Genomic DNA, 109,898 nt, shown 5'->3' with positions numbered 1-109,898 from the left:
TGAAATTAAAGTCTCCCTCGTTTCATTGGTGACCCTTGGGGGGGGGGGGGGGGGGGGGCTCTGGACTTGGCTCAAATTCCACTGGGCTGCTGTATGTAGCACTACTTGAGTTTCATGCGTCATCCCCCGTCTCAAGAGAAGAACTTTTAAATAGAGGTGTGGTCAGCGGCAGTGCATAACAAATCACACTAATTGTCTCGAGTTGAGTTCAGTGCGAGTGCTTCAGTGTTGGATAGGATTAAAAGGAAAAACCATCTGAAAGTCATTTGAGCAGAGTTATACTCTTTAAAGTTCGAGCGTACCGCTTGTGAGATTGGAGCATACTAAAGGGTCCAACAGGATTGAAAGTTGACAGATGGAACTGCAGCAGCAGCAGCAGCAGTGATGCCCTTTGTGACGGGGGGGGGGGGGGGGGGTGGGGGTGGGCGCGGGCACCGCACACGCAGTCTCCGTGTCATCCAATAGAGGGTACTGTTTAGTTTCTAAGCCAGGCCAAACATGCTTATAGCCAGCCTTGAAATCAGAATGCAGACCAAGACCTCGTGCTGCTGCTTGTGAATGCAGACTGTGACACATTCAGTGTGCCTCCTTATATGCATTGAATTGCCTGAAAAAGCACACACACACACACACACACACACACACCATGACCTCGTTCTGCTCCATCCAGCGCTGTCCGCAGGATGAACCCTTACTTGTCTAATTCTGTTTCTCCTGGAGAGTTCTTGCCTATGAATAAGTAAAACATCTTTTTTTTTCTTCCTGAATTGTCCAAATGCCAGTCAGAATGTTAGTTTCTGTTGCTGCTGCTTGATTTAACCGACCACACATTTATCACGCCTCAACAAAAAACCACAGACATCATATCCAATCCCACAAGTCTCATTTTTCATGGGTGAAAAAGCTTTAATCAGAATGATCAAGAATATGCTGCTTGTAAATAGTAGCTTCTGTCTTGTGGTGGTCAAGGTTGGCAGCGTCTCTTAAGGAAATGAACACACACTGAGGACAGAGTTTCTCTACATTGCTGAACAAGAATTTCAATACTCGGATCAGAAGGTTTCAATGTCAAGTGGCTTTTTCTTGGCGCACAGAAGGGTCAAACATTCTGAACTCGTTTGGCAAAATGGCAAACGCCAGCAGTGTGTTGCTAGGATGCCCCCCCCTCCCCTCCCCTCCCCTCCCCTCCCCTCCCTCCAAGAATACTGCACACACCTACAAATGGAGGCGGCAAAGAGGCTCCACCGCAGGAGGCCTCCAGACAAACTTCACAAGAACCGCTTAGCAAAGTGGGTACTGTGAGAAATACCATGTAATGTCCTAAAACTGTCAGTGGTAGAGATTGAATTATTCTGATGTCCGAGCTCCGTTGGGTTCCAGTAGTGGATTTTTATCCGGCTCAGCGTGTAGGCGGCATGCTCAGCGGGCACAGACTTCAGGTGGCTGCTGTTTGAGTTTCCACGTTTTCTGTCAGAATGGCATCATCACACACAGAGAGAGAAAGAGAGAGAGAGAGAGAGATTGCTTTGATTTAGCCGCTCTATTTGTGTCACGGTCTCGTACCGGATCGGCTTCAGGGTCTGTCAAATGTGCCAAGTTGAGCAATTCCAAGACATTATAGATTACATAAAGTGGTGATGGGTGGTGATAAAGTGCTGGCTGTGAGCCTGGCTGGCAAAGGCACAGTGTGTCCTTAGCTGGGGAGAAGTCAAGCCTCCGTCCCTATACTTCCAAGAGCTGGATCATATTCATAAGTAAGTATAGTATGTATAAGTATAGTATGAAAATAGTAACAAACTAAAGGAGCACATATCTAATTAAATAGTGCTTCATGTGCTGGAGGTAAAACTGTGCTTCACAGTCTAGAAGGTGGAGCTTTTATAAATAGTAAGTGTTGGGTGGATGCCGGCAGATGTTTCGCCCAAACAAGCACAGAAATACTACATTTGCAGTTGGAATTGTACTTAAAAGGCAACAAAACTAGTACAAGACTACAAACAACCAAAGTTAGTGTCATAAAGTTACAGAGTTTCAGTAATTTACAGTACATCACCTGGACACACAGGTGTGAAAAATATCGGCACCCGTGCAATTTCTCGCTTTGTTTGGAACCATTCCTGAGTGCTTTCTGAATATGTGTTTCAGGTCATTCTCCTGCTGGAAGACCCATGACCTCTGGTGGAGACGCAGCTTTCTGACACTGGCCTCTACGTTGCGCCCAGAAATTCTTTGGTAATCATCAGATTTCATGATACCGTTCACACAGTCAAAGCATCCAGTGCCAGAAGCAGCAAAGCAAACCCCCAAACATCTTTGAACCTCCACCATGTTTGACTGCAGGGACTGTGTTCTTTTCTTTGAAGGCCTCATTTCTTTCTTTGTAAACAGAGCCATGATGTCCTTTACCCAAAAGCTCTACTTTTGTCTCATCTGTCCACAGTATGTTTTCCCCAAAGGACTGTGGTTTTGTTACATAAGTTTTTGGCAAACTCCAATCTTGCTTTTTTATGCCTTTGTGTCAGCAGTGATGTCCTCCTGGGTGTCCTACCATAGCGTCCCTTTTCATTCAGAGGGTGCTGGATAGTGCGAGCTGACACTGCTTTACCCTGTGTCTGCAGATCAGCTTGAATTTGTTTGGAAGTTAATCGGGGGTCTTTATCCCCCATTCAAACAATCCTACTTTGTAATTTTTCATTCATTTTGCTCTTCCGTCCACGTCCAGGGAGGTTTGCTACAGTGCCATGGGCTGTAAACCTCTTGATGATATTGTGCACAGTGGACACAGGAACATTGAGATCTCTGGAGATGGACTTGTAGCTTTGACAGTGTCCATGTTTTTCTACAATTTTTTCTCTCAAATCCACAGACACCTCTTTACACTTCTTTCTTTTCTCCATGCTCAGTGTGACACACAAAGCAAAAGCTGAGTCCACTTTTCTCCATTTTATCTGCTTGCAAGTGTGATTACTACATTGTGCACACCTGTGACTTGCCATAGGTGTCTCTAAATACAAATTACAGGAGCATCACATGTGTGAAAAGCAATTATTATATACAATTTTAAAAAGGTGCAAATGATTGTGTCCAGTCCATTTTATAGTTCTTTGTGAATTTGTATCGTTTGACTTGTCTTCTGTGTTTTTTTGTGTTGTTCTTGTGCAAACAACAGCAGCAATACTACTACTACTACTACTACTACTACTACTGCTACTACTGCTTTGTTTGTTGTAGTCCTAGTTTACGTGTTTTCGGCAAGAAGCATATAGATACTTATATACTAGGACAGTAGTAGTAGATTTTGGTGAAATTGGTGAAATCCTCCTTTAAATAAAAGTTCATTAAAACATATCATATGTTAGTATAAATGTGAAAATACTTACATTATGCAGTAGCAATCCTGCTGGACCCCCCCTCATCGGCATACAGGAGGAGGCCTACAGGAGTGAGAGGGACCGTCTGGTTTTATCAGCATAAATAAGCCACAGACACACACACACACGGTGCTGCATGAACAACCTGGAGCTCAACAATCTCAATACAGTGGAGGTAATTTTAGGAAGGACCCAGCCCCCCCTCCCCTCTGTCATCCTCTGCGACACTCCAGTGACCTCTGTCAAGTCCTCCCACTTCCTGGACACCACCATCACCTGAGATGCTCAATGGGGAGCAGAACATCAGCTCCCTCACCAGAAAAGGCTCAGCAGAGGCCGTACTTCTTGCAGCAGCTAAAGAAAGTTCACATGAAGATGTTGGTGAACTTCTACACTGCCGTCATCGAATCCATTCTCACACCCTCCATCACAGTCTGGTTTGCTGCAGCCACGGCCAGGGATGAGGCCAAGCTGCAGCGCATCATCCAATCAGCTGAGAAGGTGATTGACTACAGCTTCCCATCTCTTCAGGAGCTGATTCGGATTCTGATTTAATGTTGGATCTGCTTTCCTGCGTTGTTTTAATTCACTGTATAACAAAGAATTGTGCTTCATTAATCGCACCTGGTTTATAAAATCTACATCTGCAAAGTGACTAACAGCTACAGCTGCCAGACCCATAAATCTAGTGGAATAATTAATATTAATATTTCCATCAGAAATAGAGTGGAGTGAAAGTATAAAGAAGCCTAAAAAAACAAAAATGTCACGTGAAGTACAAGTAAGTCCGAATAAATCTTTTCAGTCTGTTTTCAAGCCTGAAAATACGCTGAAAGCGTATTTAATACAACCTGAACTTGTGTTCCAAAGACTGATTTAACACTGACAACAACAAAGATGGTTTCCGACTTGACATGAAGGTCAGAGAGAGACTGAAGAGTGAAACAATCTATGACTTTATGGATAAAAAGTTAGTAATCACCTCTGAAACTAACCGAATTGTGTGGGAACACGTGTCCTGAGATCAAATGAGTTGTTTATTGTTAAGATTCTGGCGGCAGCATTTGCAGTTAGTAATTATCAGCGCACAGCCTTTTTAGGCAGATGTGTTGGGAGTCTAATTAGGAGTCAATCAGAGTCTAATCGACTAGAAATAAATGCAGTTGATGAAAATATGCCACGAGGAGCCATTCGCTTCACATATGTGGTTTAGATGATTACAGACACTGTTGAGTTGTTGATGGTAAATGAGAACATATTTCCTGTCAGACAAACCTTGGCACCAATAATGAGAATGTTTGTTAGTGTTATTGTCACAGGAAATACGCTGACATTTACTTGTTTATGTCTTTTCAGTGAAGAAGATGATGGCAGGTTTTTCCCCTTTTTATGCTAAAAGCTTTTATCGGCATAAATAAGCCACACACACACACACACACACATATTGGGTCACACCCTCTCAGAAAACGTCAAATTTCGCAAAGTTTTCTGCCTTTCACACATTCAACTGGTGACAAAAATGTACATTTTATTTGCGTTCACACTAAAATATACATTAAAAGCAAAAACCATCACCGTCTCTCTTCAGGTTATGACCTTTCCTGCAAGTGTACCACACTCTAATGAAGTACCGTTATTGACTTTACTCATCACGTCAGAAGCACAGGGCCTGTCTGCTTCCCCCAAGCCACTTAGGCATTAGGCTCTAATGGCACTGAAGGGTCTTGTTTATAACAGCCCCGTGCTTTTAGAGGCCATTTCCAGAAATGCGACCTGCTCTTTGCACCGGGTTGTAAAAAGTGTAAATGGGAGACTAATAAAGGTGCAATTACAGCAATTGTGTGTGTGGATGTGGTGATACTGCTGCTGAAGGGAGGGATTGGACACATGCATCCTGCAGCTGAGGAGGAGGGTTGTGGATGCTCTGTGATGAGGATAATGGATTGTTAAGACAAACCAAAGTGTCTGTCTGCCCAAGCAAAATCTAACATGTCCTGTTTCTCAGCTTTGTCTTGACCTCTTCACCCTAAAGACACTGACTTTTTCATAGGTGAGCTCTCACAAAATGAGTTGAACAGCTCGATTCAGACGGCCACTGAGACTGTATTGATTCGATTTTACGGAGAACCATAAAGCTGAAATGTAGCTTGTGAGAACATGCCGTGGAAAACTGCTGCTTTGGCAGGCAAGGAAAAAAAACATCTATCGGCACAGTTCATAGAACACAACAACAGACCTCCTGTCATGTTTAGAGCTCTACGTGCTGTTTCCCAAATCAATAGACAACCGAGAGCTCTGCAGACCAGCGTGCTGTGTGCACAGGTCTTGAATCACTGGTGATACGTCACGGCACATCCATTATAAATGAAGGTGGAGGTAGTAAATATTAAAGGGTTGACGCCTGGTTTGTAACAACGAAGCGTTCCTAAATATGTGAAGTTCAGCCTTACCTCATGCTCTCCAGGGACGTTCATAAATGTCAATGGTCATTAAAAAAATGAGCACACACGTACACAGTTGGACCACCAGCACAAATAGCTCTGACTCACACACACACACCTGTCCTTCACCAGGCAAATGCCACATATATACTGTATGAATGACGGAAACGATAATACTCATTTTTATCGAGTTATCCTTCATTTTAAATTAGGCCACAGTTTATTATTAGACCTGTTTTTCTTTTAGCAACCGAGAAAGACGCCTAGCTGAAGTCTTTCAGTTATGACTTGTACCACGCTGAGATTTTAATTCCTTACTCCACTGGTTCAAATAGCGGAGCCCTTTGGGGCAGGATCCTTTGAAAATGAGAGTTTAATTTCACCATCATTTCATTAAGCACATTACACCGTTACCGTGCGCAACTCTGAGCTGTGCAGACTCGAATTGCCAATATGATCCTGGTATTAACACGTTTGACAGGGTCAAAGTCTTCATCTGAGGTTTGGAAGGTTGTGTGTGTGTGTTTGAAAGATAATTTTCGACTGTGGTAGCCTGACTGTCCATTTTTTGTTTAAACATAATTTATAATATTTTAAACTAATACACTTCAAAACATGTATTTTAGCAAATAGTGGATTTTTCGGCTCCTGATAACATCATTTACACATGAGTCTTACAGCTTTCAAAAGCCTGTTGTACAGACCAAAGGACCATGAAATGCAACCATTGGCATTATCTTATGCTACTTTATCCATTCAAAATAAAATTCAAGTGAATATTAACTTTGACAAACTAAAACTCTTTTCTACGCGGAGGCTTTTTGGTGTAACCATTTCTTGGCAGCCGACGCTAATGAGCCATTCACCAGCAACAGCAGCAGCAGCAGCAGCAGCAGCAGCTTCCAGCTCCATTATCTCTCCCAGAGTCTGGGGAGCAAGGCTTGTCTTGGCAAAGTGCCATTTACATTTTTATAATTCCCTGTGTGTGATGTGTTTCTGCCTTTTGTACGAAGATGAAAGGTTTAAAAGTGACCAAAAAAAAAAAAGAAAAGACAGGATTGCAGAGTTCCATCATGCTCCAAGTGAGCAAATATTTTAAAAATCCCAGTTTTACCATTTGGTACATTATATTTGTACTATTTACAGTTTTAAAAAAAGGTTTTATAAATAGTTTGAACATTATTGCCTCCTCTTTTATTTACATTTTACACAATGTCCCAACTTTTCTGGAAACGGCCTTTGTGGATGCACCCGTGTGAGGATTTCTCCGATTGTGTACTGAGGTCAGGTGTAGCCACTGGGTGAGAGAAAAGCTCAGTTTCAACATTTGGACAGGATTCTTTATCACATTTTTGTGACTTTCCAAAATCAACAATCCAGAAGTTGGTTTTACTGACGTGCTCTGTCCAAAGGTGAAATCCATCCTGTGGATCCAGTTTTACAGAGGAATCGCATGCATGTTGTTTCCCTCGCTTTCCCTCCTTCCTTGTTCTGTCGCCGTCATCCTACTGACTGAAGCTTAGAATTTGGAATGTGGATAATGGATAAATGAGCTTTCCGCCAATAAATCTGTGGAAAACGGAGCCACAGAGGTTCATGCAATCTGACCCAGGAAACTGCACTGTGAGAATAGCTGAGACGAGAGGGACGGACTGTGGGAGGACGGACCGTTGTGAGTTATGGCTCCGCTTGGCCATAAATGAAACACAAGCAAAAGGGGCCTTTAAAGCTAAAAACCAAGCAAAGGCCAAATACTTAGACACTCGTTTGTCTTTGGCGTTTAAAAAAGTGAATCACATTCTGTGTTTGTTAATATCAAAAAGATAAATGTCAAAAGATGCGAAACAAATGTGGTTAAACATATCAGATATTCTTTTTATTTAGTGAGGAAATCATGTTTCTAAGTTCATTTGCAAACACTGATGTTATGGATCATCCCTGAAAGTCAGTCCTGTTCCTGCCAGGCCTCTGTCTGGTTATGTGACACAGCTGACAGGATACGTGCTGCTTTAAGTGACTGACCTTTAAGTCAAAGGGCAAAAAAAGACTTCAGCAGACCCCTTCAGATGCTTGAGCAGACCCCACTACCTGCCCACATATAAAGGTAATTATAATGCCACCACACATTTCTGTTTCAGCCCACTGTGACGTCTGCTCAGACAGAGATAACAGGGAATCTGAACTTTCAAATCGTGCTTTCCTTTTCCCTTTTACTCTGTCCACTTAGTTCATCTAACTGCTGTTATTTATTTTTAAAATGACCAGATTTCGCTAAAATATTTGTATCACTGTTCACTGTACGTTTAGGGCCTTTTGGTTTTTGTCACTTTCATGCAAAATGATTTACAGGCAGAATTTTTTGGGAGTGAGGTTGCTGAGCGCTTAGTAGCGGCTTCCACCATCTTGGGACCGCTGAGCTGAAGAGCTTTGCTTGGGATCTTTTAGTCTTTGGTGGATCACACAGGGACCACCAGCGACCATTTGGGGCAGAGCGAAGTGGACGGGAGGGATTGTAGACCTGGGATGAGAAGGTTTGGGCAGGAAGGTGCTGGTGCGTTGACCACTCTGTAGCTGAGAATCGTCCGACCAGTTGCATTTACCTTGTTACACTTCATTTCAACGGGTAAAAGCAGTAAAAAAAAAATTGTTTGAACCCGTAAGAACTGTTCTTTCATATAAAATAGTGCATCGCATCATATTCCAAATGCTTTGGCAACTGAGAACATGTTGACTATTTAAAAAATAAAGAGGATTCAGTAGAGTTTTCAAACAAATCTCATATAAATATATGAATCACATGAAAATATGACTGACTCAACAGAACAACTAAATCAAAATGAATATATGATAAACTGTAAACTATTCTATTCTGATACATCAGGATTTTGCATGATCCAAACTTTTCCTGTCATTATTCACTGTACGGTCGTTGTGTTTTTCCATCGCATACTTGTGATAAATCAGAGCAGCTTGTAAATCTTATTATTCATTTTATGAGATATTTAGCTACGCGTGGACGATTTGCTCCTCTGTCCAAGCTGTCACATACGATTTCATTGTAAACACACTGTTCGTGCTCGAAATAAGAGAAGAGAAGAGAAAATATTGAAAGATACAATGTACTTGTCACTTGTTAAAAACAATCCCCAGCTGATCAGAAGCTTGTTTTCATTGTTGCCAGGTTTGACTGTATTGAAGGCAGCTTGATGAATATACTTATGAGAGTCATTTACAGTTCTATCTAGAGCTGGGATTAAACACTTGGGCTTTGAACTTATTCAGTAAAAAAAATACTAACGCAGATAATGAGCTTTCGTAGCTTCACACAGAAAAAAATAGCAAAAACAGAAATATGTTGTTTTTCACACATAAATTAGTTATTTGAGACCATTTTGATGTTATATTAGGTTTTATTTGATGGAAATAACTACAGGGGGCCCTGGTGGATCAGTGGTAGAGCACTGGGTTGAGATGCAGAAGGGTTCAAATCCCACACCACTAGGTGTGGCCCCTTGGTGTCGGGTAAAATGGGAGGGCCGGTGTAAAAACACAGAACGCGTTCTGCTGCGGCGACTCCTCCAGGGACATGCCGAAAGCCGTTGACCTTTCTGATGAAAATGAGTATTATTTAAAGGCTGTTTCATTATTTTGTTCACAGCTTAAATGAAAAAAACTGAACAATCTCTTGACTCTTTAGTTTAAAATGACACTGAAAAAAATCCGCGGCTTGTCCCTTCAGGGGGCCACCACAGAGGAACATGTTCCCCACGTTGCCTTAGCAGGAGTTTTTATGCGAGATGCAATTCCTGCTGCAACCCTCCCATTTTATCTGGGCCTGGGACCGACGGCAGGGTTGCCCTTGGGGGCTGGGTGGGGCCACACTCGGTGGGGTGGGATTCAGACCCACAGCCTTCTGCATCCCAAGCCAATGCTCTACCCATTGAGCCACTAGGCCCCACTGAGCCACTAAGCCACATTGCTGTTAATATGGGTTATTAACCCACGGATCATGAAAGTCAAACCCTCTTTAAGTTCCACAATTGGTATAAAACTGTTGATTTGTTCAAAGGTCAGAGACTAAAACAATGTGAGGACACGGTTGCGCATCTACAGTCGTTCCTTTTTGACAGATTTGGACAGCGAATGTGGAAAGTGGGCTTCAGCGTTTCTTTCTGTTTATCCAGCAGCTTGTTCTCTTTAATCCAAGATGAGATGTGTCTCCGAACCTGCCGAACCTGCTGGAGCAGTGTAATACCTGTGAGGTTTATCCCAACAAGTACAGAGGTTTTTAAAGTGTATTTTATTAAGGTCAGGCATGAAAATCAGGCACTTCAACTTGATGGTCCCTGAATTGGGGTTAAACTGTCTTTTGTTAAAATTGTGACTGTGACACTCTAACGTCCCGGCTTGTGGAGCAGGTACAAACCCTTCAGTGCATCTCAGTCTCCACATGAAGCAGCGGCAGAATCAGCAGCGAGTGCGAGCGTTGGAGGAGACGCCTCCTTATCAGTTAATGGATGAGTACACTGGAATGTCGCTCTATTCTCCACGCTGACATTTAAACTGATGAGTCCCGCTCTCCAGCCCAAACACAGAGCTGACAGACTGCTGGGGAGACCACTTTTATCCCAACCATAATAAAAAATACATGGTGGGAGCAAAGCCAAGTATGTGATCGACTAATCTCCAGTCTGTGGGGTTGGGAGGGAGGGGGGCGTCCCACAATTGATTTCTAAAGCTTTTTTGTTTGCCTTGCATCCCATATTGTTATCTCCCATTAAAAGAGTGTGTAGAGAGACTGCATGCAGACATAAATCATGAGGCCTGGGTTCGGCCTGTTTAAGGAGGAGTAATCAATTATACTTGACCAGACTTGGAGCAAGAGGCTGAGCTTGCACCCCAGGCTGCTCTCATTATCATAATCATCCTCCTTAAGTGATGGAAACTCGAACCTGGAGATGAGGGTCTTTCATGAATTAGCTGACAAATCATACATACGTAAAGTCTGTAGATATTATTCTTTAGACAATTGCAGTTTCTTAGCTTGAAAGGTGTTTTCTGAAAAATAGCACATGCACAAACATTTTGGGGTGAGAGATGGAGCTGACAGCTCACTTTCAATTTCTGATGAACCTGCAAATAATATATTTAAAACAGAACAACAAAAATTTAAAATAAATCCAATACATTAACACTTATATTAACACCAAAAATACGGTTCTAAAGACATTCAAAGAAAACATGTAATTAAATTAATGAAGCACAAAATTTCAATCTGGATTCTTCTATTTCTTGCAATTCTAGATTCTTAGAGATTGTAAAGTCTTAAGAAAGGTTGTGTTCTGGCTTAATAGAGACAAATTTACCAGTCACATCACATATTCGCTTTTAACCCAAACCATGGTCATTCTCAGACCTTAACCACGACCCACATGGGAATCCTGACACTCCTGCACTTTTTACACATGCTACACAAACATAACCCTCCACTGATCAATTTCTCTTTGAAAACATAACACAAATCTGCAGTTTAGCTGCATAGAAATGTAATGTTTAGGACTGGGTTGAGCTAGGAAATAGGCATCGTGGGAAGTGATGGAGATTTATGGACCTATTTTAGCAGTTTAGTCGGCTACATTAGATTTGTTTAAAGTCCTTTTCTTGAAATTCCTAAATGTTTTTAACTGAATCAGAAGAAAAATAAAGCAATATTAACAATAAGAGCCAATCAACACTAGTAGTCTACTTACACACCCAGACTAAAATTTGCATTCATTTGTTCATGTTTCATAGTTCATGTCCAAAATGTGTGTGAAGCTACTATGTCTTAATCAAAGAATTACATATTTCTTAGTGTAAACAACTTGAAAATATACAGGTCGAAAGTGTGGACTTTCTGAATAACTTTAATTAATAAGCATATTGATGTTGCTCTAATTGCTGTGTCCTCAATAAAAAAAAACAGACAATGGGCTTCATGGAAGGTGAGACCACAAAGTAGTGTATCAGCAGCAATTTGAAGCTGCCTTTGTCCTCAGTAATGAGGCACTGAGCTGCTAATTGAAGGATCATATGGGAGTGAGGGTACGTGGTCCTGCTAACAGATGGCAGAAGCCTGGAGTCAGATAAATAAACCATTATCCCAGCGAGGATATATATCGCCGTGTGAGGGAGCATCACGCCAGATTCACTGACAACTTGGTTCCGACATCAAATAACAATATGTCAGATCTTCATTATCCACTGATAGAGAACCTTTGTTAGCTGGGTGCAGAAAAACAATAACAGATGATAGAAGGAGGCTTCCATTGCAAGATGTGTGTGTGTGTGTGTGTGTGTGTGTGTGTGTGTGTGTGTGTGTGTGTGTGGTAATGACGATTAGAGAAAACAAAAGATACAAATCGTTGTTGTCAAACTTCAGCTGCGTCAGATATGCACAGCAGTGAACTCTGCTGATTGGATTGTTGTGTATTAATCCAAACCTGACGTGCTGCTGCCCTACTTGTGTTCTGACATGAAACCCAGCCAACACACTTCATTTTGCCTCAGGACTATTACCGTCATTACTTCAGTACAGTTGGACAAATCTACATGAGCAGTGTCTGACTCAGTGATCCCGTTAAGAATTCCTAATCTATGAGATTGCAGGGTGGGGGATGGGCTCATTACTCAGTGTTAAACTCTGAATGTGTTGTTTCAGATAGTGAGCTTGACCAAGCACCGTACCGCACCAAAAGGAAACAGACTTAAAGTGGGATTAGACGTGAATCCAATCATGTGTTAACCATTTATTTCCAATGCTGAGAGATCCTGGCGGATATTCTCTCACACTTCTCACCCTCTGATGGATTATTGGACTTTCCACACAAATTCCAACATACTGGGGAGTGGAAACAACAGATGCCGATGGTATAATGTGAAGAGTACAATCTTCTATGGCTTTTAAAAGCATGCCGAGGCAGATAGGAGATGCAATTGTTGAAGGCCAATTCCTCTCAAAGGCTCCGCACAACCACACAGGTGTTGTTGCCTGACACCTCTTCAAAGGACTGTATGCAGGTTGACAGGTCCCTCGATGTGCAGTTGCAGTAGGTCCAGTCAGTCCATTAAAGTCAAAACCCCTCTGGTTTATGTATTTGAGCTCAATTATCGGTTTGAATTAATTTCTTTGTTGTACTCTAGACATTTATTTATTAAGAACAGAATTGTTTGTTACAAATGATCAATGAATTTGTTCATTTTTCATGGGAAATTAAAACGACTGACAGTTACAGTTTTTGAGAACCTAAGCACGACCGTAAAGGGAAGAATCAGAGCTCAGTTACAGTTTAGTGCGACTGTGATGCAATGGGTGGTGTATGAGTAAGCGGATTCATGAGTGTGACCGCAGGCTACACTACTACAGAATAAAGTCCTGGATACGCGATGGATTTAAATGAAGATAGTTTCTGGGCAAAAGCAGTCGGAGGCAAAAAATAGAATCGCTGTTGATCTTATTTGCTGCTGCAAAAAGGGGAAATTAATCTGTGTGCACGTTTTGCATCAAGCGTTCCACGTTGGTGATACTTTCGACGTACAACGTAGTGGCAAACGTTCAGAGGACAAATGGTTTGCACACAGTGATGAATCGAAACTTAGCTTCATTTCAATTTTACTTGCTTGGCTCGACGAGTCCTTCTAAAACAAATGACAAATTGCACCATTTCCAAGCGCATCATTTATAAAACAATAATTTATTACATGTATTTCTCTCATTTTACAAGACATACAATTGCCTGACTAACTAAGAATTCGTTAAGCTGCTACTCTGTTCAATGCATGAAACCCTAAGAAAGCTAAAGCGCCTACAACGTGTGCTTCAACAGAAAGACCGTCTGATTTCAACAATGTGAGAAAAAACCTTCTCTACATACACAATGATATCACACGATGCTCACTTTATTATGTTACAGATGGTACATCGCTGGTGGTATTTAACTTTGGGAGATCAGCACCAATAAATGAGAAATTAAAACTAAAAAAAGTGGATTGTGTTTTTACAAAATTTTATTTCGTTTTTTTATTTACAAAAAGTCCTTTGGAAAAGGATTACGTGTTCTACCTTGCAGGAAAATAGCGTTGTTTCCATTAAAGCATTTAGTATGCATAATAGTAAAATACTGATAAGAGATATATAGTATGAATAAAATAATGTAAATAGTGTAAATGCTGGCTGTTTATGTCTGACACACGGTCTTTACACACTTTTAAAACCCTCCAAAAAGTCCAATTCTGTCTTTTTGTTATGAAATTTATTAAAAAGAGCAAGCACAAAGGTAGAAAAGGTCATTTAAAAAAAACTTTTGAAAATCATCCTCATTGCCATGTCCCATTTGTGTTCATGTGCACAAGTCCAACAATCATTCAAAAAGGACCTTCTCTTCACTAAAGAGATGAAAAATGTTTATCCAGGAAAGGCTTTCCTTATTTCCTATTTACAAAAATTGCCACATTGAACGAGGCAGGAATCTTTACCCCAACTAGTAGTGTCTTTTGTACAGTCCGGCCTCCTCCGGCAGTGCTGCCACAAGGACTTAGACTGTGGTTACGGACAGGAGTGAGTTGTAAACCCTGGTACCATCTGGTGACTTTGTACCATGGGTCAGCAGTTCCTGGATGGTCATCCAGTTGTCAAATATTTTCTTATTTCTCTTTTTCATCATCTTTTTGTGGCTGAGTTCTATGATATTAGGCTCCTTTTTGTCCTCTGGGCCAGACTGCTCCTTCAGACAATCAGCTCGACTCTGCTTCATGAACTCGCGACGCTGCCTCTGCTCCTTGGCGCGAACGGCGTGCTGCTTCCTCTCCTCCTTGCTCCAGTAGCGGCCCATCTTTAGCTCGCTGATAGCGTCGTCGTCAGTGGTCATACCACTGCGCTCTTCGTGAATGCGGAGCGCGCGCTCTCTCAGCAGCTTGTCCCGGACCGGTCTCTTGGTGATGTAGCGTGTGCCATCGCTGCGGATCTTGACCTTCCACTCCATCTTGGGCTCCAGGTCGTTGGCGGTGAAGTTGTCCCGGCACATGCTGACAAGACTCATCTGGCTCTGTGCGTACTCCACGGCTGATTTCTGCTGGATCAGCTGCATGTAGCTCTGGTAGTGCTGGGCGTGGGCGGGGATGTGGGCGTGCTTATAAGGGGAGTGTGGCTGGGAAAAGCTCCTGCTGGACTTACTTGACTCCCCCAGCTTCCTCTCCTTTCCCTCAGCCTGCAGGGCTCCATCTGGATCCTTAGAGGAGCCTCTGCTGCGGCTGGGGCCACAGACTTCCTGAACAGGGGACAGGAGGGTCTTGAGCATCCTGCTGTTGGAGGTGGATGTCCCTGCTGTACCCTGGTTCTCTGCTCCTCTGCGAAGCGAGTTGTCAGGAGACAGCTCCAGGGTCAGAGGGGTGCTGCGACAGCTCTCCCCGGTGTTGTAGGCACTGGAGCTGTCCTTGTCTGATTTCTCTGGCAGTTCTGTGATGTCTGAGAGCTCATGGCGCTGTGCGTCAATGCTTGTATTGTAGTTGCGGAAGCCGCTGTTGTGGAGCATCCAGGATTCACGGCACTGCTCCCTCAGCTGCTGCATCTTGTGAGCGCGGACGATATGCAGGCACTCCAGCTCGATGGTGCGCAGTTCTTCATTGAGAAGCTCCAGCTCTTTGTCCACACCCTCCTGGTCTTGACCTTCTGCTCCTCCACCTTGACAGTACAGACCCTGGGCTCCACTGTTCCTCATCTGGCACTTCAGCTCCAAGAGTTCCCTGAAGCGCTCGCACTCATCGGCTGGGATGCCCAGGAAGTCAGCGTCTGCATAGTCAGCAGAGATGAATGACTCACTGCTGAAGGGCAGGTCGGTGCTGCCGAGAGTGTCCTGGCTGTAAGTCAGCTTTCTGCAGCTGCCCAGCGTGTTGGAGGCTGTGGTCTGGTCATCACCGAGGTTCTCCTGCTCGGAGCTCTCGTCGTTTCGTGTACTCTCGTCGGTGCGACCCACCCCGCTGTCTTTCTCGTGGTGGTTGGACAAGAGTGTGGCTGTGTCAGTGGTGCCTCCATCCTCCTCATGCTTCTTCTACAAAAAACAGACAAATAGCTCAATAATAGTCCAGCATCCAGAATAAAAGAGAAGGCACGGATTGTTCCTGCAAAACCTTTGCTACAAACAGCTTCCCTCCTTGATAAAATTGGCTGAGCCAAAAAAAAAAAAAAACTAAATCAAAAAGTGAAAATATGTGTTGCTTTAGACTGATTGTGCTACTTTGCTTCTGTACAATATGCATGTGTGTGTGTGTTTGTGTGTGTGTGTAAGAGAGAGCACCTGCTGCAGAATGCTGGCAGTGAACTGCATGGCCTGATGGTGCTGCTGCTCCAGCATGTCCATGTGGAGGTCATCCAGGAAGTCATTCCTGTCATCATCCATCCATCCCTCATCCAGCTGTAAAGCAGTGGGAGGAAGAGACGCCTCATTAGGTTTAAAAAAAAAAAAAAATCCACAAAAAACTTTTACTCCAAAAATAAAACATTTTCTGTTCTAAGTCGTTGGCATGGAAACCAAACTCACTTTGAAGGACACCATATTTGGTTCCAGAAGAGACCCTATGAGGTTTTAACACGAAATACCTTGTTCTAATTAACCTCGACTGAACTGACGCCCATAATGATGTGGCAATTACCTGGATCTCTGGTCTGGCCACCAGAAGCGAGATATTCTGGTTCCCCTCACTGGTCAGCAGTGCTACAGCATCCTCCCGGTTCTGGATCTCAACTCCATTGATCTTGACAAACACAGACGTTTATGTTAAATTTTCACCATCAAGGCTAAATGAGTCTAATACAGTGAAATGTCATCAGATTCTTTTTACTGTAATCTTACTGTACCTGGATGATTTTGTCCCCTTCCCTAATTCTGCCATCTTTTGCAGCGATGCTGTTTGGATCAATCTAAAAGAAATGGAGAAAAAAGGGAGTAAGGTTACTAGTTACTACTAGCAAACTGTCTTTCTGTGTTTCAGTGTATTTTAATGCTGCACCACATTCACTACCTCACTGATGTATATTCCCGCCTCATCCTCGTCATCTGTCCTATAGCAGATCGTCAGGCCAAGCTTCTCTTGGATATTGGCTCGGTACAAATCCACTTCCTGTTAAGACAACAAATTTCAAAACATTTTCAGGGTTAAGTGGATACCGATTTCTATTTCATATTCAATATATCAGCTCATGGTTTTTTTTTTAATAGGCTGAATATACTGCCTATAAAATTGGGATCACCGAGTAACAGCAATCCATCAATCAATGTCATGAATCGTTCAGCTGGATGCAGGGAAGCCAGTACTTTCACTGACAGAATGAGAGATGATGCGGTGGACTGCAGACGGGCAGAGCCTCGTTTTTCACTTGTCAACACCTGTAATCTCACATATACAGATAAAGATACGAGCAGTCCCGTTCTCTAAGGGCAGAGGCCAGCTCTGAGAAGATTAACCCCCTCAAAAAACTCTGTCACAGCTAAATACTATCTAATACTACTGAGAGTTATCCTTAAGGAACAGCATGGCATTTTGTAATTGTATTATTTGCAGTAAGACGCTCAATGTCTGTCTCCTGTCGTTAACATGCTTCTGTAACCTGCTATTTCTGTGTCACTCAAATAAACCACCAAACTGCTACTTAGCAGTGTGTTTCTATATTATATATTTTAACAACTCCCAATTGTACATCGTTACATAACAATGGGAATTCTGCACAGCGGCAGTTTAAAAAAATAAATCACTTTTTTAAAAGAAAATCAGACATTGTTGATTGTTGCGATAATCACAAAAAGGCTGTGTAGTGTACACGTCATGTATACTACTTTCTGCTCACAATCCCACAATGCAATGCTTCCTGTTGAAGTACTTTGTGTATATTAAATAGGGACACAGACATAGCCTTAGTTTATGTCTTTTTTAAATATTTGCAAAGTGACGTTAGTCTGTAGCTAAGCTGCGGCTACACCTGGCAGTTACTGTTAAAACATTTTCACCTGTGTAACAAATCCCAATAAGAATGAGTTTCTTATGTTTCTATGGCAAAACCTGATTTAATGTTAATCATTTTCTTAAACTTTCCTTTAAATTATTCTTTATTTAGCGGGTCTTCCCGGACAAAGAGAGAGGACGATACCAGCACAAAATGCTGTAGCAATTGCCAATATCAAGAAAGCTAAATAAGATACAAGCAGACTCTATCAATGGTTTAAGCGGTGAGTCTGCACTTTGCTAAACTTCTCAACAGACAAGTTACCAGATAACTAATAAGCCAAGATTTTGTTGCGTGAATAAAGCGTGAAGGTAGCTGTTAAACTGATCTGAATCATTTGTCAGCCATTCTTTTCTAAAGCAGAGAGTAACTCTTCAAGGACACTGGGGTCGGCCTGTATTTATCTGCTGTGCATCTGCCATTAACCACCGTGAACTTCACCTCATAGTTCACCCATGGATATCATTAATATCAAGCAGTAGGTGGCTGGGGTTTAATGGGAGGGGTCTTAGAGGTCGATGGAGGTCACTGAGAGAGAACAACAGAGGCTTGATCATGGCCTCATCACTGCCTCATCCAGGCATTGTTAGCGTGCATCATCAGATGCATCATTGCAGACCTATTATCTGTGCTATCTAATTATCCGCTGGGCCTCGTCTCCACTGTGTAGGAGCTGCGGAAGACTTATTAGGTCCTGTCACTTATAAATAATGATGTCGCCGTTGTGCATCTGCTGGAACAAACTAGCAACTCGATTCCTGTCTGGCCTACATCTCAGTGTCTGTATGTAGAGGGCGTACCACATCAATAACTATGATATATCAGGACTTGTGATTGCTAGCAAGGCCATTGGACTGGAGACAGAGAGGCGACCTCAGGTCTGCTTATCGAATAACAGCACGCAAAATATCCAAATGTACATTTTTATTCGTAGAGAGTGCAGGGATGGAGATGACGTTTACCTCATACTCCAGCTCCTCACGCTCTATGTCCTGCTGTATGCCCTCTAGGAAATCACTGGGATCAAAGTATGCGTGGCCAGGAGGATGCCTGGATGGGAATAAAAAGGAGCTGTTACACAAGAAGACAAGAAGAATGCTAGTTTAACATGCCCAAATAAAAACAGCAAAGTACGACAGATTTGCCAGTCCGGTTTTAGGTTTACCCCCATTGTTTGAAAATGAAATGAGAAGCAGACAAGAACTAATAGGAAGTCGACAGTTAAATCACTCTTGATTCAAATGAGTTGGAGCTACATCCGCAGGCTAATCACAAATTAACATGCCAGATTATTAATTTGACTCAAAAATCAATTATAGAAATCAGAATTATTCATTAAATGGCAACTGCTGCTGCCATGGAGTGTAAAATGAAGCCAGAGTCTTGGAGCTCCAGGGCCAGACGCACACGCACATACATAGAAACAATGAATGCGGTTTGGAAATATGCAAATACAAATGAACAAAAGCCTTTCTCCTAATGTGGCTGTGCGCCCCCGAGGAGCTGTCATCTTGTAAGTGACAGGAGCGCTTTCCCCTCAAGCATCCGACACATCCTGTGTGGCCACAGTGGTGTGGTCTGGACAAAACGATAAGGTGTCTCTTTCTCTTCATTAGCTACTGAAGTGAAATGTCCCATGGCATCTCAGAGCAAAGTGACCCTTTCAACATTGCTGAGTTTTTCTTGTATTTCCTCATCTCTCACAGTGGACTTTATAGAAACATGCTTAATAATCCTTAGAGCAAAGTTTGTTTAGGGTCCATCTCTGTTAGACTGAACTTCTTATTACTGTGGCGGTAAATTTAAATTGTTTTGCAATTTCAAAAAAAGCACAAAACTTTCTTCTAAGCAGCTTGATACTGAAGTCAAGCTACTTGCAGCCAAGTGTCCTGGCAGCAGAGGGATGCATATGGCTCCCATTAGACGTGATTTTGGTTCATAAATTAGCATTTAGCATTAGCTGGACCAAACAAAAAGGCTTCTGGTACGTATAAGATGGTGGAATACGCTCCAGAAAAGCTTTGTTTTTTTTTTCTTCTAGTTTTGGTACATACTCCTCTGGTAGCAGATACTCCTCCAGTTCTGTCATAGGCGGTGAAGAGGGAGGCAGATTGGTAAGAGCCATGATGTGCTGGAGGGTGATGTCCGTTTGGGTGCTGCTGTCCGAGAGCTGGCTATCAACTGCAGAGCTGACCAGTTTGGGGTGCGGGGGCCGGCGGAGAACCTGCACCATGATAGGCTCCTTGGCCATGCGGAAGGCCTCCACTGCCTGGTCGTGGGTGGCCTTGGACAGGTCCTTGCCATTGACCTGGAAGAAAAAAAAAAAAAAACAGAAGCATGAAGTACAATAAAGAAGCACAATTTATTAAAAATGTTGCATGTTCTTGTTGATAGAAAAAAAATGGATTGAAATGATTATACTCATAAAGAGAACACATTCTTTTCTTTTTCCATCTAGTGTTGCAATTTGAAGAGGATATTCATTAAACCAAAGTGATGAAATCATTATCTCTGATGAATAAAGCACCGTGCCCACACAAATCAGCCGCTACATTCTGTTTGAGAAATGACTCATTACTGCCGCAGCTTGTTTTACAGGGTCACAGTTGGACCAAGTAGAATAAGACCTTAATTAGGAAGAGTCCCTCTTTAATTAATCAAGGTTATTAGCTGGGGCTGCATGGAGGAGCCCTCATTTAGCTAACTAATTTTGCAGCAGAGGATAAATCTGACCTGCCGTCAGAGACAGTGGAGCGGGTTTCTGCGTGTTAACGTGGGAAGATTCATTTCAGCAAAAGGCAGCAGTGTGTTGCAGAGAAGAGGCTCATTAAGTCTGTTTGAACCACTTAAGGCTTCTGTGTGCTGATGAAAGATGAGAGTGGATCCTCTAAAGCCACTTGCTCACCACTGAATGTGTCACCGGATCCAGTGAGTCTTAAAATTAAATAAACAAGGCTCAACTCTGCTCGAGCTGCCCGACATGCCAGGCAGAGGGTGCAGAATATGAGATTTCTTTCTTTGACCCACATCCCATCAGGTCAGTCAAGGTGGTACAAAAACAGAAGATGTAAAACCTTAAGCAAGCTGAATTTCACTAACAGCTGTCTGTATGTGTATGTGTACTGCGTCCCGCTTCATCACACTGGCCCCTCTGCTTTATCAGGCTTTTCCTCCTGTTCTGCTGTTGCACATTCAATCACCACATCACACAGGATGTGCTGGTTTGTGATGCCTTGGTGCGTTGAGAGCTTTGATAGGATCTAGCCCTGGGGCTCCTCTCATTTAACCAACTCTCTCCTTGCTGCCTCTCCACTGCACGCACAAACACACACACACACACACACACCCCTTTCTAAGAATAACGCTACTTTCTAGGAGCATGTTGCATTGCAGGACGTTAGGCCTGTCATACATTTTAAGCCTCCCTACTCACACTTCCTGATATCTATCATACATGCAAGTCCATGTTTCGGGATTAATTTTCTGATAAACATGTGGATGGTTGGTGCGCCTGCCTCCAGCTTTGGCCGTCTCATTTGAATTCATGATGTAGTTTGCAGACTTAACTGCGGTGCCGCACACCAAGAGCAGCAATATTAAACCGCCTCCAGGGACTGAACTGGGTATATACACAAAACCTGACTGTGATCCAGACAGTGTAAAAGCTAAGTGCATATTTCTATAAAGGAGGACATATAGAAACGAAAGGCATCAAGCAAGTGTGTGTGATTAGAGGAAGGACAAATACGGCAGGAAAAGGAGAAAACTTAATGCAGAAGTTAGAAGGGACTGTGTGCCCACCAATAACCGGAGCAGATTAATGCTAATCCTGGGCCTGCAGGATAATTGGATCATCTCAGTGGACTTAAACTTCTGCTTTTACTGCATCAAAAGTTGCCTCAATTATAAAAAATAAATGAATATATACATATATATATGTAAAATTATAGCTCATCGAGCTCTGAGTAATGTGACACTGAGAAAAGTAAATTCTGAAATTGCAAAATACTGATTCACCCCCACCCCCCCACACCTCAAAAGAAGGGCAGGGGGTGGGGGGAAGCAACCTTGACTATGAGCTGTAACAGTCCAAGAACAAGAAATATCAGAAAAGAAGTAGTTTGTTGCTATGGCTGCTTATGAGTAATACGCCCTCTGAAATCGCATGAGCTGGCACGTCTTTGTCTCCCACAGCAAGCCATGATGTTGGACATCATCTGAGGAATACAAGCGCCTTTGTGCTTTCTTCTCTCTGCATGCAGGCTCCAACAGTCAAACCTGGTTGCCAGGAATCCCAAGGCTACTTGAAGCCAGTGAACCAGAGACAAAGCCTTTAGCCCCCGTCTTGTTGGGCCTGGAGCATTCTGGCTCAACGCTCTCAATGGGGGGAGTCTCCTCCCCACTGCAGAGGGGGGTCCTACGGCCTCCATTCACTGTGCTCACCTCTGACACGGAGCGGCCCTTTGGAGCACACTGGGAAAAAACACACAACACTCCCCCGACACAATATACAATGCTTCCCGACTGCTGAGCTCTCCAACAAGGCCACGTTAACCCTGTGCCTTAACACAGCCACGGTTCAGCTGCTCGTGAAGGACGGAAAACTCAACCTTTACATCAGCCTCGGAAAAAACGAAACACTTGAGCTGTTGTTCATGTTGACTCAATGAAACAATGACTGACATGCAGAAATTAAACGTCGACGTCTGGCGCATCCTCCGAAAGGGGACTCAGTTAAATCCATTCTTATGACAAGATGGCAGCAAGGTCTTCAAGGAATTTTAATCAGGTCTAAATCACACGTCTGCTGATGAAGAATTTGCACAGCTGTGGCTTTGTTATTCACAGGCGATTTTCTTTAATTACATTTTCACATTTCCCAAATCACACAGCACAAACGTTACCTCTAAAGCTGCTTCAGGAATCGGGGAGCTGTATCGTTACGCAGGATTTGAGTCAAGGCCATTTCAGAGCAATTTCGGGATTTCACTTTTCCTTGACAAATTGTGTGATAGCTGTGTCAGTCTTCAGCCTTCCGGGTGATAATTAGAGGCAGCAGAGGTGAGCCGTGCCGTGATCTATTGGTGCCGTATTGCTCCTGGAGTGCAAATCAAGCGGGATTGAGATGTTGATGTGGGAGTGTATGCATGTGTCTCTATTCAGCGGTGGCAGATAAGTGTCTCTGGCAGGCAATCACTTTCATTATTTTCGTTTTATTGAGGCAGATGAGGTTTTTTCTTTGAATTTATTTATTTCATCATCTAATCAGGTTGTCCCATTGAAGATGATCTTATTCATGAGAAAAACACAATATCAGTATAGCTTATAATATCAAACTAAATTGACTGTTCTGCTTGGTTACTGTTGCTTTGCCTGTCTTTCTGTTCAGATACACCAAGTTTAAAGTTTTTAAAGGCAAGGTAGCACGCATGTTCCTGAACGCATCTCCAGCAAAGCACCTCGGACAGACACAGGCAGGTGATGGCCAGTGATCTATTCCAGCACATACTGTAAGTGATGATAAATATTTGCATATCTGACATTGTGCCACTAACATAATCCCTTATTTTAATGATTATTATACCTTTATTAAGTCATTGATGGACTCTGTTGTGTAACATTAGTCTTTGATACGGACATTCAATCACCACATAATCCTTTAATAAAGAGGAGAACATCATTGAGGGAGCCCGTCTTTCTGTGCTCTGGGGAAACGCATTGAGGTGAACAGAGTGGAAACTCTGTGAGGCAAATGGTGCCTTTCAGAGCTCGGCCAACGAAAACCCTGGGAACTTCACTCTACAGACAAACATTTTAAAGAGGCTTGAGAGCCGGGGCGCTCGCCTCCTCTTTCTGCTCGGATTCGCCTCTTAGAGGAATTCTTCAAAGTCTGTATTTTAGGACAGAGGGAAGTGTTGATGCGATAGAGGGCAGGAAGACTTGAAGGCTTGTGTGTCTTGGGGGGGGGGGGGTTAATCCCTCTTTTATTTCATTTTTATAGGAAAGAAATCAAATTCAAGGACCAGCTTATGCTCTCTTAATGCTTTTCAGTCCGTCTTTTAACCGACCGGACGGCAAAACTTTCCATGGTGTAAGGCTTGAAATCACAGGCATTTTTTTTTAATTTCCAACAGCGTGAGAGCTTCTAAGGATTACAGAACAAACCGCTGAAACCAAATGCTGGCTGAAAGAGACACGGCTGTTTACTTCCACCTATCCTGTATAATAAACATGGGACTTTGTGGCTCCCAGTTCTAATGAGCCTAAAGAAGCTAGGTGTGAAGTGTTTAAGCTAAAGTACCTTTTTCTTAGACTTTCAAGCCCTTTAAAAATCACCAGTTTCATTCATAGTGTTTCTGAATGAGCTGCAGATCAAAAGACTAATGTAAAACCCTAAATGCATTAGATGTTTTCTTTATCTCAGAGACTTTTTGTATAGAACTCTTCAGCTCACCAGCAGAATCAACCGTACAACATAAAAAGACTCAATTGCAAACAAACAAACAAACAAACAAAAAAGAAAAAACTACTTGGATGAAAGAAGACAACACTCCAAAATTTTAGTTGGATAGAACCTAAATGAAAATACAGCATAAGAGGACCATTTCATAATAGATTAGCAGTGTAAACAGTTCCACTGAAAAACCAGATCCACCAACAAACATAAGGGAAAATTGTGTGGCTTACTGGTAAGAGTCTGATGAAAAAGAAAAAAAAAGACTAGATGTATGTTTATTCAGCATTTACCAGCCTTAAAAACTGTTCTTTACGTTGTGCGATACAAAAAAGCTCTCATGTGTAAACACACATCTTGTAGTATCTTACAGCTGTAGAAGGCTCGAGAACATTGTCTAACCAGAGTGCAGCTATCATTGTCTGCCCCTCTGTGCACATATGAGTGGCATGAAAGGTAAAGTTCAGGGGTGAGGTGAAAAGAACAAACGAACCCAAACCCGGGGTCGCGTCATCCACTTCACTGCCGTGAGCTCCTCCTCTTTGTCGGCATCATCATCGCAACACACACACACACACAAAACATACCCACCCATCCCCTGTGAGAGGGAAATCGCCACAGCCGAAGCTGTTTGTTCAAGTCAGCAGAGTCAAGTTTGCTCCAGCAGTGATCAAACAGAGCTGCAGAGAGATGTACTTCACTGGAAGAGACAGAGCAAAGAGGGGGCTACACCTGAATCACGCACATATACACAAAGCTGAAATTTGATAAAGCCACAGTAAGGGCTGTGCATCTCCATCTCCACAGAGATTACAGCTCCCTCCATGCAGCTGGCATTTACAGCTAAGTCTAAATGATGCTGTCAGTGACACACGCTGGCACAGACTGCTTCCTCCAGCCCGATAATAAGAAATAATAATCCTTAATCTTTCAAATGTGGCCTACAGGTTGGAGCTATTGAGCAACTGCTCACGGACCGCACGGTGTATTCATTACCAGGTTTACTGTCCATAAATTAAACACTGTAGATGTTTCATTTATGGACATTCTTAATCACATTCCTACAGTTACCGTTTCTCTTGTTGATGCAAGAGTAAGCACTAAACACAGAAAACTCATTTGAGAGAAAATCTGACAAGCACTTCCCAGGATGAGATCACCCCCATACTCCTGTTGGATCTGCACAAATTTGAAATCTTCCCTTTACATGTGTCTTTGTCAAAGGATCATATTGACTCATCTGTACCGCACACTTCTGTGACTCCACTATAGGTCAGAATATGGCTGACGGTGAGCCAGAAGCCAGCTTTCAGTTTAGCAGCCAGTCATGTACTACTCCTCCTCTATCATCATAAGCTTTGGGTAGCGGCCGAAAGCTTGAGATAACAAAAACGAGCAGCAAAAATGATTTATTTCCATAAGGTGGCCAGCTCGGCATTACAGACAGAGTACGGAGGTCAGACACCCAGAGGGGGTTTACAGTAGAACTACTGTCCTTTTTGCATCAAAAGGAGCTAGTTGAGGTGGGTTAAGAATCCATTTGACATTTTCCAAGCATGTCCAACTGGTATGAGGCCTCGGGGTAGACCCAGACCACACTGGAGATATTATATATACCATCTGGCCTAGGGAGGGCCTTGGGATCTTGTCGGAAGAGCTGGAGAACAATGCTTGGAAAAGGGACGTCTGGACTATGGGGGTTACGTTGTGAGATGTTCACATCCATGTTGCTGTTAATAGAACTGTACAATATACATACGGGTCACTAGTGGCCATATAGGGTTTACAACCGTTTACTTAATATCTGCTTGATGAAAACAAATCACCATAAATTGTTGAATGGAGAGCAGGGGGAGAACAAGATGGGCCAGATGTATCCGTACATCTAATCTGCGAGTGCTCCATCATCCTTCGTGTTTCTTCTATTCTTTTCCATTCTGATCCCGCCCACCGAGATAATGGATGGGGGGGGGGGGGTTTGCAATATTAGACCCATGGGACCTTTTAATTATGTCTCAAATACAGCAACACTGAGCTGTGCGAGTGAAAAACCCTTTTACTGATATTTTTTTATCAAAAAGGTCTGGATTAAAAAAAATAAATTCTAGGTGTAAAAATCCTTTAAAAGCAGAAAAAAAGTAGAGAGTGTATTTCAATATGAACTCTGGAAAATGTTCAAAAGTAGGTTATGTAGTAGTTTACACAGCTGACTAATGTTTTGACTGCTCCCAACCATTATGTTTTCTGTGTATATATAATAATTTCTGCTGAAATGTAGTTATACCGTTATCTTTCAACATGCTGCCCTAGTTGGCTGCTGGTTGTCAGGATCCTGTCATGTCTCTGTTGTGGCTGTGATCTCTCTGTGTCCTTTGCTTTGGACAGACAGTAACCACACAGGCTTATATGAGTGCTCCCCTGTGGCAGCCAGCCACCTGCTCCAGTGTTTAACAGATGTGATGGCACACCAGGCCTGATCTTTGCCGTTATTAAAAACACAGTGTCAGGCTCCAGTGGCCTTGCTCTGCGCTAGTGATCCCTGCTTTGTCTCTGTATGTCGTTTGTGTCAAGCCTCATTACAGGGACTGAGCGGCTGAGCTGTATATCTGCGAGCTCCTCTTTTTTCGCTAACTGCTTTGATGACAGAGTTTGAGCGTTATGACGAGCCGCCTTGTACAGACATTTCCATCTCATTTTTCTGTCTATCTGGTCCAGAGGATGTCATACTGAGACCATCTGGTGCTATGACAACATGAAGTCTCGAGCTGAGCGTGACATCTCTGCAGCCTTCAATCAGAAATATGGCTAATTAGGCACTTGGAAAGCTTCAGATAGGAAATGTTCCAGCAGGCTCATTTGTAAACGTCTTTTGCGCAGCAGATCAGTCACTTTTGGCTTGAGATCCAGTTCCACTGCAGGAAACTGAGACAGACACAGACAGACCCAGAGAGAGCGAGAACTATGAAAGTAGAGGATTAAGCTGACAAACAATTGTCCAGATCAGTTCAGCATGGATCAGAGCCTCAATAGCCATCTTGTGCTGAAGCTCTAATTAAGCTCTGGGTCTTGTAAGCACCGCAGCATGGCGCCACAGCTATTACAGAGTGCTTCTGGAGAGCTTAAGAGTCCTAGGCCTGTCAAACAGAGTTTTCAAGGCCTCTACCTTAAAGTCCCTGACAAAAGCAGCTGAGCTTACATCGCCACATGGTGCTTAACTTCAAGCTTTGAAGAAAGAAACCAAGGGTTCAGTGCTGTCAGAAGGGTCAAGTTTAAAAGGAGCACCAAGCTCGCCGCAGCTTAGGCCTGTAATGATCATAACGAGAAGGGAAAACACTTCCCTACAACGCTGTGTTGGCTGCATTTAATAGAGCCTAACAATATTTGATGGCTCTACTGACCCCTGTGCAGTAAACAAAAGTTTGCAAAAGTGCACTGCAGAGCAGAAACTAGTGTACGCTGGTACCAAGGCTCATAAATCGATCCAAACAGGCTGCTAAAGTTACAGAGTCACAAAAGCGTTTCTAATCCTGTTAGGACTGATAAAATGCCTCCAGGTAAAAAAAAATAAAATAAAAATGATGTGCACTCTGTTGACTGTTAAAACAGCGCAAAACCACATTTTTCAGGCTCCCGACACAGGAGTTAGAGCTAAGGTGTTTAATGAACTGGAAAGATTTCAAGTGTTCATGGATTATTAAGTCCTCAGAGAGATGACTGGGAGAGCAGGGAGGGCGCTCTGCCAGACTCGGTGATCAATAGGATCTTCCTGCATCATCGGTACAGAGAAATAAGACCTCCCAGAATCCCCACAGGGGGTACAAGCTAGGGATGTGCTCACTACTGTACCACACTCAACACTCAAAGTCGAACAGCACAGCACAGAAAAGCAGGAATTCATCCCTATTAGAGTTTGTCAGAGAAACTACGAGAGAAGTGCTGAGAGATGACAAGCAGGGTGGATGCCCGAGCAAAATGTCTGGGGTGACAGCGCAAGTCGCACCTCAGCGCGCTGGATTTAATATATTGCTGATGATTGCTCTCATCACATAACCTCATCAATATACCCCTAATTTTTACATTAAGCGCTTAAGCTCTTACAATAGCTGGGAGAACTTTTATAACCAGGATATGGTGCATGTGGCCCACTGCTAAGTCATGCTAGTATTTGAAGTTTACATGCATGGGTCCACATTCTAGTATAAAGTATGTAATGATTAAACATACAGAGAGTGTCAGAGGGCGGGGCCAGTTGCTTTTACACTGTAACGCGCGATGTCTCGGATTGATCATTGTGGTATTATTGGACCCCGGCCAATAAAAACTCACCATTTCTCATAATTCTCTGTAAATAAACAAACCATTAAGCTCTTGGTTGTATTATTACTGTACTTCAGTCACTGTCTGGGTTAAAAGGACATGACTGCAGTGCTGGATGGTGCCTGGGAACTTTACTAGGTCAGAGTTTGAGAAGTCCAAGTCCAGTTCACATTTTGAAAGTCCAAGTAAGACTCAAGTACTAGTCCTGAGTTGCCAACTGTTATACAATTTAGATTCACCTGTTTCATGTTTGTGGAGTGAAATGAAGGAATGTTGACCAGATAAACATTGCTCTGTTTTTCTCAGGAGTATTTTGTTCCCCCTCAGGTGTAGTCGCTCAATATGCACTGCTGTGCGAGTGCACAAGTGGACGAGTGCACTCCGGCGATGTTACTGAGAGAAGCTGAATAAAGCTCAATTTAATCCAAATACATGGTGACAGCTTAGTGCCATTTGCGAGCATCGAAACACATGTCACTGACACAAAAAGAAAAAATACCTGAGATGGACATTTTTCATTATTCTGTTACAAAATATACAATATAAGCCTAAATGAAACTAGCATTAGTTTCATCCCTATAAAAAGGTTTTTAAAAATTTCCATCCTTGAAAGAAGGAACTGGTAGTGAAGAAAAAAAGGGTCTCTGCCAAGACTTGAGCAGAGGGAGACTTTCCTTGCTAAAACACGACTAACCTTTTGAGACCGAACACACATTCATGCTGCAGCGGAAATCATTGTGCTCCCTCTGCCGTCATGTGGAGCAGCTGACTGTCTGATGACGGCAAAATGACAAATAACCTGCGATGTTAAAACCCGCGCATGACTCTCCCAACAGTGGCAGATTTAACTGACTGCTGACAAGCAGTGGGTGACGGACCTGTCAATCAGTGTGAGATAAGTGACAGGCGAGATGACACTGTGACCGAAGAGCGCGCAGAACAAAAGCAGTGACAGTCCACCACCAGGCCGCACACAATGTTGTTTTGCTAGTGATCATCTGGGGGTGGACAAGTAAAAGGCTTTCTAACCCCAATATTAGCATCCATAATCCATTTATTATGCTACTGAAAAAAAACCAAAAAAAAAACAACCTTTTTTCTCTGAGACAAGCCAAAACCTTTTAGTGCCTTTCTTTTCTGAACGGACCTGATCAAAGCCAAAGTATTTGCAGGCACAGTGTCAGACTCCTCCTGTTATCTTCCCCTGATGAGGGGGAGCTGTTTTTTTAAAGGGGGAGAATAATGAGCGGGACCACAGAAAGCTTGATCATTACATTCATTTAAGCCAGCCACCAGGCACCCGGCACCCTGTGCAGCAAATGGAGATGTAATTCGGTGTGATAGGAGGATAACACTTGGCCCAGGGTCCATTATGGATGAAAAGACAGGCAAGGAAAAAACAAAAACAGTCCCCAAAGACGTGAAATACACTCTGTCAGAGTTTTCCGCTGTCAGTCAGGTCAGTGTTTTCTCTCATTAGACCCGACTGAAAACTGAATCCGAAAAACACTCTCAGATGAATAAACCAGCACTGCAAGTATGTCGTCTCAATTAAAGTCAACACCGCCGCAAAGCATGGAAAGAACAGAGCATGGCGACATGCTGTAGGTTTGGTCTGGGGCACCACAGGCCAGTCACAGAGCAAATGATACACACACATTTTCCCCACATAATGAGTCATCCAGCCAGCTGCATTTCACTCCGACTTCAGTGGGAAACATCTTCATTTTTGTGCTACAATCTGTGATCATCGAGTTGAAGGACGGTTCATACCAAGTTCAACTGAGGGCAGATAGGATGTAGACAGCAAGGTAGAAATAGTTCGCGACTTCTCTTTTGAAAACATAAAAAGCTAAAGCAAAATTTGGATTCAGTTTCAAGTCTATCAACAGAGAACTGAATCAATAGGTTTTTACTTCTCTTTTCCAACTAAATCATAGATATTAGCATGGAAATCAAATAGCAATTATATCAAGAATTTGTTCTAAATATTAGGAACGAGCTATAAATTAGCATATTACTACTAATAAATTACAACAAACGCCAAGTGCAATTTTCCAAAGTCTGTTAGGCTGCTTTCTCCAACCAAGTTTAATAACTTCAGAAGTTCATCAGGTTTCTTTGGTTCTCTTTAAGATTCTTCAACACACTGCAAAAAGATGAATGACAAATCCTGTTCTGGGCTCTAACATGAAAACATTCTCTCAATATGTTAATGGTGCATCTACCACACGCCTGCTCTATTTTCTTTCGGGGAAAAAAATGTGCCAAACAAGCAGTGGAGTGTTAAATATAAACTTCAGTGAAAGTCAAACGGGGGTTAAAGCTCGGAAAGCTCAGACTCAGCATTCAGTTGACAATGAGGAGGTGGGCAGCGATCGGCACACACTAGCAGACACACTGAGAGAGCTGTCACCTCTTTATCACCCTCTCCTTTAAGCATGGGGTGCCACCTCTTGCTGACCCCTGTGGCCAGAGTTCAGGCTGCTCAGCTGCAGGAGACGGGAACAGCTCCCCTCCACTTTACTCTACTCCCACTCAGCAAGTGACCCTTGAGTCACGAGCGGAGCAATCACCAGCTACAAGTCGGTAAATAGCACCAAAAACAGACTGCGGCTCTTGGTGAAATAGGGGAAAGTGCACTAAGACAGTCTAAAAGCAAATAAGCGAGTCTCAAACAGTCTTGCTGACGCTCGGCACACAGTACCTGGCAGACTTCATAGAGTAGTTTATATTGCTCCTCAGGCTTCTGCAGGGTACAGAGGCTGCATCCCATGGTGGAGCAGATCACACCATCCAGGCTCTGCCTCCAGCCACTCAGGCAGGAAGAGAGAAGAATCCGAAATCTTCTTATTATTGTCTGCTATGAGTCCTTCTGTCCGCTCTGTCTTTCCTCCACAGCCCCACAACCAATTTGGCTGACAGGACTGACTTCCCTTCAGCTTGTGGCTGAGCGCTCAGCCTTTTACACACACACAGACACACACAGACACAGACACACACAGAATCTCCCACCTCTCCTCGTCTCACATGCTCCCACCCTTTCTAGTGCTCTATAGCCTTCTGCTGAGCTTACGGAGGCTGGTGCAGGAGCTTGACTATATACACCCCCTCATGTTTATTAAGCAGCTGCTCATTGATTATTAATGAAAAGGAGCCTAACTCATGAATGGGGCAGGCTGACATCACACCAGATTAAGTCTTACTTAATAAGCATCATTAGAGCTTATTGTGCAGAAACAAGTTGATTGATCGAGGGGCTTTTCATTTTATGATTAGACTAATATTTTTCTTTTTCTTGCCCCTCAAGAGACCCCAGAAACACATTTGTTATCATTTGCAGGCTTTTAATTTGGAATCCAACCCCATATGCATGCCTACACTAAGGCACATGGAATAAGCACAGAATATTAGTGACTCTGTCTGTATGTGTCTAAAGCTTTTCTCGGTAACTTTGTTAGAGCAACCCACGTCCGTGGCCCGGTTAAATTAGCACTTTGTGACCTCTGGTACACTAATCCAGCAGAAAGACAAACTGAGCATTCTTTCCTCATGCATTTCTCCCCTAACACACAGGCCCAGAGCCAGGGAAAACAAGTAAAGCCAATAAATATTTATGCTGGCCCTCTCCACTGCAGCCTGACAAACTTTACTCACTGGAGTATCTTGTGCGTAGTGTCATGCAGTACAGTTCACTGGGTCCTCCGTAGTGTCTGCTTTGTGCAGACAGTGGGTATGGCTCCATAAGCCAGACCTGGCATCTGTCCTGCCGTTTGCTCTGGTGTCACGCAGCCAACCAAAGATAAATGTCCATTAGGAGCAACAATGGAGACACATGCTCTTGCCGGACACAAATCCATAGCGTACAGGGGTCAAAGATGAAAAGCTTCATACGTCCAAAGGCAAAAGCAGGGTTTCTTTATATGATGCCTCCCCACCTCCCTTCATGGTCTAAACCTTTTCTAGTGAAATATGAATGATTATTTCAATTTAGTGTATACTGCTAAGCCACAAACCTGGGTAGGCGCTGGGCTGAGTGTGGTCCTGTGGGAGAAACCCTGACTGCTAGTGATAGTGTTATTTCCTCCTGCCAGATGTGTCCACTGATCCCTATCTATCAGCACTTCCACAGCTCCAGTGCTTCTCAAAAGCATTATTAGAAGGCTCAGAGGTTTGCTGTCAAATGTCACGCAAATTCTATGTAAATTCTTTCAAATGGCAAAGAAAACAAAACATAAAGCCTGCAAAAAGGTCACAAATATGTGAAGAAAAGAAAACTCATACCGCAAAAAGTTGGAGTGCAATGACAAAAAACTTTGAAATGTTGAACAGCGGCATTTGTTGACAGCATCTGAAGTCAGAAATCACCATAACTAGCTACAAACGTTGTTTTGTTAGCACTGCCACAGATTAGTATGGCATATTTTGTGTATTGGCATAAAACACACCTGCCTGAAGCAAAGCTTTAGAATTTTACAAGAATCTTCAATTTCTGTCAAGTTTAATTTCGGATTTACATTTAAACACCTGCACGGGAATTTGGCAAATGAGATCAACCTTTTGCATTTAATCTCGGTGTTGGTATTCCATTCAAAAACTAATAATCCAAAAAAAATCTCATCCTTCTTACCCACAAGTTTAACTGTCGGGAATACTGGCTTAAAAGACAAAAAAATAAATAAAATCAGAAAATCAGAAAATCAAATCCTTGAGGCATTAGAAGTGATTGTGACAAAAAGTTGCCTTAGGCAAAAGCTGTGGAGGTAACTGTGCGAATTTAACAATCGCTCATAATTTCTCCGGGTTTTGCTTGTCTGCGTGCAATGCTCAAACTTTCATCCAGCGTAGCATGAAAACTAATTCTCCTCTCACATTAGTCGCACTGTTGTGCCTGGGGCTGGGATCAGTGGAGAGTTTTAGCTGCTGCTTTTTTTTTTTTTCCTGGCTAATCTTTCTTTCACATTGAGATTATCCCATTCACAAAGTCAAAACGGAGACAGCACTCTGATATGAACAACTACACTAAAGGTTATGGCAGCTGTGCATTAATGAATAATCAGCAGCAGTAAAATATGGAGAATACGGGGAAGTCAGCTGAGGGTGACCTGTTTCTGCACGCTGTCCGTCATTGTGTTTGCAGATTTAATTTAGCTGTTGCTGATTGCATTTCTTGCCTTTGCTGGCGACAAAACCTTTTCGCCTGTGTCCCTGTGGTGTGGTTTGATCTGTGGGCTCAGCAGACACACACATACACACACACACACACACACACACGCACACACACAGAGGCAGACTTCAGCTTTTATTCATTACTGGTCTAGACGGTGATACCGTGTCAGAGGTTCTTATCTTTGTGGGAGTAAGACCAAACGATAATAATGTCATGTGGTTTGTTATAATAAACATCAACATTTGGAATTTTTTCTTTTTTTTTTTTTTTTTTTGAACACAAGTGGGTTAAAGGTAACCACATCCACTCCCCCTTAGCATTGTGGTGCTTGTATTCTGTGCATTTCATCTTCTGCTTGGTTGGACAATTCATATTCATAGAGGCTGCATGGTGTTTTTTCACCATCCCAATGGGCCCAGTTTAGGAGTCACTGCTTTAACTAAAGCCACAGCGGGATCAGGTGGCGATGTCTGTGGGGTAAACTGTGCCTATGTGGTTTGTAACTCGGACATGTCGCCTTTCCTCCCTCTGAGTGCTTGAAGCTCATTATAATTTCTCCCCAAGAATAAGGCACATTTTCATTGATTTCTTTGATTAACTGAATGCTTGTATAACAATGAAATATCAGAAAACTGTGAAAATGCACAACATCATTTGTCAGAGCATAAGGTAACAACTCCAAATAGCAAAACCCATGAACAGTATATTTATAATGATTTTTAAAAAAGCACAAACCCTCACAATTTAACAACATCAACAGCCTTCGGTCATCTATAATTGAGAAATAAAGAAACAACTAAATAAATAGTTTGGTATTTTGGGAAATACACTTGCTTTTTTGCAGAGAGTTAGTCTGCATTAGAGAGACAGATATGACTCTCATGCTTGTGTGATAAATATGTTGCAGGAGCCAGCAGCTGGTTGGTTTAGCGCAAATGGAGGCGAAAGCAGGTAGTCTGACTCTTTCCAAAGAGAAATATGTCGCTTCTAGAAGCCACAGAAAAACAGAAGCATGAACTCAACATATGTTATATGGGCCCTGACGTCAACAAAAAGAAAAACAGTATTTCCAATAATGTAAGAAATATTTCTTTAACTGCCAATCTGAACATTTACAGCATGTGACTGAGGACTAATCACATGCACATGACCCTCACCCTCTTCAGTGTATAAAGTGGCATCACTGCAGATCCACCTGATATAACATTACCTGACCTCAACAGTTCATAGGTACCATGTGGAAAAATGCCACAAAGCCATTTATCTCTTAATCATGGGAAGTAACTTCACTGATTTAAAAAAAAAAAAGGGAGGACTTAACAGGGTGTGGAGACAGAGTCGGCAGAATGTGAGGCTACATGTGAAGAAACACAACCCTGATGTCTAACAGTGATAAGAAAAGGAAAACGGATGATGTACAGGACCTCTAACAGGACTCTAATGCACGATCCAGACGACAGGATGGGTGAAGGAGGGAGGGGTGGAAGATGAGGATTGATGGAGATATGGGGGAAATGAATTGGCTACATATTGTATATACATAAAGACAATGCAGCTAGTGTAGCGTGTCTGACATCTAGGGTGTAACGGTTTAGTATAGCAGCAGCAGTTGGATTATTTTATGGTGCTCAAGGTCAGAAGTAGATTCCATCCTCGACTGCTCATACTTTTGTAGGGTGAAAGCACAAATACTGAGTAACACTAAGAGGACACTTCAAATTTCTTTTTACCCACATGTATTTACATACTCTACAAAACGTCTGATGTGAGACACTATTCAAAGCAAAGGACAACTCTTCGGATTTTACACATACGGGAGACTGCTACTCCACCTCTTTTAGGCATCATAATGTTTTCTGTGGCTGTGGAATAACATAAACTCCACCATGCAATGTTCATCATGCATTAAGGGTCTTACAAAAAAGTGGGCGAGACTAAATATTACTGCTCAAAAAAAAAAAAAAAAGATGAAACATTCCCTGACAAACCATTTTTGAAGCGACAGTCAACAGGTTTGTTCCACTATAGACAGGTTGAGTTGATTTTGGCCATTGCTCAGCCCCCTTCTTTTTGGCTCTGGTGTGTGCCCTCATATCAATCCTCTAATACGCGAAGAATACTGTGGGAGGTTGGGGGCTACATCCCAACCCAATGCTCTACTACTGAGCCACCAGGCTGCTTAACAGCCACCAGGTAACACAAGGGATGTTAAAAGACGGTGTGAAGAAGAAAAGCACACAAGGTGAAGAAACAGGCACAACCCACAGAGGACAGAATGGGGCAGAAACACAAAGTAAATGTGTGGAGGAGTTTAATGAGTCTCCAGTTCCTCTCAGCTGTACCGCTGGGACCTGAGCACATGAAGATCAGTGTGTATGTAGCTGCGAGTGTGTGTATACGCCTCTGAAACAGTGGGCTGTGCATAATTTATCAGACAGCTGTCAGCTTTGTACTCCTATTTACTCAGCAAGCCAGATTCCCTGCCAACAGGGACCCCAGCCAGCAGGACTGACAGTCACAAAAACTGTGTAATTGGAGATTTAAACAACTAATAATGCCATCGCTATCACACAAGTGTAATTACTTAAGTATGAGGAGGCTTTTGCCTTAAATGAAATGCTTACATGCCATCATAACATCCAAATGTATGACCCTGGGTAGTGTTTGTAGGTTTTGTTCTGTTTGTTAGCAGAAGATGCGAAGGTAGAAACCTGCTTCCGTACTTTCAACCTCCCTGAGGCGGTTTCCTCACAAAATTCACATAATTTTGCTCTGGGCTGTATAAAAATCACTGTTGTTTTCTCAGGGTTTTGGGGAAAAAAAAAAAAAAAAAAAAAAAAACAGCTTCAGGCATTTATTGTGATGCCGTCACTGAGGTGGATTAAACAAACATTACACTACTAAAGCAACAATCAGTTTTTGTGTCTGTGCACCAGAGTGAGAACTCTGTAACTCTGCACATTTGAAGAAAACTAAAAAGAACCACATGTCCAAAAAAAAAAAAAAAAAGCAAAGAAAAATGTTTTCAAATTGCACATAAGAACTGAAGAGAGTAGCAACAACTATTTCGCCAGGATCCAGGCATTAACAGGATGGGTTTAAAAGTTAATGAATTAGTCCAAGAGCAGAGAGACTTATATGGCAATGATTCTCTTGGCTTGGTCCCTGGCTGGCTCCCTATCACCTACCACCACCTTAAAGCACATTTTCACCGCATGGCATCGGCTCAACTTGGCTCCACCCTATTTATCGTGTATGGCAAAAGTATTTGGTACAGACATCTGTCTCCTTGTTGTGACTAATGGCCACAAACTGCGAATCAAGAACAGCATTCTTTTAATATCCTCCATTGCTCCTGTTCTGTGTAGTGTGGGGATGAAATCACTGCAGAGTCATGTGGTGTCATTTTAACAACGGGAGGCGTATTAAATCTGGAGTGGAAAAGGAAGTACTTGATACCAAAATTGAGTAGAGCCAAGCTGAGTTGAACTGGTACAATGCACTGAAAAGAGGGAGACCTGTATTTAGAGTCGTAAATGACTAGAGAAATTACCACCCAACCTTCGCTACTATCAAAACCCCTTCACCACTGTGTGATGGCCAGGTATAATAAAACACTGTTTACAGCTAATTATCTAAATGCCATGACATTCCTGCAGAAGGTAACTCACAGCGCTTGTCAACACAGTTATTAGTCAGGATATTAGTTCATATAGTAGTTCATATTTCATCTCCTCTTCTGTACTGGGAGCAGGGCTTGATGATGTGACTCCACTCTGAGGCTCGCTGTAGTGCTCTGCCAACCCTGGAGTCCACACAGAGCTCCTGTCACCAACTAATTCCCCAAGCCTTCATCACTTCTGGCTGCTCCAGCATGTTGGCAGCCACAGTCAACAGAGAAAGCCTCCGGCTACACTGGGTGCGGAGTGAGGAAGTGTGGGTACACACACTGGTAATACAGTGTGCTTAATAAGTCAAACCGAGACAAACGAGCAACTTGGACAAAAGACTTCATAATCTTGTAATATGGAGTTGACAGCCTGTCCTTTTTAGATATCAAGTTTACAGCATTAGAGCCGTTTTTGTCAATTGTGCATTTTAATCCATGACACCTTGCAGGGACGGCTGCATTCTTCTTGTGCTAAGCCGTGCAAATCTCCACGCACATCTGCGAACCTCCATAAATCTCTGCAATTATGTAATTACAGCCAGTCCACAGACTCGCTGCTTGCTTCTTAATGTTTGAAACAACATTCTGACTTAAGTGACTTAAGTCACCATTTCACGGACGGTTTTCTTGGGAAAGCTGATTCACTGGAAAAACGGGAACAGGAACGTTTCCAAATCTTGGTATGAGTTTAGGAAAACCGGATTTCCCCACATTTCTCCAAGAGAGCGTTGATTCCTTTGCCATATCAGTAACCAGGTTGTAACCAGCCGATTTAACCGTTTTCATGCCAGTGGATATGGGTTAGTTAATCAATTACTCTGCAAAGTCTTTGTAGGGCGGCGGTCAAAACACATGACTTTGACAGTGTCCCGTGTCTGTATTGTAACCCACAGCACAATCTTTTCCAAACCCTAACACAATCATTTCTGTGCTTAAGTTTAACCACACGTGTGTATGTTTGTGCTTAAACCAAATGACTTTGCAGTGCATAATATCGCATGATGATGACCTATGAAGCCTGCTAGCATGTGGAGAAGATACCTCCTGTTCCACATCCATGGTGCTAAAAACAAGTAACTGCAACTGAATGGCATGACGACATCTCAAGCAGGCTCCCCAAACACCAATGACAGCACTGCCTTCAGTGCAGAAGAAACCTGCGACTTATTATCGTAACCTCCTCAGAAGGGCTGAAATGTAACGGACTGAAATATTGAAATATGGTTTACTTCCTGTAGTAAATTCTGTAAAGTGCCTTGAGATGACTTTGTTGTAAATTGGCGCTATATAAATAAAGTTGAATTGAATTGAATTGAATGGTAGAAAGAGGGAATTTATCAGCCTGTTTGAGTGAGAGGTACTAAAGAGTGATTTGTAGCCAAAGGTCCATGTTCAGCACTCAATCTCATTACATTAGTGCTCTACCAAATGAAAAGCTATGAGTGAGAGCTGAGGTCATTGAAAGGTAAGTGACTGACACATTGGCTGACATCACTCAAACATCTCAATACCCAGATGGACGTCCGATTTCAACTGCACAGGGTAAGCTGTGATAAATGAGCCCACTGCTGTAGACAGGGGTAATATTATTTTTACAGACATTAGCGTCTGAAGCACACCACAGGAAATTTGATGAAATTGCCAACTGGATGTCTTGAACAGTCAGTAAACCTCTTTTTTTAACATGACCCCCGGCCCATTAGTCAGGCCAAGGCAGTGACCTCAGAGGCCCTATGGGCAGTGGAGGCGATTCACTGCCCCCCCCCCCCTGTTGTTTTTGCTGAGCCAGTGGATGATTTCAAAGCAAGATGGTCAGTCCTTTTAAGACGTCTCAGACTTCAGTGGTTTCTAGATGACACTTACTCTACACATCACTTTCACCGATAGTCATCATGTCATATGGCTGAATAAATCTCCACATATAGAGGTACTACACTTTTTGCTTTAATTCCCTTGGTAAAGAAAGATAGTCAAGGCCATTTTAATTCTTCCATCACGAGGAAGGACACTGTAAATCAGATTATTAGAAGCATAAAACATTAACACTGCAGCAGGTGACAATGTGGATAAGATGAACACTGTCTCTTTAACTATTCTAGGATATTCAAGAAGTGTGAAATGACAATTTGTACACCGAACACCATCATTAACCAAGAAATCCCACGGGTTACCTGAGACGATCTTGTTTGATAATGAAGACTGACCTTTTGAGTTAGAGAATCTACAAGATTAGTTTTCCTGGTCGATGGAACTTTAAAAGGTAAAATAAGTTTGAGTAACACATTTAGCACTAATATAGTGGTTGTAACTCATCCATCCTTGTTCTTTATACTGAATCCTACCCATGTACTCCCTGAGAGTTTTGAAGATTCAGAATGTAAAAGCTCAAACTAGAAGTGTTTTAGATCTCCCCCCCCCCCAAAAAAAAAGTAAGCTTGTGACATTTACTAAAGGAAATTTCAGTGGTTAAAGATTCTGAAAGCTATGTTGTTTACAGAATTACACTGCCAAAATAGCAAATTTATTACAATTTGTAACAAGTATAAACAAGTTACTCACATTACTGTGCTCGAATGTTTCAGGGTCTTTTATAACTGATTGTACAAACTGGCATGAGTAGCCTGTAACCTGAATTTAAATTCACCAATAAACTCTTCCCAAACACATCTGCTCATGACAATACAAAACAGGTTTGCATGAAGGAAATGTAATTATCCCCTCCCAAGGAAATCCATGTGTGTACAATGCTCCCATTCTTCACTACTGATCCAGTGATTACCCCAAACAGTGGGGCTTTTAACGAAGCAAATGTTAATGCCATTAACCCGAGTGGAAAATTAATTTGTGACATATGTCGATAAGTGTAGCGAAATGGTTGTGCAAAGTGGTTTTTTTGTGTGCAAATAGAAGCAGTTAATGTGCCAATGGGTTATTCACCAAGTGTCCTGATGTTATGCAAGCCACGCTCAACAGTTGCGAATTAAAATGGAAATATGAATCCCAACTGCAAAAAAACTTTCTCATGCTGTTTTCAAAAAAAAAATAAAAAATTAGAACCTCTATCAAGCAACTTAACAAAAAAAATAATGAACCTTTTTTTGCACATGTACTTCTTGGATTGAAAAATATTATATGCTTTAATTATGCAGACACACTTTACATCCAGGACAATAGGAAACTCCACAGCTCTGAAAACATTTTCTTTCTGGTTCAGACAGAGGGCTCTGAATCAGATTTCACATCAACCTGGGAATTTGAAAATGGTCCCAAAGTACAGGTTTCTCCTTTGATGCTCTGAGCATCATTAAACCAAATATAATTTCCTGAGCACTGTTTCCACCAACACATCTTCACAAGGAGTGTGTATGATTGAAAATAACAAGAACCCCCCCCCCACAGTTTTTTCCCTTTACACCCTATTCCCTTCCAAATGGAACGAGAGAAAAATAGAAGCATGCTTTTAAGGAACCCAAGCCTGTAATTTCTGTCTAGTTCCAGCTTCAATTGCACTGAAGCACCCTGCAAATTCTGCTTTTACATGGCACAATGGTGGTGCTGATGCTAAGAGGACCCAGTCCATTAAGTGAAATAGGGAGAGAGAACCTTCTTCTCTTATATGAAGAGCAGAGGAGCTTGAGGGAGAGAGAACGAGAGACAGAGTGAGAGAGACAAAAGAGCAACAGACAGAGGAAGAATGGTAGATGGAGGGAGCTGAAACTGGTGGGGGTTTAGGGGGGGGGGGGGTGTAGAGAAAAAGGGAGGGAGAGAAGTTTAATGAGGAGACTGTGATTTTAGGAGCGAGCTGGGGGGATGGTTTGATCTTTGACCTCCGAGATCTCTCGGTGTGTGTGACAGGCCGGAGTTCAGAGGGAGGATTAAGGTAATCAAGGGTATTAATGAGGACAGAGCACACATTCATGAGCCTGGACTCTCCCTGAAAGCGACAATTATGCACCTTCACCCCCCACCCCCCCATCACGTGTGCCTGTACTTCGACATCATCTTTGCTGTGTTGTTGGTTTACTTCAACGTGACAGAAAGAGGCCAGTGCAGACAGATATAAATGTGTGAAGCAATGCCTCAGGAACAAGTACCCCTCCCAACACATTAATGGGGATACGTAGCTTTTGTCCCACTTTACAAGGACATGTGTCTTTTAACTGTAAGGATGGCACTTTATTACGACTTCACAGAAGTGTCTTAGCAAAGTGTATATTTGAAAATGCAACTAACAATAACTTCCACTTTATCTGATAAACATTTTCTTTATCAACAGAATTAATCATTAAGAGAACTGTAACACAATTTCCTTAAGCCTTAGTTGAGTGAACTTGTGTAGGACCAGTCCAAATGTTTTTTTTACCCGTAAATAATACGCAAGACAAGGAGAGGTTTGGCAATTTAGCAGGAAAAATGACTTAAACCGTTATCTAAAATTTATTATCAAACGAGGTGATAGTCCACAAATTTTCTGCTCTTTGGTCAACTTTTTTGATAATTTATTACTATGGTAATAACAGTATGGTAATATGGTGATCTAAATCTGTACTTTGAGAAGAGGGATAGTTCAGTATATTATAAAACGAATACATTAAAAAAGGCTTAAAACTGATAGCAGAGCTTTCACTCAGTAAGTAGTAAGCAGAGTCATAACAGCATTTCTGTTTCCTTGCTGACACCCTGGCGAGCCCAAGAGTGGTGACACCTTAAAAAGGCCTCACTCGACTTGTAGCAGACTCTGCTTTTAACCCCCACAAAGGGAGTGCTTAAGTATTCTCATACTGAGGGGGTCTTATGCCATATCATCTTTCACATTTAACCAGTGCTTCATGTGGATGGAGCCACGCTCATTGATGAACATCCCTGGTTATATTAAATCACGTTTTCACTTTCTTTTTGACACAAAGGACACAAAGGAAGACACAAAGAAGGCAGGTCAAGCAGTTGGGACAGCCCCACATTGTCCCGGGACATCTGACTGACAGGGAGAGAGTTTAGGACCCCAGAACACACAGTGGTTACTTTGTACCTGTCAGTCAAACTGTGACATCGACCGTCTGCCGGGGGCTTGTGGGGGGAGGGGCAGTGCCCGGAAAGGCAAGTGTGTTGAGGGGTCGTCCACTGCAGGTGACTCCAACTCCCACGTGTAAACAATGTTCACATAGCAAGAAGGGCAGAGTAACACAGCACCACTGCGATCTTCAGTGATCCCACCAGAAGAGCCAGGATGACACCAATTTCATCAGGAATTAAGCAGAGCCCTTACAGATTACTGTTGGATCACAATCACAACTCCACATTAAGAGTTTCATGATGTGTGAAAAACGTGTGAGTGTGTTGAATACACAGATAGTGTAATTGATACATGCCCACATACTTATGTCCATGGAACATAGTTAACATTCGCCATTTGGTCTTTGAATGGAACTAACTGCTAAACATACTGTAAAGAACAAGCAAAGAACAAACTAGTTTTGTTTTCCTGCTATAGTTTGATACGACACTGCTCAGACCGTCTTCAGTTACACAACTCTATGCTAGAAGAGTCTGAACTCTTCTTTCCACAGGGTCACACTCTAAGCTCTTTCAGCCCCATCCATCTCTGTCAAAGTTTCTCACTACAAAGTGCTCCTTCCTCAGTCCACCACTGACTACTTCCTTATCTACCACTCTCAGCTAACACACCATCAGTCAGACTGCCTCCGAGCCAGCGGTCGTCACTCGCCCAGGGAGGGAAAAGATTTTTTTTTATAAAGCAGAGCAATGGAGGAGGCGAGGAGGTATTATGTGCCAGTCATGGCTGGCTGTGCTGCCAGTTGGAGTGAACGGCTGTGGATAGCAGTTCTCTCAGACAGAGGCAGCAGGGTAAAACTAACAAATCTTCGGATAAATGCTGAGTACAAAAAAAAAAAAAAAAAAAAAAAACTGAATTTGAAGCAGGAAACTGTCGGATTCACCAGTATATGAGGGAATTTTTTGATCAAAACGGCTTGAAAGTAGTAACAGGTTACAAACATCAAAAAAGTTTTTAGGTATTACTGGGAATATACTCTATGTACAACATTGTTTTTCAACAATGTAATAAAAAAAGAGAACTTTAACATTCAATGATACTTCTACAAATATTATAAGGTGGCCTTAAATATTTCTCATATATGCGCAAACAAAAAACATGCAAAATGTATTTACAATATGTTGTCCTTCCAGCCAAGGTATTCAAGCACTCAAATAGCTTTTGATCAGTCACGGTTCTCTTGGTTCTCTATTATGAAACATGAACACGCTGAAGTATTGTTGCAATTTACTGTAGCATTTGGGCTCCAGTTATTCTGGGGCATCTTTCTGATGTTTCCTGTTCTTCCACTACAGTGACAAAGCTTATCCTAACGGTTCTGCTCCTCTATTGGCGAGCTGTACCCAGCATGCCGTTCAGCTGAGTAATTTTGCAAATGCACAGTTATTTGTGCTACAAATTGCCTTGTTCCATGATGTATTGCCCTGTCAACGCTACAGTGTGTGAATTAAATGTTTGCTTAGTAGAGATTTGCTCCATAACTTATCTTAATGTGGAGAAGTGGAGTTGAGTATTATACAGTTAGCTTGATCCCCAAAAGTCACATGCTGCAGCTTTAATGAGTAAGTTGTGCGCAATGATTTGTTGTTTTATAAAGTTTATTACCTTGTAATTGTTTCAGCCGTAGTAGAGTAGAAATGATAACTGATCGACGGGATCACCTAGTACCACCCAGCACTACGTCTTACTTCGACGTGTAAAGATCTGCACCATTGCTAACTCAATTAAGCAAATCTTCAAGGACTTACAGTTCCTTTGCTAATGAGTTTTTTTTTTCCTTTTGTTTTAGTTGCAGACTGGAGTGCAGCCCCTGGGCGCATGTTACCTTACATTAAAAATATTGTTTGGTAAACAGAATTTATATTTGAGGAAAAGAGAACTGGTTTTGGAAAAGAACTCAGAATTGGTGAAAACACTGTCTAGAGGTATCAAGATTGGAGAGAATTCTTAATAATAAATACGTAATGCTGAGCTAAACAGAATGGCGAGCAGGTATAGTATATGCCCTTAAGTAAAAGACTAAACCAGCCCAAGGTAGAACCAGGAAAAACAAAAAAGATAATTGGGTTTATAACCTCAACTCTTCTCATGTCTCACACTCCCTATTCCCAGGTCCCTGTGGGCTGTCATTAGCCATCCCAGGGTGATCGCTCCCCCTGCTCCTAATTGAGAGCCACAGATTGACATGGTGTCTTTCAGAACCCCCTGCTTTGATCATGTTGTTTCCCCTTTCTCCCTTGCACATAGACAAACCTAATGGTAGAAACAGGTGACACCATTAGCCAGCGTCACCTCATAATGGCCTCACCTGGAGAAACGTGCAGGAAAAGAAACACAGAGGCTGACTCTAAATCCCAGAGGAAAAAAAAATAGAGATGAGATAGAACAGAATCGTGCTAATACAGACTGGAAATGAGAAATAGATGCTGCATTTGATGCAGCCATAATGACCTTGGTAAAAGATTTTTACCCAACAACACTTGTCTGTCTGTGTGGATGTGTACCATGTTTTGCTGACATTGTGAGGACCAAAACCTGATTACACACTGGTGTTGTAGGGACATTGCTGTCCTCATGGGTACCAGATGCTGGCCCACCCAAGGAAATCACTGGTTAAAGGTTAAGGTTAGGTTTACGTTAGGGTTAGACAAGTAGTAGTTAGGGGGTCAAGGTTAACATACGACTCCAGGAAATGAATGTAAGTCAATGTAAAAAAGGTGATAAAGACAGAATTGTGTGTTTGGGGAGGGGACAAAGAGACTGTCAGGCAGGCAGCTTCTGAGAGGATGGTTAAAATGAAGCTAATGCACCCACCAGGCAGGACCCCAGTCGCCAAGGAAACGCAACCTGTTTCTGCCCATCACCATAGCAACCAGCACCCCGAAAGTGTCAAGGACTCTCTTCAAAGGACTATGTCCCATTGATAACGAGGCGATCGGCCTTCATCATTAGGCCCCACAGTGTACGTTACAACATAAAAATGAAGCTGTTACACAGTCGGTGAATGAATTAATGAAGTTTTCCATCAATATCGTCCATGATTAAAGATTCTGCCATCTCAGGTAGACCTCTGGGGTCACACCATTCTTTCAGCTGTATAATAATTGGAGATAATCCTTCTCCAATTAGTAAGGAAACCATCTTGAAATTTGCCAAGAAATCCATACTAATTTGATTTTCATGTCTTACTGCTCAATTTGAGAAGTAAAAAACAAATGGTGCTCCCTGGCCAGCGAGTCCACCTGTGTCTACATCAGCAGGCTTCACCTTGAGCTCTGGCTCTGGTGGCTTTTCCATCAGTTCAGCTACACACATACTCATGTTATGCAACCTGAGCCGGCCTGAGAATGGTATTTGCTGCATCCGGCAGGCTCTAATGCTGCTCTTGATCTGTAATGATTGCGAGGGTTCAGGTGAACTGGAGCTTTTGTTCTCTCTCCGTTCGGTAATGAGATTATTGGTTCAGTAGGGAGCTGGGGAGGCTAAAGGATGGAAGAGCTGCAGATGTATGGTCTGTGTGTACATACATTTGTGAATGTGTGTGTTAGGTAGGCCAGAGCTGAGGTTTAGATGCATTCCTGGCTTGACAGCCCTTTGGGGCTGATCAGCAAGCAACAGGGCAGAGATTAAATCCCGATTACATCACAAATCTGCCCCAAGCTGCTGTCCTTTGCCAATACATGCAGCACTGAGATTTGGATTGTAGACTCGAGCCCCTGAAAACCAACACACAAACACACACACATATGCACATTCCATCACATTCCACCACAGAGGGGGAAACAACAAAAGACAGCTTGCTATGCAAAACAGACCCAATAAGTGAAACTCTAGCAGAGAGAGAAGTGAGGCCACTGAGAGTTCAGCTGCCTTCCTGCTGTCCAGACTAAACAACCCTCGGTTGTCATTCAACGGAGATGTCATGAAATCTGAGAGGGATAGAAGGTGATATCCACAAGGTAGGAGGCAGAGCAAGAAACCGGCTAGTAATGAGCAACACACTGCAAAATAGTCTCCTGGGTTTTGCCACAGTGTCTTTCTTTCCATTTTCTCCCTGATAGCTAATCTTGAAAAGTTTACTTTAAAAGCTTTCATATCAGACCATGACCTTCAATAAAAGGTAACCACCTGGATCCCCCAAGGATGCAAAGGTATATTGACCTGAAATGCAGCTTGAATATTGCACCACGCTGTTGAAGAAAAAAATCCATTGCAGTCTAGTCTTCTGTCACAATATGCTGTTGCTCGATGCCTGGCTTCTTCCTGTGATGCTGTCGGGTAACAACAAACCCTCACAAATTACCAATATTTCAACACATTTGGGGACTGAAAGGGTGCCACTGTCAAATATATGATCATTCAACTCATTACAAGCAGCAAGCTGACAAATGACAAAAAGATGCAGAAAGTACAAAGCAGTAACAAGACATTGTTTTGCTGAAGGGATGTGGGATCAAATGAGGAGAGATGGTAATTTATTAGAGGCCTCTGAGTGAGCTTGTGAAGAGCCACATCGCCATCTACTGGTGATCTGTAAAAAAAAGTCTGGAAGTGAGCAAACGGAAGCTGAGCAGCAGAGGATTCTCCATGTGATTTACTGTGTTTTATTTTCATACCTCTTGAATGTTAGCGACCCTGTAATGGCTTCTGCAGAAAATACAAGGAAAGTGAAATAAGGGGAAGGCATGGAAAGCTAGGCAAAGGAAGTGCAGGAGGAAAACATAAACAAGTAGGCATTTATGAAGTATGAGTATTAAGAGAGCAAACAGTTTGTGAAAACACCTTCAGCAAGTGGCCTTGTTCCTGTCCTGTGGTGGAGGAGGGGCCCAACTGGTGTTTACCTGCTAGATTCTACAGCGGAACATTAATCTCAATGTGCGCCTTACAACACCTGCTCCTACTCTATCTGGCATGTGAGTGTGGGGATGTTTGAGGAGCGCAGCTGGTTGTGACGACAGTAGGAGGACAAGGGAGAGGGAAAAGGGGGGAAGGGCTTCGGGATCTGGAGCACTGGCTCCAGTTTAGCATGATTTAGTCTGGGTACATCAGTGCCCCTGGGGATAAACATACAAAACATGTAGCAAAACACACGCCTTCCTACCCACCTGTAATCAGTGTGTTCAGATGCTCATTTTCCTCCCCCCAGTTTAACAAGCATCTCCATGTCTCTTATCCCAGCTGCTCGGAGCAGTTAATAGCAGAAATGACAGGAGGGCGAATGGAAAAGCATTATTGCGGAGTCTGTTTGGGCTTTCCTGCAGGGAACAAAGATGTGTGCTAAGCTGTGTGTGTGTGTGTGTGTGAGAGTGAATGAGTGAGTGAGTGAGTGAGTGAGTGAGTGAGAGAACAAACTGGAGTATGTAAAAGGGGATGGAGCGTTTACAGCCCCCAGGGGCAAAGGAGGGCTTGGCCCGCCTGTTCAAACAACCCAAGCTATCCCAAGGAAATGAAAACTTCCATCTCTGCAGAGCTGCACACCAAATCCCTTTTACTTCCTCACTGGCTCACTCGCTATCTGCTGTTTTCACAGCTGGATCCAGTAGCGTCTTTCCTTGGCTATCTGCACATCTATGCCTGGCACATAATCAAATAAAAATCCCTCAACTCATTCAGGTAAAGAAATTCAAGTCTTAAATGTCAATGTTTTCTGCAGTATGTCATACATATGTCTATAAAAGTTATGGTATGCAAGCCTACATGAAAGTGGGTCGGATTGGCGTGTTCCAGGGGAACCATAATTATTCACCAGCACAGAGAGACCCCACGGGAGCTTTTAGTGAACTAGCTGAACTTCTGCAGAGGTTGAAGTCCTAAACAGAGTGACAGGAATGGGTGGTAGTGGGAAAGACGGGGACTAACACAACTGACCTTGTGCAGGTCACTATTCAGGTCACTGCTTGCACAGAGGCGTGGGATGACTCTCAGGGTCAAGCTGCCTATATGAACCTTCTGACCTTCACAACGCTCTACAGAAATGCAGTAGTAGCAGAAGTGTTGAGAACAAGGTTTCTCTTGCACAACTTTACCCTTGAGCAAAAGCAAATTTCTCCCAGACTCTGAGCATTAACTTTGAGTCCCTGTCTCTTCCCACCTAGTCTCGGCCTTATCAGCAGATGTCGACTCCTGGCGTCGGTCAGGCCCATACTGCCGTACCTAGAAATAAATACCACCTTAACTGCGCCCATTGCCATAGAGACACCCTCAGGGGAGAGGCCAATGAAATACCTGATGATGGGAGAACAGCCTGCCAGCGGGTGCCATCAGCTCGTTTTACGAGCAACTAATGTACTCTCATGTCAGGGCTGCCCTTTATTACTGCTATTTACTTAGCCCTCTCACACAGACTCACCTGATGACTCATGCTTTCGAGCAGGAGGAGGAGGAGAAAAAAAAAGTCCCGTTAATGTATTCTGTCACGTCTTAGCTTCACTGAAAAGCCTGAACCTTTGGGTGTCAGGAAGGGAGAAGGTGCAAATGATCACAGCTCCGGCTGGTCCCTGCACGACTTGACAGCGAAGAGACACCCAGGTTTTTCCAAGCTTCCACCAGAAACCTCAAATTACACCTTTCAGAAGAGTCATAAATCAGAGCGCGTTGGTTAAATGCTTTTGTGTCAGCCATAAAACATAAAAAGGATGGCAGGTGGAGGAAAGTGAGTCAGTTAGTAAATCGAAGGGAATGAATGGAGGGCAATCAAACTAAATATTTCACAGCAATCACCAGAGACGTACTCCTTTAACTAGGACTTAGCAGTTTTGACAAGCTGCTTTGTGGAGTGAAATGCTTCTGAAGTTGTATGTGTACAATGTGGCCACCAGGGGTCACTCCATCCCTCTGGTGTTGTGCAGATTCGGTTAAAGCCAGCTGGACATGAGTCAAGAAAGGTCTTCACAGAACTGAGCCTCTATCCAGACACAAAACCAAGCCTGCAGCAGGTCGACCTGCACTCTTAACTACAGCTCTGGTTACATATAACATGCATATTTTAGGGAGCATATAAATACTTTATGAAGCTGCCACAGCTGGCACCTCAAACTTGTAAATCCCTTCTCATTTGTGAAGATATCTGCCAAAATATTCCTTTGTCTTGAGATTATTACTTGAGTACAACATCAGCACTTTGTTGTGAAACAATGCAAAATGATAAGGAAACAGAGTAGCGGCTGCTTAAATAAGTATTTGAGAATGAAATCTCGTCAAGTAACGGGCCACAAACCCGAGGAGCGGCAGAAACACACAATGTGATGAGAAATGCATAGCTCACTGCTTAACATTTAACTCTCTTCTGCAGATGTTGCTGACAAATTTATCTTCTTTATTACTGGAGTCCAAGATAAGAGCAATGAGTTGAGGGAGGTAGAGAAGTAGAAAAATACAGCGAAAATAATTGGATCTTTAAACGTTTTTCACTTGTCCCACAGGGCACTGGAAGAGCAGGAGTGGCACAAGGCTCGTGATTGGCTTGACCCATCATGGTTCGTTCGTACTTTTCCAGCAGGCAGACAGGAAGCACCTGGGTGCTCGGGGCAGAGAACGGCGGGGCCCCGCGACCCCACCCAATTCAACACATCATCAGCTTGACTAGAGGGATCCTGTGCAGACTCCATAGCCCGAAACAGTACTCCCTGGATGCCAGTGTGTAAACAAACATACCTTTGCTGTATGCGACACTAGGAGAATGGAGTGGGGGGGGGGGGTTGCTCTTTCATTCTGCTTCAACCTTGAGTCAGAGAAAACACTGAGGCGAAACAGCATGTGGTAGAACTGTTTGGCCCTGAGTCCTGCCCCTTTACACTAAAATCTTCAATGAATTAAATGCTTTTCCCTCAGCTGGGTGGAAATCCAAACTGTGGTGAGCTGCCACTAGAAAAGAGGGGGAAAAAAAAAAAACGAGGGTTGTATGAAGAAAATAACTGATGGAGCTCTCTGGGGTTTTTAGGGCGGGGCATAAGTAGGTTGGGCGGGAGCCTGGCGGGCACTGGGTCAATTTTTGGTGACTGTGCGGCTGCTCCCGCTGGGCTTGATGGGGGACGAGAAGCTGGCCACAGCAGCCAGAGGCAAGTGGCCCAATGTAAACAGCTCATTCTAGCGGTGAGTCTGAGGAGCTGCTGTAATTACTGCTGCTCATGAGAAGATGAATAGAGATTTTGAGAAAAGACGGAGAAGAAGTGGATGAAGAGAAGGAGGAGGCAAAATGGGGGCATGAGTGCTGAAGAGAAGGGTTGGGGCAGGATGCATGGTTCCAACCCTCACATTGATCTTTATCTATCACAGATTCCCAGGGTAAGGAATAATTTGGAGAACATGCCCGAAGCAGGCAGAGCAGTTCACACCAGTGCTGCACTCTGACGCCAAAAACTTCTTGTTACAATCCTCATTCCAGAGGCCCTTGGCAAATCAATTCTAATGCTACTGAGTGCCAGAGTGCTGAAAATGAAGTTAGTTCAAATTCATTTTTCTATTACATGGCAAAAAAAATAAATAAATACATAAATAAAATAAAAAAGTAAAATCTCTTCCAAGTTTTGTGTTCTGCTCTCATTGCAATCCGGTGACCTGACATGCCTTAAGGAAAGCTCCATGTGGGCTCATCGTTGATACACCCTTAAGTACTTCCCAAGCTAAACTCGGAAAAGAAAATATTCCTTTAAAGAAATGCTACTGTTTATGGCCCAGTACCGTCAGCTAGGCTCAGTAAGCATGCTGACTTTTGCACTTATGTTGCTGTTGATGTTTTCTGCTCGTCCTTCACTTCATATAACAAAGGCCCCTAAACAAACCTCCCAAAGCCAGCCAATTAAGGCTGGCTTTGTTTTTTTGCAGCACGCAAACCTTGATCTGAAGTGGAAAAACAAGTGAAAACTACTCAGGGGGGCTAGTGTTCTTTGAAGGCGCGTTAGCAGCCGTCTATTAAGGGTTACTCTTTAACTTTGAGTAACGAATTACAACTTCTGTGTGAATAATACAAAAGCCCCTTTGTCAAACATTTCTCTGAAATTCGGACTGTTTTAAAGGCTGTCAACTGTGAGCCACATGTTGAGAAAACAACAGCATCTGAAGGGGCTCTAGTACTGATCTGCTGTATTAACATTAAGGCTGAAATTAATAACTTGGTTGTTTTGTCTAAAGCCCAATTACGTATCCAATTAATTTAAACTGGCAACTGAGCAGCGCGAGAGGACGAAGGCTATTTTTACCATAGGTTTTTCTGTTTCTCTAATCTATGACCAAATGCCTCTCTGTGTTATACTGCCCTAAAGCAAAAGCTGGAGGTAGTTGCACTACCTAAATAACAACTGCCCTGACTCATCCTCTAATCCTTGCAAGGCCTTCCCTCTACCCTCGCTCTGATTAACAAATCAACAAGCTCAGGAAGTTATCCAGGCTTCGGGTATTGGTTCAAGAGTACATGACCAGACTGCTAAGGATTAACGCTCCTTCATATCCAGATTACTAAGCATTTAGCCTTCCTGGCCGAAACAAACGTTTTTTTTTGGGCGGGGGGGTCTGTGTTTATGGGCTTAAGAGAAACGACGGGCATCAAGTGTGCCCTTGCAGATTAGGGCAACGCTCTTGGTAGTTTAAAAAAAAAAAAAAAAAAGAAGAAGACCCCCACTCCCTGCATAGCCTTTGAAGTCCAATCCGAGAGAGGAATAAAAGGCATTTCCACCCAAAATGGGGGCCCCAGAGAGTCAGGATCCACATGCAGCTTCCCAGAGGTCGACACTGATAAGACAAATTGAGATTAGACCCATCCGGCCTTGAGTTCTCTTTGTCTTTCTCTTATGTCACTGGACCCTTTTTTATTTTTTATTGAATTTCTTACATTGGAGCAAAAGCCTGAGGTGGCGAAGCAAGTTTTGTTTTTAACTTTGCCTCGCTCTTGATTGAGATTGCTAGTTACAGAAGGTCAGCCTTGTCTGTGGAAGTTTAGCGGTGCTGCTGAAAAACAAAAAAAGTGCTAGGATGTGTGATAAAGCGTGATAAGATCTTCAGGATGATCTGCGCGTTTTTATCAGCAAAGAAGACACAAAGCTCATAATCAAGTTTTACTCGAAGTTAGGACAAGGACACGGGGCAATTTGAAGATTGGCAATTCGGAAGCTAATTGAAAAGAAAAGCCTGCAGCAATGACTGAGAAAGAAGGAGTGAGGAGGTAAATCCATGGAGAGAGGTGAAACGTGCGTCAGAGCTATGGCTCGGGGCTCGGCTGTAGAGCAGCGAGGGATGTAACTGATGGATGTGTCTGACATTGTACTAACAAGCAGCCTGTGGACTGCAAACCACAAACCTACACACTCAACCACATATGCATGTGAAAAACATACTGTATAACACATTGGTGTATTCCTATCTTTGGGAGAACCCTCCATACTAACCTGGACATTACTACATATGTCAATGTTACTGTTAGATATTTTTGATGCCATTTATAGGTGGAACTTTAACAGGGAGTTAAAGTTAAGAGAGAAAGAGTCAAAGCCATTGCTATTACCACCAGTAACCAATGACTTTGTCAAATTACCCAAGATTTGACCTTCTCTAAAGGTGTACTGCACCAACTGTCCACACCGAGAACAGTATTTGTGTCCAACCTGTAAAAACAGCTGCAGGATGTCTTTGCTTTCTTAGGAGCAACCTCTTGAAACTTAGTTGAAGACAATAAGTTTGAGGAAGATGTCATCACCGTTATCTTCGGATAACATGTTTGGAGAACAAACATTTTAAGGACTCTATGAAAGATACTATCAAGTTACATTACGTAAAGTGTAAGTTTAGCATTTTAAAAGTTGATCGATACTGGATACTTTGGTTGCATTTAGGCAGATATTTGTGCTGTTTACCCTTAGTTCCTTCAAGACAAAGATTAAACAGCTGCTTGGATAACTTTCCACAGTCCTACAGTCCTGCACACCACTGCGTTGGAACTCTGTTCCTCCAACTGGACAGATCATATTTAATTGTCTCAAGAGTACATAAAAACAACACCCCACCACCAACCCCTGACCCCCAGCACCCTATTTTGTTGTATCGCAAAGGACTGTGTTAAATGAAGTCTGTCTCAACACAACCTCAAAGCCAGGAGGCTCGATCACCATCTTTAAACTGCAGTAAACTCCAAGTAAATACAGTTCCTATAAAATGTCTTCACCCTCTTGGAAGTCATTATGTTTTATTTTTCTTCCAAAATTGAATCATGGTCAATGTAATTAAGCTTTCTTTTTACCTTTATATATAGAGTATCAATACTGTACAACTGTATCTGGAAGGCAAATTATCAAAATGTTTTTTAAAAAGCAGAAATTACTGGATGGATACAAGAACATTTCCAACAGCTCTAAGTATATAATTAAATCCATTGTTGGGAAATTGAAGGAACGTGACACATAAATCTGCTTAAAACCAACTTCAAAAACTGAATAAATGTAAAAGAAAAAAATACTGAGGAGGCCACCGAGGCAGCAATTACTTCTCTGAAGCAGTTACAAGTATCTGTAGTTGAGACGGAAGTCTGTAAATACAGGCACCCTTCGTAGATGTAACATATCCGCTGAAATGCCCCAAACCAAAAGTGAACAGCAAGAATGACAGAAAAGTAATTTTGAATTTGTCCCATTTTTTTCATTTTTTCTAAAACCACTCGCTATTAGAAAGCAAAACAACAAAAGATATTCACACAAAAACATTTTTTTTCTCTCTAAGCAACTCCTGGCTGATCCAAAGACTGGCTCAGTTGCTAAATGGTGGTTTTAATTATTCTAGAACCCATCGCTTTGGAAGGGTGGGGATACGGGAATGTGCCCCAGTGTGTAAATTGCTCTAAAGGAGAAGGTGGGTTTACACAATGTATTAGAAGATTTGTATCCAGTGAAATGGGCTCCCTCAAGCTCTCCAGTCCAATGGGGTTAAATTAAAGGCAAGCTACACAGCTTGCAGGATGGTCACTCTCATTAAAATCCGGATCTCTCCGTTACAACAGCTTGACTTATTCTTAAATGATCCTCCCCTAGATACATGTCGGTGATGCCGTATTCATTTCCAAGAGATTTTAACCGGCGATGCTCCGCTTACTTTTGCAGCTGGCTTCGAAAGTTTTGAAGGGTAAAGCGGCATTTGAACGACATCTGTCAGCATGCTTCCGGCCAGATAGGACTTGTCATTTACCACTGATGCCTCACCCGATCTACAGATGCCAAGCTGCTGCCATCATTTGCCCTGATAAGCTGGAGCTGCTTACTCATCATGAGAAAGAGCACTAATCCCTGCTCTTCTAACGCTTTGTGAAACTCTTCAGCTGATCAGCGCATGCCTCCCCCCTTGGCATCCTCACTTGACTTCGAACTGATTGAGTGGGATTTGGAGAGAGAGAGAGAATAATGGAAGGATCAACTGAGAGAGAAATACAATGCGTAGTAAGAGAGGGGTTGATAAAAAACACATGCTTTATTCAGAGAGACAACCCAGAGGAGAGAGGAAGGGCTGCCAGGTGGATGATGCACAATCAGAGCGGCAGGTGGCACTGATCGCATGGAAGTGCTAGATTGGGGGGGCCGTAGAAGGGTATGACAAGGCTCATTATCACCTCTCTCTTGTCTCGTCTAGGTGCACTTCTGTCACCACCCTACTGTCACGTTCCTCTTACTTCTTGTCTGATAATGGTGCATTTCACCCGCAGCGTGCCCTATGGCCTTTGAGGCAGAATGAAGACTAAAACCGCTCCTGGTCACAGATACTTTTGCCCACAGTAATTAGAAAGGCAATAATTCACTCATCCAATCTGATTTTCCACCCTGAGAATTAACTGTTGATGTCTTGATATTGTGGGGGAGGATTTTCCTAAATTGTCTTTTCTCTTATCTGAAAATAAATTCACCCATCTGTTTCTGTCTTCACGTAGCCTTAGCAATTGAAACACATGCTTCCTTGCAAGATGTAACTTCATTTAAAAGACTTTCACAACGGGATCACTGTTAATTGATCCTTCCATGACCTTGTACACAACACGGTCCCGGATTTATTCGTCCGAGAAGGGCCTGGCTGTGCCGGCCCCATCATGTGTAACCCAGCTGCACACGTAACGTTTTATCATGTGGGCAGCTCTTTGCAACCTCCTGCTCAAACCGATCACTGAGCATTTTTACAAGGAGCCTGGCCAACACCAAACCGCATAAACGGAATAAGTTTAGAATACGCAGTGCAAATTTGGTCTGCTTGACAGCCATTTTTCTGTTGACCTCCTATAAAAATACTAATTTCAGATCATTTAATTGAGCAAATGCGATCATAACTGTTTATAAATGCTGAGGGGCACCTCAAGCCCTGCGCAGTTGTAAACCGTAAATGCAATTGAGGGTAGTTAGCAGCCAAGCAGGACTGAATGTGATCCCTATCTTGAGGTCGTGACTGTGCGGTTGTGTGCGAGGGAGAATATGAGCAAGCCAGCAGAACTATCAACAGTTAAGGATATGTGGTCTGGCCAAAGTGGATGAAGGTTTGGAAGGGAAATGAGGTTGAATGTGAGACTGCACAACATGGTCTGTTTCCCGATCCCAATGGTCGGGTTGGCTGAACCTCTGGAGAACCAAGCTCAAATGTTCTATTTAGCCAAAATACGCCCTGAACGTGGTCTCTGGGTGACGCAGCTGTTTCTTCTCAAGAAAGACAAATCTAATGGGCAAAACAGTGATGATGTCAGTCATTACGGGCAATTCGAGGATAAAGTTTGGTCATGAGGAAATGTCACTGGGTTTGAAATGTGGTGAAATCAGAGGTCAAAATGTTGACTCTTAAAAAGCCTCTTTACAGAGCAACTGCATTGCTACTACTGCTGCACTCGGCTCCACAGTGTGGCTGAAAAGACGTGTTCTGGTAGTGCAGTAAATTCCGTTGCTGCTCTTGAGGTTGCGCAGAGATGGCACCATCGGGATTTTTCGTTCTGTAAAACACACAACTGTGCTGTACAAAAACTTTAAACTCTATTAGTACTGTATGTATTGCGTCATACATTAACTTCTTTATTACTCGACATTTCTACATTTCCATTGCCTTTTTTCTTCCGATTCTTGAAACTGTTGCTGATTAAAGCTCATCCTATTGTTAGCCTCATTCACTGTTGGTGATAAAGATGTCTACAACTTCCCTACAACGTTAGAGTAAACGCTCTTATCTTTCACAGCCCATTGTCATCCAGCCCTCCTCTGCTCCCTGTTGCTCCCAGGATATAACTAAGGCTGGGAAAAGGCAGGAGGGTTATGTAAGCAAGAGGTTACGAGGAAGGGTGCAAATATGTGTGTGTTGGTGCTGATGGAGCTTTATTGCAGTCTGGGTATTTTTGTGGTCTTCCTAGTACCAAGCCCACTCCTGTATTTAACCTCCTCAAAATTTCTGGCGCTTCCAGCCCCTTCTAAAGATTTGGAGACATTCAACCGATATTTAAATGATAGGAGGATAGGACCTACAAAGAAGGAGGCAATGAATTTACCCCCTCCTGAACGCCACGTTATTCAAAACTAATTTGCTTTCTTGATGGACAACGTGGAGATCAAGCCGTCCTTTCATTTATTTCCTAACCTCCATCTTTGGGCCTCAGCACATCAACCATTAGTAAGGATTACAGCCAGCGTCACTCATCTGTTTACCTCTGGGCTATTAACTTATAATAATCACATGCTCAAGACTAGAAGTTACTCTTTAGCACTAGCTTAAGGATTATGCAAAGGAGTAAGTCAATACAGGTTAAGTCTCTATTATCGCTCAGCCAATACTCTTCCCTCCTGGTGCTAAATTGCCACCGGTAAATGGCTCCTTTTGTGGCATCCGCACAATAGAAAGAGTAGGAGAGATAGCGTCGGCTTGTGCCTGTAATCAGCGGCCAGGTTTGACTGACGCGCCGCATTATTAGCACGACACAGGCAAAGGAACGGGAGCTCCCAGATTACAATTTACATGCTATCTTCTAACGCTGCTCAAGTCAAGAGCTTGTCACAACAACCGGTACCCTGGGGATATCTCACGCACGCACACACACACACACACACACACACACACACACACACACACACACACACACACACACACACACACACACACACACACACACACAGAAGGGGTGTCAGGAAGAAGGGAAGGATAGAGAACTTAAGATGACACTTTACTTACATGGCAGATCTCAAATGTTTTTTTTTTTTTTTGGTTTTTTTTTCGGAGCACAGTAACTCTTTCTTACCTGCAGAAAAAAAAAAAAAAGACAGACAGGGAGAATGTTAAGTGTATTTCTTTAGCACGGCGGTCGTGTCACTTGTCGGCCAGTTGGTTTGGGTTGATTTGTCTCTCCCTTAGAGACAACGAGGGGGACTGGATGTCCATATTTGGCCATGTGGGTGCTCCTCCAGACAGCGTCTGTTTAATAAGACAGTGCCTGGTCTCAGCTGGCTGAGCTGATGGGCATTATTCCTGTCTTAACTGTTAACTATTATCTACAACAAGCCCAGACAACACAGGCTAATGTACAGGATTCACATGAGTGAAGTTGCTGTTAACACCAACACTATTGACGCTACTTCAAATACAACTGAAAATAATACAGCTTTTTAGTACAATTACTGATATTACAATTATTATTATATTATTCGCTGTTAAAAACACTGTAACCACTATTTCCTCAAACAATACAAGAGCTACTTCTCCCAGCAGTGCTCCTGTTGGTGTTACGCTTGGTGCAAGAGCACTTTTCTACTGCACAGACAAAAAAGTCAAAACGAATAGCTTTAAATTCTGAATTCTGCACACTCGTTAACATGGAAATAAATGCATTCAAGCTTTCTATTCCTGTCTAAACTTGGGTGGAAAGATTTATTGACACTTATTACAGTTGTTTATTTGGTAATCTTTATTTGGGTTAAAGCTAGACTGATCTATATTTTTATATTAAATACCTACACTATAATCTGTTTTTGTGTACGCTGCCTGTCCAGGACATACAAACCCTGATGAACATGGCTGAGTATTAGCTGCTAAAGATACAAATACCTCCCTCGGGGTGTGGTGGACTGAAACAGGGCTCAAAGAATAGGATAGGATATTAATGCTTACTTTGACTACGATCCTCAGATTGTAGAAATAAAACGATGACAGTAATGGAACATACTGCGATTACAGATACTATGAGACTTTTAGTCATACAGTATGATGTAGTATTTCGGCTGTAGGTAAATTTTGTTTTGGTGCATTATTGTTTTTATCATGGGTACATTGTTTTTTTCAAATTAGGATGGAAAACCATTACAGACATTACACACAAATGTTATTTTTCAAGAACAAAGCTCTGCAAAGTAGCAGCATGGTTCTATTAGAGCATGCACACAATCCATGTGAGAGAGAGGGGCTGGGCTTCCTCTTAATTCCCTGTCTAATTACCCATCCCTGGCTCACCCCAGGTCAAAGACCCTGCAGGTCCCACTCTAATCCGTCTCCTCAGCCCACTTCAGAGAACTTTGATTACAGGGAGGAGAAGAATGGAGTGAGAGAGGGAGAGAGAGGATGCAAAGACAGCAGGATGAAAGGAAGCTAGAACAGAAGAAAGGAACGTGAACTGAGCCAGAATGGAAACATATATTGTCTGTCTATGTGCACTCCGGCTTGTGAGGTTTACCAGCTGATGCATCTTCATTGGCTTTGCTCAGCCCTGGAAGGCACAAGACATGTGGGACTGCACAAATCTGCATTTGAGGATATGAGCGTATGCACTCAAAGCTCCTTTTCCTTTGTCACGAAGAACTGCAGACCAATTCTCATAGCAGCAATAAAACCAGGCAGACAAACGTAGCATAATAGCAGCACTGTTTCTACAAACATCTGTGTATGTTTTTGAACTTTTTCCAGTCTTCCATTGAGACCGTCTTAAACTCGCCCATCTATTGCATAATTTGAGGAGCCAAAGCATTCAGAGGGGAGATAAGGAAAGGCTGTGCAAGTACATCAGGGAGAGTAAGCCAACATTTTCCAGAACAACAGACTACTATTATAATAACCTCAAACAAGTATGTACAAAGTGTCTTCCTATGTTGGTCAGACGCGCTGTCAATTTACAAAAAAAATCTAAATGTAGAAACAAGCTTTAGAGAAGATGTATTCTAAACTCTCTACACTCTTTGTTGTTGGTTGTTTTTTAGTACATCTTATCGTGTCTGTCCCTTGAATTTTCTCTTGGCTTTTCACTCCTCGGGCATGGCGACAATCTGCTGTTTCACATTTTATGTACTGCTATCCAAACAACGCAATTGGGCTCCAGCTGAAACTATAAAACACATCACTTCCAGTGTGCCTGAGGATTTTTTCTTTTTTTTTTTTTCCTGGGAAACATCCTCTCAGGTGCTCCTAACACCAAATGAAAACAGCCTTGGTGCAAATTGAATCACCATGTTAGATCCATCAGCAACTGACAAAAACCAGATGTATTTGTTAAAAAAATGTTGTGGATAATTAATTAAAAATGACAACATTGGAAGGCAAGCAACAGTCCTGAAAATACTTTTTTTTCGGCTTCTCCTGTGAGTTCAGGGTCGCCACATTGTCCGCATGTTGATTTGACACACTTTTTACGCCGGATGCCCTTCCTGACGCAACCTCCCCAAGTTCTACCGATCTTGGTCCAGCACTGCACAGCTGGGGATGGGAATGGGCCATTAGGGGTTCAGTGTCTTGCCCACTTACACATAGAGGGGATCGATCCACTGACCCTGTGGTCTGTGGACGACTGCCTTACCAACTGAGCTACAGCCGCCCCCACAAGAAGACAAACATCAGAGTACTTTACCTTAACAACCAACTCTAATATATACACTTTTTCACCCAGTGCTGGGGAGGCTGGAGGCTGGAGAACATCAGTATAATTCTAAAGTATGAGTTTGAGGGAAGCAGAGGAGGGAGAGACAGGAGGAGGAGGAAAGAGGAAAGGAGGAGGAAAGGCCTAGAGCTAGTTTTTTTTTTCTCTCTCTCTCTGCGCAGTGGATGATCAGTGGCTGGAATGAGGCTGGCCGCTGGCTAGACTCGTCTGTCCACAGGTTTAAATTTAGGCTGGATCACACGCAACGTCTTGGCCCTCACCCTCGCAGCAAGCCGGCCGCTTGGCTTGTGGAAGCAATCGCTGACTATATTATCATTTCTCCTCACCTGTCAGCAAGTGAGAGAAGTGGCCACACAACACTAATTCTGATTGAATACGTACAAAATACGTCTTTGGATTTAAGCACTCGATTTATACCTCCCTGAACTTTAGTTACAAAAGTAAAAGTACTAATACCACAATGTATTAACATAGGCCTTTAAGACATCCCTTCAAATGTGAGTGATGGGGGCAAAAATCCACAGTCCCTCATCTGTATGATAAAGTATTAAGAGGCTTATCTAAGGACAATTCATCCATCCTAATTAGTCATGTTAGATAGAAAGCATTCAAAGTTGCATCCTTCATCTCTTTCCGTTACAACTTCATAGGGAACCATAAAGAGAGAATTGCATACTTACACAATTATAGGTTTGGAATAAGTCAAATGTTTGACTACTCGGATACTCATTAGGTGGGTAGGTATTTGTATTTCCATTCAGGTATATGTATATATTTTTTCTAATGTAAAATAGTGTTTAGAATTTCTGAATTGTGTATTGTCTCTAAATGCAGAGCATCAACTTAAGACAGATAACACAGGCTATACCAGGTTTACTTAGCATAAGACTTGTGTACAAAGGCTAATGATGGGTCCCCCTTATAAAAAGAAGTTGTCCATGATAAAACATTTAAGGACAGATTGTTAATTGGCATGTCACACCTGTCGGCAGCTTTGCTTTCCGTTTCTGTTTGTGATAAGCTGGTTCTCTATTATGTATTTAGACTTTTTTTTTCCTTATTTTTTCAGTGCATAGGACTCACAGATGGTTTTTGCAAGCAGTGTGCAGCGTTCATTTGGGCACCCGAGGACTGTTTTGAGAGAGATATGAAAACTCCTCAGTGGTAAACATGCCCCTGTCACAATGTTTCCGAGAGGTACTGCTGGCATCAAATAAAAAAACAAAACAAAAACTAATTTTTCAGTTTCAACTTCTGGTATGCTGTCTGTGGACTATTAGAATAATAGGTCCCAGCGCTTCTGAAAATGAGGTTTGTACAATATTTCCTTCTTTAATGAAGTGAGGTCTAAAGTAATATTAAATGCAAACCCCAATGCACCTTTAAGTACATAAAACTGTACTAAAGTACAGTATTTGAGCAAATACATGCACTGAAGTAACTGATGAGTATGTGCTGGAGAGCATTTGTGATGTTCTCTCATGTCTCATTGTGAGTCACTGTGGTTTAAAATTGGAAGCAGAGTTCCCACCTAGAAACCAAAATCATAAGACATTGCATACCCTTTATTCTTACATTCTAGACCACCAACTACTGTAAATTTCCATTGTGTATACACACACAGAGAGTGATTTCATTGCCAGACACTTCATGTTCACTCTGACAACACAGAAAAACTAAGGAGAGAGAGAGAGAGAGAGAGAGAGAAAAAAAACAAAAAAAAAACGGAAAGCATTCATAAAGAGCGACGAATAAGTCTTCCTCTCCATCTGATTATACAGTGTGCTCACAACAGTTCAGGCAGAGGTAATGATAATAGTGAAATACCTTATCAGAGCTTCTGATGTGGAAAGTCTGACCAGCATTCAAATCAGCAAATAATGCATAATTGTCGTCAGGCTCATTCAGGTCTTTGAGGTACACATCTTTTCCCATCAAAGAATAGTATCTGTTTACAAGCCATTAGTCATTTCCCTTTCTAGCTGTCTCGTTGTCCACACTGTGCTATCTTCTCTGTAATTGCATCTCATTATGATGGCCTGATAAGGGAACGATGGAACAGGGACACCGCCTCTCATTTAAACATTTAGATGTCATTTTGCCTTGCACCATCTTAGCTGTGTTTTCTCAGTGTCTAATATGTGTCTGTGCGTGTGACAGGGGGTTGGGGGTTGGGGGGGGGTAAACCAGCAACAGGAGGCGAGCTGCGACCTTCTCAACAACTGAGGAGAACAGACAGTGAGGAGTCTCTGCAGCTGTTTCTCCACGGTCGCAGAGGGGAGCTTTTAATTGAATGTGAATGCAAGTTGCAAAGGCTTTTAATTTGGTCTTGGCTGGAAAGGCACACACCAGGGGTAGGTGGGTGGAGGCTTCGCATCGGGGTGGGGTAGTTAAGGGGAAGGACAGCCCCTTGTCTCATCTCCACCATCACATCTCGACCCACCTCAACCCCCCGCCCCCCCCCCCCCCCCCCCCCCTTTTCAGCCCACACATTACATGCCTCTAATTACTGGCCGAGGGGAAAGCTGGGAAAACAACAACATTTTACAACAGGCAACAACAACAAGACATCATGATGTGCCAAGATCAAGCTGAAACATCCGCTGAGCCCAGAATCAAATTAAGGAGCACAGATACACGAAAACAGGCTCAGCTGTAGGCTTTTGTAATGCGCAAGAATAAGACACGTGATGGCTTTATTGAGGAAGGGATATGGGGGACTGGTGGTCAGTATGTGTCGACTACATTACAAGGGAAGTCTATGTATTTGAACAGCTGTAATTGTGTGATAACTCCATAGGCTGGGTGGGAAGAGTGTTGACGTGGAGCAGCCGAGGAAGGGCCTCCACATCTCCTTCTGTCTCCCCTCCCCATCCTTAGTAGTGTGTGTGGAGCACACTAGTGCCTCAGTGGAAAACATTGCATGAGTAACAGACGGAAATCCAAGCACGGGGTCCTTTTTTTCGATTCGGTAACACATAATGTCTGCACAGCTGGCGTATGGGTTTCATTTGTGCTCCGCTGTAGGTGAGAGAGAGGAGAAGGACAACGGGAGGTGGCGAGTTAATAGCCTGAGATAACTAAACTCCCATCAATGACTTTGATTGCAGATTTAACGTCTTTGTGGGAGAGATGCTTCCTCGAAGTGACTTGCGTGCACTTGTAATCAGCGCAAATGCAGAGCAACAGGCCAGTTCTGTTTGCTTTCGTCCTGAAATGTGGTACTGTTTAATGTCACTGATGAGCCCAGTTTGTTGTTGTAGCACTCCCCCCACCCCAAATGCATATGTGCGTACACACACATAACCACAAAAACAAAAGCAGACAGGCAGGGAGGGAGGAATGCGAGCCTTGTGTACCCATCCATGAAAAGCACACATACTCAGCGCTTCTCCACACCGCTGAGCCCTGAGACAGAGCACCTTTTCAACAGACGGTACTAACTCATGGGATTGCAGTTAAACTGCCCCAGGCCATGGCAGTGGTGCGAGGGCCAAAGGCATGTAAACATCAGACGACAATGAGCAGACTGACCAGAGTGCACGCTTCTGTCATTCAAACCCTCTTTACAACCCCGTTCCCACAAGCCACAGAGCTGCACTGGAAAACAATGCGCTTACTTTGCATCACTCCCAGTCTGTCAAGTTAGGGCTCACTTGGGCCAAGCTGAGGGGATAGTAAAGCTCCAAACAGCAGGAAGAAAAAAAAAAAGAAACAATCCTGTGCCTGAACACAGTGGAATGCTGCCCTGCTCGACAGAGGCGAGCCTTTGAGAAGTTTTGTGTTTACGAAAATCGGAAATACAGAGCAAGTTTACTGCAAAACCTATCTCTAAAAACGTAATACATTGTTCTGCTACAGAGAGAGAAATATCATGTAAAAGCCCCATGAGGTTGTTTGGATATTTTTGAAATTACATCTGGAGATGTTTAAATGTCATTAAAATATGTGCTGGCTGAATGGGGCTGGGTTCAAATTTCAGCCCCAAAATGGCTGCAGAACCGTGAGTTTACCATCTTTCCTTTGTGCACAGCTTTATCAGTCATTTACACCTTGGTAAAGTGAAAACTGGTTTTGGGGAAAGCAGGTAAAGACCTTGTTTCCTTGTAAATTTATGAAGATGAGGAGAGGTAGAGAGAAGAAGCGACAGGAAAAAAAAAAAAAGGAGAGGTAAGGATGGTGGGTGGAAATGGTTGCAGGAGCCTCAGCTCTGTGTGAGTGTCTGTGTGCGGCTCTTGCCAAGAAAAACAAGGCTAGAGCAACGCTAGGATCTGATTTCAGCATGGAGGCATGGCAGGAAACTGGTTCCTCTGGGAGGGGGAGGTGAAGTCGGGGGGGGGGGGGGGGGGGGGAGGCATTTTCTGTCTTCACACAGAAAATGCAATTTTAAGACAGAACCGTCCTCTTCAACTCACCAGCCATCCAGGCTGACATGTAGTCACGGTTTGTATAGGTGGCACATTTTAACAGAAGCAGAATTGCTCCTGCCAGTAACACTTTCACAGTGATCACAGTCGGGCACGAGTCCTGATGCAGATCTCTATGGCACACAGAGGTCAGCTCAGTTCAGATCCCTGTATCTGCATCTGGATCGCAACTCTGCTGCTGGAGAGCCGGAGGGATACTACTCAGCAGCACATGTGCAGAGAATTAGCTCTGGCTACGCAGCGTTCAGGGGCTTAAAAACCCTTTGTTACTTAGCCTCCATGTAACACGCTGCTCCGTGTGTGCACAACTGACATGATCTTATCTTGTCACTGGCTTGTTTTAGCTGCTTCTAGGCAGCTTCATGATGATGAGACTTCCAGTGCGCTCTGTGGTAGCAGCAAGCTGCTGGCACTTCACCGCGGGGGCTGAGTTCAACTACAAGCAGAACAAGAGAGGAAAAAAGAAAATGAAAATGACGGAAAGTAAAGGTTCTGGGCCTCACAGGGTGTGAGGTATGTTCTCTAGAAATGAAGAACCTCTCGTGTGAGGGAGGATGAGAGAAAACTGTGTCAGAGGCTTATGTCAAAGGAAAGTCATTTCCTGTCTAAACAAAGCAAGTAGTGTCTTGGTTTTGTTGTTCTTGCACTATATTTCATGTAAATTCTCATTGAAAGCCTCCAGAGTTTCTAGAGTTGATGCAAATTTGAATTTAGTCACTTTAAAGCTATAATACAAAACACAACATTTCATTACCAAGACCACAACTGTAGATTGTATTATCGTTTACATGAAGAGATATTAACCAATTTCTTTATAAAACCTTATTGTCCCTTTAACAAAACAAACTAAAATGCTAAATGCAGTCTAACAACAGCAGTCCAAAAACTTTATCAATAGGAAATCACTGCTAGGCTGAAAAAAAAATAAAAAATACATTTAAAAAATCACCCAGACCATATAGAAAACATTTATAGAAAGTAGCCTGTTAGCATAGTTCACTGAAATTAACTGACCTGAACTATCTATCAGAGACAAAAGACAAATTCAGTTTTGGTGTTCGGATTGCTAAAAATCAGGGATTTTTAGTGTTTTAATGTTAAAAAAGCAAAAATATTTCCCTTAAGTCACGTTCTTTTAATTGCAATGCTGATTTCTTTATTTTTGTAGACATTCTTAATTCTCTATTCCTTTTTTTGAGAATGCTTTTCCAAATGCACTGTATTTGTCAAAGCACTACATTTACATTTACAAGTGAAAATAAAGCTGCAGGAAAGTGGCTGGGATGGAGGGTTTTAGCAATAATTCAAATCATAATTCAAAAGTGCCTAAAAAGGTCTAAAATACTAGCACTAAAGTACTGACTACTAGTCTAAAATTAACTACATCAAATTCTGGTTCTTATAGTTCTATATGATATTTCAGTGGAAAGAAATGTCTGGTAACAGTTTATTTATACGCCACATATCAACATATTTCTATAATACTTCACTTTCAGTTTTCATTTCATATGAGTCCTATTCCATTCCAACACATCTTCATTACGTTGCCAGAAAATGTGATCCAGTTGCAATTATGTTCCCCCTTCATATACAGCAGCTAAACTGTAATCACAGCTTCGCTTTTTTTAGACCGAATTGTAATAAAAGGTTGACAATCCATTACAATGATTTAAAAATCACCATTTTAATAACTCATTAATAATTTAATATGTCTGTTTTCAACCAAATACCCAATAATCCAATAATTCCAGCTTCCAAAATATGTGGATTTGACTATTTTCTTAAAATATAATGGAGTGTGATGGCAAAAGCTATTAAGTTATGTAAATCAACCTGGGTGGTGGAAAATCGTAAATTACATTTTATACAACTTGCTTAGAGTTCATAGACAAAACAATTACTGAAGAAAATAATCATTAGCTGCAGCACTGGTCAAATTAAAAACAAGCAGCTCTACAATTACAGTACAGTTATGATCTAATCTATGAATTTGTAAACATACATATTTGAACCCAATTGTTCAATGCCAGCTTTTCATTGCCATCCGTGCTACAAACACATTTTGGATGATGCAAAACAGGGATTTAGGTTTAATACCCAACTCTAGCAACTGGATGTCTGCCAAAGAGAATTCCAACACTTAAGCTGACCAATTGGCGATTTCTCCATAAACTCTGCTTTTAGACTCCTATACAAGACACATCTAAATAAAGAAACAGTTTTACAGAAGACCCAGCCTTTCAATCTCCAGGCTTAGTATGAAGGAAGAGCTTGAGGGCATAAGAGGGCAAAAAAAAACCCCACCAAAACAGAACAATAAAAACAAACTGGTCAAACACAGCCATGTTGCTTTTAGCTATTAAAGCTTTTAGCTTTTAGCCTAAAATCCAGGACCCCCCCCTGCCCCCCAGGAGCCCACTCCTGTCCGCTGATACCCTGTCCCTCCTCCTCTAAACCCCCCGCTCCATGTCAGACAACGCAAAGGTGGAAGTAACAATGCCAGATGTGACCAATCAGGCTGATAAAGAGCAGGGTCTGCTGTGGACTGACACACAGCTGTGGGTGCAGCTGTGCATGGTTGTCAAGCCAGCCAGCTACTTCAGAGAGAAAGCGAAAGAGAGGACTAGAAAGGAAGTGAGAAGAAACAGCCATACTGTCCTGAAATAATCTGCTCAGATCAAAGCAATGACATCTCAAACAGATTTATCTTCCACACTACTATCACTTTAAACCCAATGAAGACTTCGTCTTGTTTTCATCCTTTCTATTCTGTTCTCCTCACCCTCTTTCTCTTCCACCCACTCTCTGTCTTCCCATTCCTCTCTATTCTCTTGTGCTGGGACACTGGGCCTGCTCAACACATTAGCAAGATATCCTGTTCTGACAGCAGCATTAGCCCAAATCCAGCCATCATGAAGAGTTATGCCATCATAGCGAGCTGCAGATTTGGGAGATATAATACAAATCAAAGCTAGAGGGACCCAGGGGGAAGAAGAATGGGAAAAACTGCTCTTGTAAAAACGGCAACAAAACTGGAGAATCTGCAAATTTTAAGGCATCAGATATGACGCACTGACTGGGTTCACATACATTAGAATCATTTGATCCTAATGTGTTTAAACACTCAGGCAACATTGTTTTCTGAATATTGTATAAGTTTGTAGAAAATATGCATGTGTGAGAATGTCTTGCACCGTTTCCATATTCATTCCCTTGAATTTTACTTTGAAATTTCAGAAAAGGAGGGCAGATAATTCCCTTCTGCCCAATGCCGTGCAACACATTTCAGCAGCAAGGGAGCATGAAATAAGTCATAAGAGCACACTTGTATTAGATACACGACACTTGACTCAGTTAATTTTTGTATTGGGAGATGTGTATGTGACCTCCAAATTGCTTGTTTTATAAAAAAAAAAAAAAAAAAAAAACTCGGTTGTACAAGTTTCAATAAGCTGAAATGATCGTTTTCCTTGTAATGCTGCGCACATCTACCCCGGCTTTAAAAATCCAAAGTAGCACAAGCTTGCTTACTTTTCCTCCCATGTATATTTTCCTCTAGCCTTTGTCCATCAGTCACCCCTACTGCTTCCCCTCCCCTGCTTCAGAGTGCAGCCATCTTATGAACAATCTGACCAGATTAAGATGCAGCAGACTGACATGGCAGCATGTTGGTAGACTTATTTTTTTTTTTTTCTTCAGATAAAATGTGTATGTGATGTTTCCTGAGAGAGAATAAAGTGGAAGACAAAACTAATCTCATATGTCCTGGATGTGGATGGGGGGGCTTGAATCTTACTAGATGGATGATTTTGTTGTCACACACTGTGTATGCATTTTTAAAAAGGCGCTTGCCACAATGTGATGTTCTCTATGTCCTAGTTTGCAAACGATTAGAGACTGTTTATGTACTTCAGCTTCGAGGCAATTACAGTGATTGTCATGTCGGTGCTTTAATCTAAGTAAAGTCATTTTAAGAGTAAACAGGACCTGATTAAAAACACCTTGTTTGGTGCCGATTCTTTCATTTCCCTTGTACATGTAAATAATTATTCAAATTAACTTCACTTTTTTTTTGTCGCATGTGCCAACAACCAGAGTCTCTGTACTTGTAAATTAAAAGGAGAGATCAATGACAATATCTTAGAGAGGGCTTTTAAAAAATAAAAAATAAAAAATAAAAAATAAAAAAACAATGCCTGGACAATGCCCAGTTGCACCAGCTCGCTCTTATATGATACATATTTTATCTATGCTGCACCAAACTAGATGTCCCACTTACAGTCTTCTGCAGAGTGGCCAATCAAGACAGGAATGCACAATTAATCATATTTTTAACAATCCCCATAAAGAACCAGCTGTTGTCCCAAATAGTCAAAATGCTTTACAGCGGTCATGCATGCGCAGCTGTGGTTGCTCACTTCTGACCATTGGAAAACATTAGGGTGATTTCACAACAGACAGCGTCCCAGAGTGGCAAAGTGAATCTGACAACAATCTAATCCAGGCTGCAGACTGTGGGTAGAGGAGGTTCATTGCTGGCTTAAGTGTCTCTATAGGGATCGTTAAAAAACATGATTAATTTAGAGATTGGCCACAGAATGGTAGGGTAAGTTTTTAGAACAAGCACTGCTTTTTTATTTTTCTCGTCTTTCAGATTGCTCATGATTGACTCAGTAGCACCAGAATCCGGGCTGAGGGAGGACAAGATGTTGCATACAGTAATTGGATTCTCAACAGAGGAACATTTTTTTTAACATCTCTCCCAAAGCAGCTGACGCAGCTATAAACCAATCACACAACAGGCACTCTGTTGTATCCTTGCCGAGCTCCTGGCCACCACTGGGCCTCACTGGATGAATGTGGGCCTTTAAGAGTAAACCACACATACGCACCTACATACACACAATCTAGTATGAAATGGGTAGGCAAAGAGGGACACACACACACACACACACTTGGGTAAGACTGCACACAGTTACAACGTTTCATGATTAAAACACCATGTCACATGCAGGATGTTTGGATGTGAGCGGCATGCCAATCCTGAGAATTGCATAAACAGACAACACAAGGAGAAGCTGAGATTTTGCGCCTTTTTTCACTGCACAACAATTTGGGGGCGAAAATACCTTAAACACTCAGACAGAGCCCTCTCTCACTTTCAGTCTTGTTGCTAAAAGCAAGCCTCCGAGGTGTAAGGATACAAATGACCTAATCCAGGATAAACAGAAAGCTGGGCGGTAAAGGAGAAGGTTTATGTGTCTGTGCGATGGAGTGAACAGCATGCCAGTGTTTTAGGAGGCAAACTACCCAGAATACCTCCTGGCTGCTTTCCGTGCAAATAGAATACAGACATCTGAAAACGTCAGCTATTAATAAGGACTGTTTATGAGCCATCACATTTTGGATAGATGTGTTTTCTAATGCACTCAGCACTACTTTATGCAGGTGGTTATCAGTGTAAACCCACATGAAGGCATGTGCAAGCTAGAGATGAAGTTACACGGCTATGTACTCATCAGTGCTATTAGTTTCCACCCAAGCTGATTGCTTTGACACTTCTTGCCATCCAAGCGAGGCGATAAAACCTATCAGTTTTTGCTCATGCCAAATTAAAGGCTGATATACGGCTCCTCTTTCAAGGAAAGGTATCAATGCCAGGCTGAGAGCGTGCGAACCAGCCACAGCCTTGTAATTTCAGGATCCCAAGAAGATAACTGACATCTGAAAATGCCACAAATAAAACACACCCATGTGCCGGGTCGTGCGTGTTGCACTACAGAAACATGCAAGACCGGTCATGATGGAGCGCTGAGAATAGAAGTGGCACCTGTTAGTGGGTGGGCACAGACTGTAACGCGTCCTGCAACAGAGTAGCACGCTAACGTGACCCATAAATGTCATGACATGTTTTAAAGCAACACTGCTTCATCTACCTTTTGAAATTAGAATATTCATGCAACAAACAAAGAAAGTTTACATTGAATAAATCACTCTTTTGTAAGTGAAGTCAATACAGTACAATAGCGTACTACAAAAAAATATATAGGCAATTTTTCAGAGATGGAGTCACATTTAGTTAATTCAATCATACACACATACATTTGTAGCATATATTAGTAACATCACCAAGGTGCAATGTGATATTTTTTTTTACAAACAATGGGTGAATGTGTAACTGGAAAGGCAGCGTACTGTTTGGAGTGGGAAAGCCCCAGAGGATTATCACCAAACTGCATCACTGTGGTGCTTCTTAGCCTTATTTAGCCTTCTGTATGTCACTGTTTTGATTCTCTAGCCCAGGGGCTTGGTTCTCATTAGCCCAGTTTTCCAGCAGCAGTTGCAGCAGCAGTGGTAGGCAGCTGTTTTTAACCAGAGAGCTCTAATAAGCCCACTGTACACCGCAAAGATAGTGAAGCAGCAGAAGAGCCAGCTATTTCCCTCAGGAGCTGGTGGAGAGCAACACAAGAGTGAATGCTGGGCTAGCGCTTGTGTGATGGACACAAGCAGGATTCAAAATGGAGCCCGATATTGCTGCTTGTCACTGACTTTGTAAATTAGCAACTATTAACTTTTACAAGGGAGTAAAATGTCAATTGTGTGTTTACAGCTTATTCTGCTGCCCCTAAGTAAACTAAACAGTACTTAATATTGTGTGAAACTTGAAAAAGAAGACATCATTGGTAAGGGGTCAGCAGCTAAAAACATATTTTAATCATATCATGATAATTCTTAAAATGTAAATAATGTACAATTATAAATTATGTGGGAGAGCTGTTAAGCTGCTCATTAGAAACCGATCGCTCAGAAGCTGCCGAGAGTTGAGAAGTTTGCACGTTTACAGCTGCGAACGTGGAGGCACATAGGAAAACTTTGAACAGATGCGGATGACGATGAGAGATACGTAGGAAGAAAGAAACAAGTTGACAAAAAGAAGAAGAGGAAGCAAACAAAGAAAACAGAGGAAAACGTTGAATTAAGAAAATGTTAAAAGAAAGAGAAAGAAACAAAGGAAGAAGTTAATGAGTAAAAAGATGATATTAAAAGAACTCAAAAATACCCACATTTTAATGTATAATTTGTTTATAAAAGATAAAAGTTACTAACAAAAACACTAACAGAAGTTGAAAATCGCTAAAAACGTACCTCAAACTAAAAACTGCCATCATTAAAAAGTATAAAAGATGCAAAGAAGCTGATCAACAGACAAAAAGTTGAAGGTGTCTAGACTCGTTGCAAATTTAAAAGAAGTTTCTAAACCAAACTATGACGATACAGGAAGCTGATCAAAAGAGGCAAGTTGAAGGGACGTTTCGAGTGTCTCTATTTGACTTAAAAAAAATGAAATAAAGTAAAAGTATTGAAGTGACTACAGAAAAGAGTAATAGCACACATTTCCTAAAAGAGACCTACGTTTAGGAAGTTAAATGACGTTTGTTTGACAAAGCGCAGTGAAGTAGATGGCGAACGAACAAGTAGGGTGGAATAAAAAGAGTGAAGATGACATGCTGCACAGCTCTCACACTAATAATAATAATAATAATAATAATAATAATAATACTTTAAGGTAGGAAACCATAATTAACAGAGAAAGTGCATTTCAACATCCAGGTGATTCAAAGAGTTATTTGTCAGCAAAGACAACAGCGCTGAATTTACCTAAGTTTTGTTCTTGCTTGTTAGTTTTTGTGTGTAATTCGAAGCGACGATTTCAAAAACTCCGAGATTTAGTTCATTACTAGAGCCACTAAACATCACTCTCCCTCCTGTGACTGATGATGTCTAACACCAACAATGTGGGTAGGGAGGTATTAAATGATGACTGTAAATAAACCTCTCTCTAGTCCAGTCTCACAGAGAAACCCACACACACACACAATCATCTGCTTTTTTACTCATGGCCGAGTCAGAGCAGAGAGATGTGCTCAGCTCCAGCCGGATGCTGAGACAAACTTTAACTCAGTCAGCCACTCCCCTGGTCCGGCACAGCTCAGCAGAGACCTGCACTGCCAAGTTTACCGTGGCTGCCTGCTACGGTACCTAAATCCGCAGCCCTCTAAATCAGCGACACTCCTGAGAAGACGCAATATTTCATCTGCATGCTGTTTCCAGCCACATTGTTGGACAGGGGGAACTGAGGCTATACAGTAGCAGTCTGCTAATGAAATCAGAATGGCTCATGTATGTGGACATGAACACCGCTTAAGTACAAGGACCTCAGCGAGCCGCCAGTTCTCTGACTGGGCCGCCTTTAAGCAGATTTATGGCCTCCGGTCTGGGTACGGGGGAATTTATTTCCAGACCTAAATCATGACTGAAAGGACGAGGAGCTAATTAGGAGAGCAGCGTGGCAGGAGTCTGGGGACGTGTGGTTTTCCGTGGGTGCACCACCGCTAAGCTCTGTGCCACATACAACAAGCCTTTATCTACAATCCTTGGGCAGCTAACAGCAGTGTAACATGTGCTAACATCAACACAAAGACTTGTTTGGCTCTCGAGTGCTGCGTCACTTTCTACTCAGACTTTTTGGTTGGTAGTGAAGTAGCCACCTGGGCAACTTTTCACTAGATAGAGCATTACCCAGAGAGCTCAGAGCTACCAGCCGCTCATGGTTTTGACAAATGCGTAATGTCCTCTGGGATTCATCCCTGCATTCAAGGGGTAGGAAACCGGTTTCGTCTGCACTGCGGCGGATAATGCAGAATTGAAACACAAAATGGTATTTTCACATTGTCCTGGGTTTTGCAGGGATACAATCTATACATCTGTTACACTTCAGTTTGCAGCACAGAAAAGGGAGCATTAAAATGACAACAGAAACAAAAGATATTGATTGTGTCTCGGTCCAAACGTTCAAGCTGTGAGGAATGCTCATCAGTCAGTCCCCACCTCATGCACCCAGCTCAGGCCAACACTCGCCCCTAACTAAGCAGCATGTGTTGGTAATTTGCAAGCAGTCGATGTTGATTAGCTGGGTTATGACACCCTGCGACCTCGGATGTAGGCAAGCACTTAGACACACATTCTCCAATTAGCCCTGTGGCGTTTGGCTATCAGGCTTTACGGGGCCATAAGAGGAATTATGTGAAAAGTCTACAGTGCTTTAGTTAGGCCTCCATACACACTGTGGCACATGTACACACACGCACACACAGACCCACACACAAGCTGGCATAGTATGTTTAGAATGCATGCATGGAAGCAATAATGCTGCTATCTGTAAAGTTACTTATGTTGACGGACAATGCATCGGATCAGTTTAATTTCACAAAGTACTTCACATCCATCCAGATACCTAATGATGTGTACAGCATAATGAGCCCAGTGTTTTTTTTTTTATTACAAGTTTCACAGCTCCCCACTGAACTGCTGTTATCCGCTACATTAACGAAATATGAGCTCATACTGTAACAGCTAAATTGTTCTTAGGTAACTTTGTTTGTGCAGGCATACTGTTGCTAGTGTATAGTTATTAAATCTGTCAGTCAGAATAGTATTGTGAAAAAAAAAACAAGAACACATGGTTAAGAATTTCCTTACAATCTACCACCGTTTCACTACTGCTTGCTTTTTTTTTTTTTTCTTATACTACTGAAAGTACGGTCAAATGAATTAAATGTGCCACAAAAGTATGTTACCTAACCCCATTACAAATAACATCAGCAGGCTAAGATGTTCACTGCAACTAGCTGATTTACTGGGTGTTGATTTTACCATCTTAAGCTCAGGCAAACTTATAGTGGCACTACTTGTATGCACAGGCACGTTCCACACAATCACACTACACAACCGGATGGCGACTGTGCACAATGATATTGTGGCAACAATCGTGTCCGTTTGTGTAATAGCATCACAAGGACATTAAAATAAACATTGCATCCCTTCCAGGTATCACACGTGAATGTTCTGTGTTTCTGTTTTTCAGCTGGACCCAGACCCTGGTCCATCCTGACCCTAACAGAATTGAGTGGTGACAAAATGAATGTCATGGGGAGCGTAGCACACACATCGACACAGGAAGCATGGATTAACATCAGTGTAGTATGTATATAACTCCCTTAAACCTTCCATAAAGGCACTATGAAGTGCACCACCGCTGCCCCTAAACTGCCAGCTGGATGCCGTTAGGACAGTCAGCTAGCTCCATGTAACTGTCAGCCAATGTTAGGTACACATGTCTACAATGTGAGCTGCAACGGGGAGTGAAATGACACCAGAATACCTTGCTGATCAACAGAGAAAATAGAAATGAAAAGAAGAAAGGAGGAAAAAGGGATTAATGGATTTCTTTGCCTAGGGCCTTCAAAAATCTAGTACTGCCACTGTATGTTAGCTGGAAATTGAAAGCACAAAACACAATGTGCAGCCGACTTTTTCTTAAAAAAAAAAAAAAATCAGTGTTGGACATATTAAATGTTGTCTGTATGATGGATAAAAATTAGGAATCGGTACATTATTACAATTCACCCTGAAGGACCATATTCATGTCAGTCCATGTAGTCTAACAGTTATGTAGACACTGCAATTCAGATTAAAAAATGTCAACTCTCATGGTGGCACTAGAGCTTCCTCCTTTGTGAAAATGCATCCAATAATGGCTGCGATGTTCCGAACCAAAGCGGTAGACTGGCCAAAATGCTGGTATTGCCGGTATTGCTACCCCCACAGCCATGAAATCTAGTGTGGCCAAAAATCCTACAAGCCCACGTCAAAAGACTTTTTACTCTCAAGTATTCAATTCATATTCACAGTCTCATCAGTCATTATATTTTTACTTGTTTGTTCTGGCTGGGCACAGATAATTCAGCAGCAGTAAATCTTGGGATATCTGGTCAAGTACACAGTAAAAAAGCAGAAGATATGTGACAGCAGATAAGAGCCAGCAGAAAAACAGCCACCCGATCAGACTGCTGTTTCCAGCCCAAAGAGCCGAGGTCTCCCCACTTTGATTAACTCCCTGAAAAGGACTCCATTACCATGACAAGGAGTAATATTCTACTAACAGAGCTCAAGCTTTCCTTGGCCTGCATTATAGACAAGAGACAGATTTAGTGCTGTTCTTGGATTCTATGGGTATGAAATGACTTAATAAAGTGAAGTTGACATTTTGAGTATGAAAGTGAGGCTTTAAGCTGAAAGGTTGGAGCGGGGATGCCAGGACTGTTTCCTATCCAGTGTGCGTGAGCATGCAGTGCCGACGAAGGCACCGCAACCTGATTTCATCCAGTATTGGTCAAGAACCTTAACATTACTGTAGGCACCACCTTGGCAACCTTTACCTCAGGTCAGCTTTCTGTGGGTCGAGGCCAGAGCAACAGAAAAGGCCACCTGAGCCACTGTGGGACTAATGATATTATTACACTATAATGTAATAAAGCATCGTAAAATCTTTGCTTGAACACAATGACAATCAATTTCCCTATTCTATGGTAGAGCCAAAATGTGAATTAAGGGCTAAAACCCAAGTGGCAACCGTCCAAAATTACTTCACTGCACAAAACTCCCTGAATCTGATGGTTTAAATGCTCAAACTCCAGGAACACACAGCAACATAAACCCCACACAAAGAAGATTTAATTCCTTACAGTCAGAGGCTCAGACACAAAAAATGTCCAGCAGCCAGTCGCGTGAGTTTTCATATAGCTAGACTCGTTCCTTTGTGTGGGGATGTGTGAGGGATTGTAACCCCCTTTCCCTGCCCCCTTCTCTTGTCTCACTACTCCTCTGCCTCCCAGACATGCTCTGATGGAGAGATAAGCTGAAGGTCATCCTGAGAGAACAGAGGCTCCGCACAGGAATCTGTGGAATGACACTCTCTTGTTCTGTGGACAACAAGCATATCAAAGTCTGATATGGTGTCATATGGGTCTGTGTCATCACCGAGGTCGATATGAGCGGGGCCTGGTGACTTGATTAGGGAGAGCGTGGAGAGTGACATGCACAGTCAGCGGTATTAACCACAATTTTCTTTGATTGTTCACTTTCGCTGTGTGAGCAGTTGCAAAACTGAGGTGCAATGAGACCCAATTTGAGGTAAAATTATGAGACTGGCAAACTTTCGGTCCAAAATTGAAATGAGTTCAAAACTACTGTTGAGCTTTTTTTTTTTTTATGTGACCAAAGCAGTCGTTACGGTGCAAAAAATAAAAATACTTTTTTACTTTATGACAGTGTCGGTTTTTCAAAAACTGTAATTGCAATTTCTGATATCACATTAACTTAAAAAGAACCGCATATAAAACTCATGAAATATGAACACATTACAGCTTATCTCATTTGATGTTTTGATAGGCAACAGAACAGGACTCCCACACCATCCATTAGTCTCAGGCTCATTACTCTAAACAATAAAGAGATCCAACTGATATATCAAGAATATGCACATAAGTGATAAGTGAGAGCTCTATTGGCAATGTTAGTCTTGCTCTACTACTACACGTTAATGTTTTTGTGACATGCGAGCCTCCCAGCTGTTCCCATCCAGAGCTGTGGAGGCTGGATGACTCAGCATGTGAGCTGGAGGAAAATAAATATGATCGTAGATCTGTCATACAGCACAACTGTAACCTTGCCAAGCTCACTGCTGACATGTTAAGATCGGCTAATTGCCAAAATGTACAAGCACTGACATTTACCATAGAACTCAAGTAGGGCAGGCACTGGGCTTAGAAATGAACCATAATATGCTAGAATGCATCTACATTAGTGGGGATAAAAGTCTTTTTCTCCACAGACCTGGGTTGATTTTTTTTTTTAAATCACAGAGCTAGGTACAGAGTTGATCGTTTGACATTTTCAACATAACCTGAAGGTGACGATAATAAAAGACAACTGACCCAGTGTTTTGCGTGCGTAGAAAGCCCCAACAATAAGACTCAAACAAAAGACACCTAGACTAGACCGCTGTTGCCCAGCGTCACAACTTCTGTCACGTCGCAAGACATTTACATGTATTTATAGATGCTTTTAGCTCACAAATGAGGTCCAAGACAAGCTAAAGGCTAAGTCAGGGAGAAGACATTAAGAGGCTCCGGGGACATAAGCGCCATGAGGTTTAAAGTACATACTTATTGCAAAACTATGTAGCAAAGCTTAATGTGCTTTCCGATTGGAACACTGAAGTTGGTCTCTGAAACCTCCTTCCAATCATCTGTACACAGAGACATTACTGAAAGGGCTTAGTGGGCACAGATCCAGGGGGACATGAGAGGTCCAATGGCCCAGAGCCTCTGAAGTTACAGTTTGTTTGATAGGGTTTCAATCAAAAGACAGAACATTATTACAAAGACATGCACAACTAAAAAAAATTAAGTGGAGTTATCTAGAAGAGGTGCATAGAGACAAAAAACAGACAACGTATTAAGAATGGACACAGATAACCAAAAATAGAGACATCAAATGTCTAAATATAGACCGAAAAGAGACCAAATTAACAAATTCCAAAAATACATTTATTTATACCACAATTAGACTCAATACATATAAAATACATCAGTTTCACACTATATGGCTGAGTTCAACTTGTCTTTCATTTGCTGCGAAATGCTCATTGGAAAAAAAAAAAACAAAAAAAACAAGAAAAGTCTGCTAGGAAGGCTTAAATGTTATGGGCATAACTTTTGCTAAGAAAACACCATTTCTCAAAATGGACAGATGGAGCACAGCGCCTAATATTGTGACATTTGGTTTCTGGTGCAGTCCTCACCGGCTTCCTCTGCTGACAGAGGCCACAGGGCCTTCCCTTCACTTTGGTGGTCCCTGTGCTGCCAGCCTTTTACCACATTCGCAACAGACCACACATCCAGCTCAAAGGAGGAAACATCGGGGCTGGAAGTTAGCAGCGGGTCAAAAACTGGACCAGACTGGATGTGCTTAGATAAGCAGAACCGGGGGAATCTGCCCCTTAGAGCAATACAGCAGACAGGGAGCCAGCAGACAGCCTCCATGCACTGCAGCTTTTGAATTAACCACCAAGAATATGTGGATCCTGTTGTAATTCCACTTCCCTCTTTGTCTCCTTCATATGTTCCTCCATCAGTATGGTTCTGTAGCGTTCCCCCCCCCCCCCCCCCCCCATGTGATTTAGATGGGAAACTGTACAGGAATGTTTTCTCAAGCCTTTACTGCAGACCAGACGTGCACTGTCCCCTTCCTTTGTGCCTTCTTGTTTTACATTATACAAAGCTCCTTTCAGTAGCTCAAAACAATCTTTGTACAGACCTGACAAGCTGGTGATGTCACACTTGCTAATCAGTGTACAGCTTGGCCATTTAGCACAATCCTTCACAGCGGAAATGTTGCACCTAAAAAAAAAAACTAAACAAAAAAACCTGTTCCTGTTCTCCCTGATGAACAGCCAGCACATTGCACACTGTTAAAAGTCACTTTATTCCTGTTTTTCACCTTGAATACATGAGCCGTCTTTAAACGTGGTAACAAGCTGCAATGCACAAAATATTAAACATAAAAAGTCTGCCAGCACTATTCAAACACTGTTCCATACAAAGGGGATTCAAAGGGTTCTACTTGTTCAAGATTTGCTGTGAACGAACAAATCTTGCAAACCTGAGGTGTTCCCACACACTTCTTTGTAGTTTATGAATTAAAATATGCAATACATTTTCTGTCTAATATATTCTACGCTTGGCACCACAGCAAGAAATTGACTTTAGATACACACCTCATGGTCAAATCAACGACTTTCGGCTTGTCCCTTCAGGGGGTCGCCACAGCGAAACATGTCCCGCACATTGATTTGGCATGAGTTTTTACACTGGATGCCCTTCCTGCCGCAAGCCTCCCATTTTTTATTTTTTTGTGTGGGCTTGGGACCGTGGGGTGGGGATTCGAACCCGCTGCCTTCTGCATCCCAACGCACTGCTCTACCGCTGATCCACCAGGCCCCTAAATAGATACACACCTCATGGTGCACGGTAAAAATGCAACAGGAAAAAAAGAGGATGTGTTCCTATTTCACTGAATCCGTCCCAGATGCTGCTGATTCTTAGCTCTAAAATTTTTATCCTCCCGAGCTTTGACTCTTCTTGAACACTTTCTCCTGACCTGTCCACTGCCTCATTCCTTTGTCGGGGCCTCAGGCTTGTTGCTCACAAGCTTGTTTAACATTTAAGCTCTGGAATGAGCAGCACAAAGGCAAGAGTATTTCTGTGGAGGTATAAAAAGCTTTAGTGAACAAGAAGGCTAATTGACTAAAGTGAATCATGTGTTTGTGGGCGAGCAGTCCTCCTCTGGTTCCAGCTGGATGATTCTGTTCTTGTGATGAGCCGAGTGCAGTTCTCCTCTCCGTGTTGACTTTTACTCTCCACGTTGATGCTTCTTTCACAGCTCAGTCAGCCATGACAGCCTGTGCAACAGTTTCCTCGGGAGACAGGGCAACAAGGGAACAGGGCGACACTACAACCAGGTGATGCAGGTTGAAGATTACCCAGTTTAAATGATGTAAATGATATGCAGCTGAGTGATGTTTTGTCCCCAAATGAACCTTCTCTTTGGCACCTGAACATTTTCTTTCCCACAATATGTAAAACAGCAAACTTTATGTAGAGCCCTGAGGTGCTGGGCCACAGACACATGCTGGGGAAACTCACACTACAGTGCACTTCATTACCACTTTGTACTTTTTAACTTCCTTGTCATGTGCCTTTTGAACTACAACTCAGTGGTCTTAGTTTGGTTTTACTGCAACTGACTGAGTGCCAAGATCAGATTGAACGTACGATTTAAGATGGACACACCAAAGGAATGACATTCACTTTCCTTCCAGGTTCAGACTTAATATTTGGCTCCAAATGTTCCGTATTTGGACTCACCGACAAGAAGCGAAGCATCAAAACCACCAAGTTGCATTTTTTCCTCGGAGAGTCATACTTGATTAATCAGGAGGTTGGGAGAAGAGAGAACAAATGTGTGCTCAAGATGAGGAGAGAACCATCTGAGAAAATAATGGAAGAGACACTGAAGGCTGAGAAAGAGCATAGGGTTTTCGAGACCAAAAAAAAAAAAAAAAAGTTACTTGTCATTTCGGCACAATGGAAGGCTCTTGGCTAAAGGCAGACCAGGAGAGTCATTCCACCACCCCTCACCACTCAGTGAGTGGAGTCTCCAGTCTGGCCCCCTGGAGTTTCTGCATCATGTAATTTAATTCATGGACCACAAAACACAGGCGAGAGAGGCTCAAACAGGACGGAGACACATAACCACAGCGGTCATCTATGAATGATTTTTTTTGTGTGTGTTTTCACTGCCAGACAAATGAGTGCAAAAACATCTGAGAAAACATGTTCCAGTGATTGAAAGTGCTAAGTTAGGCAATTTTCTAGTCTGTAAACACAAAACGCTAGAATATGAGCTTGCTTTGAGATTTTATACTTTGACTTCTACTTAAGCCTGCCGCACCAGTAACAGCGGTGGCCCTTTAATATCCTATGACTTCATAGTGTTGGCATGTTCGTTTCAACACATTTGTGTGTCTTATCTTTTCTTAGAGACGGTTATGGTTACATAAATGGATTGCTACAGCTACAGGAGTACAAAGAAAGACTAAAACCTGCTTGGACTGCCAAGACATACTTGTAAAAAACCATCGTATGTAAAGCAGCTTATGATCTAGTCAAGAATTTCATGGGCGCCATGAAATACCTTGCAAATGGGAATTGTGCTCTCAATAAACTCTTCAATCTTATTTTCTTGCAATGCCGCCCCGTCCTTCATTCCCCGTTTTGTGCTGTACGCCGAGAGGAATTTAACACTTACTTCAATGTGTCAAAGTTAGGTGAAAAGTTGAGGGCAGTCAGACAGGTAGGCCACAGGGGGGAGGGGGAGGATGTGCAAAAGCCTTGGCCTCCATGTATGAAGCTGCGCTCAGCTCCCTGGCGAACACCCAGCTTGACATCTGATTACCCTCGGCCTGGTTAGAGGCTTCTGTGAGTCGAGTCAGAGGAAGGTCATAGATGAAAGAGACGTTTGATCAGAGCTCTGTCGGCCCTAATGTACATGCTTACATAAATATTGACTGGATTTTGATGGCCATGTAAATTGTTCAGTGGTAGAGGAGCAGAGAGATAGCTGGAGCATGCTTGAAGGAGTCCCTTAGGCTTTGAACATGTTTGAAAGTGTTGACTTTCGCCACTTGATGAATCACTCGGCTTTCAAAGAAATCCTGTGATAAAGAAATGTGTTTGCCCACTTTGAATGGATGTGTAATTAACATGCTGATGTCCCCGGTTTTAATGCAGCTTCAGGCCAAATCCACTTATTTAACACTTGCAAATAGAAAGTGATCAATGGGAAAGACATTTGTCTGGACACATTTTTGAAGGAGCCTTCAAAAGGTTGGCTCAAGTAAGGATTTGTATATTTGTCTAAAAAAAAAATCAGCCTGATGACTCCTTGACAAATGATGTTGAGTAAATAAACTTATGAGCAGAGAAAGCCGGGCTTGAGAGCCGCCTTCTTCTTACTGTTCTTACAATGCTCCGCCTGAGAACAGCTTAAAAAAGGACAGTGATGGTGAGGGCTCTCGTTCAGCCACTAAGCACAGCAAGCCTTTCAGCAAAGGTCACAAAGCACAGCACATTTGGTTCAGATCAGTAAGGTCGTGACCCACGCTGGGTTTATTTGGACCTTTGCTCCAAAATAATCACAGGGATCTGACTCTGCTATGACAGACATTAACAGTCTGGAACCACTTTTAACCCCCATCTAAAATGTCAATTTAGCAGCAAGTCGGTGCCACGAATAATTCTTAATAATTGCTTGAATTATGAGAGTTCTGGAAAAGGAAATGTATCTTAGAGGAGGCAAAATGCTTTTCTCGGGGCAGGAGAGTATGTCAGTATTATGCACTGCAGTTGTGGTTTGTCTGCAGGAGCGAATCAACTACTTGGAGGTAAGGGAGTGGGAGGAGGTCCCGATGAGACAGAGAATCTTTCATTTAGCTTATTCTATACACTTTAGTGCAGAACTCAGCCAGAAGTGCAATTCTCACTTTGACAGTGAGTTTAACACAATGTAATTATGTTCAAAAATATTGTCAAAAAGATTCTAGATATTGACCTACAGATGTAGGAGAGTTTATAGTGAGGGTGTGTAAGACTGTTGTCTGTGAACATGCAGAGCTGCAGCCATACTGTGCAAACAGCACCAACTCAAGCTCTCCCACAATCAGATAAAGGCCTTGTCTTGATGTGCCAAGGGACAGCTGGGAAAGGGCTTACATTTCTTTGGCTGGGATTCAAGGAATTTGAGTTTTGGAGCACAACGCACACCCTTTACCTGAAATACCTTCTTTAAATCTATGTCTCCGGTGAAAGACAGACTCTATGCAGCACGGCAAAAAAAGCATACCTCATTCAGACACTCAAGGTTTCACATCAGACACGATTAAATGCTTTTTCATTTCTTCTAATAATAAAATCCAAGATAGAGAGAAAAAAAAAAAAAAGATGAAACCTCAGCTCTAAAGTCCAAAAATAAAAGGTCCTTGTGTAAGATCCGGTGTGTGTGTAGAAGCCAAGCCTCAGCAGTCAGCATGCCTCGGCTGAGAGACAGCAGCTGTTGGCCTGATATAGCCTGGCTAGAGAGCCTAGAGGCCACAAAGTTAAAACCACCCTTGTTCTTGCACGGGCCCCCCCTCTCTTGCTCTCTCTCGAACAAAGACTACAGGTAGGCATATGTAATGACGGCGGTGCGAAAATCACAAAAGTCTCGTTCTCTCTGTAGTTATTGGTGCAACAATATCCTGGCGTGAAAATGAAAGGACGATGATACATTTTAAAACAGAGGAATGCCATGTTTCCCTTGTTGTGCCCCAATTCTGTTTTATCTACATCAGTCCTGCTTGAGGTGTTTGGATTTCTGAGATCTCATATTCTTTGTTGGTTTTTTTTGTTCCGTTATCGCCAAGAGTGCGTGTCCTGGCAGAATACGGGTGGAAGATGCCAAGTCATATCAAAACAAGAGAAATGGATATCTGGTGTGAATCAATGTTGTTTCTGGGAGATGAACTTGTGTTTAGAAAAGCTAGACAAACTCAAGAATTCTTGAAGAAGAATTCAAGAAGGGTACGGTGGGCTTAACCCCAACTGTAACCCTAGCCTCAGCCCTGGCAGACATCAAAAGACGAAAGGCACTTTGAAGAATAAATTATGTCAAATATTATGTACAAATTGACACAACCTGATTCAGTCTCCTTTTTGGAGCATAACCGGAGATGCCTTTGTGCCAGGTACATGACAGCCCCCCGTTTCAATGTTTAAGCCTATCCGGACAAAAAGAATACTTCAGCAAACTACAGAAAAAAAAAAAAGGCTGCCTGCCTTACCTCACAAAAAGTTTCCATCTTCCCTCTTGGCACTTGCAGCCTCCCTCCATTTATTTTTAGGGTAAACTGTGGCAGGAGAAGGGAGTGTGGAAAGTGCAGTGACAAAGGGCTTAATTTCCCTGTATTTAAAAGTAAGCCCAAGACAGCTGGACTTACGGTGTAATGAGCGTTAAAGAAAAAAGATCTTACAATGGACTCACAATGCCTTTTTGTCCAGCCAGGATCGGGATGACGTTAAGAGACATTAGTTGTTGAATTACACTTTTTGCTTTTTCTTTCCTGGCCTGCTACGACTTTGTGCTTTGAGACTACTGTTTTCATAAGATGGCAAAGAGGGAAAATATTCTCTTTCAAGTTAGCAGGGAACGCTTACTCAGGGGGATATCCCATACCACCTGCGCATATCAATCACGCATTTGGCCAAGTGCTCCTCTGGAATATGGGGGGGAAGAAGGGGGAATATGCGCTTGGATCTCGCTCCAAGTTGAGGACAAAATGGCTGCCACTGTGCCGTCCACTCGCATACCTCTCTGATTAAATGCTCCATATTCTTGCTGAGGTTCTAATCAAAGCACGCCTCTGTTAGCATGGAGTAAAGGTAACTTTATTGACACCTTGGCGTTGACCTTGGCACTGGGCTCTGCGCTCTCAGCCGGTGGTCCCGAGCTTCTCCAGGCTGCCAGATATTTTTCTTTCCCTCAGCATTATCATATGTCATAATCTACAGGAATTTGTGGACATAACCTATTCAACCCCAGGTACAAGGTGTAGATTTGTAAAGGGGATGACCAAAAACACAGTGATTCAGCATGAATAACAGACCTGTCATTAAACACCTTCTTTTAATAAAACTCTTTAATGTGCTCATGATAAAACATACACACACACACACACACACACAAAAAAAAAACATATTTTTGTTACTCCATATCTAAATAACCATTCACAGATGGGCTCTGAATAGTGCCATTCAAAGTTACAGTTGCTTCTTTCTTTCGATACAGAACATGCAGCATATGCATGTATCACTGCTCATATAACTGTGGACTTAAAAGACAGTGAAGTGTGCACTTGTAGGGGAGAGCACCTGTACATTCTCAGAGAACGAGGAGTATGGAGAATGAACACTTTACTTCCCAATACAGAAGAACTCATCCTTTGACGGGAGTAAAAAAAATAAAGACATGAGTGGGGGGTGGGGGTCTGGGGGAGGCGCCTGCAGAACATCTCTCTCTTTTTCTCCCTGTCCCTGAAAAGCTTGCTCAATGAGCCAGTTCTGGCCATTTCTCCAGTCTGTTTGTCAAGAGGGATGAGGAAGTCTTGAATGAGACAGAGAGGTAGCACTTGAAAGAGAACATCTCTCTCAGGGGAACAAGAGAAAGGCCAGAGCAAAGCGGCGTAACAGAGACGAAGAGCCACGCTGGTGAACAATGTTTTCTATTTGCACACATTTGCATGAGAAAAGGCAACGCAGCAGGCACCAGTTCCACTAGTTGGCTGCTGAATGGAAGGGCGCTGTAGACCTTCCCAAGAGAGGCTGAGGAGAATGGGAGTCGGCTCTAAAGTGGTGTGTGTTTTTTGGGAACAGTCAGTAGAGTAAGAAAACATTTTTATAAAAGGGAAACCAGGTTGATAATTCTGAGCTATGGCCAATCACTGCTACCCCAGTCATGGGCCTGTTGTACCGCATCAAACAGCTACAAGCTGCTACCATCATTTACAGAGGGAGGCAGTGCTCAACATGTTAAAAGTTGAAACGGAGCAGGTGTTTATATCAGCATTGCACTGCAGGACTAATGCATAAATATGCCAAGTTAGTGCACATGTGCAATACTTCTCTCAAGAAGCTGTGTTGATGTAGTCCAATTAGCTCTGATATTACTGAACATCTGTCATGTACAGGAGGGACAATTATGTACGGTATCACCAACCCTGTGTGTTTTGCATCTGTTACATCCTAATAGAGCCTTACAAAATGAAACCTAACATCTGCTCGCAGGAGTGTTGGCCATGGCCACAGTGCTGCAGTGGGTAGAGCCTGATTAGACTCGCTGCAAAACAGCTTCATACTTGTTCTGAGGATCAAATTGGCACTTGCGATGTGCACTAATAGGTTTTGGAAAGTTATGTTGCTAATTGTTATTATTTGCTATAACTGATGTTGAAATGTCTTGTGTTGTTTAAGAGTATAAATAAGCTGTCGTTGTCCTCCGCTGAAGGTCAAGCAAATGACTTAAGTAGTCTGCAACAGCAACTGGAAAACAGGAAGAGTTTTATTTTTAATCGTGAATATGAGCGTCAGCATTAGATCACGGAGAAGCATTGAACTAATCAGATAAACAACTAAAATACAATACACCCGGGCCATATTCTATAGTAACATCATATATTGGGCACCTGATTTTGATTTGTTTTTAGTCCGCCTCTCGCCCAATGACAGCTGGGATTAGGCCCCAGCCCCCGTGATCCTAAACAGGACAAACAGGTACAGATAACAGATGGATGGCTATTGAGAAGTTACATGAGTGTACAAATAGAACTGTGGTGGCCAAGCTTAGTCCTCACATTGGTTAATTCTGTTTAAAGACCTTCCTCTTGGAAATGATTCACCACAAATCAGATTCAAATGCAGCACGTGATTTGTAGGTCATGCCAGAAACCAGGAACAGGGTAGACATGTGTGTGGCTTTAGTTCACAAATTTTACCAATATGAGGCAGACTTTAAAATAATGACTTAAACTTTACTGGAATACTTAACAATATCAACTGGTATAAAAATAAAAATGTATTTTAGATTTTTCTGAATCACCTAGACCTAGACCTTGACTGTACACATTTAATACATAGGCAACGGCCTGTCCCTTCAGGGGTCTCCACAGCCTGTTCAGCACATTGATTTGACCTGTATTTTTACGCAGGATGCCCTTCCTGCCATAACCCACAACCCTGCGATTTTAGCTGGGCGGAGCCACACCTGGTGGGGATGGGATTCGAACCAGTGGCCTTCTACATCCCAACCCAATGCTGAACCACTGATCCACACAAGGCCCCCATTGACGTGGCTAAATGCTTCAATCTGAAATGCCAACACTGACAGAGCACCTGATTTATATGGTTAACAGTGAGTTGAGATTAAAGTCATACAAAGCTGCAAATGAAGTCTACTTCATCATCTGACTGAAGCAACAATGTAATATTTCCATATAAGAGATAAACAAGCGCACTATGGCATTTTGATGAATGAGCTAAATCTATAGTGTATAATCTGCTAACGGACTGATGCTGGATCACACAATGTCACATAGGCCATGTTTAAAATCACTGTCAACCCATAACAATTTCCATAGAAACAAATACATATGTCATGGTCTGCCACCAACAAGGGAGAGATGCAATCAGCGCAATAAAACATTAGTGCCCCTGTGTATCATCATAATGTTCATCATAAACACATTCATGAGAACCTGATTGTGTCTGAACTTTGTTCAACTGAAAATGTATAGATTTCCTCCAAAAACAGTGATTAATGTGAAAAAAAAATGCAAAAAAAAAAAAAAAAAAAATGATACAAGGAAATCTGCATCCCTGTCAACATCTTGTGATTTATTCTTGCGTCTACCACTTAGGCTTTGGCAGCGTGTTTCTCCACTTAAATGATTTCCCTGCATGGTGCTTTTCCTCAATCCCCATTTGGTTTTTATGTTGGCCATAATGCCCCTATCTATGAGCTGTAAGTGGCATCTAAACGGGCTTTACGTTAAGCACTTTTAGTTTATTTGACAAAACTACTGCTGTGAAATGTTTTACTGTCATTTCTGCGGAGTGCTCCAACAGCTCAGGCAGAAAGGAGTCAGAAAAGCTGTCGATATATCTAGTATCTCAGTAGCAGAAACCAAACAAAGATTTACAACATTTTAAATGTAATAACAGAGAAACTGTAAACTGTGTTAACTGTGGTTTACACAGCGAGAGGATAAATCTTGTGGAAACTGTCAATAGTTTTATTAAGTTGAGGGTTGTAGGATTGTGCCTCTATTTCCCCATTTTTGTTTTGTTCCCCTGTGAGATTCATGCTGACATCATCAAAATATTGGGAAAACTACACAACCATGCCTTGCTAGTTTTGAAGCAGAGAGGGAAACTTTCAGTAGCTCTGGTTATGCAGTGCTAATGCACATATACATATAAAACTTGTGGTAGTGTTCTCTGTAGGAATACAGAGGTTATTTATACAATATATGCTTAGTGTTTAAGGTGCACTATTTATAAGACTGATTAAATTATTAATTACGAAAAGCATTACCAACAATAAAGAAATCATCAAGTTCTCACATTTGAGAACCCAAAACCCTCAAGTGTTTGGTATCAATGGACTTTAAATTATTACGATGTTTTAAAATTAAATTTTGTTAATAAACTTTTTGATTAAGATTTACTGAGTACTAAACACATCTGTAAGCATAACAACTTGCAAACTCTCTGAATTTGATCTGTCAAGTCAACGCAGACTGAAAGTCTTAAAACTGACCCCTCCCCCCCCCCCAAAGAAAATGAATTCCTAAAAAACTAACAAACAAAAACATGAAATGTTCTCATTGCTTTAAAATGCATTTTTATGTCAAAAAAGTCATTTCTCTGGCATAATCATTCTGACTTCTGACTACTTTCAACGCGGCTAATTTATTATTTGCTTAAATCCACAAATAAATCAATTTTTACATTGTACTGGGAATTTTAAATGCGAGCGGAAATTGTCTAAGACAAGCTGCTATAATCATAAAATTCTGTCAGCTAATTTGTTTTTTTCTACTGTGATTGTCCATCATTCTAAAAATGGCTTAAACTTTTAAACCTTTTGGAAACTTGTGTCAAGTCTGCTAAGCGTCTGCTGTGCTCGGGGTGGGGGGCAGAGAGACAGAGAGAGAGGACCATAGTAGCAACAGAGATAGAGAGAGACGGGTTAAGGAAGAGTGGGCGGTGATTAACACGCTGCAGCCAGGATGCATTTCAGAGAAGCACTGGGAGGAAACAACGGGCCATTACTGCACAACTAAGGGTCTGTTAATCAGCCTATTAGGGTTTAATTGAGGGTAGTTAATTAGGAGTCAGTGGGCAGTCTCAGCTTGGGGGTCAGAGGCTGACATGGGAAGCAGCTGGTAAAGCAACCTGAGCCCATTGTTGCTGATCCATTTACACATGGCCAGTGATTGATTGGCAGGAAAATTAGCCCTAATTACACCTGTCTATTTCTGTCCCCTTAAACCCTTCAGGAGCCATAAATTAACCCACTTGCTCCAATGAACGACGAGCTGGCTGAGCCTGTGTTGGTGAAGAGCAAACACATTTACAGTAGGCCCAGACTGTGCGTCTCCACAAAAATCATCAAGCGCCGGCTCGCCTTTGAGGACGCAAGCTGTTCAAACTGACTGGAAAATACAATATCGTGCTTGTGGTGCAGGACAGAGACAAAAGCAGCCTTCTGGCTTGGAGCAAGGCATAGGCTCACCTCACACCATCTCCAGACTGAGACAACTCTACATCTTAAAAAAAAAATAATAATAATAATCATAACAATAATAATCTTTTTTTCCTCCCCATCAGAAGTGGTGGAAAACAAAGCTGTGCTTGTCCTCACTTGTTAAAACCAGCTCTGCATAGGGCAGTGGCTACCACCAGAAGCTGATTACGGACTCTTTAAAGTTAGATTTGATTTAATGTTCTGCTCCTGTCTCAGCTGGACCACGGGGCACAGGAATGTGGCTTGCTGCTAGGATTGGCCTGCTTAGCCTGAGGTGGGTTCGTTCTGTCTACGGCCAGACAGGAGCAACAGAGAGGGGCCACATTCAGCTTGTCCATCTTGGGAATAAACACACTGCATGCACAGGGGCAAAAATCCAATAAAGGGCTGGACAAAGGCCTGCTTTTTGACTCAGAATGCCATACAACATGTGATCCCCCTTAGGGAAATAACTGTTCTGTCTGTTCCCCATAGCCTCTGCCACATGTCCTGCTGAGAATATCATGAACTGACATTGTACTAGTGATAGTTGGGTTGAGCTCATCGCACCATTCTGACATTTTTTTTCTCCACGAAGACTGATGGCATCCTAAATACACTTTTAGACATGACAACTGCTGTCAGGTTGAGTTGCACTATAAAAGGCCCGTTTCCAAAGGCAGAACCTTTCCCAGCGGCCAGGAAAAAGCAACCAACCATCATTCTTTTCATATGTCATCGGGCTAATTTCCTTTATCTTCCTGTGGCTTTGGCCTTGCTGTAGAAATGCAAATCACAAGTCCCTCGGAGGGAAGAACAAAAGTCCAGGCAGGTTCCTGGCTGCCAGCCCCACTCCAATAGTTACTAGACCTTCATTAAGTATTACCCCTCGACTAAAGAGAGTTTGTTTGGTAGTAAAAGTGCAGCCACAAAATGAAATTTAGATCCTTGGTCTTCCGCTGGAAACACTGAGAAGCTAACACAAAAGGTTCCCAATCTCTGGGAAATGTTCCTGCGCTGGAAACGAGCTTAATGAAACTAAGCTTTTTGTCGTCACAGTGTTCCAGGGATCAGAATAATATCTGGAAGGTCTGAAAGGAAAAAAATAAAGTGATGAAGCTGATTGCAGCAAAAGACACCACATCTGCTTTCTCCCCAATTTATTTAAATGTCTCACTTGTCTTTCCCTTGAATGGCGACACTGACATGAAAAAGGAATAAAGACTCATTGACAAACATGCTTCAAACCCGCCTTCAACACAGCTCAATTTACATTTCTGTCAGTCACTTTTAAGTGCTATCCGGCTGTGCTTTAAGCTGTCTCTAACCTGGTGACTTGATACTTAAGTAACTGCAGGGAGGTTTGAGGTGTTCAGTGGCGCGCTGTGGGTAACCTTGCAATTCTTGCAGACTGGGACCAGTAAGAAATTGTAGATGTGCTGCAAAAAGTCACAGTTTAACATTTTACAGACATGAAATTACCTATGGTAGATAAAATGCATTATTTTGCAGCACTAATTAGATAAACACTCTTAGCCACAAGACCAAAGCTCACTGGTTACTTGATAATAAGTATATGCCGTAGCAATATGATCATAGGAACAGGTTGAGCCAGACAGTAATGATGATGATGATCTGGGCATCTCTGTATAAGTGTTTCATTTTATTTCCTTTTTGCCAATAAAGTAGCTGTATTTAGAGCAGCCTATTTTGCATTTTACACACGTCTGATTGTGACCCATGGTTTTCTCTTGCCCCCCCCCAATCTGATTCTCCTACTCTTCCTCTGGCTAATCATGAACAAATACATTATGCATCTCAAAGAGGTTAACCTCGTAGAGCTCTGTGGACTGCAGAGCTTTATGGTAATTCTTAATAGCTTTCTTACTCTAAATGACCTGTTCCCGATTACACAAAACTATTTAAAACCATTGTTAATACCAAAAACACTGTGTGCAGCTTTAAAGATGGGTTCAAAAACTTCCAATGTCTTATTTTTAGCTTCACCTCCCACTTTTCTACAACGGTGCAAAGAAGAATGTTTTTTCTCTAAAACGTTGAATGTGCCTTACCAGCCTGCAAAAGGCGATAATTTTGACAGCCATTCACAAAGCATAGCATAACCCTGCTATGGGCATCATCCGCTCTGTAAAAGGACAATAGTGTTACATGGAGCAGTGAAAAGCATGTTTACCTGAGGAGGCAGAAAACCACAGCACTGTCAGCAGCTACGAAACTGTTTTCTCCTACTGTAGTTAAGGTGCTACTTTCCAGTAAGTCTATATGGATGTAACATGCGCATGATGATCCACGGCTCGTCATTCTATAACGGGCTCTTAGCGGGGGAGTGTGATAGCAGATGGCTGTCTCCTAACTGAGCTACAGGCTGGTATGAATCAACACATGAATGCCTCCTTGTTCAGCCAGACATTTTTCTCATAAAAACCTCGAGCTGTGTTTGCTTTTGCTAGCCCCTCTGCTGGCTGAAAAATCTTCGCACTCTGGTCAGGATCTGCCCATGTTTGCCCCCCCTGGATTTGATAAATAAGTTCTGATATGGAGGGGCTCTGCTCTGAAGCCCCGGCTTATTCTCTAATCATGTCTTCAAATAGCTGATTGATTGTTTACTCGTGTTTTATGTGTTTACCTTGTAAATGTAATCCTGGCATTTTGTCTGCTGTCTCGCTCCACATTTAGCAATGCAGGAAATCCAGCAAGGATTTGTTGTTGTTTATTTGCCTGCAAAAAATGAATTTCTTCAAGCCTCTTTGCTTGTGCAATGCAACTAAGCCAATGTCACAATCCCAGAATGACCATGCCTGAGCTCTCGAGGTCAAGAGATGTTTTCTGTGTGGGCCTCTGAGTGTGAGAAAACAAAGGCAATGGAGACGCCTGGGTTGCCGTTGTAAATGTTGCCTTGTAAATCCTCAGCAAACATTCTTAGGTCGCAGAGGGTGAATAGCAACGACTACTTTAAAATAAACTGACACTGAGAGATGCCAGTTTTAATGTAGATGACAAGGTTGTGTGTGTGCGTGTGTGTTTTGGGGTTGGAGGGGGGAGCTAGACGGCAGGAATGTGTCTCAGCTAACACAATGTTTATACAAATATATACACTGGATGCTGTTTGACTTGAAGAGTGGAGATTTGACTGCTTAAATTCAGCAGAACAACCTTTTCATTCAGTGTGAAGTACTCCATTACAAGGCATTTGAAGCTGTGGACCGAAATAGCAGGCATGTTTATGTCGGCACAGTTTTGAACAGATGATGCAAGCTGAATTAGCTGGCAGTTACCTCTGTTCATTTTATTTAGCATTTTTTAGCTCTTTGTTTTGAATTTTTACAAACTTTGCTTTCAGAAAAGGGTTATGAGTAACAAGCAGGCAGGTATTGTCAGTAACAAGCGCTGGATAAACCCACTGTAAGCTTCCTGCCAAGCACCAAAAGCACTTTTCCACTACATGATTCTAACTTGACTCGACTGAACTATACTAACTTTTGGTCCCAGCTACAATGTTTTTACCACTGCTATAGTAGCATGTCAATGTTGCCTGTCATCTATGTGATACCTCAAGAAACTGACAAGACATCCTCTTTAATGTGATACACAGAAACAATGGAGGATATAATCGGAATGCTGTTCTTCATGCGTTATGACGAGAACAAGAGAAAGGCTGCTAAAAATAAAAGGAGTGTTTGGACAATGAATGTTACGGATATTTTTTAGGTCTCCAGAAACATGACCAAAGAGTCTCTTTAAAGCCGGTGCCTAAACATGAACCAGTTATTCAACAGCCAAAGAAATGTCTCTCGGTCAGAAAAACTGGTTTCACAGAAGCAACAACGTTAACTGGGGTTAACGTGGCCCACAAAACCCATTTACACTGCATGGTCAAAAAAAAGTCACCACCTGGATTCATCTAAGCAAATAGGTAAGAGCAGTCTTTTGGATAATTACTGCAGTGATTAATATGTCACTGGCTACAAGTTATTCAACCCTAACTGATGCAATGAGTAACTCACTACCTGAATGTACGAAATGACCAGGTTTTTCCACAAATGGATTTTTTTCTTCCCTGAAGGCAAAAGAGTATTTAAGATGACAATGCCACGACTAATTGGTCTCAAATTGTTAATAATGTGATTCAGGAAAGATGAGACACTAATTTCATATGTAAATTGGCCAGTTCAACCACAATGAGAATCTTTGGGACGTTTAGTTTATCCTAATGAGTTTACAGCAACCGTGTTTAGAAATAAAGGTACATTTTTATGTGAAACCACATAATGACGTGAAACTATGTGGCTTCCCAGCCCATGGAAAAGCAACATGGTTCATAGGAGGTTTGCAGGTTGAATAAACTATAAACTGCTACTAGCACTAGCCCAGAACTAGTACCTAATTTGCTTTGGATCAAAATTGAATAAAAAAAGAAAAGGTTTCATAGCAAAAAACTAAATAAAAGTTATAATAGTAAATCTGAAATGTTTAAAGTGACACTTTGCAATCTGAAGCACAAAAGTGTCAATTTACAATTGGAATTCAACCTTTTAACATTCACACGGCCAAATTATTGCTAAAACATTTAGTAACTTAACAGATTAGAACTGCTGTTAATAATTCATCTTTAATGCTGTCTCCATAAGAAAATCTGGAGGCACCACCTTAATTTGAATCATTAATCTGAAAAACATTCAACACATTGACTAAGACCAATTACCATTAGTTGCAACACACCAGAAAACCGCACATCCTTTTTATGTTTACACATTCTTGTTGCAGCCATCCTAGAAATAACTGTAGATTTAGCCAAGCTTCTTGTACTTGTGTGCAAAAATCAAAGTTGTTAGGACATTGCAGTTCCTATTGTGGACTAAAAAAAAAAAAAAACATGACATGAAACTTTTTTCGGTTGAGCCAACTAACAAAGAGGAAACTTCGAAATATAAACCACCACTATCGGGTTTCCCATCCTATGAAAAGCACCAATGTGGAACAACAACTCTGAACTGTCTATACATTTCAATTTCAATGGCTGAATGATTTATTTTATTAGGTTTCACCTAGTAAATCCCTCACTGCTTGAAAAGAAAAGGTCACTTAATAGGGTGCTTTGCTACCTCCTCAGGCTCTTCACATCCTCTCTGCCCATGTGCTCTCTTTCCTCATGTTCCTAGAGTTTCCAGAAGTAGAATGGGAGGCAGAGCCTTTAGCTCTCAAGCTCCTCTCCTGTGGAACCAGCTCGCAGTTAAGATTCGGGAGGCAGACTCCCTCTCTACTTTCAAGACTAGACTAAAAACTTTCATGTTTCATAAATCTTATACTGAAAGCTGGCTCAGGTGACTCTGAATCATCTCTTCGTTTTGCTGCTATAGAGTGCTCAGAGTCCCCCCCACCCCCCCACCCCCGATGCACCGAGCTCTTCTCCTTCCCTCTCCTCATTTTTAAGTCACCAGTGCATGAGATTAACTTTGCATCTTCTTTTTTCCCGTACTTGTGCTTCTCTCTCACTCTCTTTACCTTTCTGCTTGTATTCCCAGCTTCAGAGCTGTGTGTGCCGCACAAACATGCCCAGTGATTTGTTTGTTGCTTTTTTGTTGCTCTTCTTTTCTTTTCTTTTCCCACTTACCCCAACCGGTCAAGGCAGATGGCCGCCCACCTTGAGCCTGGTTCTGTTTTAGTTTTTTTTTGCATTAAAAGGGAGTTTTTCCTCTCCACTGTTTGCTCAAGGATTTGTTTGGTTTTCCACTATATTTTATAAGGTCTTCACCTTACTATGCAAAGTGCCATGAGGTGTTTTTTTGTTGTAAATTTTGCTATATAAATAAAGAAGAATTGAACTGAATTATGTTCTCCTCAGTGCATAGTTTGTGTGACTTTAACCACAATAGGTCAAAAACAAGTCAAACAAAAGTGTAGCAAATCTTTACTGTCTTCCCTTTTTTAAACCAATAAAGTGTGTGCGGATATCTCAACATTAAACCCAATGCATAATATCTTGTCAAGTAACCAAATACAGCAACATCTGGCCCATTAGTATGACTCTCTAACCTTCCTGTGCCATACACATGCCGGGGCAAACAGATGCACGCAAGCTCATAAAAAAAAAAAAAAAAAAAAAACCACACTGCAGATGCACGCGAAGACACAGGACCACTCGCACATGTTCACGTGACACATGAGCTAATCTCCATTAACTGATCAGCTGGTGCCCCATTTGGAGTCCATTTTTGGCCTCAAGTCAACAAGTTCCCCGTGAATTGCTTGCTCAACCTGTCCTTTGTTATGGGATCTCATGACAAATCTCATGTTGCAGAGAGCTTTGAGACACTTAATTGTGTAATTTGAAGCGATCCGAACTGAGGACATGTCACATCTTAGTGATGGTGTTGCATTATATACATGCAAATTATTTAAAACCAGAGTGTTTGGCTTGAGCAAGAGTACTTCTGGCAATATGTAAGCAGTTAGCATTTGACTGGATGAATGACAAAACGGAGTGATCATGGGCCACAGTCCAGATGCTGGCATCTTCTTGTCGTGCCGACACTTTCCACAAACATCACTGTGAGCAGTGTATTTGGTCAAAATGAAAAAAAAAATCAGAGGCAGTTTCACTGAGGCTTGACAATAAAGCCAACGACAAACCACATTTGTCATCTTGCGGCACACAGTAATACATACTTGCAATCCACATTAACCTCTTTATTCAATAGAGCCATTGTGTAAGATTCTGGCTGACAACTGCTCTCTAAAAGCAACCTTTGTGATACTGAGCTTTTCAGCACATCCCTCAAGTTGACCTCAGGGTGAGCTGGCCTTCCCACACGGTATTCTGTTTAAAGGCAAGAGGAGGATGCGACACGGCAGCTCTGTCATAAAAGATTTGTCAACTACGAAAACACACACAGGGCTCTTTCTCACTCACTATAGCCGAAGACAGACAGCCTCGCTTCAGGTGTATCACGACCTATCGGTAGTGACGTCCCATCTAACAATGCCTTACTCTGAGAGCTGAATGGTAGAAGTATATTAACTTTAATTGTGTACAAAAGGGTAGCAAAGCTCAAACAAAGGCCTTAAATGCTCATTTGATGTAATTTAAACATAAATATTGATTGATGGTCTTGCCAGCCTTGCTGTCTTCATCTTTATAGAACAGACAGCAGCTTTCACATTATAAAAAGGAACGCTGAAGCCAGCATAGCCCACATACCTCTATTATTCTGTCATGGATTTGAAGGCCTCCTTCCTTGTCCGCTGGACCAGTCTCGATGATCTTGGATACAAAGATCCCTTCATTTGAAGTGCTGTCATTGTCATCCTGTGGAGGAAAAACGGCATGTATTATTTATGTGGAAACAGTGAAACCTCAATGCTCAAAACATTTAGAAGAATAGTAGTGTAGAAACTCCGATAAAATGCAGTGCAGGGAAATTTGTTTGAGGAAAATTCAATAAATCGCTCATAACACTTGGAATTTGTGCAGACATTCACATGGTTTGACCAGACCAACACAATTGGTTGTGTGTCGATTAATAAAGAGTTATTTCACTTAAGTTACAAAAAAATGCGGTAATGCAGATACTTTAGTTTTGTTAGTTGTTAGTTCTTTAGAGCAGAGAAGCAGAATATAATTGAATATATTTTATACTGTATTTATACTATATTTAGAGTGAGTGGCACTGAATAGCTCATAAGTAATTCACCATTTTTGATTGTCTGCACTTTACACAGGAAGCAGCCATTTCAGAGCTTGATATGCCGAAATCCGAGCACATATAATCATAAATAGCTGCGTGTCTGGACACTAGGCAGGTATGGTAAATGGAAAAAACATGCCCCTTTGGAATATGGATAAACTGACCTAATTACCCTGCTTTCGAGTGTGGACTTAGTTTAGCTCTAATTTCAGATGCTTCCCAGGCCTGAGGGCTTTAACCCTGGCATGCAAAATAACCTAAATGATGGCATGCTGCATGGGTATGAGACAGTCCGCATCCAAAGCTGTGGCCGTGGCCCTAGAGGCAGAGCTAAGTCTGGCTTAAAAACTACTGCTAACATCTCTCATAGCACTTGTGTTTATGTTCTGCACTCCTCCGGAGCACTAAGCTCACAACTACAATTGATGAGATTTAATGGGAAGTCACAGTGCTAGCTCTATTTAATAATTTGTTGGCTGCTTCGTGTTTCACGGGCATCATCACAAAGGTAAAATGGCAATGCCTTGCTGCATATGCTTCACCAAGCTTGGAACTATGGCTTTCATGAGAACAGTAGACAATCGAGACCTTCCAGAGACCACAAAACCTGACAGTTGATTGCACTTACCAAGCCGTTACAGAACAACAGCCACATGAAACACGTGTCAGGAGCTACCATGGCATTATCTATTTCCACTTTAATGAATAGCTTCTTACACCGACTGCTGATTTGAGGTTAACAGGGAAAGCAAAAGTATTATCCCTGCCGTCCTATGGTTGAATTTGATGCATGGGTTCTGTCACAAGAGCAGGAAAGGTCGCAAAATCTGAGACTGTAGATGCACAGATCTTTTTATAGTTTCCCACTATAAAAAGTTTAACTGTGATAAGCTGTGTCACTGTGGAAAAGTGCGTCACTGTGGCTGTGGAAAACAGCACCGTAACACTTGAAACGGATATAGGGAATCCCATTTCAATGGGAACTGCAAAAAGAAGCTCCATGTATGGATGATAGAGTTGCAACCAGTGCAAAGATATTTTCAACCCCTCACTTAACAGAGCGTGTGGCATCATTAATGACTTTCACTTCAGGGCCTGGAGGCAGAAAACATAGTGGCTGTGAAAGGTTCAGGCCGGGATAAAAGACCCTGTCCTCTCCTCTGTGTTTACCTCACCACCAAAAGCCCCTCAATTAGAGACAAAACAACTGTGGTCGAAGCCATAATCCCAGATTTAACTCTCATAAAAGTAATTATAGTTGTTTTAATCTGTCATGCCAAATCCACGAAACCAGACCAATATATAAACACAATAAAACTTGATAGATGCGGTCCATCCATCCACAAACTAGAGAAAAGTTTCTGTCTAAAGCTGCGTCAGTCGGTACAGAGAAAGCTTGTGGTGCTTCAAGTACGAGCTATTCATTCCTGAGTTGCCCTTTAACACTCAGCTGATCCCAGTGGGGTGGGGTGGGGTGGGGTGGGGTGGGGTGGGGGGGGTTAACCTCCAAGATCCTCAGCTTGCAACCTACCGCACATGGCCTTCCTCCTACGATGTTAAATCCCAGAGAGCCGTCCTCGCGAAGAAGGACAACTGTCACGCTTTTAGTCTCGCCTTCCTACAGACAAACAGAGGAGAGTCATTAACAAAGTGATGTCTGGACCTTACTCCTAATAAGCCATTATTAAGGCGAGCGACGGATGGATTCAACTGGGTACTTTAAGAGGGAGAACAGAACAGAATGAATGACAAATAAAAATTGTAACTAGAACAAAGTGTAGGGATAAGGGGGAAGTTAATAACACCCCTTTCTAAACATTAAGGGGTTACGTGAAAGCGTAACAGTGAGTGGGGGTAAAGTAAAAACTGTTTGGTCTCAAATGGAAGTGTAAACTGGCAACAGGAACGACCTGCCAGTCAGCAATCAGCCGATTTTATATTTCTGTGTCGCTAAAACTCTGGACGCCAGCTGAGATGGTCATTTCCTCTCATTCTTGTACGTTAAGAAAGTAGCACCACGTAGCATGTGCGTCTCTCTCTGCTGCTCGAAATGCATTCGGCAAATTTACTTAGCTTTTAGCTAAGCGATGCTGATTCTGCATTTTAGTAAAACTAACACTCATGTAAAGATTGTTTAATTGAAAGAAAGAAAGAAAAAAAAAAATCAAAGACCACAAGAAAATTGGTGAGACCCTTTTTAAACAAATTAGTTAACTGCCTCACGTCAAACCAAACCAGATGATGTTAGCTTAGTATTTGTCCAGCTTGAAATGCCCTGGCTACATTTTTAATTACATCATATATAGTTCTAGTTCTGTAGCAGCTGAAGCTGAAGCAGCTGACTCACGTATGAGTCGGTAAAGCTAACATTAGCTTCAGCTGCTGAAACACCGTCAGGCTCGACACACCAACGGTTTGTCAATGTTAGAATTCTATCTGAAAGGGAGCTTAATAAAAATAGGCTCAATTTGAAATCCTAAATTAGAGTTTGCTTATTTAAAATTATTAGTTGAAAAACTCGAGAAGGACCTTAGCAGGAAAATGGCTTTATTTATATTTTATAATTTTTGTCTTTTTTAATTACGTAAACACAAACGGTAACCATTTCCATAGCTCAGTCAAACCCCAAGACCAGAAGGTGACGAGATCATAGAAGAGCCAACAGCCTTCTCCTTCTCACACACTGTTGTCCTGTGTAAATTAATACACCAGAGGACCTTTCACTTAGTGGCAACATGACACGACAACCTCTGGGAAACATGCAGAGTCAGCTCTTAATTTGTTTTTTTAAACTGAAGTTAAAGGTGAGTTATGAGGTGGCGTCATTTCAGCTGCCACTCCAACATGCTCCTGCATAGTGGCACTAAATATAAAGCAGATATTATTGGCATGGACAGTATCCTGACTGCCATATAGGCTAAAATGAATGTCAGGCCGTGCTGGAATGCCCGCTCCAGCACTGGGTCATGGCTGCATTAGTGACACATGCTCCTGCATTATAGATACCGTCAACAAGAACACAGTTGGGCCTTTAGAGGAAACTGAATTGGCTACGACTGAGAATTTGAGATGTAAATGCAAAAAAGAAAAAAAAAAAAAAAAAAAAAGGCACCATTCACTTGAGTTGTACTGAATCTGCCACAAGCCGTTAAACAATCTAGATAGATTTTATAGGTGTTTTTTTTTTTTTTTTTTTTTTTTTTTACATTGCATCTGCAAGTGCCATCACAAAAGCACAGTGTAATCAAGCAGCACTCTTTCCACATCTGCAAACACTCTATCAAAGCTCTAATCCCTGAGAAATGAAGTGAATCTCTCCAGGAGGCTGTGCATTCACTAAAACATCAGGCATGCCTAGGTGATAAAAATAAAATAACTAAACAAAAAAGCAAAAGCATTATGATGCAGACAACATTGAGCTAGGTAGGTCAAGTAAACAAATGTTCAACAATAACTTTTACTGAAGGAAAACAGAGCAGCTGAGGAGACAACGTGAACTAGCGCTGAAACTTTATAGTCTGCTGCTCACTGGTGACTTGGCACATTCATGTTCAGCGTTCACCTCAGCACCAGTCACACTTTCCGAGTCTGTCCTCCATCAAACTGCCTTCCCTTCCGTCTGCCGCGTGCATCTAATTATAGTGTAGGTACTGTAATGCCGAAGAAGGAAAATATTGATTCATAAACTACTAGCCTGTGTTCAAGGGACAGGAACTCAGTGACCTGGTCATTGAAGACATTCAGTCTGGTTATGATGTGGCATATTTCAAATTCATTTTAGAACTATTACTCAGCGAGTCTTTCTCCTGAGGATTATTAAAAACACATTTTCAGTGACTTGTAGTCGGCTTTTAATGTGTTTTCTGTCATATCCAATTGACATCCATGTTTTGCAGATTACTAATGGGGTACATTACTGTGATAAATCATCTCATAGACTCATGCTTTAAAATTAGTCTACAATTAGTCTAATCAGATTGAGCCCTTGATTACCCAGATCAAAATCAATGGAGATTCAATCTGTTTGATATCTTGTGATTTTGATAGATGCTGTAACACAAACACTGTCATTCATAGCAGCTAAAGAAGAGCACAGAATGAAAGCTGAATGGAAAGTGTGACAGTAATTCTGGCAGCCCCAGAATTACTGTTTTTTTTTTTTTCTTTAACTGTTGTTGCTTTGTTTTATTGCTCTTCCTGGCTTAGTGATTAAGTATAAAAAGTGTTAGAGCCATTATTGGAAACTTCACTCAGTTATTCCACACAGCCAGGTCATCATGATTTTCCTCACAGTTGCTCTCTGGTTATTAAAAGAAGACATTAAAAAATCCTGAGGAGTGATGGAGACTGAAAAACAAACCAGAGTAGGGTAGCCGTCTGTCGTCGCAGTTGATGCGAAGAACAAATATGTCATAACAAATGTTTCTTAGACCCGTCTCTCCACAGAAATTGTGAAATGCATCTAGTAATGGATGCACTTCATTAAGTTGTTCTAGCTCTGTGCTACTAATGCTGGCTCACCAGCATAGCTTTAAAGGAAAAGAGCCATCATTAATTCCATTACGTTGACTTTTCCCCTATGACAAATTTTAATAGGCCGTAACTTTAATCAAATCTGATAACAGATGATGATTTCTCCTCCGCAACAGTAGACCCATGTGCCGTACTGTGTAAATTAAGTAGAGTTGTGCTTTCTATTCTCCACTAGGGCTGCATGATTTATCGTTTCAGCATTGCCATGGTGATGTGTGCATCAGGATGTGAGATTGTCACGTGAGGCAAATTAACTTCAACACATCATGATGCCAACGTTTTGCTCTAATAGATACAAAAGCATGTAATGTAACTCAGTGTTTCACCTATGTGCATTCATGCTGACATCTAGGTTTATTAATACTCACAAAGAAATGTACTTTAACAGTTGCAACATTTTATACTGTGCCACCTCTAAAACATTAAAGTGCTGCAACTGACCTCCTGACCTTTGTCTTGTCTACAAGCTTTAGAAGAACTGATTTTTTTGGAATACAGGACTTCTGAATCCTGTTAACATGGAGCAGCCATCAACCCACTTCTGCTACTCGGGAATTAAAACAAACGCGCCCTTCGTGCTAATGCTAGCAGACGGTAAACACTGCAGGGTCGACTGCCATCAAGAGGAGAGAGTTCAAGGGACAGGTCGAGGATCTTAGTCAAAAAGGGTGTGATCTTTCATTTGTCATTTTAATTATATGTCTTAAGACTAAAACCATTTTGCAATATAGTTCCATTGACTTGGTTAGACCATTTAGTTTTAGTTATGGTAGCCTGGAAGTAACTGCAGCTCCTAACTTGTATCCAAATTTCAGGTTTAAGTTCCGCTTGATGTGCTATTGAATTTTTAAAATGGAGACAATTCATTTTTCAGAAGCGATGATGGCACAAGAAGACAGTAGAGGAGGGGAGACAATGCAACAGGGTGTTTTTCTATACAGATGCGCTCATTTACAATAATCACCCCAGTTATTTTGGAATCATTAATTATTTCCAAGCTATTTAATCATCTAGTGAACTGTTTTACGATAGTATTGATTGCTGAAAAAATGTAATGCAATGTCAGCTTTTTTCCCCAATTGTACAGCTCATACCTCTAAAGTAGCTGTGCAGTCTCCCATGTACAACACACACAAGTTTAGAAAACCGGTTAAGTTCAGTTGCCGTGTGTCTTAACTGAAAATAGAATATAACCTTACAGTTAGTGTAATGTTCACATTCTTTAGACATATGTGGCTTTAACTTCCTTCGTTTTGTCCTGCTGTTAACCAACTCCACCAGTATCAGAAACATGTCCAAGAAAACAAGCATCCAGTTAAAGTTGCTGTTGACCCCAAATGGTGTAGCCAGAGGCGGCAATCATCAAACTAGGAACCATAACCTTTTAATGCAGAAGTATAAATCCAGCTTTGGCACAGAGCGAGTTTCAGTGGCAGTCTGCAAGTCGCCTGCCTCCCACAGCTAATCCCACTTGTGACGCTCTGTTTCATACTGCCATGTCTGCATTGAGCTTCTCCCACCAAACAATCATGTTCACTGCTTGACTGGACCCAGTGAATGAGAAATGCTCTTCCAACATCATCCATAAAGTGCAGTTTTCCCCCCCCCCCTTCTCCTCCTGACCTGCTCTTTCTATGTGTGAATGATTTCTGGAAATGTCCCTGTGTCTTTAATGTACATTCGAGACATGTCCAAAGAGAGGAGCTTTATTCCTCCAGTTTACGCTGGGTTTCACTAAAGGTTCATCTCAGTGGTAGTTCTGAGATGCTGCTGTCAAATGAACTAGGATAACCAGCTGTGCTGCAGGCCCAGCAAGCTTCTTTATACCAGCATGAGCAATTTCACCATTTCCCCACATCGGTGCTTTTGATGCACAATTTACCAGCCTACCGGAACACACTTTACTGGGAACAGAGTCTGTAATGAATATATGGAAACACCAGGCAAAAAATATATATATATATAATAAAATAAATAAATTATATTTTATATAAAGAAACCAAATAAAGAAACATCGCTAACAAAACAGGGAGATGTAAACGGAAGTAAGAACAGCATCTAAGAAAAGCCATTTTGCTTCCTCTTCCTGTACTTGAACAGATTTAAGGCTGATAACAATCTGACCCCTCCCCTCCGCTGATCGCTGCAGCAGTGCAACAACCATAGACTGATTTAATGGCTGTAAATCATTTCAAGTGGGCTCAACTTGGAAACCTAACTTCACCTAACTAAAAACGATTTAACTGAACTTTAACAAGTTAGCTCAGTTTTGAAAATGTAAAACCAACTCAGTTAACTGAACTTTAAAAATAAAGTAAAAAAAAAAAAAAAAAAGAAAATCAAGATATTTTTTAGTCACATGATTGAAGATTGAATATCCATTTTCTCTCTTTTCATATTTCGTAGTTTAGTCTTCATTTGAAATTTGGGCCATTTTCCACCCAAATCCGTACAAATACTTTTGAATTGTTGCATCATAATTGCTTTTTTCCAACTACTCTGAAGTGTTTTTACTTTCATAAATGCATGCTGGGAAGTCTGCTAGTTTTGTTTGTTTAAAGCTTCATTTAATGGCTGGAGTTATCTCTCAGCAAACTAAACACATGTTTATAAGTTTGACACTTATAGACATTCCAAGTTGAATTAACTTGAAATGAACGCAAAAGTGCATCAAGTTAATTAGAAAAGTTTACTTGATTCCAGTAAATTTCAGTGATATGTCAAATGGCTCATGAACTTGTGCATCGCTTAGGTTTTAAATTTTGAGGTCCTCACATATTTAACTACATTATTTCCCAGTGATTTTGCATTCATTCCATATATTGTAACATTAAGCAGAAGGGGAATAAATATCAAATCATCTCTGTCACAGCCTGCAGCCTGCTGGAAGAAAAAATGCTATTTTTAAAGTCTTTCAGTTCAAGTACAGCTAAAGGCTCCTACTGATTTTCACTGCCTCCCACAGCGTAAACTTTGATGCCAGTAACACGGCTCCGTCCGACAATCTAATGTGTTATGATTGAGTGAGGGAAAGGGCGAACATCCGATGACAGAAAGCCTCAAACAAGCAAACAACGTGACTGGAACCTGGCCCTTGTTGTGTACAGAACTGCAGTAAATATTTGCCCCACCCACCCCATCACACACACAGACACACAGACTGCCAGCTGGCCAGAAGCACAGCTGACATCCATGAAGCAGACAGTGAAGAATCAAACTTCTGTGGAGCCCAGAAATTAAAAAAAAAAAATGGTTGCAAGAGGGATTATCTCCTCAGAAAGGTTTAACTTCCATTTTCATTTGGGATGAGGTCACAACTGAGTAACTGTTGGCCCGGAGCAACATGGAGGTCCAATAAAAGTGAGGTACTAAGTCCCAAAATGCAAGCAAATATCTTGAGAAGGATATTTTAAAGCCTATAAAGTCAGCCCCTACAGCTGGATGTCACTCAGGATGGGCATCAGTACATAGTGCTGAACATATTTAAGAAGAAACTGCCTGTAGAATCCCTCTAAACCATATTTAGAAACTGGTGTGGCGGTTTTATTGGTATTATACTACCAGAATACAGGTTTCCCTTAATTCACAGGCCATTAAAAAAAAAAAAAAGAGCTGTAAGTGAGACAGACGCTCTTTCTTGTTCCCTCAGAGTAGAAACTTTGTTGCATACCTTGCAGGAGAAAGCCACAGTCTTCGTGAGGGAGTCGATTCTCTCGCTGTACTCTGTGAATTTCTTCTGATATTTCAGCGCTGTCATCTGCAGCTCGCTGTGCACGGCTGAAAGTTGTGCCAGAAGTGACTTCTCCCGCTTGTTGGCTTTAATAGTCTGCTTCTTAAACTCTCTATCCAGGCTGATCATTTTGCATTGCAGCGCGCTGTTGTGCGCTTTCAGGGCTCTCAGGCAGCAGTGGCTGTTTAATCTCTGCTCCTTGTGGGCGAGCATCAATCCGCAGCCGCTCTCGCATATCCCCACCGGCCTGTAGTCGCACGTCTCCCGCATATGAGCATCCATGTCCCGCAGGTTGAGCACCTCGTTGCATCCTTTATTCCTGCACTTTGCCGGGGTGTAGTCGCACATCTCGGCGTGCTCGGCCAGATGCTGCAGCTTCACCACCGCATCGCAGCCTCTCGTGTGGTTGTCACATTTGATCTCCAACTTTAGGATGAGATTTTTAAGAGGCAGGACGTGGTTGAGCTCTTTAGTGGAGATCCGCTGACATTTGACGGGGCAGCTGCTCTGTTGGAGGACCCAGGGCAGCACGCAGCCAGAGCAGAAGACGTGACCGCACGGAGTCGTCAGCGGGTCCTCCAAGACTTTATTGCACAAGTTGCACTTGAAATCCGGGTCCACGGTCCCCTTGAAGCGGTCCAGCTCGAATCCCATGGTTTTCAAAGTCCAAATCCAAACTTGTGGACTCCCCACCCCCGCAGATCGTAGTCGGAGCAGTGGGGCGTTTTTAGCTGGTCATTGGTGGAGTGCTCACAGACGGAGTACAGGCTCTCGCTGTCTAAACTCTACTAATTGACCGAGACTTTTGCTGCATTCAGGTGCGCCTCGTAAGCTTAAACTTTGTTTGAAAACTTTGTAAATTACTTTCGTTACATTTTACAATTGGAAAAGCCTTCTAATTGAGCTTTAAAATGAAAATGTCTTTATTAAAATAAAATATGTTGCTGTTAAACTTTCTTAATGACACCTTAAACATAGACTTTAACCATACAAATGTGAACTTCCGTTACTAGTCTATCCTGAGCTATTCCATGCTATAATTCGGTTTCTAATGATGGTGTTTTCTTTCTTTCTTTCTTTCTTTCTTTCTTTATTTATTTTTTGCATATTCAAACTCTCTCATGCGCCGCCACCGTGACCCTACCGGTCAATTATCTATCCGGAGAGTCCGTGAATGCATCATTCCAAGGGGCAAAAGTGTAGAGGACTACTCTACCGTAACTACTGCGCTATCTGCGCACACAACATTGAAATTGGCATCAAAATCGTTTGTTTTGCACAAATAGACGTCATGTGCATAGTAATCAGTTTGTAGCATAACCAGCTACTTGACAACTGAACACATCCTGTGCGGCATTTATTAATTAAAAATACGTGTCAGGTAAAATGTTTTGACAACAATACGACAGAATATGACCTACAAATGTAGGACAGCCTTTAAGCACAAGCTGAAGTACTAATGTAATCAATGTGTTTTGCAGGGATATGAATATTGTTCTTACAAGATAAAATGTGCCATGTAGCCCTACAGATATTTACACCTGAATATTTCCAGATGCTAAACTGCCCAAATTACCCATGTTAGGCAAAGTGACATGACAGTTAAATATTTACAACATGGTGGCTGAGCACTCAGGTATGCACAACACTTGTGAAAACAAGAAACTTTGGGAGGACCTTACCAGTACAACATTAAGCATAACTTTCAAGTTACAACACACTTTGACTAAGGAGGAAATCAGGGACAATCAACCTGGATAACAGCGCGTGGTATGGAAATGAATATCCGATGCAGCTTGGTGGGATTCTTGTTTGAACACACCTCTTTAGTATGTAAAGAAAGCATGGTGTTACACTGTTTTACCGCCTTTATTTGGGTTCATTTTCAATCCCAACAGGAACTCGTGTAGTATTAAATCTATCTGAACTGTAACCAAAACTCCAGTGGGCACACTTGATGTACTCAGTGAAAGAAAACAATAGCCTCCACAGCTCAGGCAGAAGCAGCCTCTGTTGAGTCTGACCCTTCCATGATTAGATACTCATTCCTACTGGTTGCCTCCTCTTTGGGAAATCCAGTTTTAGGCAATATCATGCTCAATAAAACCTTTTCCATATGTGCATTATCCAGAACTAAAAACAAGGGCTTATCAAAGACTTGATGGACAAAGTGTGACCGAGAGAGTCTGAGCTTGCGGGTAATCCTACACTGATGTTATGGGATGCCTTAGATGGGATGGGGGAAAACAACCTCTCGGAACACGTCAAAGGTTCTTGTACATATACACCCTGTTTCATGCACACTGTGTGATTTAATATTTTTCTTAGCAGATACTGTTTAGGTCATAGCTTGATTTTTTTTTTCATAACCTTTAATACTCTTAATAGAGGATGTGTCAAAAAACGTTTAAACAGACGTGGGACAATGAGCACATGAAAAGTGAAAGAGAGAGCTGGCGTTTTACTGTAATACCTTTTTCTTTGGTCAGTTTTCCAAAGGTAATTGGATTTTTTTCATGCTGATGCACAGCAGCTGCATACGGCCATAAAGTATTTCACAGCTCAGTGCTTCCAGTTGTTATCAAATCTAACACGTTTGTTTGGGGTGGGCTTGGAAGTGCTAGGTTGGATTATTGTGTTCAGCGCCGCAGAATCAAACCAGCGGCCCACCAGCTACACGCAGTCTCTCAACCCCAGGACCACCTGCCACCTGTGATTAATTATTTTAGTCCAGGAATAAACAACCTGTCCGTCTGCGCACATAGCTGTTTACTGTGAGAGTTGGTTTGGTGCCTCAGTCGGAGAAATGTTTGCTCTCAAAATGAAAGGAGAATAAATAGGCTGTTGTTGTTCTGCAGTGTGTTGGAGTCAGCGTGAGCAGGAGGGATTGGGACACTAAGGTTTTTGGAATTTTATGATGCAGTATGTTGAAGAAACTGATATGCTATCTACAGCAATACTCTGTTTAGGAATGTTTACCATGACGCTGGGTGAAGTGGCAACAGTGGGAGCTTAGATGAGTCTGTGCTGGGTCTGGGTCTACAGACCAACAACGTCCCAATGGAGATAAAAGTTAATCCCACTCCTTCATCCTACTCCAACGTAAACTGTGAGTGAAGGATCCAGACGGACCGGACTTAAATGCTCCTACCAGACCTGTAGATCAAAATAGAACTGGGAGATAATTTCATGCAAGAGTCTAAGCTTCCAGTTGTTTGGTCTTATGGCACCAGCTGATTCTGGTTTAAAGGAACAGTTTTACATCTCGAGAAACAGGCTTATTTATTAATTAATTTTTTTTTCCAGAGAACTATTTGAGAAAATTGATAACACACTCATGAGTGGGCACCATATATGAAGCGAGGAAGCGGGAGAAGAGTTAGACTGATCTCGATCTCATATCAACAAAATTGGCCTTATAGCACCTCTAACGTTCACTAATTTAATCTGTTATTCACATAATTTACATAGGAACTATCTGTAAAAGCAAACAATTTGTGTTTCGTTGCTGCACCTTTTCTTGGCCAGCTGTATGGTTGTTGTTTCTCGTGTGGGTTATTATACACAAACCAGATACAAAGCTGTACGCTAAGCTAATAGCTTTATTTTTAGCAAATGTGAAAGGGTCATCGATCTTCTAAACTAGAAAAAAAAAAACTTCACCTAAAAATAATCGTCATTTAAAACTTTAATGGATGCACGCACATTTAGTACAAAAAGGCGTGCAAAGCAATGCATGCTCTGAGTGACACGGATTGAGTGGACTTGGATTTCATTGTTGAACCTTTCTACTTGAAGCCTTTGTTGTAAAAGAACAGAGAGATCTAGGTTTCAGCATGTGTGATGACGGTGCTTTGTACATTGCTTTGGAGTCGGGCCATTTACTAATCATCACCAGTCGTCTTCAGATATGTCAAAGACATGAGGGCCATGTGGGAAACTGCAAAGATGAGTTATTGCTCTTTGGGATGCCTTTTCATGTTGTGCTGAAACATGATGTACTTACAAAAGGAATACACTATCCATCTCGCTGTGGTTTCCCATGTGCCTGCAATTCCCTCGGGAGTCAGTAATGTTGTCAAAACTGAATTTGGCCCCCAAATGATTTATATGCCAATAGTATGGTTTGTTTTTCCTTCAAACATCAGTGACTTATTGTGCCTTTCACGAGGGGAATTGGAGTTTTGTGGCCCCAACGCCTTGAGTGAATCAGTAACTTTAAGGGCTGTTTGGAAAGGTCTCAGGGTGACCTTATGGACAAGTTGGGCTTGTGGCTGGGAACCATC

At 42.1% G+C, this 109,898-nt stretch overlaps 1 protein-coding gene across 4 annotated transcripts; it reads right to left on the bottom strand.

Moving 5' to 3' along the window:
- Positions 1 to 13,526: 13,526 nt before the first annotated feature.
- pdzrn3b (PDZ domain containing RING finger 3b) lies at positions 13,527 to 106,390 on the bottom strand. 4 transcript variants are annotated; one of them, XM_067504934.1, is made up of 10 exons: positions 105,553 to 106,390; positions 98,854 to 98,967; positions 96,863 to 96,970; positions 19,901 to 20,154; positions 18,809 to 18,896; positions 16,868 to 16,966; positions 16,704 to 16,766; positions 16,499 to 16,600; positions 16,144 to 16,260; positions 13,527 to 15,897 (listed from the first exon to the last, which is right to left on the bottom strand). In XM_067504934.1, exons 1-10 carry the CDS (start codon positions 106,264 to 106,266, stop codon positions 14,386 to 14,388), a joined length of 3,171 nt encoding a protein of 1,056 aa, XP_067361035.1. In that variant the 5' UTR covers positions 106,267 to 106,390; the 3' UTR covers positions 13,527 to 14,385. The 4 variants fall into 4 exon arrangements, with proteins under 4 accessions (XP_067361035.1, XP_067361036.1, XP_067361037.1 ...); XM_067504935.1 differs by having other exon boundaries at positions 98,881 to 98,967; XM_067504936.1 differs by lacking the exon at positions 98,854 to 98,967.
- Positions 106,391 to 109,898: the final 3,508 nt, after the last annotated feature.

The sequence above is a fragment of the Channa argus genome, chromosome 5, assembly GCF_033026475.1.
Source record: "Channa argus isolate prfri chromosome 5, Channa argus male v1.0, whole genome shotgun sequence".
NCBI lineage: Eukaryota > Metazoa > Chordata > Actinopteri > Anabantiformes > Channidae > Channa > Channa argus.
Note: the sequence above shows the minus strand (reverse complement) of the source record. Positions and strands in the feature narration are given on the sequence as shown.

What these genes read in the sequence shown, in the direction of transcription:
- pdzrn3b (XM_067504934.1), bottom strand. Translation starts at nt 106,266, where the DNA reads ATGGGATTCGAGCTGGACCGCTTCAAGGGGACCGTGGACCCGGATTTC. An exon ending in TCCATGACAGAATAATAGAG is followed by an intron (nt 20,155 to 96,862) that starts GTATGTGGGCTA and finishes TTTTTCTTCCAG; the next exon opens with GTCAATGGCAAGGACCTGTC. An exon ending in AAGGGGACAAAATCATCCAG is followed by an intron (nt 16,601 to 16,703) that starts GTACAGTAAGAT and finishes GTGTTTGTCAAG; the next exon opens with ATCAATGGAGTTGAGATCCA.